Here is a 113,212-nt window from a genome sequence, read left to right on the forward strand (position 1 = left end):
AGGAAGCGCGCTCTGCTCCTTCGGAAAGGTGTTTGTTTCGGAGGCGCGCCGCAAAATGAATATTGATGACTTCATGGGGTCCGGAGATGATTTGCTGAAAAATTAGTTTCTTTTCATCGTTTTATTGCTCCACATCGTTTCGGAAGCGTCGCTGATGAAGACTAATATAGCCTTTAATTTTGCTTAGTAACCATCAACACAGATTTATTTCAGTCATTAAAATTGTAAGGCACATTTGGACGATGATGGTTTCGTTTATTTTTCATTAACCTTGAGCATTTACGCGTTATATTTTATCTTAGGATAATTACAATAAATAAATTTTACTGTTTTTACTATATCAGACACCATACGGAGAAACTGTATTGATTAATAGTTTAGTCATAGATGTTCTTATATTTATTGCTCTATGTTTCCTGACAGTAATGAAGTCGTGAATTAGTAATACCAATTTACGCCCAGTTCTGTTAATACTTATAATTTCTAAAATAATTTATACTTATGACATTAACATACAAATTACGTTCTTATTTTTAGTAATAGCAACTAGTAGCATATTTGCGAGTATGATTACAAACATGAAACAGAGTTGATTATCTGCCATGAATAGTCAGTCGTGTTTATTGTAGCGGACGGACACCTCATAGACGCATGTCATCTTGGTCGGTATGACCAGAAGATACAATTTATATGCAAATTCGGTACAAGATACAAGCCACTGATGTCAGTGGGTGCCTGTGGTACCACCACTCGCCGCCCGCTCGAGCCTGCAAGGGCCGCCTTCTGTGATAGCCTTTAAAATTACTTTTGCGTTCAGAATATTCATGTTGTATTGGTAATACACATGATAATATAATGTTCTATTTTGCGGCGGTGTCGCCGACAGCCTAGTCGTATTAACATTCTGAGCTTTCATCTCAAAATATCGTGATTTTTTTGTCATGTTTCGTGTTGAAGGAGATTTATATGAATCTTTGAATATCTGATGTATAAATAATTTATCCACGTACGCTGTATCCATACTAATATTATAAATGCGAAAGTAACTCTGTCTGTCTGTCTGTCTGTCTGTCTGTCTGCTACTCAATCACGCCTAAACTACTGAACCAATTTGCATGAAATTTGGTATGGAGATATTTTGATATCCGAGAAAGGACATAGGCTATATATCATCACGCTACGACCAAAAGGAGCAGAGTACCAGTAATTAATGTTACAAAAACGGGGAAAAATTTCACCCGTTCTCTCTTATTGGACGCAAGCGAAGTTGCGCGGGTCAGCTAGTATTACATAAAGACAATTATACCGTGTTTCTTGCTATGACTAAAGATTCTTTGATGTCTAAACTGTTGTATGTGTGTTACTCGAACGCAAAAATTTTGAGAGGCGTTCCATTCTCCATCTATTTTTAAACCGGAATAATGTTAATTAAGATTTTTAAGCATTTTATATTTATAGAGCAGTTAGAAATTTTACGGACTAACGAGTAAAATAAACCTAGTACGAGTATTGTCCGGCTTCATACCTCAGTTGAACCAAAACATTCCGTGTGTTGGAACACAAACACCTAAACTTCGTCATGGCAATCAGTGAGCTTGGCATATATGTGTGTGTGTGTGTGTGTGTATAAAATTCTCCTGACATACCGCATTCCAGTCCGTTATAATGTCTTTGAAAAATAGAGTTAACGCAAAACTGATTTGTTAAACAAGATATTTTGTAAAAGCTTACAGCCTCAAACCGTAAGTCGTAGAACTCTATTAAACAATTACAAAGATACACAATCTACTCATTAAATAAAAAAATACTTAATTTGTTCGTATAATTAGATATCGTGTACCGTGATTTACATTTGTATGCTATTGTTTTTGTATCTGTTCAATTAAAGAAAGCAACAATTACAGTACCGAAAATTAATTTCAGGAATGGTTCTTATAAATGAGTACACCATTTGTATCTTTAAAAGAATAAAGAAAATATAAAAATTAACATTATATTACATCTGCCTTGCGGGCGAGCTTGTATCAAGCAAATTAAAAATCTACTCACAAGGTTGTTTCTTTTAATTCTTTTATAGTTTATTTTTCTTTTGTGGTTTTGTTTACGTGAAAAGTCACCACTAAGGCTCAAAGATCGAAGGTCAAGTAGTTGTTGACGAGGCCTATGCCCTTTAGTTACCGTGATTGCATCTTCATTCTGGAGCTTCACTGCGCGAACAATACTGACTGAAATTAACCACATAATGAATCAAGGTAGATATGGCATCTTTAAGTTTCTCGACATTAACAGATTCTACATCAGTCGTAGTATGGATATTGACTAGAATTATTGTAACACGTTTTAAAATAATGTATTCTCTGTGGTATAAATTAAACATTGTCATATTTATCCCGAAGCTTTAGACAAAACCCAGCAATCTGCGCCACTTATATAAAATTGACACGTATTTATAAAAATAAAGGACTTCTATATTTAACATGTGAAAGTCAGGAAATAAATACCGCATCTTCAGACAAACTGTGCTCTAGATTTGTAAGTGATTGTAGTGAGCGCGGTGGCGACCGCTGGCTAAGCCAATTAGTGTCCACTTGGGTAAACACCGGCTCGTTAGCGGACTTGTGTGTTTTATTCAATTCAATTTGCCAGCTCCACCGCCACTTATTGATAGGACATACTTTTCTTTGTTCGCTCTTAATTTACTCCGACTTCGTGAGATGCGACGGTCGTATGTTACGCGATTGTCATATTACTTTGATTATGATACGGTGTTTTTTGTGTAGTTAAGGAAAATAGATAGTCTTGTGTTACTTAACGCTACTTCCGCGTATATGAGGGAAAATTATAAATCAATATTAAATCTACTTAAAAAATAAAATGACGAATGTTTTTGTTTTTAAAAACGTCTTTGTATGGTATGAAGGAAAAACAGATTTCACCTATTAAATCATTGATAAAGCTCGCATCACTTGATCATGAATGAATAATTTGAGTTTGAATGGTAACGTCATTGGCTTCGATTGAGTGATCAATGAATAGTCCGTCAATATTATCATGCTGTGCCGTAGGTGAGCACAACCAGTTCGGCGATCGGCACATCGAAACGGGTGTCCCGCGGTAATCTAGTCCGTGACTTGCAAGTGGAATGCGTGGTTTTATTACCCTCCCTGTGGTGGGTGCGGGGTGCGGGGTGCCACCGGCTGAGGGAGGGGGGGCAGGACACGAGCCAGGCGCTCCTCGTCGTTAGTTGTACCGCATTGTGCCGGTTATTGCCGCTCACGACGAACTGCTCGCAGACGAAACCACCCACGCGTATAAATATCTTGGTAACAGCTCAATTATAGATTTAGCTTTCAACGGGTTACTTATTGATTTATTTAAGGTTTTCCATTTACTACTATTCAGCTGCTACCATTAACTGGATTAATGATAACTAAACTATGCAGCTGCACTGGAATTTATGCAATAGCATGTGGTTATATTCTAAAGTCTATAAAGAATATAATTACATGATTATATTATACAGTCTCTTAAAAAACAATGATAAAGTGTTACACATTTTTATAAGATATCACAACAACTCTTTAATATAAATTCAGGTCTGTACCAACGTAAATAACAAACATGGTTCCTATATTAGATAAAAGCCAGTCGCTTTTCCTCACTGTTCCCAGGGAAAACGTTAAATATTTTTCATAACTCATCCTGTAGCACGGCACACACCGTAACGTTCATTGAGTAGAAAATTATATGCAAAATCACGACGGAAGTCACGGTCTTCCGGAAAGGTTGAGCGGCGAATAATTAATATAGAAGCTTTGTAAAGTTTTTTCTCATAATACCGGAGCATATTTCCCTCAAAACAGATTATCCCAATTTAACGTAGCAACATTGTAGTAGGGGATTAATTTGGATCACGGCTATGCGCAATCCAAAGCCATTTTAAAAACATGGCGCGTCCATAATGATGGCTTGATGAGAGGCGCGTCAGTGTGGTGCACTCCGCCCGTTCTGAGCCGCCGCCCTCGGAGCCCTCCTAGCCCTAAAGCCTTATAGCCTTGTAGATTTTACGTGATATTATCTTTACAACAAAACGCCACTAAAACCACAGGTTTCGCCAACTTTTTCCTCCATTACTTGGTGCCCGGGAAATATAGCATACGTTATGAAGCTGTCATACTTATAATTCCATAAAGGGTTGAGCAGCTGCGTTTTTACTTGACAGAGTTAAATATAAGAAAGCTTTTAATATACTTTACTTTAAACAGAGTGATAGGGATGTTTTTATGTACGCGTAATATTATCTAAAATTTTGAGATCTCTTGAATGTAAAGACTAACTAATATCAGCAGTTTTAATTAGGATAAAATTTTAGCAACTAAATGTACCTTGCGCGAAGCTAACTTCTATGAACAATTTTCAACTTAATAACATTAATAGCTTTCATACAAGAACTGTTTGGTTAGGCGGGGACATGAGAGCATCTAAAGTTGTAGGTACTTGCAAACTAGATGTTAACATGTTTGCGAGTGAGAATCAGTGAGCAAACTGCGGGACACTTACAAGTTCAGTGATAGGCACACAGCGAGGCCGCGCGCTGCCTCCACACTCGGAGAGATGAGAATGTCCTAACAAGTGAACTATCCCGAGTCTGCAACGAATAACAATGGATTTCATGTTCCAATCCTTTTGCTACGACTCTTTACTTTCAAGTTACTCATACAAAACATTGGCGACTTAAAGAGATTTTGATAGAAATTTTATTTGTATTCTTAAACTACTGTAGTTAAATATTCCGAAAGAGTGCATTAGGGACCCAATAATTTATAACCAATGGTCAGGCTACTAACGAGGCCAAATAAAGTTATTGTTTTATGATAAATAATAATTATTAGATATGATTACAATTAATTTGAGAGAAATATATATTTTTTTAATAAATTACAATTTAGACCACGTTATTAAAATACTTAGAAGTACCTAATATACATTTAAATTATTCAATTACACTTCAGAATTACATATAGTACTTTTAAAAGCAATGTAACAACATCACATAATTTATTTCAATATCATACGCAACGTGAAATAAAGGCCTTAGATTAAAACAGTGCAGTGCAACGAAATAACCTTTATATCATTAAACTAATTCTACGAGTAATAAAATAGGCGGCGATAACTTGCTTAACTGATAAAAAACATATTATTTTAGTTTTCGTACAACATTTTTATACATACAACATGGTACAAGTTGAGCAGAGTTTTTCGAAACTTTCCTTCTTTACTTATTTTGAGGACGGTCGGAGCGAGCGTCGAACTCCCTAACTCGTGTTATTGAATTTAATGTACCCTCCCCGTACCTAGCTCTATTCAGTGTCGATAAAATCACTTGGACCTGTTAGACATTACAGTGTGTGTTGATGTCCTGTATTACTGTATAATATATATGCGATGTATGTACGAGTACGTCGAGTGCTTAACAAGTGAGTGCCTCGAATTAGTACCGTCTGAATGAATTGAAGGAAAGCCTGTTTGTGTATTTGCTCCTTTTGATGTCACATGTGTTTGTAAATAACACGAACAACATACAAACTAGACGTGTTGATGTGTACATTTTTTTCTTTTGGTTTACCGCAAAAGGTTACGTTAGGCCAACATTTACATTTGGCGTCGTCTTCGCCCCCGAGTCTTTGAAAAAGACGCACTTTAATCACAGAGAACAGGTGGGAAGAGCCGACGAGCAATTTTAATATTGGAATTTCTTATCAAATCCAGCTTTCCGCCGCAAATAGTACGAAAATATTTGTTCCGTTCGGGCAATTTTACACGAGACTGGTTTATGTATTTTTTCACACTGATTCAAGATTACGTTTGGTTTAGCATGTTGGTTTAAAGAATTAGCAATTTGGCTAAATATTTTGCTCTCGTTGAAATAGAAAGTGAGTACAACCTTTAAATTATATTATTAAATGCTCCACTTGGTGTAATAGAATATTAGAGTAAATAGAAAAGTCTAAGCGGGTGCCAGTACGCTTACAGCTGTTCGGGGTCCATATCGTTTCATTATTCTGTAAATAATCATACTCATCGATATAATCTAACGATCGGTGTTAGCAGCCGAGAGGGTATCGAAAACTCTGTGAATACTTGCACGTATTCAATTTTCTCGACAATATTTCACTTTGCTGGCACTCTTCGTTACTTTGCAAGGACTCCACAAGAATGTCCCAAAACATATTCATCTTTTCTTAAGAAACAGTTTGCCGAGTACGACGTCAAATATTGTGGAAGTGAATGTGGAGTATGTTCAGTGCAATCATTAAATCACCCATCAGCAGTGTTTGTTTCGTATCAATATCCGGATTAGGTCGAATCAAATTTGGTTTGTAGGATCAGGATTTATGCAACGCTCTCAATTTCCTGCGACGACAGCGGAACATCCGGCATGCAATAGTCCCCCGGCGCGTCGCACCCCCGCCGGCGCCCTACACCGCCGCAGCCGCCACCGGCCCGAGCGTAAAATGGAGCGCGGGCATTTGCATAGCGGCTCTCGAGGCGAGCGGACCGGCAAATTGTTGTCGCATCAATGACTCGATCAATATGCCATATCTATCTTCGACTACTACCGTGTTTTGTTGTAATGCCCAAAATCTTAAGAAATACTTGTTCAATTTTCTAATACAAAACCAACTTTCTACTTACTTTCAACTCCAAAGAACGACCTACCTTTTTACAAAAACATGGACATACTCCAGCAAGAGAAATTGGAACAATAATATATTACAAGAATTTATGAAAAGAAACAAGGATTTTGTGTCTAATCATCAAATGTCACTACAACATGAATTTGACAGGTGTACAAAACACACTCAAATTACGTTTCGCCCACATATTAGTCGGAATAACATGAAGGAAATACTCTCATGTTTGATCAGAAATGAGTTATTATCTTTGTATTTTACTTACAGAATGGTATAACGTGCGGTGAGTCTGAATCTTTTTCAATAAACTAGTGAAAATTGTTAATACATCTCACGCGAGTCTACCAAATGAAAAATGATATTATATGCCAGTAATTGAATACATGATCAGAATGTGAGTGGGTGCAGGTACTACGTGATTTATAACTTGTTATTGTCTGTTTACTAAACTTTTAATTAAAGGCTTTCACTATTTTGGAATGCTCATTAAAATTTGTTATAAAATTTCAATTGTGTAAAAACTGGTGAGTCATTGTTACTACTTCATTCAATAGTTTTTTTTTACTTTTGAAGTATGCTTCTGTGAATATACTACGTTTAATTTAACTCAGAACTATTTGATCAACGTAAAACCATGGCAAAACGTTTTCCATTATTTTTTTCTTTTACATGTTCAAATGATATAGTGTAAAGACGTGTAGGTAGACTTTCTTAAAGTCTCGCTCTCGAAACAGAATACGTAATATAGACAATATAAGCATACAGTGTAAGCCAGGCTTAGAAAAATATAGTTACAAAAAGTAATACAGAAAACTCTTTGAAAAAAATAATAAAAATATGTGCGTGAATGGATTCAGAACAAAATATTTCGTGAAAGCAAAATTTGAAGGCTTTCTAGATATTTTGATTCGAAGAATTTTGCCACAATTTGATACAGAGATGTGTTCGTTGACTACATAATCCGTATTATTTTTGCGAAATACTGTAGTACGTGACACAGTGAGTCCATATTCGGTTCGTTTAAGTTTGACATCTGTAAGTCAACTGTTTGTGTAGCCAGTTTCTCCGTGTATGTAGCACGATGACAGAATTTGCAATGAAAATTTACTGTGTCAACGTGCATTGGTATTGTGAAGTGACATCTGGCTTGAAACGGCTTGTTCCCAACGAACATAATGTTAGTATGTGTCTCTGCCTATGTGGCGGACATGTTATGCTATTGTTATGATTATATTAGCGATGTTACATTGTAGGGATACAGGAGTAAGCTATAGGTACCTCAGGTTTAATACTGACTACATTTGGTTACATCAAAGAAGACGTTAGCATAGAAACTAAACATGTTTGTAGTGATGTAGATAGTAAAGATTATTGAATGAATCAACATTCAGTAGGACTTAGTAGGATTATACACTTTGCATTTATATATTTATAAGGTTGGCGAATTCCGGAACCGTAATGGGAATACTTTTAACAGCTGGAAATAATTGTTCGAGGAATTTCTGTTCTGTTGGACTAATTACACGACCTAATATTTAAACAGCATCATATCGCATAAAACTCGCGCAACGTCTGTAAATATTAAATCAGCTGCTAGGTTTTCGTTTATATCTATTCTCATTTTCAAATACAAACCGTAATGTTTGTTGTCATAAACGCACCAAGGTAAAATTGCTAGCTAAATATTTTAAATCGTAAAATCCGTTATTCCTGGCGGAGTGACGGCGTGTTTGAGCTGTGGTCCTAAACAAATAGCGAGATTTAATGAGGCCAGAGTAGCGGCCGCGTGCGGCGAAGCCTAACCAACTACAGTACCACTTGTTATTGTATCGTACTTACGTGAACAAAACCCCAAGCGCGAACGTTTTTGTGCGCCACCGAATAGTTTTTGTCACTGACAAGTCTTTGTAGTTTTGTGAATGGTTTGATGTGTTTTTTTTTTAACAATTCAATCGAACAGGCTTCAGGCTAAACACTGAAATTACTATATTTTGTCCTTATTTAACCTATTAACCTCGTTAAAAATAAGTCTCTCTCAATTCGTTGAAACTAAAAAAAGGCCAGATATTTTTACGCAATAGCTATAATAGTTTACTATTGATATATAAAGACACAAATCAAAATATTTTATTATTTATACTATTTATTTAGCTAGTGCAATGGTTTACTGATGTTAGATTGAAAGTACACAATATTTATTAGGTTCGGTTTTTATAGCAAATCGTTTGCAAGTTTCTGGAAATCGTTGGAGTTGCTAACATTTTTACTCTCAAATTGTAGCATTTCATTTTATAAAATAAATAATTTAGAGCATTCTCTCACATATTTTTACCGTGAGGTCAGAGAGGAATACATAAGACGGATAAAAAATTGGACATATACAGAAGTACCTAAACTAACATCGACTCTGCAATCTTAAAAACCATCTTAGATTAAACATCAATATTTCTTCTTTGATAACAAACATTCATCTGATCTTACACCTCTCAACACCCTGTTAAATCTATTTCACAACCCGAAAACTGCAGTAGTCCTAAAAAAGTAAGAATATATTTAAGAAGATACAAAACATGTCGTAAGGGTTGTGATGAAAAAAGTCTGGAGCGGATAATGAAGGGAAGCATGAAGGAGGCGCGGGCGAGCGAGGAGCGTGGCCGCAGAACTACAAGTATTTAAAGAAACAGCTGCCGCGAAGCTCCACTGCGCTACTGAGAACCGACAGAACATCAACAAACACCTACAAAGAGCTGTTACAACAAACATCTACGAGTTTCAAATAAATAAATAATTAATAAAAAGGTTTTTTGTAAAAACTTACAGCTTTTAGAGTTAGTCCTACGTTAGGGCCTCCATCTAAGTAAAATATATACCTGTGCTAGTAGGTTCTGCTCTTAAAATACAGTCTTTAAATATTGTAAGTGGTGGCAGTAAAAATATCCTTGTATTACAAACCGCTGAAATAAAAATATATCCCCCCCATATGTTTATTTTGTTATTTGTTAACTGAGATGTGATGCTGCTCTTTCATTTTCAATTCCACTCCCTTGATAAAATTAATTTGAGATAAATAAAAAAGTAGATTCGTTGAAGAAATACTGAATTTTATAATAGATTTAGGGTTTCTACTGTGAAAGCATAAAAAAGAGACAGATCTACGCTTTATATTATTAGTAAATTTTGTATGGATTTCGCATAAAAACTAACATGATTCTAGAAGGGGTGATATAAAGCTATCCTTACCTAATTCAATAATTCGAGTCAAATTATTCCAAGTCTGTTATAGTGTGAATGTATAATTTTATGTATCAACATCCGACGTCTCACCTAATGATAGGGTCTACGATACGTAGCACGTGCTACGAACCGTCTACGAAATAATATATGACTTGTTTTAAATAGTATTTACTTTATAATTAACAATAATTCACAGCTTTGTTAAGAAATATTTTGAGATTTGATAGTCTTAAAATAATTTTAAGAACAGTTTAACAAATTGCCATTTTTTTTAATTCCTGAAATAAAAATTGAACATGTAATAATTACATGTTCAATTTTTTGACGTAGAGTTTTAATGAAAGTAATTAGGGTGTCAATGTAACATCTGCTCTATATAAGGCGCCCGATGTCAGGCTTTCATTAAAATCTTTCGTTTCCGTATTATATGAACGTAGACTCTGAATACTAATGCACGTAGGATTGCACAACTTTATATTAATTTACTCGAAGAGTTTGCGATGTTCTCTCTGATTTATTTGTATTCATTACCAGCGATAGGCATACCCACGGTTATTATAAAGATTGCGGTCAGTTGCAAAGGGACTTATTTATCATACAGATAGAAAAATGTTTGCTGTTTTCTGGTAACTGAGATTGGAACAAATCCGATCTTTCTATTTTATCGTTGTTCTGTGGGGTAATGGATAAGTAATGTGTTTTATACATGCTGACTTCGCTCTCTGTAGTTTTGTGAAATGAAATCATTTTCAGAGGTCAGATGCTACCAAATACACTCAGCGGCAGAAAAAGTGGCCCAAAGCAAAACTACGATAAAACTTTTTAGAATATCAATATATGGTTACTATTTTGGCTATAACTATTAGTTAAACAGTTTATACACAAGTTTAGTTACAATTTACACTAAATAGTCGTAATTTTTAATCAAAAATGGGAAAAATTAAAAAATACAGCTTTTGTCGAAATCGCTTACTGAAAGTTTTTGCAAAAACCTAATTCTGCACCAAAGAAAAAATCTAGTTTATACCGCGTGTTACCTCCTCTAGCATTTATGGTGACGTGCATGCATTCTGGCATGCTTTGGAGGATGTTTTAATTACTTCTTGAAGAACTTTATCCCACACTCTGACTAGAGCGGTTCTTCGCTCACCAAGTGATTCTGGTGGGTTGGGCAGTGCGCATACACTGTTTTTTAGCATGTGCCAGACATGTTCTATGGGGTTGATGTCTGGACTGTGAGCAGGCTAAGCCAGTTTTTGAATCCCGATATCAGCAAGGTGCGATTCCACAACGCGGGCGCTATGAGCGCGCGCATTAAACTGCATTAGAGTTAATCCTCCCGACCAATGAAATCCATAAGTGGTACAACATGGTCTTGGAAGATTTCTTCAATGTACCCGGCTACTGTTAGGCGCTGATCTACGATGACAAGCTCCGTACGTGCCTCCAAACATACACCTCTCCATACCATAACAGACCTACCTTTGTAACTGACCGTCTGACGTGTTGTGTTGGGAAAAAACCGTCCTTAATGGCGTCTTTACACTCTCTCACGACCATTTGGTGCTCTTAATGCTACTCAGCACTCATCGGTTAACAAGAACTTGCTCCATTGGTCGATAGCCAATTCACATGTTTACGAGCAAATCGTAATCGCGCAACTCGATGGTGTCTCTCGAGTTCTGGTACTCGGGTTGGTCTTCCTGCCTGTAAATTACGTTCTTTTATCCTTCGCCTCATGTTCCGTTCACTAAGAATGACTCCGCGTGCCGCTTGAAGCCTCTAGTGAATCTCAAACGCTGTCAGAAAGCGGTTTCTCAGCACCTCGAGGTTAACAAATCGGTCATCTCTTGCGGATGTACATCGTGTTCGTCCAATTCCTAGTCGCCGCGTGTAGAGACCAGTCTCATGATACCTCCTAATCGCAGACCTTAAAGTGGTACGCGATACATTGAAAAATGCAGCCACCTCTCAATGGTAATGGCCCTGATCGGACAACAAGACCACCTAAGCCACTTGTCCAGCAGTAAGTGGCATCTTCAAATCTTTTCTAAAATCTAAATAGACCAATAATCAATAAAAATCATAAAGAAAATCGTTTCCGTGCAGCAATATTTCAAAATACAGAATTCAACTGACCTCTCGAATCAACACTGAATTCAGTTCTAACACACATTGTTAGAAAAAGTCATCCGTCACTTAAATTAATCTGAAATTCAACACTTCATAACACTAAACAGATCACTTCGCAACTACTTACAACAATATATCTTTCATATATTACTTAATTTGTTTACAAATTCACGATAAGCGCTTGGGCCACTTTTTCTGCCGCTGAGTGTATTTTTTGCAACTAGTATTTACAATATATTATCGTATTTTTATAATTAACAGGTAATAATTCGTTTCTATTTATTATATCAAAGATATAGAGGGTTTATTATGTCATAGAAAAAGTAGCAATTGTGCTGCGAAGCCCGTTAAGTAGAAAGTCACGGACGGAACTATAGTAAAACATAACGCTGTTGTTCGTGTTTTCAGCTGCAGTTTAATTTTAGTTCACACGTCCGTCGGACGTTGATTACTACAATAGTGTGCGGTTGTAAAATTTCTTCAACTGTGTAATTGACGCTCAGTAATAAAAGCTGCAATTGGAAATTTTAATTAGTTGCAACAGTTTGATAGAAGTTGTTCATTTTTGAGGTGGTGGTGCGGGAACAGGCCGTGAGAAGCGATGCGGATCCAATTAAAAGCAACAGAGTCTACTTCCCATTGAAAGGTCGTACGAAGCACGTAACGTTTGCAGAATACTCTGATGACTCCGTTGGTTAGGGTTGCTCGCGCGTCCCCAAGCTTTCTATGTGACATCCGCTTCTATTCAATGTTATTTTATGTCATAAACACCGTCTCTAATTATAAAACATAGTTTACGTCTATATTGTTTTTTAAATGTGACTTAATTTAATTACCTATTATAAATTTTAGACTCATAATCATTATAACATAAAGTATAGAAACCTACAAAGTACATAAACAATTTACTGCCCGACAAAAATTTTTCTTTTTCAGCTGATTTATTCACAAACACGTAAAGGATTAGCTAAGAAAACTGCGCTTAAGAAGACGAGGTAACCCTCGGCATAAAAATATTGTGTAGACACTTAAGTGTAGGAGATGAGTGTTCAACCCTAGCTGCGTCTACCGCACATGCATTCATTTTTAATTCGATACAGTCGAAGTTTGGCACAAAGCGTGCGCTTGCGACGTGCAGTGAATAGTCGCGTCAATCTCTTATTTATATTTAGAAGTTAAATTGTCAAAGCTTGCTTCCATGTTCTATGAATTTATAGTTCGTGGTTTAGTTTAAGCTATTTATTTTTGCTTAAGCTACCCGTAAAATACCAAAATACAGTACATGCAAGATCGATAACAAGAATGGTTGAAACCAAAACATAATAATAGTCATTTGTGTGTCAGGTCAAAACGATGGAACACGGTAGCGGCAATGGTGGCGGTGATTGTTAAAAGCAATTTCCAGTGGGATTAATTAACACCGCCATTCTTTAAGTTACATAAAGCACCGAAGAAGCCCAAATAACGCGTAAATTTTCCTTCGACAGTATTTCCCCGGAGTGTAGGTTTCCAATCGGCGCTGGCAGGTCAGTCGAGAGTCAATGAAAAGCGGTAAAGTGGTGCTGCGGCGCTGATTAAAGCCTGGAGCAATCGCCCCGGAAAGTATTTATAGGTACACCTGTTCGTTAGCGGCGCGAGTCCCGGCCAACTCCTTGATTAGGCGCCGACGGGCGTTACTTCTCTTCTACAACAAATAAAAGATTTTTACCCCGCACGCCAATTGAAGAATCCGCTCTAAGACGAAAGACTAGGAAAATGTGGATTACGTTGAATCGATATCTGGCTTATTACTCTTGCTTGAGTTGCCTTAGAAGTGCGCATTTTAAGTAGATAGTAGTCATTTTAATATTTTTTATGAGAGCGAGAGCATGTATGAATTTTTAGTGATTTACAAAGTGAAACGTTCTTGATATTATTCAAGCTCGTGAGAAAGTAATCCGATCGTCGAGTGTGTGTAGTTGGTAGAATGGGTGGATTTATGGTATACTTTACTTGCGGTGTGTCGCGTAGGATTTGGTAAGGAGTTGATTTTGCATGTGAATGGGTCGGTATTCGGTGCACGCATGGTGCGTGCGCGCCGGGCCGCCCCGCGCCTGCCCGCGCGCCCCTGTTTCGCGGCACATCGCGACTCCGGTCACGGAAGCCCTTAATAACATCACGTTTGATGCGCCTCTATTATTATATTTTCATCTTCAGCCGGTCCCATGACAGGGAGTTGCGCCGCGTAGGTAATATAAGTGCCTACAACTTTGAATTTTTTGACGCTTTAAATTTTATTTCAGATGTTTACGAGTATTTGTTTAACATTTTTAAAAGTAATTCTAGGTACAGGTTGTGTTATGCAACGACTTGAGTATTTAATGCTTTAATGTAAGTGTGTTATATTTAATTTTTGACTTTAACTAGTTACAAAAATATCCTTTACAATTTACATTAAAACAGTGATCGTGATTATACTACCCTTTAGTACTATATTTTACTAAGCACATTAACCCTTTCTAAACTATTTACTTTCCCTCAACAAAAATCCACTTCTTATTTAGACTTTTATTTGCTTAAGTTTCGCGGAACTGTGTCTATTGAATTCGCGGAACGTGTTGAAAAGGTGTATTTTGTTTAGAAAGTAGTCCGTTATGCCCTCTCATCACCCTTAAAGTTTGTAACTCATGGTGACAGTATTTTTTTTATCTGTCGCGTAAACGGGACAAGCGTGTAGCTACACAAGTAAGACCGGGTGTATACTGTAGGCAGATCACGTCCCACGAAAGAAGACGCTTACCTGAAACTTTTCCTACCCCTTAGCACATTAACCAACCGACGAGGCTCGGCTTTAACCGGCCCCGTACAACTACGTAAACCTGATGTTAAGTCGTTATTGCTTTTATTCAAATTATCATCAGCTTAAACGGTTAACCGTAAAATGGTGATTGTACATTTTTATTGTACGTTGGCAAAATTGTCAGATAGCTATCAAGGTATTCCAACAAATAGGTTTATTTTTATGCAAGCTACGTATTTGTGTTTTATGGCTATGCATCGTAGTTTGTATTAGTATGTTAACTATTTATTGCAAAAAACTAGTTATCGACAGATGTTTGTCATCAATTAGCCTATCTTTATTTTTGTTTTATACATATAAATAATGATTCTAGTAATCTAATTTAAACAGTGACTGATTTACACCATATATACGTCTACATTTCTTATTAAAAAGTCTGACAACGGTGTTTTTTAAAAGTATGATTAATTAAACATTATTGAGTGAAAGATCAAGCAGTGCTAGCCCAGAGGGGATGTATTTCTGTTCTATTCCTTAGTATCTCGGTCAACAGGTAATAAAAATATATGTGTATAAATAACCAGCCGACATAAATCTGTGTAAGTTATAAAAGCAAAATAACTTGACACACTCGTGCGTTACTTATCTCATGTGTTGAAAATATTCAACGCGTTCTGATGGAGCGGAATAATAACATGAAACATCGAAATCAAAATACCTAAATATCACTCCGGATGTCGCAGATTTGTTCAAATGTAAAAAACATTTAATGAGACATGTGATAGACAATATCGGAAAATTGGAGCACAGATATTTCGTTTCGATACAGAATATAAAAAGAAATATGTTGACAAATGATTACATTCTATATTTACGTAGCGAAATGATAATGTACTCGCACAAAATGCTAACAGACAAATAACTTATCTCAACATTTTCCAGTGGCGGAGCTCAACATTACGTCTATTGTGTTCGAGTAAAGGAATCTCGTATTTGCATCCGACCGTAGCCAGAAACGAAAGGGAGCCCAAGAACGTACGGCACGAGACGAAAAAGTAATTTTTCATAAGCATCGAGTCTGGTTTTCAATAACACGCCAACTGAGTGCCGACGCAGGTAGGGATTCTGTGCCACTGTGCGACTGTGCGACTGTGCGTACTCGCAATGATATTAATGGATTACGTATTAGCTTTTATACCATCCAATATAAGTACGGATATATTATTTACTACACATAGAAATAGTGTAACGCTGAGATGGAAAGAGTATAAATAGTAACAAAGTATTATAGTAGTTACAATCATCAGCTTCTATCGTGGTGATAAGTTTAACAACAGTCGACATAAAATGTGTTCTCAAATCTTATTTCTACAAATAAATTTCAAATCCTATGACAGAGTCCATTAAATAAGTTCTGAACTTTTAATTTATATATTCTGAGTTATAACTTACAAGTGCCTAACACTAAGTTGTTGTTTAACTAAAGTTAGATCCTAACTTGTTAACAGCAGAGATGTTTTAAAGACCTTTTTATTCTGATTGAATTCAGTTGGGAACTTGTATGTCAACGATGTATTCTCATATACATTTCTTTCTTATCTTAATTAATTGATTGAATTTGAGGCATTATACCTCATACATTTCATTCAAATAATTTACAAAGATTTTCTTGCGTTAAGAATTTATTCTTGTACTCACCGCAAGTACTAGCAAATAAACAATGGGCACAAAATATTACCGGAACCCATTCAACTATTTGCGGTTCACACAATTTTTCTTTCAGAATCAAACCCTAGTTTTCTACTTAAACCACGACACTGCCAGGATACTAACTTGGACATTGCCACGATAGTAAAATTGTTTAACAACAGTGTTTAGATTAAATCAAGTTGCTAAGCAAATTGTATTTGAGATATAAACTAAGAATTAAATGTAAGCCTAACTTTACTGGTGCGAGTAAACCCGCTGCCAAAGGAAAATCAGAAATATAGTGACAGATAACGACACTTGTGAAGAGCTGTGCAGCATGCAGCTAGATGATAGATGGAGGTAAATTATACGCGAGTTATTTGCGAGGTGAGAGCGACCCTTGGGTCGGGGTCGCGGCGGGCGCGGCGGCGGGTGCGGTGCGGGTGCGGTGCGGGTGCGGTGGCGGCGCGAGGCGCGGTGCCGCAGTCGTCGAGTTCGTTACGCACGCTCCACTGACTCCGCGAGTGACACCGACGAGTCTCTCCACCACCGAATATCATTCGAAAAAATGTATTAAATAAAAACATACCTTTTCAACTTCTCAACGAGTTTCTGAGGACGAATATTGCAAAGTCACCGTTTCACCTTCGACAAAATTACTATACTTATAGATACCTCGCTTGTTAGGAATACTAAAACTTACCTACATGTTTACGAAAAGATAAGTCGGTTTTATTTTTATGCTGTATAAAAAGTAAACGGCTGTATTTATTATCTAAAATACCGAGTTTATCTAATTTTATTGGTTAAAAGGAATCTTATATAGCTGGGCATAAAATATATAGATGTTTGTGATAGGTAGAAACATTTATGACAGCAGTTAGAGTAGAGGTCGTTTGTCCGGCGGCGGCGTCCCCTCGCTGTTACGTAACAAGTTTATCGGCAGAGGCGGCAGCGGTCGGCGATCAGTGCGATCACGCCGATCAGCCGGTGTCCGCCGCGGTATTGATACCATCGACATTGATATTTAACTTTCCGTCACGTCACGTCAGCTAATTCTCATTTCCAACAAAAACGGCCGGAAATTGGATATAAGGATCTGCGCGCTCGGATCCGGCTACGTGACGTTTGTCGAACACGTCACTACACTATGTGGTAATTTCCGCTCTATGCTCGCGGAAAATTACTTTAGCCGCATGAAATTTCCGATAGCATAAAATAAAACCATTAAAAATATTAGATAGACTGACTTAAAAACTTATTACATTTTTGTAAGATTGAATGTAGCGATAGAAGCAATTTTCTTGGAAAATATCTTACTTTAGTTTGACATGTTACTCGTACGCTTTTATAAGTGGACGAAAAATCCTATCACCGATAACGTTAAATACCTCACAGTTCAATAAGAAATAAAACGTTTTGTGGTTTGAGTCGTACGTTTAAGAGAAACTTAACATAGTTCGAATAAAAGTTCAGATGTCTGATGTAATTGCTTATCGTTAACGTAGGTAAAGGGCTTTTGTATATTCTACGCCGTAGGTGCTACGTAGCGTTAGTGCTACGACGCCTCAAACGTACGAGATTTTGTGCGACGTACAATTGAATAATCTGAATCGACACAACGTGTCTACACTTTGAAAAGTAACGTATGTGGATACGTTACGGTATTATTAGTGTTGTTTTGTCGGACGTGGTTTCATGCGGACGGCGTGACAGTGGTGTCAGAGAGCACGGTGACGTGACGTCACGCGTCGCGCCTCGCACTCACATGTACAGCGTGCCCCCATGTCGATGAACACGTCACACATGTAACGTGACATGTGGAAATAGTATTGCTTTATTTAATTTCGGCATCTGCCACTGTACCTCACAACTTCCATGTTTGTTGTTAAATCCAATGATGGTGTTTACGATCGACGAGCTGCGGTATAAATTCCATGTTATTTAGGTGCCATTATATCTCAGTTTCAGAGTAACTGACTTCTAGATTTTTTGATTAGTAAGATTGAGGTCGCAAGCTAATTTTTTACTCGATTTATGGAATGTAGGCATTTCTCATGTCAAGTACGGGGTATGAAAAAAGTCACGTAACTGTTATGTTTTGTTCTATTCAACATTCATATAATTGCAAGTGACAAATATGCAACTAACAAACGGAAATCGTCTTAATCAAAATATTGTGTAGCATAAATAAACATAACGCTCCAGTAAGCGATATGCTGTCATAACTTTCAGAGGTAACCGACACTGCCTTTAACCCTAATTACAATTCGATGGACGCGCCGTATTTGTAGAGTAGTCGAATAATAGAGGACGGGCGACGTGAAATTCCGAATAAGCAAAGCAATACAAGCTGGACGACGCACAGTGCGCGTCGATGTTTGTCTACCTATTAATATTACTGAAACAGAACAGGTTTCCCAGATTACCATAATTTGCTTCGATGCATTTGAATAATGAGAACGTGTTCCCGGGCTTCTCCGTTCAGCCTTTGTATATCTATCAAAGTTATTCAATTGTAAAACGTATTATCACTTGATATAATATCGGATAAAGGCATTAGTATCGATTCCTAACTGTATACGGAGGGTCAGGTCAGGGTCGGATACATATTTATCTGAATTAACATGAAGTTATTATACGTACATCATATTTGTGATTGAGGGTTTCCGTTGTAGAATTAGATAATTTATTTTAAAGCAAAATTATTTTTAAGTAATTATTCGTCAAGAAACTTTTCTTGGAATGTGTTAGAGGTATATCTAATTCATTGTAATTTTGATTGAGTGATTGAAGTTTAAATTGGTCTATAGATCATTGATCTAGTAGAATTGTCCTAGATATTTGTAGTGTACATTTTATGTAAAATTTAAATAAAATTAGTTATAAAATTGCACAATTTTTCGTGTAAAAATTAGGCTTAAGAAATATAAAAACCAAGTCTTGAAAATAACCTATTTTTATTCTAACGGAAAACGGAAACAGGCCGAAAAAATAGGCACCCCGCCATGAAACCAACGTTGGATATTTCAAGACCCGTATGTTGACAACAAACTTTAATAGAATCTTTAAAAATAGAACAATATAAGGTAAAGAGCATATATTAAGAATGTAAGACTATTTCTGGGATTATAATAAAAGGCGCTCATAAAAATGCGAGTGGATATGTTATATTATAATAATTTCAATTTGAGCAGGTCTCGTGTGTGGTGTGTGTCTGTGTGGTAGCGATGGCGTCGGGAAGGGGTTATTGTGATATTGCGGCGTCTCATATTGCCAGCGAGATTTATGTGCGGGCATCGAGCGGCTCCGGCAGCGACAACGTCCCGCCACGGCTCTCGCCACGATACCGAAACGACAACGACGCCTTCTCACGGTTAAACACTGGCCAACTCATATTTCCGTATTCACATATTCACCATTGATAAATATAATGGCCTATTATATTTTATGTATTCAACTATCGACTTATTATGAACTCTCTTTTATGGAACAAAAATTGTTTCTACTTTAGAATTTTCTCAAACTTTCTGCATAATTTTGCTTCATATTATGTAATGCAACGAAGAGAGCCACAAACGCGTTTATAAAACCCAAAAACGACGAACCCTAACAAATGGGCTAAACATTGCATTATTGCATTGTTCAGTTGGCAGCGACTGCGACTGTATAATTCAAACTAAAAACTCAATTTGAATTCTATGTAAACAAGTTTGTGGCTTTCCAAACATATTCACATAAAATCATAATAAGCGAACTTTATCAATAGCTTCAGAAACTATTACCGAAAACTGCGGACTTTTGAAGTCGTTATTGTGTTTAATGTACAAAAAAAAACTACAATAATAATTAAACATCTTGTAACGTTTATCGACTTTAAGTTTCTATTATTAGAATATTTTCCTCGTAGATTATAATAATTACGGTATTTTGTATGCAAATTTCAGGGAAAAAAACGAGTAACTATCGGAGTAGATTAAACTTGGGCTTCGAAGATTGCTCGTTCTTCCATAATTTGATCCAAGTTGTACCTTGTTGATAAGCTAAATATAAACGGGGGAGTTGAGTAATATCGATCTCCCGAATAAAAGTTTAATTGCGAAAGTTGTTTATAGTGCGCAGACGGCAAGGCGACTCTTGCGAGATGGTACCCGGTCTAGGGACGTTGTAGTCTGTCTCACAATTACTAACAGTTTCTTAACTTGCTTATTCAATTCCGATTCAATAAGGTTCCCGGTTGTTTCTTGTGTGCAACGCAGCGTTCAACGGATATAACGGATATGTACTATAATTGTATCACATTGTTGTAAGTTTGGTGGTTTCTTTAATTTTAATAGTGGGGTACGAAAGTTTACTGTAATTAGGTTTCAATTACTTTTCATTTACACATTTCTCAATTATTTATTATTCTATACTTATAATACATAGAGAACATTAGATAGGACGACGACGTAAATGCTCGTATTTCTATGTCTTCAAATTAATAATGCAATATCCTATGGAATCGTTATTAGGTATAATAGGTGTTCAATAATATCCTTTGTACAGGGAATCCGCTTCGTTTGTCTCGTCATAGTATGTAGATGTTTCAACCGTAGTCAAACAGTTGACACAGCCACGACACAGCGTCCGGAACACACCTTACTGCACTAACGTATCCGCACTCATCGCTGAGCATCACCCTATCTAATTTGAAGAGACGCTTCCGCAGTTATTGTTAGACATTTAACGTATGAATACACACAGTAAAGATGTTTGGTGAACCACAAACTACACACTGAAATTAGTTTTAATATGAACTATTCAAGCACCTGGTACATAACTAATAAGTTGATTCTAAGATTATTTATGGATATAACAAAAAATATTATAAAATGTTTTTCTTGAACGACCTCCTCATCCTAAGTACATATTTGACTTTTCGTCATGATTTACAATATTATACAGGTGGCACCCACGTCGTATAAATTTCTTAAGGAAGAAGAAATTACCAAAATATCTTTAAAGAAAAATAAGTAAACAAATAGTACTTAAAAGAAAACGAACGCAGGTAATCCGTGGCGAGATTACAGCGGGATCGTGGATCAAGTAGATGTGGGCAATGAAATCTGTGCAGATTTATGTGTCGTGGTGCGTTACCGGTTAGCTCCCGGCGGCCGCGGCGGGCCCGGCGCGCTCCGGCCCGGCGACGGCGGCGGCTCCCGTGGCCGGGTTTATCTTGTTTACGGTGTCGGCGCGGTCTGCCGCCGCCTCGCCCGTGTCGTCGCGTCTGCCCACAAGCAATATCGCGCGCCGACATGTTGTGCACGTTGAAAACTTGCCACTTTGTTATCCTTGTTTATACGCCACTATATCTATAGGGTTAATTTAATATAAAGATATTGGAACATGACTGAAGCTGCTTTTATTCTCTTAGTATTTTATTTTGTGTTCTGCAGTTGCTTTCTATTGTTTCTTATCTTTAAACATGCATGCCATGTTTCTATTTTGTACTGTAAGATTTTTTATTCGGCACGTGTACCTCATGATGTAGCGAGATTAAAATTTGTAGAAAATTATACTGCACATAAGTATATTTTTGCTACTTTATACTTCAATGCAAACGTCGATTAATTCTATTCAAACTGTGTTGCCAATGGTAAATAGTATAGTCAAATAAATAAAAAAGGTTAATTAACAAAATCCACAATAAAACTGGCAAAACCCCCGGACTAGCAATTATTGTAAAAATATAGCATAAACAATAGGTGCCTAACTAAATAAACGAACGGCCCTTGTTTAGCACTTACTGCGTTAGCGGTCGCATTACGCTAATGTTTATTTCCAACATGAAGCTTATCTAGTCTTCTCAAACGGCACTAAAATTGTTGGTTGCAAGGTAGTTAACCCTTGCGCGGGCCCGGCGAGCGTGCGAGCGAGGGGCGCGGGTCGCGGCCGCCGTAAGCCCCGCAATAGATAAAACAGTGATAGAACATGCACCGCGCCGCCGGTATGAATAATTCATTAGTTTCAGTTGCCACTTTTGTTGGTATCGGTGGATTTTCAGCGCTTCACACCGTCAAAAATATGCGTTGAGGGTCTGGTTATTGTTAGACTCTGCTCTTTACCGTCTCGTTCATTTTAAATGTGTCGTGCCGCCGTGAGACGTTTTCACAATCACAATTTATGAAATAATAAATATTGTGTACTTGCTGGACTGTTTAGAGTGAACACTACCAGACCATATGGAAACTGTTAGCGTCGTTCTATTCTTGTTCTTACTTCTAAATGTTCAGATTTCCTATAATGTGTTTTACGATGAGTTAAGATTCGTGACTACTTTTAAAAAAGTTTCTTAGTTATTATTTATTTATGTTCCTTTTATTTATTTAAAACATTGTATTTACATAAATAAAAGTCAACATTTTCTACAGAAAGCTGTTAGCTAAGGCTCGGCGTGTCGTCGCACTTGCGTCTCCTAACCGCCCCTGTGAATCCCGTTATAATTTACGATCATCCCGAAAAATCCCGGGATTATTTTTATTCGATAACGATAAAGGTGCCGCAGAGGGTTACCTTTATTATCACTCAGTGCGAGACGACTCTTTTACAACTTTACACATGTTACAATGTTCAAATGGACTGTGCTTTTAAGGGTTTTGTAAAGAGTTACTTATGAGGTTCGCTACTAGTATAAGCTTGTATTTTTTTCCTATATTGATGTTTTATGGAATGTTATACAATTAGATCTATTTTCTTTTAGTATTTGTTGTGGAATAGAAGTCTTTGTTACGTTTTTATGTATTCCGTGTTGTAAAGTGTATTGAAGCATAACATTGTTTGTATCCCCAAAGCTAAAAATATTGTTTGCAACACAGCGCCAACATAATATTTTGATATAATTGTAACTTTTTTATATGAGGCAGCTTTGGGCCGTATTGTGCTGATCGAGATGGGCTCGGGGCGTCGCAGGCAGGATTAGACGCGGCCGAAAGTGATCCGTTATAATTTGGAGGGTGGACAGTGACGGCTGGTACGCACAGATTAGCCCCTTCGATAAACAATAGCATTAGTATGCGAGGACGCGCTGACCGCCGCCGATCAGCCCAGCCGTGCTCGGATTAATTTGCCTCCTGAAAATTATGGAGGCCTCTATGTGGACCGAAACGATCACCGACCCGGAGAATATTGCTTTGTTTTCACTTGTACGCTTAGTGAATTTGTCTTCAATCAGGATATGCGCCTAGTGTGTATATTTAGTTTCATCTGTTTTGCATGAGCGGTGTTTGTGCCCGATACCGTATATGAAAATTGATTTTCAGTTTGCGCTAGTGAGAACACCGTGAAATTAGAATTTTCATGAAATGTTAATAGATGAATTTTCTTAGTACTAATATGTATCGTCTGTTTAATGATTTTTTAACTTCGTTGAAAAAAATAACCGGTCAACATTATGCTTACCTTCGTTTATAAAAACGTCGTACTAATTACAAAGTAAGTTTATAACATAAATATGAAAAGAATGCCTTTGAGAAAAGACTACAACGGACTTGGTTATTCATTTTAAATTGCTAGCGTACCAACAATAAGTAAAACTAACCACTAACTAACAACAAATCTAATAGGCAACAGTACACAACCACCTGTTTTATAGTTTGTTTCAACAAGAACAAAACTCTCAGAAATCGACAACACAATTAAGAAAGTAAGCAACATAACTACTCCATCGGCGGAACCACGAAACACGAATAAATGAAAAGCGAACCTCTTAATTTGGGGTGCTTTTAGTGAATGGCAATAAGCGTTAATTTTATTTGTACGCCCTGCGATATCCGGTTTCGACGGAAGCACACGCCTACTGCGCACCCGCTAAGTAATGAGGCTACTGTTACAAACACTGCACTCTAGATGAAAGGCTATAAATTATCACACGATGCACACTGCATTCTCGTCTTTAAACGAACGTTATAAAGCTTTTTGTCGTTTGTCACCATAAATGTCCTGCGCGACTATCAGCTGACTATTTTATAATTGAAAATCGACAAGATTCATTTCGTGATGGTTTAATACCGTGAAGAAGCAAAAGTCAATTTGTAGATATTTTTTGTCTCATTTTGTAGTTTAATAATGAGAATTTTATATCGTATTTTATATTCTGCAGCCAAATAATTTGTTGTTTTCATTTTCCATTTGTGCTACGGAAGTGCTACGGGAATTCGTAGCAACGTGAATTCTAATTTAATTTTCCATTAGATTGGTTTTTTTAAAGATGTTTTGGCCATTTCATGAAAGTGGTATAGGATGGTTCGGTGGAGTGTGAAAGGAAACGTGTGTTCGAGTATTGTGTTTCGTGTAGCCGGCGTGTCCTGCGAGATTATAACGACAATCTCTGGCTGTAGCAATAAATCCTTTGTTATGTTCCATTATAATTTGAGATCTACTGAGTTGTTATTGTAGGATGAGCTGGTTGCCGGCTGCGATGTTGAGAAGCTGAGCGTTTATCTCAATGTAAAATGTTGCTACATTTCTTTGTTTTATATTTTCTACGCTTTCGTTTTTAGAGAGCGTTAGATTATAGGCGAATATTATCTGAATTTGTAATTACAAGTAGATTCAGGTATATACATAATATACAATATATTATGTGTTTCCCAAACCCAGATTTTAGGGCAATTGATACTACATTTATTAGTTATGACGGATTTATAGTATCTAGGTAACTCGTATAACAACAAAGTAGTCGCCACAGTTACTAAGTTCGAACTCCTAGAATAAACCTTTATGCTGTATACGTAGGTGGTAGCTGGTGTGTATTTATAAAAGCTGTGTGCCATCGTTTTGTAAACAAGTAAACATATTATTATTCATGTAATGTATCTGAAAACGTTTGAGCATACACAATTTACAAACTCCACGAACTTAAAGCCTTATAAATCAAAAGCTAATTTAGTTGAGGATTTGGAAGTGGAAAGCGATGCGTACGGTAATGTGTTCTTTATATCAAAAACACATTTAAAAGAAGTTAGATTGGCTTACACAAGTTGGCGTTCGGCCATACGTAGTTGGAGCCTTTTCGGCGCCTCAAAGCCGGCCCTAATCTTCAAAGATTCGCCGCAGATTGTTTGCAAGCATTTCGGTCCATCAAAATATGGCGGGGGAAACTTTCTCTACATAAATTATTTCGACACTCTGAATCTGGTGAAAAATCTAATTGGATAGCACCGAGAAATAACATTTTACATCTCAATATTTAAAATTAAAAAGTTTTAAGAAATATTTGGAATGTTTTCGCCTGGTATTTTTATTATACTGAAAATTGCTGTTTTGCGCAGAGTGGGTAGAAGGTAAATGGATTTAATAGACAAATTAAAAGATTGATATTTAAAACAAGCTTTATTTAGTGTTAACCTACTCATTCTTAATATCGTTACGTGTAGTTACGTAGTATGTTTACAATCGTCTCGTCCGCGTTGATCGCTCACTACGAACACTCAATACAATACACACTCTTATTAAAAACACACTCAGTGGCTTTTGCTTAAAGAATATATTTACAACATTTCTATCTATGTGGCATATCTTATATTTAGCAATTTGGCAACATGTTTAACGGTAACATTTACATATATGCATGTTACTATGTTTAAACTAGGTGTAATTGACAGAAGAAATTTGGATTTGTGAAGGACGCCTAAAGAAATAAGTGACTGAACTTAATACATAAACAATAGTACAAATCCAAATACGCGTTACCAAACACAAATTTAAATACAGATATTTGTGATTCTAATTTAGAAGTAGTGTTAAATTCGTATGAAATATATTCACACATCACATTTGCCATTACATTACACGTCAAAATATAAGTTGGCAGGCAGGAGTCGTATAGGAATATAGATAGGATCTACGAGAACTACGATACGGTAGTACTTGAAACAATACACTTTCGTACAATATGTTAAATTTTGTAATTTGGAAATTTCGTCAATTCAATTTATATGTATCACAGCGAATATGAGGTTTACATAAGCACAATAAAATAATACAATTTTCATACATACTCTCTAAAGACACAATTTTATAATTCATTCAGTCTTACGCTATCTAATTCTTATATTCTTATTTATATTAAAATCAGTAACTATGATAATAGTGCACTTTGTATTATATGTTAATAATAAATGTGTGTGCAGTGAATTTGTCTATTACATATCGATCACGGCCGAGCAGATAATAGCACTATGTCAACGATCAAAATAAATGTTTCACACATCTATATGAGATTCTGCTCAGCCGTGACATTAAGTTCGAGGAACTGTTGTACATACAATACCTTTTAGTTTATATAATTAACAACAACGCTTACAGTAATTACGAATATCATTTGGTTATGAAACCTAAACCTCTTAGACTATTATACCAAATAACGACGGCGATGTGACTACCATTTATATTTGTTTTTATTCTAATTTACCTGTTTCGAGGACAATAAATTCATAAGTGTTACTTAAATATGTGTCATTTTCAATGCAACCGTTAGCTGTTGATAGTTTGGTCGAAGCTCTAAGCTCAGTGTTGGATCAATTTGGCTAAAATTTCGTTTATAATGAATATTTATATTTTGTGTCGTCGTTATAGTTACATAAGAATTTTGTTTTTTTTTTGTAATAACACTGCCGGGCTTCCTAAGTAGTAATTGAAAAGCAATTTACCATCGAGTACTAGGAAAAGCTCGTAATACTGTCGCTGCGTTTAAATCAAATCGTTAGCAACGAACGTAGAACATCGTTAGAGTAGAACAGAATAATGTAGGTCAATATTGGTAGATAAGTAGGTGCCGGCGCGCTACCTGTCGCCGCGTGTGACCGGGGTATGTACGATATAAAACAATTTCCTTTAATTTGCACTATCTGTGGCGAGCCAAGCTCGGTTAAATGTACCTACTTGTATAAAATGGACAGTGGATTAGGGTAAATGATAATTCAGAATATACAATTAAAAGTAATATGGCACAGTGATTAGCAGAACTAGAATCCATACAGAGCTTCTCCTCCAGTCGGCGTCACCTGTGAACAATATTTTTTTATAATTTAGTTACATTTGGACATTTAATATTACTATTATTACGGAAAATACATTTTAGCGTTAAAAGTGTTAGGGAAGCTTTAAACTAACTTTTGTTACAAAATGATTGATATTTTTGTATTTTATTTTAGATTAAGATTAAGATTAAATGATTTGAAGAGAGAAATCAGTCTGGTGGTAGTGTTGGACTGCTCCAATATGTTTACATTAAAATCACCACAGACAACCACATACTTATTACTAACAATCAAACGCTTTAATATATTTTTCACTATAGATTCAAACAAACTGAAGTCACTCATTGGAAGACGGTATATACACATACTATAACTTGCAGCTCGAGTTCTTCACAAGATACTTCGACAGTACGTTCTACTGACAAGCTAACTATATCCTTACGTTCTTTGCATTTTAAATTGTTGCTAACTAAAATCATTGACCCTCCATGTATAGCCTTCTTCCTACTGAATGCACTTATCATGGAATAATATTGATTATTTAATATTAATTGGTGTGACAGCAATCAATGTTCAGTGACACAAAAAACGTGTGTGTCATGCATGCTTTTTCAAAAATAACTCTATCTCTAATTCTTTGCCGGATAAACCTTGTATATTTTGGGGTCCTGCTTAAGCGTTTAAATCATTGTTGTTCTTTGTTACATTATGCGTAACAGTGTCCTTACAAACTAAATTATCAATAATATTAATTCTAGTGAAGAAATTCACACTTATACATAATTGCAAAACACGTGAGAATGAATAGATACAAAACACACCTGTAACCTGTGATGCGCCACCGACCCAGTTCAAAGGCGTCTTCCCACCGCCTTCGTCTGTTTTCTGCTTCCCCTTATCGATCTCATTCAGATTGGACTGATACTTAGTACCTGCGCCAAACATAAATTAATAAGATCGTGAAAAGATGGAAATGTTTTGATCACCGAAAAAGTTTGGAGGAAAAACGACAAAGTGAACTGATTGGGCAAAGGATTCAATATGGCAAGGGACGGGTCGACGGCAGGCGGTCGGCTAACAGTTATTGAAAAGTTGCGCAATATTGTCGAGTAGCCGGGCCAGCCGTAAATTCGTAATGGTTGCAAAAAATAAAACAGTAACGGGGCTGCGGACGCGCGCCGCCGGTCGCTCGCGCCCGCCGCTACACCACGCCGCAAAAACAACCAACCGCAAAACTTACACTCGTGCCGTCGCAACCCCTAAATGGGTTTTTCAAGTTCGCGCGAACATGTTAAAATGATATCCTGAAGCATTAGTCCTCCATCATATGTTCATAGATAAATGTCATTCTTAGTGATTTTTCAGACATTACTCTGTAACTCTTCATAATAATAAGATCACCGTGGAACTTTAACAATTTTGACTGAGTATTACAACCGTGATCTTTGGTTAGAAGTTTGAAATAATCGCGCTTGCAAAGCTTATTAAGAGTTTGCAACAAGAAAGACGGAAGAGAACACTTGTCTGTAATAGGTTGTCGCGCAAGATGTTGTCCGGTGCGGCGGGTGGCAACATGTCCGGGGAAATGCCCAACTTCCCAATAACGGCAGAGTAATGACGCGAACCAAACAACTTATGAGACCACGATATTACAATATACGCGTAATAGTAGCGCCCACTCATGATTCTATCGTCATATTAATGTAGCGCCTCGCTAAATACACATGTGTCTAAATATAAATAAATAAACAACGTTTAAAGAGTATGATGGGAGCATGTTTTTACAGTTAAATTCAAAGAAGATTTTTACTATGTAAACAGTCGGCTAGTTTTAAAACCTGCACCTATTAACTGGACGTAAAACGAATGTTAGTATTATGATACTAGAAATATGATAGCAACACTTCATAAACCATTTTGTTTATAAACGATTTGTAGAGTTTACGAGGGCTCATAACATTCGGAGCCAGTTAACAAACTACCGGCTGGCGACAAGCAGATCGTCGTAACACTTTATGATCTATAAACAAATATAACGGCCACTAATAATAACTGAAACAGCAACATACAATGAAAACAAACTGAACGATCTCGTGGGGATACAGCTCGTAAAGGTAATATTATCTCTTAATAAACGAAACCGCCGACGTAAAAATGTTGTTTCGATGCATTTTATTGACGCCGATATCAGAAATTGATGAACCCATTGGACCACGACGTTTGCTGTAGGTGTATTAATTACTATTCCTACATACGTATATTAATGAAATATTTATATTATATTTATATGCGTCTGAACGAGTCTGTAAATTTCGTTATTGAGTTTCACGCTACTTTAGTTCTTGCAATTAAATTGAATGATACGTGAGGGAGAATGGGAATTCGGAAGACATAATGCGGATGTGAATAAATACTATTAGTTGGGACACTTTTATTCAATCCATTATTATAATTATAAGTGTCGGTAATCGAAATAGGCTCATTAAATTGTACCTAGACAAGTAAAGATTTATTTCTAGTTCAATTGGGCATTGAGAAGGATAACCCAACTGCGTTTTACAAAAACCAAATGCGTTTTATTATTCTCGTTTAGTGAGCGTACACTGATCGAGTGCAATTATAGTGACTGGTAGAAAGATGCTGTGTTCAAGGCGTAATAAAATTAGTTTGAAAAATAAAAATACAAAAAAGAACAAAGTCAAAAACGGTATATTTTTGCAAATAAATACATCATTTATTTGCTTTTATTCTGTTGTGGAGCAGTAACATAGAATGAAAAAAGTTAGTTGACCGACCTTTATCTGTGAGGGGTGTGTCCCGGCGCGGAGGCCTTGACGGGGGCGGCAAGGTGATAGCGTGAGGATCTGGCGTCGTGGTCGGTGGTGAAGAAGCTGTTACAATGAAAACAAATTATTTTATGACTCATTCTTAAAAACAATAATAAATCACGTCTTCATTCCATGTGGGTCCAAACATAGTACTCACTGTATAAGCGAATAGTGCCATCAGATTCCCCGCGTGGGTTTTTGGCTATGCACTTGTATGTTCCATAATCTTCAGTGTTAATATTTCTTATCAGCAGTCTCATGTGTGTCTTGTAGGCCGGTGCGCCGACTGTATTCTCCATGTGGTACTTAGGGCTCTCATGAATCATATGTCCATCGTCGCGTGTCCAGTAATTCAAAGAGGTTGGATGTGCTTCAGTGAAACATTCTAAAGTTACGTTGTAAAACAGAGGAGCACCAACGAGCTGATGCGGAATCCACAGCATCGGAGGAACTGAAAAACGAGGTTTTATGAGAGAAAATTGTTAGAGAGCTTAAAATTGAATCTCGTAAGATTTACTTACAGTCAACGCTAACTTTGACTCGTTTCGACACGGTCGGGGGCACTCCGTTACTGGCTATGCACAAGTAAGCGCCCATGTCTAATCGGGAAATCCGAGCCATCTCCAACACTTCGCCCTCCCATTCGGAAACTGTAAAAAAGTATCGGTCAAGATTGCGCAAAAAGCAAATTAAAAGAAATTGGTAAATTCGATGTGTCACCGGAATGCCCCTTGCTGATGGAGATTTTTGAGTTGTCGTCCCGTTTCCACTTGATGGTCGGCTTAGGAGAGCCATTAGCGCGGCACGTCAGAGTGACGTTGGCGCCCTCTCGCACGATGACGTCGCTCGAACTCAACGAGTCGTCGATTGTCGGCGGCACTGTAAACAAACAAAATACTCTGCTTTGGTGCACAAACTCTAAAGTATACTTAGTTTTAATAAAAATAATAAATTAATGTATACATTGGCTTTATCTCATGCAGCGATGAATTAAAGAAATATGTATGGTAGAGACGATTTTTCCAACAGTCCTCTGAAGATTAGACTATCTAGTTTCCTTTATTAACATAAAAGCAAACACTTTATTTCAGAAACATTTCGACATAGTTACATATTAGACAAACATATAAGATTTATCCATTTGTAATATGTCATTAATAAAATACTTGCTTTTATGATATTCTTACCAACAACATGTAAATAACCGAACTGCGTCTTAGCAGTAACGGTATTGATCTGACACATGTATCTGCCGCGGTCTTCCTCACGCACGTCGGAGATGTGCAGGAACCATGTTCGGTGCTTGTCGTGCGTCACACTCACGCGCGGGTTGCGTGTGATCACGTGGTTGTGCACTGTCAGAATCGCTGACTGCTCGAAGTGCATCCACGCCACCTAGTGACAACATAACACATTGTTTTCATTGTAGAACGACAGAGAACATCCCGAGAAAGTACCTACATATTAGTCGTGCAGGATTTTCAACCAAAGCTAATTTTATAGTATGTGTAATGTGCATATTTTTTTTATAATATGGCTCCTTCTAATACTAACGATGTTGTTGTAAAATAAAAGATATAAATATATTTGTTAAATACCAATTTCTTCATTGATAGCTCCGTTATATTGACAATATTTATGGAACTTAATAAACACCTTCATAAAATGTAAAACGAAAATAAAACTAGGTGGTGGAGAATGCCTCAATGATTTCCAATCGTCCTCCCAATTGGACGAGTGACGGAACGGAAATTAAACACTTCTCCGTCAACATATTTTTTTATAAATAAAAGTAGGTGTCTATCTACAAAATAATTCAGCTGTCAAAAAATCATATTAAGTATTTCTTTTAAAAGATGGCCAAAAATGTATGGAGCCGATTTTAAGTTTACGAACACTTCGTTTCATTAGTAGATTTTTTCAATATTACTTAAAGGTTACATGTAAGCACATGAAACTTCTAAAAACATATTTGAATTGTAGTCGTTACCAAGTTTTGGTGAGCTTCGTTAGCCACAAGTGAATAACGCCTTTTTAAACTTTATCTACTGCTCTTCCTGAGCAGGTTGCACTAAAGTTGATATTTATCCGACATTGTCATAAAAGTGCGAATATCTTCAAATACGAAAAATCTTAACATTACTAGCGAAGATAATTGACAACGGAGTTCAGAATCGTAGTGTTGGCAATTGGCCGTTATGCAGCATCTAGTGTGCGAGTCGTCTCCGCGACATCTGTGTAATTGCACGGAGCTGCCATCGCGTCCTCGCTTCACACCAATTTCCACGGCATTAAGCGCTTAAAATGCATTTTACCCAGATTGTTATACTCACTACGAGCAAGCTCCTTGTTTTTAATCCTTCTCGTGAAAAAGATTTAATTTGCTCGTTAAATTACACCACTTCAGTCTATTTACAAAACCTTTTGTAAACAAGTGCGTCCGTTGAATCATGTGTGTTCCTTGTAGTGTGAAATATTATGGCAGATTGTTTTTTGACAAGCCTGCAACTCGTTCAAAGTAAACAATTTCTGTAAAAGGAAATCTATAACGCGAAATATTTATTGAAACGCGTTTTCAACTTTTCAATTTTACACCGTTTTCGATCTAAACGACAATATTGGTAATAGACAAGTTTTTGAACTTTTAAATAGACTAGATTCTAGATACTAGATACCTAGTAGATGTCTATAAAATTAATTAAAGTCTGGTAAACGCTAGAAAAATTAAGTAGAGTTAGGTGTTCTCTGAGCTTCAAAAGTTCGACGTGCATCCTTTATCTCTTAATCCTTCTTTAAGTTTGAATCATGGGTAGTTCTTTTTATCAAGATTGCGGAGGCAATATAGGGGAAGTTTGGTAGCTAAAACTCGTGCCGGGTCACATCTTACCTATCTTAAGTGATGCGGCTCTCAGCCGCTGTCTAATTTATAATGGACTTGAGGAAACTTCGCCCATTTTATTATGCAATGGGACGGTAACCCCTCTAATGACGGCGACCTGACTTGTCGGCGTAACCTGGGGCTCAACGATATTAAACAGGCTTAGTAATATTTCAACCGATTTACATGAAATAATTTCAACTTGTATTTTTCTTAAGCGCTTAGTATTTTATTAATCTACGTAGTTCAGAACGACACACAGACTAAAAAAAGTCGGTGGAAAGTTGGAGACAAGTAGGTCGGTGCGGTAGTGGCGGCGCGGGCAAGGCGACGCGACGCGGACGGCGACGGTAGATGTAAATCTGATCTGCGTAATTGTGGCCGGCGTCTAATCTAATCACGACGGTGTGTCCCTCTGCACCGCACTGATTGAATTACGAGCCTCAGAGCGGGCGGCGCGCCGTCGCCATCTGGATGGACAGTCTTCCGACTGATACGCCACCATCGATGTTATTATGAATATAATTCATATTAAAACCTTAAGTTTATGCCCTACGCTATTACGTATATTCAGCCGAACGCAAAGATTAAAGCCGTTATCTCGAATCCGTTATAACGCTAAGAGATATTGCTCAAAGTTCTCTTTTACTGTTCGAACAATTAAGATAAAATTAAATAGGAATCAAAATTTTATAAGCGGTCGGGAGATAAGCGCTGAGTGTTGAACTTGACGAAGTTCTCCAATCGTATCGAGCGGTAGGGGTAGATGGAAATGTTTAGTGGGGATCATAACAGGAATGGAATTTATATATCAGCGTATATTTTGGTAAATTTCGTATAAAAAATAAGAACAAGAATAGCGAAGCATATTCATGGTACAGCAAAATAGTTGGTAACCGCTTGAGTGACTAATGAAGCCGGCGGAAGTGGCAGATGAAAATATGATATTCGTAATGACGGCGGCGGCTAACTAATTTCATTCGTCTGCGGATCCTAAACGAGTTAGGTCACGACGTCGTTATGCGAGTTGTTGCCTGCCGGCTCTCCGGACCATTACTTCGAATTTGCAAAATTATCTAAACTCCCGCTATATATATCTCGTATATATATTATGTACATTGTACCTACTTGTTATTTTACTGCAATAACGTAACGTTTTCATTCATATAAGATTAACAACTATTAAAATGTTCAAGATAACTACTTATTGGTAAGCTAAAATCATTCGTAGAAGCATAGAATTCTAAGAATATAAGCATTTGATTTTTTATTCGGTAACTCAAAATCCCTGCTTCAACGCTTCTTAGGTAAAGTTAGAGCGGCCTATTAACTCGTTATCTTTTAACCACCTTTAATTTAGGCCCTTCTTTCTTTTTATCTTAATTGTTGAGGCATTAAGGAGGCAAAGTTGAAGTTCGGAGGCACGGCGGGAGACGTTCTCGTCCCTCAGGACATGCCTGGAAGGCATCGTTTGATTTATAATGGACTCGTTGCAAACTTTGCCCATTCCACCGCACACCGCACCGAACCTCTTTAACGACGGACCCTATCGCCGCAGGAGATGATTCGTAGACGTGTTTAATAATATTACGACAGATTTAATTATGGAACGTTTAAAGAGCCTCATCTTATGCTATTACCCTAACTTTGTTTGTTTCAACTTGTTCTGCGGTTCATGTTTTTTACCTTTATTATATCTTGCTGTAAGTTCCATTATCTCAGACAATATTAACTTTAAATTATTTTACAAACTTATCTAAATTGCAACCTAGCTATCCGAAGAGTATTATTGTTGCCATTTTCTTGGTATATTGTACAGCTGAGATAATTATTTTAACCATATTTATCACTTAATGATAGGAGTGGAAGTTCATAATGTCCACTAAAAATCTTTGGTTAATATACACTGAAAACAAATATATTAATTGCTGCTTCAACCTTATACCCCGCAATTTAAACTACTTTACAAAGTAACGACATGGTGCAATACAGTAAATTGGAATATTGTAATTTGATATACGGAACATTATTTGAAGGAAATCTTATCAAAGCAAAAAGCTCGCAGAAGTACTTACGATACTCTTTACTGGTCTTTGGAGAGATTTGCCCAACAGTCGCTTTTGATACGACCTTCATAAATATGATAAATATCTAACTGTGTGTTACGTATTCATAAAAGAAAAATTTTACATACGATAGTGGAAGATAGGTACAAGAAGGAAACTCATTCTCACAAAGCGTATAAAAGTGTGAGTGTCTATGTGCCTAATGTTTCTAAAACTAAAAGCTTATAGAATAGTCCAAAGAAGTACTGAACTGATAGAAAATAAACATTTCAAAGGAAAAGTTGCAAATTGTAATAGAACAACAATTCTATAGGTGAGCTATTTGTTGTTTGTCGAATTTCTCTCTCATGTCAGAAAATGTTAGTACGGTTGACACACTAATGCAATGGCGTAGACAGAAATGAGCGAACATCTTGCACGAGACGGCTTAGCTTAGTTCTGCTAAAAGCCCACTTAGAGATCTCTTCAGCTACGGATTTGTGCCGAGGGCTCTCGAACTTTTCGCGGAATCTTCGGCCAATAAGTTATTTTGGGGTTGATGTAAGTAGTGCTGATCGAAAACATTTTATGACCAATAACTTGAAACTCACATTGATAGATGGTTATGTCACAGTTGACTTTGGACAGCCAACATCTTTTAATATCGCCTCGTTGTTGTACACAAAGCGCAGACGTATATTTTTAATTAAAACATGAATCGTTATGAGTGGGAGTTGTATGATCGCGAACACGATCATTACATTGGTGGAGGCACAGCTGGGCGGTCGACGGAACAAGTGCTCTCTGCTCCCCTCATCTTGGGCTCACTTTGCTCATGCGAGCGCCAGTATTAAGGCACGAGAAATATGCCAGAATTTGAACAGGCGGCGCTCGCATGCGGCGCGAGTGTAACATTGCTGCGACTCGTTGTGGCATGTTATTGCAAACCCACATACGTGCTACTGCCGACTATCTGACATTTCATGCCGATGAACCGGCTACGTGCGCATACTTACACACATTTGCATAAAATAGGGAATCTTTTCGTCGAATTGCGTTGTGAGTAAAATTTCAGCATTAGTAACATTTATGCCATTCTTAAATATCATCTTTTGTTATGTCCTAGACAATAGAATAGATATATGTATAAGTGCAATCACAGTGTGATTACAATGTTAGTAAAAAGCTTTAAATATTTATGTGCGGTGTTTTGTTATCTCGCAATGTACTAATTAGAATATTATTACATAATAGGGGAATATAATAATATACATTATTCTTTAACAAATCACAAAAGTAGTAGTACACAGTTCTCACATAACCATTATTTATATTGCAATGCCGTTTAATATAAAAAATATAAACGGTTCGGAAAAGCACGTAAGACTAAAATATGCAACGTAATGTGTGCTCTAGCTAAGGAGAAAGTTTCGTCTTTTCATCGCAATATTTCGCATGAGTCAATAATTCTAAAAAAATACGGACGAAAAGGCAAATCTTTTTAACCGATGCGGGAAACTAATGGCACAGGCGAGGCTTTCGGGGAAATCCGCTTCTTGTTGTCAATACAGGGCAACCGTGATGGCTCCCCCAGTTAAGCCTTTATTTCAGAAGTAAGAGAACACTATCTCGGCTTTTATTGCGCTCGCACCGCAGACAGCTTCAGAAGTAAGTAAATGCAATAAAATAAAAAGAAAAAGTCGGTCAAACGGAAATCGATAGAAATTCTATTGATGTTTTGTGGATTTACTTTTACTGTTTTGCTTTGCAACATTGTGGTGTATGTACAGTTACACTCATGTGAAAATGTAGGTTACGGCTATATTTCGACGACGAGACATTTACCTACGGATTGGCTATTACTAACTAATCTACGGTTCTGGTTAACAGTGGGTGCACGGGGAGTTTCAGAGGGAACCAAATGAAGTGGGCTCCCCCGGGGAGTGGGAGCCGGGAGTGTGCGGTGCCGGCAGTTAGCCGGCGCGGCGGCGTCACCTTGCGGCTTATCGGCCGTCCGGTCACGCCGCCTGTCGCCGCTCGTCCGAGCTGCGCTTACCGCTTACCGTCTACTCACTGCACTGCTCAGACCTCTACTACTCACTATACGAATACATTCCTACACTTAATTACTCTCGTTAAATTTAATCTCTCCTCGAATTCGAGTATTAGATTAACGATTAAATGATTGCATACCAAGCACGAAGCGGTAGCAAGTGGCTACAAACTGAAGTTACAGTACGGATCGGATAATGTATGAAATTAGCTTAGTTAATATTACAGGTCAGGGTTCCCGTGAACTCAAAACGAAATACAAATCGGTATTTAGTATATAAATAAAAAATATACAGTAAAATATAAAATAAAATATTAGTTTTTAAACCGTTTTAGCTGAAGAGCGAGGTGCAAACTCGGCGTAGGGGTTGTAAATCATATCTTCCTCCATTTATATGGACACTTTATTACGACGGCGCGTTCTAAATCAAATGATAAAATGCTTCTTATTTCATGTTTCCTTTCGCCGCTCCACGCATATTGTCGTCTTTTCACCGCGTAGTGGCGACGCTTCGTATCTTAGAGGAGCCCATTCAGGAATGTGATTTTGTGCTGGCATGCGGCAAACAAATGCTACTCGAAATACAATGTTTTACCTATGTGGATCCATGCCTAAACTAATAAAGCGTAGGGTCTTTGTATATTTAATTATCTAGGTGCATTTAATTTAGACGATAGTTACCTTATATGAGCCGAGATTCTTGACGGAGCAGGCGAGGCGCACGCTGCGGCCGGCTGGCACCGTCACGTTTTGAATGACATCTGTAAATTCCGGCTCCTCCACCACTGGAACAATAATATTTACATTTAATACATGTGTGTGAATGTTCTCTTAGTCAGATTTTTATACAGTGACATTTTGTGCCTCTCATTCAGATGATATATTATCCCCAAAGGCTACATTTACATATGTTTCAGCGGTTCTTATTATGAGACTTATCGAGCTGACAAGATTTGCAGTTATGAGGACATTTTTGTGTCAAGAGATACGATTTGTAATTCTCAAATTATCAAAGCAGAACGCTTTTAAACAAATTGAGTGGGCGATAAGGAATAATGTCGTCGTTTATCAAGCTCCAAGATAGATGGCCCTTGCTCTGCTCTGCCCATTTTAAATGCGTTTGTCTTCGACTTGCCAAATTGGCGTTCTTTGTTTTCTTCTTAAGTTCTTACTTTTATGTAGCTGCACAAGGTAGAAAATCATCAAGTATTTGATCGCGTTGTTAAAAAATGTTAACGCTTTGAAACGTTTCATTCTTTGCCCTGTCATTTGGGTCCCAATGTTCTGTCTTCAGCTCTTATGTAAGAAGTAAATAAAATGGGTTTTCAATAACTTTAGTATTGCCATATGCTTATTCTTTGTTTTCTTACGAACAAAAGCAAAGGTGGTGGGTAATTATTTTAACGTATGTACCTATTTATGTATAAAAAGCTTAGCTTGATCACAAACAGCATTGTTTGTTTCTGCTGATAGCCAAAAGTAAGAGAAAAGTTAGTCTGATTCTAAGTTATGTTAATTAAGTTAGCAGACATAAAATACTTAGTACACTTACTTTTACTGAATGATAGGCTTTTTCAAACTAATATTCTTGTGAATCACTTTCTTAGATGTAAACTTTTACATTATCGAATAAAGGTAAGAAAGTATACATAAGTACAGAAGTAATATCTATCAAACGGCCCTAGAATATTTAATTAAGAATTTTCACTCTTAAAATAAAGAAAATTGAAGGAATTGCGGTATGTCTTATTAATTTACATTGGTTGCATTCTCGTGTGGGGAGCGCGAGGGTAGCGTCATCCGTAGTTTTGCTCTCACACTTCAAATCAAAGAATAATAGAGAGGGTTTGTTGATTGTATAGAGTTCTACAATAACGCTGTAATGCACTAATTGAACTTGTAAACAGATTTTTCGATATACTTAATCTTGTTCAATAATATAAAGTCTAGATTTTCAAAATAAAGATTTTCTTTTCCATATTCAAATACATCAACATCATTTTTTTTTCATTTCACTGAGTTGCACTTTTGCTTGGCTTAAAACAGCTATTTTATGAACTACAACCGAAATTTACTTTCATCGCGTTGGTAAGCACTATTACTACCCTTGGATAAAGTGCCACCAAGTGACCTATCCATGAATTACCTGCCCTTTATTATAAGCATTGATTTACTCACAGTAGAGCTTTTACTGGATGGACTACACAGCTAGGGTTATGTTATTGACCGATTATTTAATAGACGTTAAAGCTAGCAACACCACATTTCCATTTGAGCCTTTTTACCCTTAATTAGTGAAATAACTTTATTTTAAAATGTGTATCTACTCTGTATTTTAATTAGTAATAATGTGACAAGTAGTAATAAAATATTGACTTTGTGTACGGTATTTCTCAAAAGCAATGACAAAAGGGGTAATAAAAAATCACCAAGCGTTGAACTATGTAAGTGAAAGACTACACAGTGGTTGAATAAGCAAGCAAACATTTGTCATCCGGTGAGCGAGGTGGCAGTCTCCGAGTCTCTGTAAAGAAAGGCGCGATGTCGTCTGCGACAACAGTATTGAGTCAAAGAATAGTCAACCCATCGCGTTCGTGCTGTGTTTGATTAATGGTTCCCGTGTTTAATGCGGCGAATACAAAATTCTGAAACGAGTCAATAGAGTTTATTTAGCCCGACGCAAAGACCAACCTTGTTGTCTGAGCATAAACAGGAATCGGCGAGACGGTCCGATTGCACATGCCTCTACTTCGACGCGTCCCTCTATCCACAGTTATGTTTGGAGAATAAACTTGTTCAGTGGCGATAGTTAGTCTGGTTTCCATTTGTTTACACACTCGTATCACTGCTACATTCACGCTAACAATAAATCTATTCTATTTTAGCAGAAGATGCATGAGTTTGACAAAAAGGATCTACTAATTAATCACTTTTAACTATGTCTAATTTAATTGCGACTTGATCCGAGGTTCGATTTTAATTAATGCGTACGTAGCATTTTACCTTGGAATGCATAACGTTTCATGTATCATGCAACGCGAAAGTTTAAAAGTTACGGCGCTAAGTAATCAAAAGTTAGATATTTTATCAAATCTTTGTCCCTGCCTGTCTGGTGTGTCGGTGTGCTGTTACGTTACACGCTTAAGGTTTCAGTCAATTGTACACAATCAGCTTGAACCCTTGTTATGCATAAACAAATACGTGGTTCATAAAGAGCGAAGAAGATGATATTTGTGGCAAGTTTTAGCGCACACAGCAGTGTTGGCACAATGCTAACATTCAGGTCTACTTATACGTTTGTGTTTACGAACATGGCTCTGAGAGATACCCGACTGAAGATGAAAGCTCCGGTTGTTGCGTGTTTGCTCACCTGATCGTATTAGCTCTAAGCACGACGCTCCATTTTCTACCCCAGTGCCCCTGACTCAACCGATGTAAATCGCGCATTAACATCTATAACGCACCCTATTAGCTGTGTATGCGTTTCTCTACCTTCAGCGGTAACAATGAATATAACATTATCGGTACCCCTGTAACGTTCATTACGTAACACACTAATTCGTGAAGTTCCCACCAACCACCCACATATTCCAAACACGTCGTTAATTTTGAGATCGTTACTTAAGTCAATCACGATGGAGTGGTATTCGTATTGAAGAATTGACCCAATTTAAAAGTTCTATCCGATTCAATACAGTTCTAATATTTATTAATAGAATGCTCGTAAATAGTTTAATCCAATGATATGAGCACGTAGATCAATACCGGACACAAACAACATTCTTGCCGTATAATATTAGTTCAGTATATCAACGGCAGTCAAGTCAACGACCCAAACTAAGATTATGGCTCACGAGACAACACAAACAATAACAGTCGCACCGAAACACGACATATTCGTAATTTATATATGTAACTTGGTAATAATGAGTCACAATAAGCGTACGTACGTTTAAGTTAATAAGACTCTCGTGGAGAAGAGGTCTTCTATTTGTTTCAATAATACCGTACATTAAAATTAACAAGGGTAACGTTGGCAATAATCTTACATACCGCACGAGGCAGTGCGGCGCGTGCAAGGGTATTTAGGGGTTAATTAAGAAACCGCAGACAGCGGCGCGGGGGAGGGTTAATCCCTTTGTCACCGATGGCAAGACGCTCTCTCCGCTACGGCTACACCATACGTACTTGTTGTGATTACAATGTACCAACCATCTCGATTAAATGTCTACATGTGTTATACCATTCTTGCCTCTGTTATTATCTTAATATCTCCAATAAATCAAGCATTCGTCAACGCTCAGCAATGTTATACTTGAATTAGACATGTACTTATACTTGAAACTTATGTTCGCTCACATAATAGCTTCTTTATATAAATGTTTGTAATAGGTTATTAACGCTGTAAACATTCAATTTTGATACAAAGCAAATAAATTAAAATTACTGTATAGAAATATTTAAACTAGTTGATGGAATTGCAATTTGCCAACAAGCATGTCAAATACGAGTGGCAATTCAAATAATTACGTCCGGGATTGGGTCGACTAAATATTCCAAAACTAATAATGAATGGGACCGCTTCGGTCGCTCCTAACTCGAGAATAATCTCGTATTAGAGTTGGCCCTTATGCAAATCAGGAGCGGTCAGTCGGAAGTCATCAGACGCGGCCGGGCCGGGCGCGGCGGCCGCACTGAGCGGCAGTGGCGCGGCCCGCGCTCGAGCTCGCCCGCAAATTGACAGGGCCCATGCCGCCAAATTGATTGCGGCTACGCAGACACCTCGTTATAATACCCGTGACACGTAACCGTGACAAATAACCTATTGTCTTGCGTTCTATCTGCTCTGAAAAGATTGAGACGCCAACTATTACTTCGATGAGAAAATGTTGTTATATTACAATGACAAGGCACTTTGAAGCTGAAGACAGAGCAATTGAAAGACTTCAGGTAAAACTTTATTCAATTTAGATAAACTTGAACATATACAGTTCAATAAAGTATCTAACTCGTTTTCTCTTTTCTAGAAAGCTAGAAGCTGCAGTTACGTGTTGGTGTTGGTGGTGCCCTACGTTTTAGACTTAACTTTGGCCGTCTTCATAGTTTTAAAACCAATTATAACATATTATTTTATTCATGCTTTATAACAATGCCGAAACATTTTAAAGTGGTATGGTTAAAATTACGTACATTTTATATTGTCTACAAGAATGCGATTTGCTAAACTGAAATATAACCTTGTCTTGTTTTTATAAACTAATGTGTCATTCGGTTTTAATAAGTCTTAACAAAATCAATAATAAAGTTTTGTTATGGTAAGTGGGGTTGTGTAGCCAAATATTTAAGTTTATACGTCCCTTGTCACAGATGTTGCTCGTAATATTCTCATATACGATCAAATTCTTTTAAGAGATCCGTAGATAAAGAACGTGGCGTCGGGTGTTTGGGCGGTTTCGGACTTTCACTTATTTGTATGCTTTACCCTTCGCCGGGACGGGGACGTGACTATTCGAGATACATAAACCCTGAGTGAATACAGAAAATAGAAATAAAGTAACATACATAATATTAGTTTTAGTGGACGGATTGTGGAAAAAATGATGTAGGTACAATTGTGGTATTTGTTTGTGTATTGTTATTCAGCTCGTTTCTGTTTTATGATTTGTATTGTAAACAAATCTCTCAGAAATGATACATTTAAATTTAGTTGTAAACAATAGGAGAACCATGTTTTACCTTGCAGATTAAACACACGAAAAACGGATAATTCAGTGATAATTGTATCTAAGTGACTCAAAACTAGTATTGCACTATTACTAGATACATATTATTATGTAAATACAGTTTTTCCTAGAGCATAATGAAAAAAATATGTAGTAAAAAGTAGAGTAACAAAAAACCACCTTAAGAGTAGACCTCTCGTTTAATTCCTAACACATACAGAAAGGCATTTCCTTGGTATTCGATGGCAAGAAGGAACTTTCAGAATTCTATGATCAATTCGCAGCCGTGCAAATGTTCGAAGAGCAGCAACAATCTCAATGAAACACAATGTTGGTTTCACGTGCGGTGGGCGGCGTGGTCACGTCACGTTACACTTATTGACGAAACATATTTGTAGGGTCATCGAGGCCGGGTCATGTCGCGGTCAGTTAAGCGGAAGTGCGGAAGCAGATGTTGACAGGCCGCGGGATGCTGCCCCTCCCCTCGCCCGCCCCCCTTATCGTCTCCCGCCTCGCCTGTCAGCGGTGCTTACAAGTGATGCCCGGAACACCCATTCAATCTTGCTGCCCAATCATAAATATATACTCAAGATTTTATACGTCGTAAATCGTAAACGTATGTGTCTATAATATGCTGAAAATGGAAATATAAACATTCGCGAAGAGAAAGTTTTCACTTGGCTAGCCTGTGTACCGTCTTGGCATGTTTTGATTTTTTCTTAACAAAACTATTCTGAAAAGACGACGTGAAACAGAGAGCACTAATCGTTTTAGCAATAAAGTTTCTTGTAGCTAATCACTAATTGAACAAGTGTTTTGGGGCTGACGCCGTAAGTCGTGGGATCTAATTAAAGCACCTACCGCGGTGCGCCGCTCAACCCCAGTCGGAGCCTATTATCACGCCTCCGCCTCCTATTAGCATTGTCTCCTCGAGGGCGATACTTATCTTTATTTAAATTCACTTCTTGGTAATTGGGTTGACGAGTCGACAACGTGATTTGCATTGATGAAAATTGGCCAGTGTACCGGGCCCTCGTAACTTACTTCGTCGCCTAATTTGTTTTATTACGTTTGTAAAACGAAGACGATTTTATCGCCCGCGTTGCCGCTGTCACGATTTGTTTGCATCTGGTAATTTACACTGTTACCACACGTCGATGAACATTTAAATACCCATTAACAGTTTGAACTATAAAGTACTGGATTTCTTTCCACCACCATTTTCTCGTGATTTATCGATAATATACACATGACATTATACCTATGACAATGATTTTGAACGGTTCTGAGATCGTTTTACTTTAATGAGGTCCCGAGATAAGTATAAATCAGATGCTTTTAAAATCAGTAGAGTATTATATACAATAATAACAATTCACAATTATAAATGAGTCACATTATTTAGTAGGTAGGCGTAAGCTATAAATACCTAAGTAGGTTAGTGTAAAGATAAAACGTAGAAATGAAAACAAAATGTTACAAAATTTTGGTGTTAAGTAGGCTTAGTCGGCGACAGTATAAAGCCCTGTATCGCGTAATTGCAATCGCTGGTTACAGCCTCGCACATGTAATCTGAAAAGCTCCATTTGTTGTTTTCAAAGTCAACAACTTGTCAGCTATCTGATAGTCTTTGTGCGCGATGTTTTGCACTCGTAATAAATTAGTAGGGGTAGATGTCACTTGTAGCATTTTTGCTGGCAGCGCCGTGTGAGCGCAGTCAAAGAGGATGCGCTTGGTTATTTCTCATTACAGCACACGCGATAAAATCACACAGAGTCGTTGCCTCATTAAAATCTTCTGGTGCGCGCATCTGTAAGCCTTTTGTGAAGGCGGGAGCGCGGCGCTCTTGACGCCTTTCGCGTGTCATTTCGGGCACAATGCCGCGCGAGGGACGCGACGCCTGGCAATTTTTGCTCTGACATGCCAGCGTGTGCTTTTTATCAGTTTATCGAAAAATATTTTATGCGGATACACTGTTATTATATTCTCCTCACGTTAGATTCGTATTCTGTACTTGAATGACGTGTTCATATTACCAACATGGTGTGGGGGCGTTATATAATACAGGCGTACCTACACGTGAATTATTGTAGTAGTAAGATTACGCATTCCTCGTGACATTATTTATACGCTACACCACTTTGTATTTTAGTTCCTGAGTTACTGATACTATTATGTGTGTCAAATTGAATGAACCTAAATAGTTATGTTTGGTCTATATTTCATCATTGTACCTAGAAACAATTGTGTTTTGAAGTAAATCACATACCTATTTAATACATAACATCGAAATTGATTGAAAGTGACAGTGGATTATTCAAGTGGACTGAAAGGTTTTTTTGCAATAACTTATTTTTAATAACACAATTAGTAATATGTTTAGGTACATTGATTTAAATATAAATTAACATTAAATAAATACTTAAAGATTACTCTACTACCGTTCACATTGGAATAAAAAACTGTCGAATGCCAATTGACATGCTATTTTATAAACTTTATTCGTGACTATAAATATTTAGGAAAGAACACCCTATTCAAGAGACACCAGGTTACTCGCGGAATCAGGTGTGTTAGTACAAACTATGAGGAGTACTTACTTTCAAAAAACACCTCGAAGTGAAATTTCGTCCTTGTTACGACTTTTACATTCAACTTATTATCACATCCTTGCCTGAAAATGGATCTACGAAGTGTGTGAATAATATGCAACAAAAGAAAGTTGGTCAAAATTTGAAAAACGAAACGAAATATTGTTGCTTGTTTCAGTCGCAGAAACTATAATTAGCTATTTCATTACAGCAGCGAGAGGTCTTCATTAAGGCCAAGTTCCGCGAACCAGTTTGTCGCAAACTACACAGACGCAACCAACTTAATATAAAATAGAATTATAAGTTACGTCTCAACCTGAACTGTTGCTTATCTGATGTTATGAAATAAATTTTCATACCTCGTTTATTATTTAAAACTCATTAATAAGAAATCTAATTAAGACATCTTGATAACAGTAAGACGTAAAAAAACTTTACGTTAATACGAACAATATTAGTTAATTATTTTACCCGGTCACGTTCTCATTAATTTACTTTATAATAAACTTCTAATCCGTTCTAATTCGGAAGTTCCAGAGTTGGCATGTAGCCAGTCGAATGGTTAATTGCGCAGTTTGCGTTTAACAAAACACAAATTAAAAGTTAGTGAGACTAATTCTGGTCTGAAAAGCGTACATTTAGGCACAATTGCGTACAATACGGTAGTTCAATATTTAACGTGTTTCACTTTGCATATTCACAAGGCGGTCGGGCGGGTTACCGCTCGCCGCTCACCTACCGACTTGGAATGGTAATGCCGCCCATTAAGCGCGCACTGTGCGCTGCGCCCGCCGCCCTTGTAGTCCCAACTTATTACTTCATTTTTGGATTCCAAATATTCGATCATTGGTTAAAAAATATCCTGCTGAGTTCATTAAATTCAATTGATCTGAACGATAAATGTTGTTATTTTTTTCAACACTGAAAAAGGACCCAACGTATAGGTATTTTCCGTGGCACTGACCTATTTAAGATTGAGATTATAAGCTCGAATTTATCGTAGAAAATACATGCAAGGGAATATAAGTTTGTTAAGATACGAGTAGTAGAGATAAAATTACACAACAGTGCCAAACCGCACGAGAGCTCACAATCGCAGAAGACATCTAAAGCCATGTACGCATTCTCACATACCGACATTGTGAGCCCGTTCAGTAAATGTTAGCATTAAATGCCTAGATTAGAGACGACTAAGGTCTAAATGCTAATAGAGATAAAAAAGAAAGAGGTAGATGCCGAAGCGATATGGAAACTGGAGACAAGAAATACTACTAGAACCGTACTGTTATTGTCATTACGCACAATAGAAAATTTAAAAAAATCAGCTTCATTTTTGTCGTATTAAGCATAGTCATGCATGGGTAGATAGTCGTAAGCCGTATGTTTACAAATTGGCAATACAATATAACAGAATGGAGGGCACGTCGCGTATCGACGGCGCAATGGATGCAGGTCACGAGCGCGCCGAGCGCCCTGCGGTCCACGCACCCTGTACTGTTCCATATGTGTCGAAACACACGTATACACAGTTCCCAACTTTGCTTCTACCTAATGAATTGAAATTAGACTTTTTTGTTGACTCTTTTTTGATTTTGTAAGTTTTGTCTGGCTTTAAAGCTGTATATTGTATAAAAAAGATTACACCGCATAATTAATACAGGTAAATATTTTAAATTTATATCCCGACATCATTTTGAAATTACAGTTAATCGTAAGTATATACTTAATGGTCAATTTTAACCAAATAGAACTGTCTCTATCGTTCCTGTGATAAAGTCTTGTATTTTATGAAGTCTAGTCCATCTTCAATCTTGTAGTGATCAAACTATTTCTAAGAAGTATAGAGGTCTTATACGTAACGGAATGCGGAAGGAAACCGACTGCAGCAAATTCTGTACAAAACATTTTTTGCATAATTTTATTTCAAAATCCTGCGGACGTTGTGAATTTTGCATTGCAATGCAGTGCACGGATGTATGACGCAGCGTCTCTTAGGAATCAATGATCCTTCCCTCTTGCCTCAAATGTTTACCTATTTGTCCTGATTTCGTTCAGCTTACACAAATAAGTCTAGTATATTCGTAGCTCTATGGTCGCCGTTCATGTGCATCTAAATCAGGTAAAATATTCCGCTAACGTCGAGAGAGCCCTGCCGTAAGCAAGTTAATTGGCGTAGAAAGTTGTACATACATGTGATACGCAATGAATGAAGCGGAATATCATCGGGACGACAACACTGACTGAGCACTTTCTCCCTGCTCAATAAACGGAATCTGTTGTGTGAGATACCTTTGATAGGCAAGCGTTCCGTTAGTATGTAGATGTATGCTTAGTGAGTGCAGTTACGTATTCTGTCGTCGGCAGCGGATCGTTATCTGTTTCCACTAAAGGAAACTGGCTTTTCCACGAAAGAACCACCCCAACGGTTTCAACGTCCCCCTTCGCCCGACTCGACTTCTCCTTTTTGCGTTATTTCATTTTTCTTTGCTAACGTGCACCTGCTAGTTAGCCGCCTCGGGCTCTCATTGCTCCTGCAGTGTTAGCTGGACGTTTCCTCGCATCATAAAGATGATATAAATTATAAATATTCAAGAAAATATTTAACGTAATACCTAGTAAATAAAAAAAACCCCGGTTAAAAGTTTAATGAAACGTCACATGAAGGTAAATTACTAACACACATACATATAAGTTTAGTACAAAGTGCAGTTACCGTAATATAAAACGCAGGGTCGACTATGAAGTTTAATGTTAGATGTCAGTACAAAGGATGGCGTTCAGAACAGCGCTAGAACACAGTTTCCTTGATACATTTGTATTCCTTACAGACAAGTAATCAATATCCGTTGAACGCCGAGAGCACGGACAGAGCTGTCCTATGTTGAACAATTTTTCTTTCAATATCTTCCTAGTCTAGCAGAAAACATTATAGAAGTAGAAATAACATCTTTATTCACGATGCCTTTTTGCTTTAATACCCCGTTGTAGCTATTCGAGAACTTTTAGCAGTAAACAATAGTTTAAAATAAACAAAGTGAGTTTATTGAAACATTGTGAAGCTCTCATATAAATATCTAAATTTGTTTGTGCCGAATAAATATAAATCAATTACAGGATTTTTCTTTTTTACAATGTCCACGTTCACACCAGTCGATGCAAAAATATCTGACGACAGCGGGACAATATGATATTCTCGTATCGCGAAAAAATAAAGCTGGTTGGTAGCGTCACGCGTGCGAAATAAAATAACAACGGCAACATGGTGCGGATGGGGCTTGATACATATTTGAATACATTACCGAACACGCAGATAATGCCACCAACATGCCATACTTATTCATAACGCCTTCTCAAACTGTGAATGAATACAAATACGCCGTCTCTCCTCGCCGGAGTCAGGTTTCAGTGCTCAAATCGGGTAACATAGGAATGAGGTTTCATTTGATTTTTAAAAGGATTAGGCAAGTGAATTTCGTCTGCGGCTTTCATTTTCTTATTCCAAGATTACGATGAACTAGTTTAAATTGCAGTCGATGTATTTTGTTTCAAGGCTACTACCACGTCCATTATCTTCACCTCCTTGTACAATGTAGCACTCGTTGTGAAGGTAAACCATCGCCGCAGTTCACGTCCCTTATGTGTATTCTGCTCTACTCCATGCAACTTTTTAAATTGTTTTTTTAAGCTGTAATAGAACATTCGAATAGTCTGATTGAACTTTATGAAGAGATCGATAACTTGTACGTTTATTTTGACGCGAAATCTCAGTTTATTATCGGCCTAAGTTAAAAGTTTTACCGTGATAATCGTGAGTAAATGATACTAACCGTAGACAAAATGAGCAAATAGAAAACAAATGCTATGGGATAATATACAGAGGCCATGGTTACGAACTAACGGATAACTCTAGTGTAGTTCCCATTACTGTTACTCTGCTATCCATATTTTCACTCTTATCAGCTTTATATTCAACTAAATACTTACATAAAAATAAAATAAAAAAGTGTTCAATCGAGAAGTAAAATTATATCACTAATTACAGTATTAAAGCCAATGCACTCGTGCCTTTTCATTTCAAATAACTAGGTAGGACGCATTCAAAGAAATCCGAAGCTATCGGAGCAATTTAAACTTGCAATAATTTAAATATTCACTACGGTGATGCGCCAAACGTCTTCAATTACATCTAGAATGAATGGTCGATACTTGTTGGTCTCGCTCTAATCACTACGATATTATACACATATACATATACCCTAACTGCGATTGGGAATATTAATTAACCTTCAAGATAAGATCAGAGACAGACTGCAAAATGTAAATGCAAACTTTGAACATTTTGAAGGGTGAGGATTTCAATTTGCTATTGAAACGGCAACTAAAATCGCCAATTAATTGGGAAATGAATGGGAATCCTCCCTGTTAATGCATTTCTATCTTGGGACTGGCTGATATGAATAAATATGAAACAAATAACGGTCTATATGGGACAAGAACCGGTGAACTTTGCATACTACAGAAGCACTTAAGAAATTTTATTGTAGTATATTTTATTTTGTATTGATACGCGAAATTGTGTAAGCAAAGTAGGTTTAAAAGTGAACATAGAGTTTACTGAGCAAGAGGACAAAATGTTTGCGTATGTGGCGGTCCCAGTCGAGAAGGCGTTCACAGTTCACGCTGATTTCCTGTAAACACATCCATTGTGTCGTCGACGTGCTGCCGACACTCACACCCTTCACAAGGGAAAACGTTGCGAATAATTATTTGTGTTACGTTTTGTTATGCGTACTTAACCGTTCAACGGACGAGAAAACGACGCTGTATATATTTGTTCGAGTACACCTCAATTATTACGCAAATATTTTTTTCTACGACCCTGTATGAGTTGTACATTCAATAGTTAGGTAGATATTTTTGCTATACCTTTACATATTTTATGTATTGATCTCAAATAAAAATAGGTTAACTATGCATTCTACGTTTTGTAAAATAATGGTTTTCTTGAAAATAAATACAGTGGATTAATAATCTCCGTGTTGTTATTAGAAGGCCGTTGGATGCTGTGGTTCGTCTGTCCCCTCGAGATAATCCCTCAACCGCCCTCTACGACACACATGAGCAGAGATGGGATTGTTGTTTACTTATAGCTTCACTTGATATCGCTTTTCATTGCTATGGCTTTTCATTTAAATTGGGGAAATCGATTTAGATATCTTTAAGATAATTTACATGGTTTTGTTGCACCAAAGAAAACGTCGTTACTACTGGATAACAAAACATTTTTGTGTTTTTTTATTATCTTTAAATTTTTTACAATTTAAATTAAAACAAATACTTTAAATAATAATTTTATATGTACAAATTACTTTTTTATATTATTTTTGTGGTTGCGTAAAGAAAATAAATGCTTCTGTTATAGCAAAGCGTTTACGGGTGAAAAGAGTTCACAAGTTTAAAATTATGTTGATTGTTGTCCAGCGACATAGAGAAAAGAAAATAGTAACTCTATGATAACGTAAAGAGGCAGTTCGACATTTTTTTAAAACAACTTTAAAAGCATCTATCAAATGAAAGGAGATTGACAAAGGGATTTATTGTGCGGATCTGAGTGAAACTGCCTGGAGGGCTAGCATCACAAAAAGGACACACGAATCTAATCGGTGATATCCTACACAGGACAAGTGTATTAGTACTCGTTGGCTTGTATCAATGATACAAAATAAAAGAAATAAAGTAGAGCTATAGTCCTACAACTTAGTAGAGAGCCTTCGTAGCTGTCAAATTTACTACAATAAGCCTCTATTAGGAACATGCAACTGACGGTAGCCAGTTAGATACAGCTATTTGTTTCGGAAATGCATAGAATTTTTATTTATAATCCATGTCAATTATGCCAAGGCTATCTACTGAATTGCCGGACTATAACACTGTATTATAAACCATGCACTATATTTTGTTTGTTTTTCTTATTCAGTAATAGAATAAGACAGTTTCTTTGTATAATTTTAATGATGAGTAAAACTTACAGACCTTCCAATTAATGCAACGGAGCGAGAGTATTCTACGAAAGTCTTCGTCAGTCTAGATTTCTTTGTCGTCTGATATCAGCGTATCGACTATTGACGCAGATCAGCGAAGTCAGATTCATTATACTATATTCTACTAATGTTAGTTCACGACTTTTAAAAATGTTTCTAGTATTTTACTTGATGCCATTTGAAGTAACCCCGTAACGATGTAGCTAATTAATCCATAGCTAAGAGAGTAAATTTTAATAGTAACTTACTGTCTCATTACAACGTGGTTTATCAATATTTAATGAGAGATTTTTACATCATTTGGACACAAATTTTGGATTTAAAACGTGTAATAAAAGTTTGACCGTGTGCTTCTTAAAATCTTGCATTTTGATACATCCGACCATTAAATTAATTTGCAAAATCAAACATTCACCTATTTCCTCTAGTGCCCTTTCAGAGTTTGTTATCAAAATCATACACAGAGTTTGTAGTTTTGTGTCACAATTTTGATATACATGCGTACATTGTGCCACGTCGTTAAAGGTAATTATAATGTTATTAATTATGCACTATTCGTTGGTTAAGGGTAATGAGGGGAGAATCAATTACCCGTTGTAGTTAATTTGAATGCGTTAAATAAAATCGTTCAGGTACTGGTTAACAGCACCAACACATTCAAGCAGAACTTATTTCACAATATTATTGCGGTTTGTTTACAATATTTACATTCAAGTGAGAACAACCAATTTATTTGTATGCCAGAGTAATTAATTTTATATCGGTAATTCAAAAAACATTTGCTAGATTTTATTTTGGCCTGATTATATTTACGCGGGTGGTACATACCTGGTTCTCCACACGCATTTCGGTTTATAAATAGGACATAGACGTGTTCGAATTTAAAAAGAACAAAGTAATGGGTGCCGCAAATCGTTTCTTGAGGTATCTACAGCTAAGAATTTACTAATGCAGATATAATGAACTAGCTCTTACTGAATTGGATTTTTGTGAAGAAAGTCTTTACTAACTTAACAAAATTATACACAGAATTACTTTCACGTTTATATTATTAATTAGTATCGCTTCCATAAGGCTTTCAATAGAAGAACCAAGTAGGTCTTCAGTAGGTTATAGGGAATCATCGATCGTTGCAATAGGCAGATAGAGTATGGTAGTGGTTTGGAACATTTCATCTATGTTTAGAACTAACCGGTGGAAACAAAGTTCTACATCGATTAATACACACATACGTTCATACTGTTCATCTATACTAATATTATAAAGCTGAAGAGTTTGTTTGTTTGTATGAACGCGCTAATCTCAGGAACTACTGGTCCGATTTGAAAACTTTCAGTCTTAGATAGCCCATGTATCGAGGAAGGCTATAGGCTATATATCATCACGCTACGACCAATAGGAGCAGAGTAAGAGTAAAAAATGTTACAAAAACGGGGAAAATTTTGACGCATTCTCTCTTATGTGACGCAAGCGAAGTTGCGCGGGTCAGCTAGTGTAGCTATATGGATGACAATCAAATTAAAAACACGAATTACGATTATACTGTTTTCATTTGAATTTATTAACATATTGCTATAATTTCATACAATTAATTTATTTTAATTCTGATTTCGTTTAAAAGTATTTTAAATAATGTTTATAAAAATCAAATTATTGAGGGTGAATCTGTGGGACATGATAAGCAGCTAGTACAAAGGGTATCTAAATAAATCTCGACCTTTAAAAAAGTATTTAACTTAGCAGTAAAACCTGTGTAGTAGTCAAAGAAACATCTCCGTGAATTTAATTAATACGTCTACGTTTTGTAGTTTTATTTTAATTGTGTCGATAAAAGCTCGAGGGTTTTATTATTGGAGAGTATAAAAAAATAATAAAAACATGATTTAAAAAATAATTCTTTCGAAAATCAGACCCGTCATGGTGGCAGTAATTGATCAGTGAATTATCACTGGAAGTGGTTCAAGTGTATCAATGAGATAAACTCGAAGCCGTGGAGATTAGACGGCGGCTGTCACCTAGCGAGCGCCCTCGTCGAACTGGAGGGCCACTCGAGACGAGCCCCACTTCCCCCGGCTTCCCGCGACATTTTTGAGCAAACACGCCTCTCGCAAAATATGCAGAACGCGCCCTCAAATTAAGCTTTACCTTCCTGCCTGTACTTATGTTACACACAAATTAAGGTGGGAATGAGATCGTCTATGCTTTTATCTATTTTTATACACCTCAGTCAAAAATCGTGACTTCCTGTCCCCTTGAAAAATATGAATAAACGTATTAGATAAACGACAATTTCAGGATGTTTTTTACTGCGCTGTTTAGTATTGTGAACAGTCTCGTAATTCACCCTATGGTCCCGCGGGTGTCGCTCAAGGTAGCGTGGAAATTATCCAGGGGGTCGAAAGCGACATTCGCGTTTATCTTTTCTAAGCAGTCCATCGACCACGACACCTCCTTAGGTCCCATAGTATATAAAAAAGAAGTCTGTGATAAGGCAGTAACGTAACACGTATTTTGTAAAATACAAAGTTAAGTAATAAATCACATTTTTACTAGATTTTAAAAATACAAATAGATAAAGGTATGGATGTGTAATTTAAGAATTTGAGCTATTCAAAGCGAGGCGAATAATTAGAAATGTTCAGGCGCAGCGTCCGCGAGTGATTGATGTAGTGGAAGTCGGTGCTATTGCCGTGGCCGCTACAACACAGCACTCCCGCCCCCTCCCAGCCGGCGTGAGCCTCCGGGCCCCCTCCCGGTGCGACAACTTGGAGACATTAAGAATATTTAAATTGTAAATTGCTCCCCTGCACTGAATACCTATTTACAGAAAGTTTGGCCTTTTATACAATCGCCGCTCAAACTTTTGAACGCAGTTAACGTACATTTTATTCAAATAACAATATCATAACGCACGATTTGTTTGAAGGTAAACAAAATACGCTTTTAAGGAAAGCATATTTATTTGAACATACCTGCAAGTTACCTCATTAGGTAACTTTCAGACACATCGTATTCATATAATAAATTTGTTTCACGTAAATGGAATCACTAAATCTTGTTCTTAAATAAGTATTTCGAAGTGAAGCTGTAGTTATAACAAAATGCAAGCATAGTTTTAATAATAATAACAATATGAAATAGTCATGATAAATAAGTTTTTAAATTATGTTATTTGTTGTGAGGTAATGAATAAATGAACGTTTATCCAAAAACAGAGTTCGTAGAAGCTTTATGAACATTTAATGATCATAATGTGGTCACGCCATACGAGAATTGGTGATGACAATACTTTTAGTTCCAATTTATTATTTTACGGCAGCAGGAATATTTTGCACGTAGCTTTTAAAAAGTTAAACTATACTTTTTAAAACAAGCTGTTTTTGGTTAGATATCTGTAATAAGTAAATTCCTATATCTGTGTTTTGATTGGTGACCATAAAACCCTTGTATTTACAAGGCTCTCGTGCTGTTGGCATAACGAGGCTTGTGTTGATTGTCAAAAGGTGTTTGGATAAATAATAAAAGCATTTTCTTTTCAGTGAATTATTTAGGTTAAGTTAAGGTATTTTCAATATTTAACTGTTTCTTTTCATGGCCCATAATTTGTTTCAACCGTGTATATAGCATTCTCATACATTGTCATCTAGTGACATCTAGCATAATTTTATCTAGCTAACAAAAAAAGAGATCCATGAAATGCTGTTACACAGGTTTATATCAACTGTATGAGCTACAAGTTGACAGAAGATTTCGTTGAAACAAAGTTGGAAAAAGCTAATTGCCACAATTTACAATCTCAAATTACGAATCCAAAAATAATAAATTCCGAATTCATTATAAAGGTTGTACAAAAAGATTTTAAGAAGAGAAATGGACAAATGGAGCAAAAAAGCAACGTTGTGATAACAATAAGACTCGTAGATGGGCTACTGTAACATGAATATAACAAACTAAAGAACCGGCTTGATTGAATCATCCGCTGTTCTTTGTCATAAATCCGACAACGGGCGGCCGTCTAACAATGCGTCCTGAAATCGTTCCATTTCTCATTTTGTTACTCTCCCCTTTAATCTCGCATCCGTAGAAAAGTGGATCAGCGTTGCAAAAGGGCATTGCGATGCAGACAGCCGACATGCTGCCGATTAATCTATTGTGAAAGTATTAGCTGATGTCAGTCTCTTAATTAATTAACAGACGGCATATTATTTTTTTCATGATCGTACTAGTCTTTGAAGCTTAGTTATCTCGTCCGCATAATTAACAGAGTACCCACTAGAAGGATAAGACTTTGACGGAGTTTTTGTTGACCTTTTACGGAGATTTTAAATGTATGCTTTAGAGATAATGTTAACTATACATTCGAAAGTAGAGTAATACTACATGTCAGAAACCATTAACTACGGCAATTAACACGTCAATTAAATTACGTCACGGCGGTGAGAAAGCAACTTTTCATTACTAGTGTATCCATTGTTGAACTCAAGTCTCATAAAATTTGAAGTGAGTGTTCCGAACGACATAATGAGAGCAGATGGGCGGCTCTGACCAAAACAGTGTTCCTTTGCGGCCACTTGAGGCCGCCCCTGTCAGTGCGGGGGAAAATAGAGGGTTTTTATTTTCTCGGGCTAATTTGCGGTTACTTTTCGTCCAACGCCCGTGGCCCAACGGATTTCCGGGGCCAATCTGCCGCTTACTCAATTGAATCTATAAACGATGCAATAAGAAAAATCCAAACTATGTCCCGTAATTGAATAGTTGTATTATCTAGAACGTTTTCTGTTTACCTTCGGGTTTTCCCTAAAAGGATTTCTAGTGTCGTTCCTATTCAAATTTGATAACTTTTCTGTACTTACGTTTTCAAAAACGCTGATAAATGACTTTATACAATTAATAATTAAAGATTTAATGTGCCACTCATATTTAAATCAATTCAAGACAATAAAAAATTATAAAATACGATTTGGTAGTATTGCACTTTGATTAATTATAACAAAATTAATTAAAAATATTTTTTATATTGTACTTTAGACACATGAAAGTCCTACCAATGTGTCTAGAAAGATGAAACAAACACACAAATCACAAGCGATAAAGTGCACAAGCGTGAATCTGAAAAGTGCTCATAAATAAAAGTGAGAGGAAGAAACATGTGAAAGCCACATAATTGTATAATTCCTGTTACCAGAGAGCAGAAAATCCGAGACAGCCGAGATTACAACCGTTAACCAACTGATCCCGGGACGGAAGAAAACAGAATGTCTCGCGACTTGGATAATGTTAAATTTATTGCAGCGCTAAAATGTTTACGGATATCGCGCGGAAACGGAACGCCCCGAGGACGGCGAGCTCTACTCACCCTTGTAAACACGTTTTATTGGCTTTATAATATGTTTTACGCGTGACGTTTTACAAACGATCCCCGAGGAGCGTCGAATTATTTTTACGGCACGTACTCGTACACCGCGCGAAAACACCGGAAAATTCAGTACACGAGGGATTTTGTAATTACACCTTTTAAACAAACAGTTTTTGTTCCGTGATACGCAACGAAAACAGAATATGGGATTTTCAACATTTTAATTGTACCACGCGGCTCGACCGTCGAAAGTGTTTAAATATTTACGTATCCGTAGAACTCTTTGTCCGGATGAATGATTAGTTTTTTCAGTGATTCGAGCCCTTTCCAGACATGGGTGCTAATTTGTGAAATCACAGAGTGAAATATGTGTTGTATAGAGTGTGGAATGCGGCGCAGTGGAACAATTGCACGCCCTAATACCAGTCAACCGCTTGATGAAGGTCCAGCCGCACCCGGCCGCCTCGCCACCGCGCCGCCTCGCACCACTTCCTGTCAGACTAACGTATACCTAATCTGTTACATACCTACGCGTTACTCTTTACAGCCGCGGTCCTAACCCGCCCGTACATCCTTGTACATATAACTACACACCGACCACTACTTATTAAAGGAATGTTGGCAAAGATCAAACAATATGAATATTTCAAATGCTCATTAAATTCCAGTATTCATCACAATGCCTGTACTATAAAAATACTGTAATAAACTGCAAGCTTTTACCGCCACCAAGAAAGTTTGAAAACTAACTACATTTCCTATAGTGTCATAGTTAGCAACTTACAGTCTGGAAGTCAGCCAAAATTTTTCGCATATTATGACAATTCTAAATAGTAGAACCTTAGCTATAATATAACTAGGCTATTTCCTTGTGGCGCTAAGCAAAGTTTTCGGATGTACGGTTCGAAGGAATCGTACCGATATTAAAGGTAAAAAGCTGTTTATATAAATGCAAAACAGATCGGCAGCTTGTCAGATCGGCTCAGTGCAGATCCTACTGATCGAATATGGATTTAGAGTCGTCCCCATTTCGTCCGCTCTACGACGCACCCTCCTGCCCTACCGACGCAGTCGGACAGCCGAAAAATAATCTTTCGCCGTTGCGTCGCGTCGCGTCGTCTAACACAACCGCGACAAATGTTTGACTGTCACTGCTATTGACATTTTGCTATTGGAATTTGTGAAAAGTGCGTACGTAATCATAATATTGGCGATAACAAACTGCGGCCTCATGAATTTCATAAAGTGCTCTTCGTGAATGCAAACCATGTGTCTCCGTGTGCGTAGAAACTGTGAGCGAATATAAACTGAAGACGAAAATAATGCGAAAAAATCTTGTCTTAAATGTACTAGACGTACTAGTGCAGATACCATGTCCGTCAGTTACCGAGTTGCTATTAGCAATATTACTTTTACTATTATTAGGAAATTGATTAGTGTATGGTACTCGAAGCGCCGTCACAACTGTGATACCTATAAATTTGTATTCAATTACTTAAAATATTAAAACAAAAATATTGTATAATATAATTTATTTTATATTATATTATAAAACATTCGTCCTGCTGAGCCTATGTATAACAAATAATCTATGTATATTGTATAACTACTATCGCAATCCATAGAACGCCAAACGTCTTGGTCGATTTCCCTATCATTCGACGTACGTATTAGTGTTCAATGCGAATTTCCTTTCAATGCGGCCGTACCTTCGTCCCTGGCTGCGGCTGAATCCAATCGGAGGGATATTAAAACTTTCCGCTCGCAGTGCTCTAGCCCTTTGTACTGAAGAGCGCCTCCGAGTCCGACCCGCCGCCGACCGATCTCATCTACTTCTTAAAAAAGCGCTCAACTAATTTGACTTTCCAAAGCTAAAAGTATAAAAAACACATACAGCATACCTACCTAGATACCTGCTTATTTTATACACTGCTGGGCAAAAAATGATTATGTATTTCATCTGTATTTGTCTACAATAAAATAATGATCTATCTAAGAGCAAATGTTTTGAATGTATCGGGGCTTTTTAATCCTTATTCTTAATTTGGCGCAGTGAAGCAAATACGTTCCTTATTCAGCCTGCAGCGCATAAATAATTAAGAAAGCGTTCGACGCAGCTCGCCCCGACTTCTCCCATCTGAGTACCAATTAGAACTTTTTATTCATTTCTTAAATTAAAATAATTTTATGGAAAGCCATATTTAGACACAACGATGATATTTATCAAATTATTTTAAGTAAAAATCTTGCATAATGTCTACCATGTCAATAATAAATAACGAAGCAAATATAATAATTTACAAAGTGTATTGAGTCAATGTATGGAATACTGAGTAAATATTGTAGGACGAGAGCGACACAAACTTAAAAGAACAAACATAAATATGGAGTGAACTTATAATATCTGTAAAGACCGTTTTGTTAACTACAAGGAAGATGGAATAATTGTCAAGTGAACACAAGCACTTCGTAAAGTGAATGATTAGCTTTCGCAGATAGTCGCTTTGCTTTTAGAACTATCTCAAATCCAGACGTTGCACACATTAACTAGTTTTGCGAGAACGAAGTCTGCCTCTTAATTTGTATTCGGCCCTCGGACCGCCCGCGCACCCGCGCGCCCGGGAGGAGCGGGCGTGTGCTCCTTTTGTAGCTTCAGAAACCAATTTGTATACCAGTAAGAAAATTAAAAACTTTCGGATGTTTTCGCAGTTACCTTCTTAACGCAATAAAAGCTTTTTTAACCAACTTGTAAAAGATGATTAGCTAGTCCACGCGGTCGTACGTAACCTTCCAGTGGTCTACGGTTAAGTTATTTTGATGAGGTTTTTAATGAAAATCGTATTTAAATACATGATGTACCCACATACCTATTACACTTTGCGAGACAAACGTATATATCTACCTTCGTAGAATTATTTAATTAAAAGGTAGACCTTTAATAAACCGGTTCTCTTTCGCAATAATTAAGATTTTACACAAAGAAATTAACATTTATAACATATCTAAAGCTAAAGAATTTCGGAATTAAACAGAAAGTGACATTAAGACAGATGTTAAGAGCCGGAACAATAATTAAGAGGCTGTCGGTTTGAAACCGCGTCGTCGTCGGCGAGATTTAATTAGTGAGAGAACAATCCACGGCGGGCGCGGGCGGCGCCACCCGCGACCCGACCAGCCGTACTTCAGCTCGCCGCCGCGCCGTGTGCCCGCGTGCCCGCGTGCCGGGCCCACCACACCGTAACATAAGGCGCACGACGCACACACGCTCACATCGACACCACACAAAAATACTAAATTATGTAACTACAAATGTCTAATATTACATAGTTTCAATATGTCAATAAATCATGGAGATGATGGATCTGGACTCAATAACTTTTCAAAAATTAAGATTTATTACGTTTGCAATTATATTTCTGAGTAATGTCATGATTTTGGCTGCTTTACGTTAAAGAAAATGAAGACCTTAATCTGATCAATCTGATCGGAAAAATGGTCTGGAAAAAGGGTGACAGTGTAAAGGTCAGCCTTGAAAGATAGCCTCAACGAAGCGTCGATTTTCAAATAAAGATCCAATTCCATTCTGGTCGCTTTTTATAAAACTCTACTCAACAAACTTCGGAACGAAATTCGATTTACTTTTAAATTTATGAGTTCTCATCTTTGACCGATTATATTTATGTTTGCTAGCGACTTATTACATTAAAAATCTTGTTAGTCTTGGTAAATAATATCCAAACTTGTACTTAAATCATTATCTGGAGAGTGTCTAAATGTGCCTTTCATCATACGGGTATAGCTCGTCCTCATGGCACATTATCCCTAAAGATCCCTTTTTAGTGGACAAGATAGTGCGGTTATGAAAGACGTCGTATTGGAAGCTTGTCTTATTAAAATGTGATATGTTTCACAAAAAGAGTCCGATAATACGACACGTCTGGGACTACTGGCAAATCCGATTTCCCTATCTCCCCATATTTGTATTCGAAGCCCGATCCATCTAATATTTCCTTCCAACTCCGCCGACGCTATCTGCGTTCCTTCCTGACACTGAATCTAATCGGAATAGATATTAAAACTTTTCTTACAAGTGACTCGTTCTTTCGATTATATTAACAAATTTACATAAACCAATGTTTCTGGATAGAGTGCGAATGACTGTGAAACAATTTAGTTATAATACCAATATTTCTTATACCATTTCACCGAAATAATTTTATGTTAATGGATCACCATTTGCAGACCAACGGAAAAATACCAGACAGTTTGCAGATACTTTTGTCAAATAAACACTCAAAGGACGAGGTTTTGATTAAATGAAGCGTCCAGCTTAGAAATGCGGTGCGGGCGGGCAGACAATATTCCGTGTCGTTTCCCAGTGCGCTGAGCGCTGTGGTAGCTCAGCTTTGAGGGACTTTTCAACAGGAAACGATAAAAAGAAAAAATGCTACTTTGATTTCCTGATTTATGCTAAACAGTGCCAATGTAGGAACGTCGCAGTGCACAGTGCTTTTAAGTAATGGATGCTTTGAAGCTAAAGTTTTATTTTTTTTAGGTCTTCATTGGGAATACATATACCATTACATAATTTCATTGGTTTTTTTTGTGCATGTTCAATACATACGCTTTTAGGGTTGATCACATATTATTTAAGACTACTTACATGTTTTTTGTGGTAATCATTTAACGGTGAACCAAATTAAACATGTTTATCCATAGGATATCGTGGAACGTGCTCCCTCTACCGTAGATCGTAATGAACTGAAATCCAGGGTAATGCGGTAATAATATTATACTCGGAAGGCAGATCGGTGATGGTGGTATCTATGCTATGATAGAACTAAATGCTCATGTTGCTTATACATTTAACCGGCTAGTATAAACATAAAATATTTAAGAATTACATAGACGTATATTATCTTGACGTAGTGTTGGCAGGCCCCCCACAAGATGGACCGACGACCTGGTAAGGGTTGCCGGAGTCCGATGGATGAGGGCGGCCCAGGACCGGTCCTATTGCCGCTCGATGGGGAGGCCTTTGTCCAGCAGTGGACGATTCCCGGCTGAGATGATATTATCTTAACTCTTCAAGGTAAATATAAAAAAAACGCATCTGACTAAATTCGTTTTAAATATACTCTACACGACTTTAGTAATAGCTGAATTACTAATCGCGTAAGGAGCGTGTCTGAATCAGCCTAATATGTTAACTAAATACACACATAAAAGTGTTGACAACACAGAAAGTTGCTAAGTGCTTCCGTCGGCGTGTATCCCGTCTTATCTAATTTATTTAACTGTTAGCGGAGCCACATCGAAAACAAGTTCCTTCAGCGTTAGAACATTACTACATAAGTAATATCACCACTAACTTTAATGCACAATGAAATCTTTTCCGCTCACCGCCTTTCTCAATACATTTATTTGAGCTGTCTTTATGGGAGAATGTCGATAACGTGTAATTTTGTGCAGGGAAATACCACTAGCCTCCCTCTCCGCAAAATTCCAACCGCACGTTTTTTTTACCCAGTCTTCTTTCAACCGGGCCCCTCTCTTTTTGTAATCTCCCTGCCCTTTCAAAACAAGTTCGCAAAAATTACAAGACTGTAAACCCGGATTAGTACAGGCATTGGACTTAGCACATAATGGACAGTCTATACGATCGAAGAGGATCGTATATTTGTATACCTTTTATCTGTTTGGTTTAGGAAAGGCTTTTATGTAACAATATAAAAGCAGTGAATATCAATGAGACACACATAAAAGAAAGGAAAATAAACTATTTTAATCTAAGCGAAAAGAATATATCGCAAGTTATGTGTTGTAGAGAGCGAGGAGCATAAAATATTTATCAAAAGACTCCCGGCTGCGTCCGGGTCTCAAGAGACACCACGTCGACGACTACACTGCGCTCCCCACTACTTAACACCTCTGAATAACGATTTACTTACTTGCTGTTTATGACGAATCTTAGGAAAACATTACCCAAAACGCATTTAACTTTATTACTTCATAAGTGACGTACGAGTTATTTGGTGTGAAGAACTATTCTTATTTTCATTGCTGGTAGGAACATTTAGCGATTTCAAATTACCTATGTAGTGTCTTAAATGGTATTTTATGCGCTAGGAAGAATTTCGCTAGTAGAACTTAGAGCCGAATACATTCAGGGAAGCGTTTACAATATTCACAGTTTAATGTGTGTATCATTTTGAGATACGTGAATAAAGGCAATTTGAGCGTTGTGTACGATTTTGTTTCAATTTAAAGGTTGAGAGGCGGAAAAACGGTGCATCGGAGCGGGTGAACGGCCGCTGCTCTTGCTTTGTACGCCACTGTTTGGCTGAGTGAATCGCCCATGTTTCACCCTGTGCAAACACGTGACGACTCCACCTAAAATAAATTATTCAACCTCTATCCGTCTTCAATTCTTGCATCGTTGAAAAAAGCTAATTTATAATCTATCTAGTCCATAATAACTAATTGTAAATTATAAGTGTAAGAAGTAGTCATGAGTCGGTGTATTTTTCGCAAATTTGAATTGAAAATAATCACTACATCACAAGCGAATTACAAACACTAGTTAAAAGAAAGTAAAAACAAGTAAGTCATATCTAGATACACATACAATTTCCTCCCCTTAACAAACAATATTGTTATAGACCTGCGCGATCGTTGCTGCTCGTTCAAGAATGAAGTCTGAACTTTTTAATTAGTTTAACGACAATAATCGAAAACTGTCTTGTTACTTTGAATCATCGCTTCCGCAGTCTGCGTTATTATCGAATATCGAGCTTTATTTTCTCTTCTCTGCTGTTATCCGGGCCTTTGTGTGTGTTCGCTATATTATTCAAACTTTGATATTATTCATTAATTTATGAGTACCGGTTTAATAGAACTAAACATAAATACATGCGTCGTTATAAATGCAAAACGAGTGGTAATACACGTAGGTTATTGTTTAGCCCATGAACACACGAGCGATTCCATAAATTTATGTGTGGTGCTAAGGGCGGGCCGGTGGCCGGTGTCGGCGTGTCCGCGAATGAATGGCCATTGAAAAGTCATCAGTTATGTAGGGCGTATCGTCGCGCGCCATGTGGCCGGCGCGCCGCGGCCGCTTCTCTGCGTAATTTTTCCGCGGGCAATTTTCCACATTTTCCCAAACAACCATCAGCAACGCTTTGCCCTCGCCCTTTATTTAAAACCGTACAAAATGCAAACCTCCGAAATGACGACAAACTCAGTATATGTGAAACAACAAACAATATGCCGCCAGATGTGATGAATAATACGAGATAAATATACTAATTCAGTTCAAACCAGTAATAATGATATCTGAAATGAAGAACCTTGCCAAATCTAAGGGGAATGTTTTGTATTACAAAAACAGCTATTTCATATTTTTAAACCAAATCCGACCTATATTATTTTTTTAAACTTCATTAATATTATATAGGTCAGATATTTGGTTATCGCCTGGATGATCAATAATAATTATTTGGATCAAATATGATCGAAATGGAAAAGAGTTATAAATCCACTTCATATCTAAAAAGTGGCATCACAAAAGTGGGTAAAAGCTAAAGCACTCCAGAGTGGACAAAAATTCATGCAAATTGAATGAAATGTATTGATGGCACTTTGAAAATATTTTTCGTTTCAAAGTGGAAGCCTCATAGTCACACTGCATTATTTATTTCATACGCATACGAACGCATATTTTAATATAAAACGTACATACTCAAACGTATGTACATAGATCTCACTCCAAGCACTATTCGGGCAATCGAATTGAATTTTCATCGACACAATTTATCAAACGCAATAATTATTTTCTGTTATTCATATCACAGCGATAATTATTATCATTATGGAAACGCGAGCGGGAAATAAATGAACGGTAATGTTGCACATTAAAGTTTTCAGATAGCCTGACATTGCCTTGTGTCTCGGCAGATAAAGTTGACTGGCTACATATATTAGAAGAGTTCGTAACAAAAAGCCCCATAAAAAGTTATGCTCAATTTAGTTTCATCCAAGCCAGTTATAGTTTAGGGAACTGATGCAACATATTGCAAAAGAAAATTAATAAAACAGGGAAACTGGATGGCGGTTTTTGTAATAACGAAGCTGCATGTGCAATAAATAAACCCTATCTCAATACTGTATTTCTATACCTTCGGTGACTAATTTAATCTCGCAGACTGACTCTGGACTATGTATAATAAAAATAAGACTAAACAGATTAAATCTGGATACAATTTATACCTAATAGGGTTATATAAAATGAAATACTTTTTTGTAAAAGTGGTAGTATTTTGTAGTAGTTATTTTATTCCATTTGGGACAAAACTTAACTTTAATTCTCGTCAAAACACTCAGCTGTTTATTTTCTGAGTAAGCAACATCATCAAGTTACTTATTTTTAGATCTGATGCAAGATGCTCTGCTGTAAACATAACATCAACAAACAAACCATCAAGAATACATCACAAACTAGGTAATAGGTATTGTCATGTAATTAATGTTAATAAATTAATCTCCAGTTACAGGAGACAAATTAGACGCAGGCTGCTCGACTAACGACGGACTATTTGGATTAAATGGAGGGTTGATGTTTATGATTTACGGAGGCTTGTGTAATTGTGGCGCCTGGCAGTCGCGGCCTGCGCCACCGCGGCACCGCGCGACGCGAGCCGCACACTCGAGCCACCTCGTCAGCCACCACGCCATCGCCAGCCCGTCGACGCCGACCAAATTAACACTCTAATTACAACGCCTCAACACCAATTAATTATCACTTAGCGTTGAATTAACAAAAATGATAGCCAAGAATGAAATATTCAAGGTTGCACGCGTCTTTATTCGCGAATGTTGGTGCATAATTAGTGGCACAATGGGCCGAAACACGATGGTGCGATAGCGCTAATAAAACAATGACGATCTGCTCACAATGCGACGTTGTCGGTGTGTTGACTATTCATTAAAGCATCTCGCCGTAAGACAAACAATCCTGTTATGTTATTAGATTTCCTGCATAGTTGGAGCGATTCAGATACAGGCGCATAATTATGTGGTTAATTAATTTACAACTTCGCTATGAAATATACCTGAAGTTCGTTAATTAATGTTATAAATAAGCTGTTCAAATATTCGTGCGGTTGATTGTTCGATAAATCACCTAAAATAAACGAGCGGACGGAGGCAGTTATCCTATTTGGAAAGACAAGTAAGTACGTAGACACTGTGTATCGGAGAAACTAAGAGACACAGCTTGTTTGTCCTCGCAGACTAATTAAAAAGTTTGTTTCTAGAAGTTCCGAACGGAAGTAACGTCGAAGTGAGTAGGCGTTGATTCGGTGGAGAAATAGATTCGGAGGAGGATACGAGAATAGTTGCCGCTAAAGTAGAGCCAGTTAACAGAAAAATGTCATTATAAAAATTAGATCATAACGAGGGTGATTTAGTCGTGTCGGCGCGAGCCTCGGCGGGCGTCGCGTATGAATATGTATGGCGGTGGACACGATCCTACAGATAATGGAATCTGCACACGGAAGCGGATCCGATTAGTCCCTGCCACAATTAGCAGGTACCGTGTAAAAAGACTTCAAAGTTTAAATCTGGGCTAATGCGTCGAGGAAAGATGGGGTAATCAAATTACCCATTTAAACATTTTCGTTATTAAATTATACTGATGTATTATAGCGTGTTTAAAGTTATTCACATAATAACATATTTAAAAAATCATCAACTATATGTTTTTAGATGAATGATAATAGGCCGATATAATGTAACAATAAAATAAAAACCATATTTTTTACAAAAACTACAGTTTTCAACCACATATTGGAGATGCTAAAACTTTTGTAGAGCGACATGCTGATACGGCTTCAATGATTCAAATTGAAAGTATGTTAAAATATTCCGGGCCGCACTCTCTGCACGCTGCAAGTAAATATGGGGCATGAATAAAGATTTGTGAATGAGGCTGGAGATGCGTGATAGTACAACCGCGACATAAGCACGTGCCTCAGAGCTCCGGTGCAAGTGCACACTTGTTTGTCTTATGTTACACTTATCTCTTAGCGCGTATGCAATCATTTTGTTGGTATTGTAAACAGTTTAAAAAGTTTTAGTTAAACTCACATTGTTCCCAGTGGCAGTGGTCAGTAGTTACCACTTTCTTAAAGTTGACTTGCATAGGTTTACAGGTTGATCATATATTAGTAAGTCACGCTACAAGCTGGGGCGGCAGGAATCGTTTCGCGCGTCGGCCACTGCTAAGCCCACTGGTACGCCCTAATAAATTGCGATTTAACTTGTCTCCCGGATAACGCCAACTTTTCCGCGTTTGTTCCAAGCCCGACACTTTTTTCCGCCTCTTCATTTCCTATCTCTTACTTTTGTATTTTCCGTTCTTTCCTCGCCGAGATAAACAGGCGAGAAACGCTGAAAGGGGCTTTACAAATTCAAATTGAACTTATCACACAACTTTTTACATTTGTTTCTGGTCTCGAGTTCGAGGGAAAAGAGCGAAGAGGCATTTAATAGTACAATCTCGGGAAAGATTGATGATTTTGTATCACACCTCGCTTCGGGCGGCTCGTAACGAGTCGGATGGCTCTCGACGTGGGTCGTGCTGCGTCTTATCTGGAATGGGATGCCGCTTTATCTCAAATTACATATTTTACTTGAGACGTTCCTGGAATTGCATACTTTTTTCGACGTATTAGTAGAAGATTTTAAAAGAAAATTGGTATAACCACCGTTTATATGTTACCAGCCTACTTCGGCTGATATACGAGCAGTAGAGTTTTACTATGATATTGTGCTGAAAGTTTCAGTGTTCTTGCAATAACACTTTATTATATCTTATCCTGATAAAAATAAAAACATGAATTAGTACGTATAGTTTATTTTTAATAGTTGTAATTTACGGTACCCTGACTTATATCAAATCTTACTAGTTAAACTGGTAAAACTTTAATTCTGTGCCCGCACTACGTGTTTGTTGTAGGTGTTGGTAATGCATGCAGAGGACGGCGGCGCGCGTCAGAGCGCGTGCTAAGCGCGGGTCGCGTCGCAGGCAAACATCGTGCATTTAATAAGGCAGATGTAAAGGTAAACACCATCTAGTTAATCAAGCGGGTAAGGAAGTTTCGCCGCGTGCACTAAATAGCGCTCACTTAATTCGAGGGCCATGTGTGGGCATAACCGCAGCATATTTATCCCATTATGCACGGCACGGCGGGTAGCCACGGTGATGCGAGTCACGTCGTCTGAAACGAATCGCATGTGACATTATTTGTGAAGATCGTGCTCTATCTTCGTCGGCGACATGGCCGGGACGTGGAGGGATTACTCACAAAGAAGTACGATTTCAACGGTACGATAAAGGAGCGAGAAGTTACACACTGGCTATATTCTCCCTGGGATTAACGCACGGTTAGGCGCGTTTCTTTTATGTGCTTACTTTAAGGTGATATTGATTCAAACCGATTATAATCGATATCCTTAGATTTTATGCGATGAAGTGCGAATTCAAATCGTCATCGAATATTTGGAAACCGATACATTTTCAAGTAATTTGTATACATAAAAAACTATCACCAAACCTAAATAAACAAAACATAGCACAAGTACTTCTACAAAGATATCTTGTAGTACATCTGTATCATAATCCTCCACCCTACATATATCTAAGCACGCGTCTAATATGACATTGTTTTCATTTATGCTACGTATGTGATGTCGGCGATGCAATAACAACGAAGTCATGCGACACATCTCCCTAAATACCTACAGACAATGTTATTACTGCACGCGTGAAATGCATTGAGTTATAATGACATAATTTGGATAACAAAACAAGCTACGTACTGTTTGTACGTAAATGACATCCTATTTGAATACCATTTCAAATTCTGATTGTAAACTTGATCGAACGTTGAACTAGACAAATACACATGCAGGTATAGCGATTAGTGAAATTGGGTCTCTTATTAGTAGATTTGGAAATGTAATGCGTTATAAAGTATATTTACGATCTTGGATCCATAAGTTGCGTCACTGTTGACCACCAGTTGCGCGCTACTAGTCATAACAAATGGACAGTTTAATCGTCTGTGGAGCGTTTGCTGTTTCTTTATAGACTTAGCGATTGTATTAGAAAGCTCTACGTTTAAAAATATAGCAGTGAAGTGTCGCAGTCACAATTCACTGCCTGTAGATTGCGAGTGGCAATCCATTAGTGCACTCTTTTAAAATCCGTCTGTTATGACCGCAGCGCGATCATCAACATTTAATACAACAACATCGAGTGGATCTCCTCTTATCCAAATGTTTAACGATTATATATACATTCAGAGTTCGCGTAGCAGTCTGACATATCATGTTTAGGTATTACAATATTATTATACTTTTTTAAATACGGTCCTTTGTATAGTAGACATCATTGTAGTACCTTACCTACTAATTTTATAAATGTGAAATTTCCAATGAATGTTTGTAACTCAATTACGCTAAAGTTACTGGACGGATTTCGATGTATTTTGGTTTACTAATAGTGTACAACCCGGATTAACACACAGGATACTTTTCACCTCGGGAAATCGTTTCACGCAAAACTACTTAGTAGGTACGCAATAAATTATGTTGCTTTATAGTTGACAAAGACGCAATTTATTCATAGTCACGCGAAGTAAAGATTGCTTTAAGTTTCTGCAAACATACAGACATAATAGAAATCAAGAGCAAATACATCATGGCGACCGGGTTAAGATGTGATTGAAGATTATGTAACGCGTGTCAGCCGTGTCTCAATCAATACAATACATACATACATACATACACACATGTTGTAACGTCTACGTGTATTCAACACAGCACTAAAAACTTTATGGACACTATTAACAGTATTGAGTCGCCAACGCTATAAATGTGTTATGAAATAAAGAAAAACAAACTGAACAGAATGCCTCTACCACTATGAAAAATAGCCACGTATTCTTGTTCTTCGTAAATAAAAGTTTTTTTTTTTTTTGAGAAGTCACCTTATTTTCCTTTGTCATTATCATTAACATATACATACACATACATATCATTAACAAACCCTTTCTTATTTAAAATCATCTTCAGTCATTATTTTACGCACCTGGAACTGATATTAGTAGTACTCCCTTCTGTATGTATAACACATGAATAAAACTAAAACATTTTTTATCGTAGAAGACTGAAAAATTTGTTCCACTAAGAGAAATGAATGAATGCAATACGTGCAACGCTTATTTAACCGAACAGATAACAAGCAATTAAGTAAGACGCCGCGCGTCAGCGGTGACGTAAAAAGGAAATAAAACAATAAAGGGTGTACATTAGTAAAAGGTATGTGAGTCGGCACAATATTAGCTGAGGCCTGCCAAGGAAGAGCGGCGACTGCTTGGTATTCGTCGCGCGGCGCGCTGTCCGCCCAGCGCCCCGTGCCGCCGCGTTAGTTAGCTGCCACATACACACTGCAATAACACACTGCGATCATCGCCACGAAAAATATGTAATTAAAAACTATCTACGAAACTATGTTGTTTCCCTCACACACGTACACGACGACTAACTCTAACAAAACAAAGCGTTAGCAATACGATATCGATAGCTACTTTGTAAATGTGTTTGTTTACTTAACCAAACCATCTTCCGAAACGATACTGACCAACTTCTACATATTTGTTAAGATACTTGTACGTTATCCCGTTAATCCGAGTATGTTTTCATTCCGTAACATCTATCTCGTGTACTTAAAAATCGTAATAAAATAAATAGTTCATTGCTATTGCGATTGTTCCAAGCCATTATTTAAATTTCCATAAAATGTTCCGGGTACAGTAAACATGTATTGTCTGTCTGAGGTCGCCATTATAGCAAAATATCCATTCATTTTTCCGTCGGCTCGCGGCGCGCTCAACCATGCGTGATTTTGTTTTTGTGCGTTTGTTCAGTGTCTGTGCGCTTGCGGTTATTTGAATATTTCCAAAACCATTACCCCTGAAATAAAACAGTCGAATGGTATTTGATTAGCAATTTATAGTATAATACGTTCGCCATCGATTTTTATTTAACGCCGCCTGAGGGCTTGTCGCACTTGTGCACTGTTGGTAACTGACTTTTATCAGAGCAAACTATTTAATGAAATTGCTTTATGATTCAATAGAAAGCTTAATAACATTTCCCGTAAGGTGGTGACGTGAAGTGAACGTTAGCGGAATGTGACTGAGATAAAAAGATTGTTCGGTTCAATAGATTCAATAGAGCAGATCCCTAAGTCCCAAATTAAATCATGAAACATCTTTGCACCTGGTGGAAGCCTCGCGAGGCGCGTTTGCCTCGCACTGCCTGTGACGAATCTTTTCCATTATTCTTTCTCTGATTTTATGAAACTGCAAAGTAATATGACCATGCAATTTTATTACTCGATTATATTTTTATCCAACGTCTTTTCATCGTCTTTAGATAAAACGAATTGATTGAATTCTTTGTGTAAATAAAATGTCTAAATCCGAAGGAAAACAAAATCATTTTAAGGTTTTATTTTATCAGAGCTCTTTTGTAAACATTGAAAGATACGAAAAGTGGTGCAAGTCACAGTGAAGTTGAGTGTTAAGGATTTAGTGAGGCCATTCGTTGGAAGGGACTACTATCTCTATCTGTCCATCGAATGTGAGAAAAAAGCTGCGGCTTTAGTGGGACAAATTCGTTTCGATTCAGTCACGTAGCGGTGAGATGGGCCTCTTAGCAGATTTGGCGAACGTATGTTTACATTTCTCCCAATTGTTTATCGAATGGTATTGAAAATAATATCGAAGTTGCCACATGTAGTTTCACCCTAATCCTATTAGGTATTATAGCAAACAAAACGCTCTAACATATTGGCATATCTCCCCATCTTGACATTAATTTGTCAGCCTATTCTGTATAAAAATAACACAATCTACTTTCGTATTATGCCAAGATCCAAACTGCTGAGTATGTGACAGCACTTAAATATGTTATTACACTATCATCTGATGTTTCTATCGTGCTGTTTTTGTTTCTGACATATGATACCGTCACAAAAAAGTGTCATATTTATTACTATAATAATATTATTTAATGAGCAATAGCCATGTCAATTATTGTACATTGATAAAGTATGTGTAGGGACTACAAAATTATTAAGGTAGTCATTCCTAATGTCACCAAGGTCCCCAGCCGTGAAGATTAGCAGCAAAATACATATACAGGCAAACGAGATTACTAGTTGTATGTCATTTAGCGCGTAATTGCAACACACAACTGACACTCCTGTCCAACCGACACGTGCTACGGCGCTACAGTGCTACGAGCTTCAGAACCGCTACGACACCGATACTATCACGTAGCAAACTGCTAACTTCAACCGATTAACTGATCAAACACGTCGTAAAGTTATACTAAATTTAAAAACGTCCCTCATTAGAACTTTAACTTTTACCTGAAAATGTAAAAACAATATAGCAAACTGGTTTAAAGAGGAGGATAATGTCCACAAAACGTGTAGAGCTTAATTTTCACTTGCACTATTATAAAGGCGCACGCTATGCGAGTTGCTTTTAATTGTACCTGGAAATCGGTCGGTATTAGCAGTTTGTTGTAAAGGCTACGCGATCATTGTGTGGCTCCGTTGTGTCGAGTAAAGAGCGTTGTCGCGAAACACGCCGCGCGCTGCATTACCGTTGGAACTTGTGCAAACATTCGTTATGTACTTGTGTCCACGGAAAATTGCTGTTGCGCAAACCAAACAGTACAAAAAGTTATAGCGGTCTGTTATCTTCTGATATTTTAGTACGAGTTAATTGTGTTAACATTTCATCCTGTGCTTCAACAATGTACTAGCATACGTGGCCTTTATTAATGGTTCTTGTTTATGACGACGATGACGTAACTCTGCTTTAATAAGTATTGGATTAAAACGGATGATATGGACTGATATATTATTGTGATAATACATAAAAAACGCATATATGTAGATTTTGACGATAGCTTACTGTTGTTAATGGTCCACGGCCGTAATAAAAGTATCTATGTCTCAAAATATGCAACGCTGCCAAAAATAACACGAAACATATGAAACTTTTCGCCGACGTACAAACACAGATAATTAAGGAGCGTGAAACCATTTTGAATATTTTATGAATGAGTATTTCATATGTATGAGAGCGTGGCTACTAGAAGGAAATTATATGAATTTGCATTCCTAATGAATACATTTATCATGTCATACCGACATATTCTGTTTTTGTCGAAATATCAAGATGAGTAAAAAATATCAAACCAATTTTGAGCTAGGATAAACACAACTATACAAAGTTTTTGAAATAGAAAAGCAAGTAACAGAAAGTGAGTGAATGTAAGGGTGACGTGAAGCACCAGTTGAATTATGGGACAGACAGCGTGGTGTTAGTCCACAGAGGAATTGTGTCGCGCTATTGAGTGCGGTGTACAAATGCGTGGTATCGGTGTCGGCTGCGTCATTTCGGTGACGTTCATTCGGCTGATGAACGCAACAAAACCATGATGCGAGCGCGGGCCCTGCCACATTGCGCGTGTAATTGCCGCGAGCGTGCGACGAGCCGCCATTAATCTCACCAACACTCGATAAAACGCACAAGTCATGCTACAATGTTATACTCACACCCTTCCCAACCCGGCGTTCTGTTATGTAATGTTATTGTAAACTCTACAATTACTGCGGTCGCCAGAATTGTTAAAATAATTAATGAAATTGCAAAACAGACAATGTTTTGAACGTTGTGAGTAATTTGATTTGATTGGTCATACGACTACTTAAACCGCATTTTACTAATTGTCAACAAATGTTAATGAGCATAACTGGTTTATCGAACACAATATCAATTACACAATTCGTTTATTAACCACCATGAATCAGAAAAGTGAGTAACGTCAAAAAGTTATTCGTCCAAATCTATGTTAATCCAGACAACGAATGTTCCTTGCGTTTTTTACTGGCGTTATCTTTATAGCCGGTCGTAATTTAGCCACTTACGTGTGTGTATAGACAAATAGTGTGACAGTAATGGAAGGGAGCGTGTAGGGCGACCATGGCTCCGGTGGCTGCCGGTCGGCGCGCTCGCCGCCCGCTGCAGCTCCACACTCACAGAGCATTCGAGACAAATTCAATTTGCGCGAACGCCGACGACGAGCCAGTTTGCGCTGCTAACTAGCTGCGACGTGAATGCTGCCACCCTTGTCTTTATATTATATCTGTCTAACGATTTAAGTCACTGCTTCCAATAGTACATAATATACTCACTGAACCGAATTTCTTATATTTTTTTAGCTTATTAAACCGTGATATTTATAGAGTGGGTACATGATAATATTAGTATTAGATATTTTTTAATCATCCTAAGAATAACCATTCTTGATCTAATTAGGGTAAGAAAGATTCCCTCGAGCCAGTTAACCATCATTCTACTCATAAAGTTTGTTGCACGTGGACCAACACCACGCAAGCTTCACACTCGCTAACTTTCCCGATGAACAGGACCACCACAAAGGCCACGAAACCAAATAGCTTGACATAAACGGTGTTGTCACATCGTCTAAAAATCCAATAATAAGCTACCGTTTTCAATCAAGATCCAGGGGGCGCATGAGAGCGGAGCCAGCGGAAAGCTTCTAATAGCAAGCGAGAGAAAACACATTTGTCTTGTCCCGGGCCGTTAGCGTATATTACGCCGCGCTGAGACATCGCCCGCTGCGTGGTTCTAACTCAGTTTCACTATGTTAACTTGTGCGTTTTTCATCGTTACACAAAAATTAGCTGTTACTTATTCCACTTAAACGGTATCTACTTCCAACTTCCGTAATATCATAAAACTTAAAGCACTTATGATAATTATGCCCGAATCTAGGTAGCTGCTACATACAATTTAAAATGAAAGTACTTACAGTTTCAGTGGGAAGCTTAAACAAAGCACGTTATGTCGCCGGAGCTTATTAAAAGTTTATTTTTCAAATAGAGGAAGCACGTAGTAGTTAACTTTATGACAACAACCTGCAACAAGAGGTCCCCGCCGTAATGAGTGAGTGGGGGAAGTTTGTCGCCGACTTTCCAAACTCCAGTCTACACTAATATTTTATTATTCCTACTATATCTCTCATATTGGTTTTTGCTCGACATATATCAATTCTAATTAGAAATAATTATATAATAATAACTGTTATCGTGATTTGTTTTTTCAATTTCTTAATTGATATTGGTTAAATCTTTAGCATCGAGTGTGTTGACTGCTGTGTCGTCGACGGGGTGGTGAACAGAACATGATATATTATGATTGACTAAATTATGAGTTTTCAGAATTTTAACTACATACATAAGTACATAAAATCAGGCCTCTAATTTTTAAAGGTTAGAGCACTACAATAAAATGGAAAATACAAATAAAAAAACTATACTTATTGCAGACACAGAACTTGCTGAGACAGAAGAGATCGGTATCTTCTGTTATGAGAACATAGTTTTCCTGGACGATAGATTTCATATCTAAATGAACGAGATGGATCAGAACCATTAGACATTAGAACACTTAGATGTGCGGTAGTTATGACAAAGTAGGCAACGTGTATGGCGCCACGGCGTCTCCTCACTTTTGTCCCCTCTAAATCTTATAGTAACACGGTGTCATAATGCAAGCAAGACACAAACATGTCTACGTGCGCCAAGCTTGTTAAGTGGTTTGGAAGAAAAACATCACAAAAACTTTTTTTATTGTCGTAAGCCATTTAAGCCGTATGTATTTCTTTTGTATAGGTAACAGTCTGCCTCTTTGTAGTTACGGTATGTAAAATATGGCCCCTTTGTTCGATAAATTGTACTAGTTTACGGATACTGTAGCGAAATATATAAAAAATGGATTGCGTCACTATTTTATATGCATAAAAATGAAATGTGCAGAATTTTTAACCCTAAATGCAATAACGCAGTAAGTCGCATGTTTAAGGAGTAAGGTAAATTGTGTATTATATTTTTTCCAAGATTGAAAACAAAGTGTCATTGTGATGAATGGAAAGTTTACAAAAGCACCTCAAACTAAAAAGGTAGCTATCAAATATTATAGAGAAAAAACGCCCTAACTTAGAATGCAGTAGTGTTTTCCGGATAAGGAATGCGATAAAAATTTACGGTTGTCGAATGGTCGTAAAAAGATCACCGCGTAGAGTAGAGAGCGCATTTCCAAATCCACCGTTACCACACGAGTAATTTTACGCAAATCGATTTTACTATTGCCAACTCTTTTATTACGTCGGTCATCAACCATTTAGAATAAATCTTTAAGTTATTAGATATTGTACCAGTAGTTATTAAAAAATACGATTTATTTCATAACTGTCAATATTTTGTGTTTAGTGACCTGCTTCTATTTTTACCAACGAAAAAAAATGTGACAAATCGTAAGGAGTAAGAAACAATATGATTAAGCGTCAGTAAGGATTCCGATTTTAGGGCCGGTTGACGGGCTTCATAAAACGTATCGGAGACGTCTGTCCCCCTTGAACTCGAGTGCGGGACTATATTCTCGGGGCCGGCACCCCCTGCCCGACCCTGGCCCCGCTACACTGCGAATATTTTTTGTGGGGACATCATAATAATAGCTCTGTATTACTTCAGGAGAAATTCCAAGAAGTTTATAACTCGAGATGAGTTTCGTGTTCCTTGTCATAAATAATAAAGCGGTCGTCGACTACAACGTTGTGCAGATTTTAAGTGAAGTAAAAATTCAAGAAATAATTTTTCATTTTCGGGTCTCAAGTCAAAAGGAAATTGTTGGAAGTTTAATAAATGAATGAAGATTTCATGGGGAACATGGCGCGACTTTCGCCGGCAGTTTAAGCGGTTGACGCGAAAACTTCTAAGATTGTATAAAAAAATAACCTACCTATTGTAAAATTACCATATAAAATTTAGCGTGGAATGCATTAACAATTTGAAACAGTTCCGCTTGATCGGGCTCCTCGTGACAGCCGCATAATGTAAAGGGTGACTCGTGATTTTGCACTTTCGTATAGCAATTCTTTTCACAGAGACTTCGTATGATAAATTGCAAGCAGTCGAAATTACATAAAAATAAATAGTTAAGAAGAACATAAGTAAGTAAAGAGATAAAGGAAGGGTCGGCTTACCTATCAATCTAATATCATAAATTTCGTTTAACGCTCAAACTATCTCTAACACGATGGCGAATGCAATGTTCTCTCCTGTGCTGTCTACAGATTCTACTTAAGTTAATGGATAAGTTGCGAAGGCACGGAGTTTACTTTGTGTTTTCAGGTAGACGGACTTGATCGAGAAGTTTTCTTCGTTAATTTGAACAAGGCAGGAGCTTTACAAAACTGTCAGGATAGTTTTAAGTACAAGGTGCCCTGATTGTCGAGTTTATAATTACCATGATAGCAATAGATCTTGCTCCTTGTTAACAACTTCTTTTATTTTTGTCTCATATAAAATAAAACAAAAATACGATAAATGGAAAAGATATTGTGAAACCTGTGGGTTTTAACTTTATCCGAGTAAGTAAACATTCAGCGACGTAACAAATTACGACTGAATTACAAGTTATTTTCAAAAAAGTAAGTCGCCCGAAACTTCCTCCGCCTAAAGAATTATGAAGATTAGCATAACAAAGTAACCTGAAACTGTGTTCTTGGAATGCGTCGCCTTTTGCAACTTAGAAATCTTGTGGCCGTCGTATTTATTTGCAAAGTTTAGACAATAATTATGACTAAGAATTAAGAAGTCACGGCATGTTTTACAATTCTATTGTTATTTAAAATAAAAACTGCAACCAGAGACTAAAAAAACATAAGCAGAACTGAGGGAATGGAACGAGACACAGGCCTATAACTCGCTTTCGCTACCAATTACGCTAATGGAATTTATTTCATTTCAAACCTACGAGTACGTTCTCTGTGAAGTCTGCGCTTGCACTCGCAGTGCTTTATTGCAACTTGAAAAGGTTACAAGCTTTTGTAATCTTGACTTAAATCGACAGTTGTTGTGAAAATAGTCCGTTATAGTTATTGGTTTCCTATAGATATATGCCTAGAGTTGTATCTAGTAATATTAACAATATTACATAGCTGACCGTCACCAATATTATCGAATATGTTCGTAAGCAATACATTTATAAACTCTTTAAAAAAAATTGTGATATGCATAGTGATAGAGAGAAAAGCGAAGTAGAGCTTTTATTGATGTTCTTTATATGTTAGGAAAGAAAAACATTATCCGTTTCAGCCTAACGATAATTAATCAAATTTGTGTGTTAAAAGTTAAAAAGTAGCCCTTACAAGACTCGTACGTGTTCTTTGTCTCAAGTTTTGTGCTCACCTCTAAGGAAGTTCCCCCTCGGAGCAACTAATATTAGTCAATTAGGTATTCAGGGCGCGCGCGGCGCACCCCGCTCGCTCCTGCGTCTACTGCCTGGCCCACTCGCTTTCTCCTCTATACCATACTGCAACGCCAATTAAAAAAATACCACCGTGTATTAGTTCGACGACGATGCAGTATGTGCCTCGTGCGATACATAGCATAGGCTTGCACAGATATTATGAAAGTAAACGGAACTTGGCTTTGCAAAGACTCAGAGATTAAATAGCTTTATTATTTCATAGACAACGATTTTTCTTAAACTTTAATCAAATATTTATCAAAATAACAAGGCTGCCTTAGCCGGTACTACCCGGTAATAGCGTTCAAACTCATATATAAAAAAACACAATTGAATAGATAAACTACCGCTAAATGTACCTCAGAAGCCGGGGTTAGTTGAACTAGAAATAACAAAAATAAAAAAACACACATATAAAAAGTATTATAAACAGAACTCCGAATGATTTTCTAATAATTTATTACTGCCATAATGTAAGGCACTCATATAATAGTAATACAGTAGTAATTCTAGCCGAAAAAAAATCATATTTAAATATTTTATGTCCGTTCCTCTTATCATATTCTAAGAGTTCTTTTTAGAACACTCTTGGGTGTTACGACTTTTATCGCAGGAAATCTCTCTCCTTTCTGCATAATTCATCGCTATGAAGTTGAAACCGAAGTCGTAAAAGAAATCGTTCTATGATTTCATGTCTTCGGCGGGAAACTTTCTACTTGTCTTTCTTTTGAATCAACGGTCGCTGCGGGCCACCTTACCGACTTACCTACTACTATATTATACACGATTGCACTTTGGTCCTTTAACATGAATACGTTGGGAACGTTTATGGTAATCGTTACGTTCTATTCACCCTAAAGATAGGTTCAGTGGTTTGAATATGTTTTATTCTCACTAATTTGTTAAGTCGATACAAATGTTTCTATAATGTAAATCTATAAGTCTAATTAAAGAGTAATAATGCAAACAAGCAAGTGAAACTAAGTTTATATCTGTTCATATCAATATGTAAGAGGCAGTGTTAAAGCGTGGCATTGCTAAGTCGTAGAATATTCTATGAGCGTTGTACGGTCACAACATTTAGTGTTGCGGTTGTTGCAAGTTTATTTGTAGACTCATATTTTACTTTCTACATGTTGAGGCCCGTCTAACTCCGTCCGACGTCGGAAGCTTCTTCTTTGCAAGAAATGTTTTAAGACGAATTCCGAAAATTTCCCCTCAACATTGCGATTCAAAGAAACAAACTTATATTAAAGTAATTTAAATGGCGTCTTTGTTATTCTTTGCCGAAGTTAGAAGTTATGCATTTTGTATTTTTGTGTTTGAAAAATAGCAGACATGATTATTATTGTATGCTGAATGTAAGCAACGACGACAATAGAAACTTGTCAAAGTATGACCATATTGTTAAGCATGTTATTTTTTGTTAAACACAATATGAGTACAGTTTAGGGAAAAACTTTGGTAGCGATTTAACATGTTAAAATACAACATGAAATTGTGTTGTTGTTTCGTAAATTCGCCTAGAGCTAAGGTTAATTTGAAATTATAATTTGATTGGCTTCGTCTAAGCCGTAAGCGGCAGGATGTCCTTTGCAATCATTGTTATTTACTACACCGCCGTCCGCTCAGGACAATATTTTACCTACCTTAAACCACGCTTTTTATGAAATCATAATTTGATTATCTCTGGTTTATAAATTATGGTAACAAAAAAACGCCCGTCCATTTAAACAAGCTGCTGCCGATATTAAATTCTTAAATCTTGGAAATATTGTTTATTAAATTGCTTTTTTAGCAACAACAAGAAAATTGAGATGCTTTGTTATAATATGAAACATAGGGCGAGCATGTTACGAGTAGTTTGTTACCACAATTTATAAAATCTTTCAGTAAGAATTGTTGGATAGAATAGAGCAACATAAAAAAATACATAATTTATTTTAAACGTATGCCAGAAATGCGAATAAAACACATTAAACAAAAACAAGTTAAAAAACATGTCATGATTAATATTCAACAAAGCCGATTTCTTGCTGATTTAATGTGAGGATGGTATTATAATATAAATAAAGCCAATCTCCCCACAAAATGGACCGTGTGCCTGCCTAATCCCGTAATAAATCATCATTTAGATCGAATAATCATCATAAACCTTACGTCGGTCGTCCGGTGAGTGAGCGGCGCGCGCCGAGCGTCGCCCGCGATCGCTTCCATACATCATGTGGCGATTACTTGTATCAAATAAACATTACGGACTTGCCTTCTCACATTACGTCACACTGGCCGCCCGTCTGCGGATTTACCAATAACGATATCTTTCTTTTTCGGCAAATACATATATGATTACATTCATCAGTCTCATACATATTCATCGGGCTATAGTTTTTATATTAGCTCGTTTCTATATTGAATTCACAATATTGTAATACATATTTGACATATTCATTTCAAACAATAAATCCGTAAAAAGAATTGCATCAGATAAAACCGAAGTTATGACGGACAACGTGATGTCCAGTATACAACTTTTTTAGAATCGGCAGTGATAGTGAAGAGAAAACTAATTTACGGCTGCTGGATGATATGAATTTTAAATTGACGTGGGGGTGTGGTGCAGTGCGGAGTCTCCACCGAGAGCCCCCGGGGCAGAACCGCGCCAGACAAACGACATCAACGGTTGCGATTAAAAATTCGACAGGGGGACGCACGCCCGATGTTATCGAAGTACAAGCGCTTCGTGCCCAGCGGCCCAGCCACCCGCAAGATTGTACACTCAATCTTGGTCTACCAACAATACTACTCAGGTTTAACCAGAGCCAATCATTTCGTATTATTGTCAGTATGGACATATGGAAGGCTAAAATACGGTATTAGATAAAAACTTTCCTGGTTGTGTAATAACATGCATTGTTTATTCGCCACGAGAGACAAGAAATAAAAGCAAGTTGTTCTGGTACCGGTGACCTTTGTATTTATGAGTTGCTGGTGTAAGATGCTCACGCCTCGTGACGACTAAGGTCACAGTCGTCCTCCGAGTACCGTTACGAAGAGGAATTTGGTTAGAAATACGTGCGACTGGACAATTTGAACACCCCGTACAACATGAGTTAGGGAAAAAGCGATGTATTGTATAGTGCTCGTAGGGTGGGCTAACAACCTGTTCTGACACGCGCCTTGTTCTATTTTTTAACCTAGAACTTCCATGTGTAGTACTGACTGTTTTATATGTAACTGGTGAACGAGCAACCTGTAGTTTTAATGATTTGATAGAAGGATAAAATACACCTTGATAGAATTTTAAGCAAAAACTATTTTTAATGCTATTGAAATGTTCGGTTGATTAACTTTCTGTTTCCAATATGACCGCATTTTTTATTATTATTTTTACTTGTATTTTATAAATTAACCATTATTATCCAACTGCTGGACAATAGTTTCCTTCCCAGAAAGACTGTCTAATTTTATATAGAGTTAAATTTAATTTCTATGTGTTATCAAATAGTTACCATTATTATTAAGTTTTTAATGAAAATAAAGCTATGAGTTTTACATTTTTACTTAGGTATATGTGCAGCAAACATCAGGTGACAGAAGTAAACATTGATCGGCGGCTCAAAATATGTAATTATAATAATATATTTTGACAAAAACGGTAGCTATGCAGGGAACACCCCTAATATTGCAAATTAAAAAGCGCTGTAGTCTCGGGGGAGGCCTATTTTGAAGCGGTAAAGATTTGCGGAGGGTGCGGACCATTCTCTATGGTCGGGACTCGAGCTACAATCAATCATTAATTACGTTTAGTCACATTTACGCGCCACATGTTGCTATAAGCATTCGTGTAATGTCCTTGTAGAGACCCCTACTTACACAATCGATAACTGTTTATACGTATTAGCTTTTTTGTTGAGCACAATGGCATACTTAGAGCTTTGATGTATGGATTTTCCTCACTGCAATAATTAAAATGATTATAATTTTGTGCTGCGCAATATGCAAGTATAAAACGTCAGAAGTAACTGTAAAAGGATGTTATTATGGAATGTTTAGTTGACTTTGTAAATATAAATACTCATATTTTACTTTTATTTTGTTTCTTTCTCATCGTGCATACGCAATTAGTCAAATTCATTTGAGGATATCGAAAGATCTTCTGAAAATGCAACAGTAGACGAAGCTTTAAAAACAAATGTGTGCTTTAAATGTATTTTCATTAATAGCGTATTAAATCTGTAAACACAAGCTTTATAGCCACACTTAACAAAAATTATGGAGTCTCAAGAAGCCACAACGAAAAGTTATATCCCATTAGCTGCAGCAAGATCATAAACCATCATGCGAATGAGTAAGTATACTCGTAGTTTGTTTGTAGAAGGTGAGTAATTATATTTTAAACAGTTTTTGTCGAAATGATGTTAGCTGTTGACATTTGTATGATTTTAGATTAGTATTACATCATGTAGAATAGAAATCAAGTAATAAAAATACATATTGAGTCGTAGTTGCGTACATAGAAACATAACGTCGTGGCAGGAGAGCGCGTGTGCAGATAAGCATCTGCTGAGTGGTCCCCTTGTGTTTTCCGATCGACACACGCTCTGTGTTGCTATTAATTTCTGAACCCAGTCACAAAGCTTGGACATAATGTGATTATATTTGCAAGTAAAATGAGTATAACACTATAATTTTATGCAGTCCTATTATCATCCCTGAGGAAAAATCCCTGTGTGAGCGTTGATGAACGCTTCTGATAAAGATAGCTGGGAATAAAACCTCAGCCTGGGATCTATTTTCTTGATTGAATGGTAAGCTTTATATTAATAGCAAAATTATACCATTGATCACATAAACTGAGCGAACTTGATTAATGCACGCGAACAAGTTATCCACAGCTGGTATAACTAATCGGTCGCATTACACTCGCATGTATCTAAGTACTATTAGTAGTACATACAAACCACGACGAGTCAACAGGTTAACCACAAACTACGAGCTACCAACCGTGTGGTCATCGATCTATTTACTGGCCGCAATCTTCGCATAGAGGTGCTCGAACGAAGCAAAAATACCAAGACAAACTTTCTCCTCACCTTGACTTGCCAATAAGGAACACGTCCCTAAAAATGTAAAGTGAGGGGAGACGTTAATAAAAATTCCACGCTGGAACAACAAATTAAACGAAGCCGAGCCACTCGAAAAGCCATAAGTACTCATCTCAATTGCTACCGATAAGAAATCCAAGCCTTGGCAATGTATTCGAGGCACGTTTCGGCTCACGGTTTTTTCTCGCTATGCTACTGTGGCGTTTAAAACGAATTGACTCTTAAATTCTTCAGAATGAAATGCTGTCGGAGTTTTATTAAATCGAGTGTAACCATTCCTGACATTACGCAAATGGCGGGCCCTCCCCTACATCTGTCGCAGGGATGCACCCCCTTAATAAGTGTTAACGCTCGCCGGCTGCGATGAACACTCCGTCCCGGCTCAAGCTAAATCTCTACAAATTCTTGATACAAATTAATGCCGTGGGAGGACTCCGCCAGCGTCTCTTGTAATTTCATTTTGTATTAGCAATGTGCCCCTTAGACACAGTGAAAACATTACAATATGTGAGTGCGCGACGTGTTTAATAGTTGCCCTTCTAGCTTTGTTTAGTTTAACACACGTTTCAACTACTTACACTTGATTTGATTACATTTAGAAACCAACTACAGAATCGTAGAATTTGAAAGAATCAATTTGAACTTTACAAATCTGACTGCTTACCTACATATTTTTATAGCATACGCAAAAAAAAACGATATATATAAAAATGTAGCTCAGATAAGATGGTAAGATATATTGCAAGTGATCTGGCCTGTATAAGTTCCTACATCAACTTATAAAACTAGTACAACAAGTTCTTATTTCAATGAATTTCTTCCATAAACATAAATCTCCACATACTGACAAATTAAGTTATTATAGTAATAAGTTACGTACAACAATAACATGATACAAATTGCGAATCATTTCTATTTTTCAGACCATTAACTCTGAACAATAACACGGCAGCGGAACGGGCGAGAGTAAAATAAACGCCGAGCGAAATAGTTCGGAACTGGTATCATCGTTGCAAATGTAAATGAACAATTAAAGCGCTCGCCGTGGCCAGGGACAATGATGATAATTATTTTAGTTTGCTGTCGGCGCGGTTGTCAGTCGCCGCCCGCTCCAGCCCGCTCCTGCCCGCTCCCGCGCTGGAATGCTCCTCGGACCCCTATTTTCGCCATTAAACAGCGACACTTCTGCTGTTCGTAAATTATTATCAGCTAGCGCTTTCATTACTCGGTTCCGTAACAAAGGAACTCTCCGAATGTACGTAGTGATTCAACTTCGGTTCGAGTGCGCCTCCACCTCCATTGTTCGCCACCAGAAATCATGACTCATATTAGGCCCCGAGGTGAAATTTTGATTAATTCGTTACACTATTCTCCGTTATCGGTAGTTCAGGCCGAGTAACTTCCATGAATGGAAACTCAACTGTGGAATAATTGCATCGGGTGCTTTTAAATGTCGTACGTTGCAAGAGCTGTTCAGGTTTACTAGGAGCTGTAAAATATTTCAAGATTCTTGAGCTGTTACTGTTGTTATCGAATTTTTTAGTCTCATATAAATATGTGTAAAATAAAACTTTAATTTCTATTTAAATTTATTCTACTATTAAGTTGTCTTCCTTATCATAGAAAAATAATGTTGAAAGTAAAAAATAAGTCGCGTACCAATTACCGTATACATACGCGTACACGCGTAGGTGACAACACTTGAATAACTCTACTCTTCAAACCGCACTTAACAAAATGACGAACATAACATGAGAATGGACATGTTTCCCTATTGGTAATCATTTTTACAAAAATAGTTCAAACTGACTTATTTTGTAGGGGTAAGCCTAGAGTACCGGTAGTATCAAAGCAGGTATCCTTTTCTAATAAAACGCTACGCACAACAAAGATACTTTTTTATTACAATTTATTTACACTAGTTAAGCTACGTGTAGTCTATCCAAGGTTAAAATATTAGCATCAGTTGACTAAAACGTCTGTACATTACGAAATCAATTTCCCAGATCGTTTGAAATTCAGAATTATCATAAGTACTAATTAGTTTCTGATTAGATTTCTGGCTCGGACAGCGTTTTTTTAGGTTTTCCTAATATATTTGAATATTATGGTTAGTTGCCTGCAAGGTACATAGCAATAGGATTATTTATGGTCGTATTACATAGAACTAAACTACTAACTAAACTGTAAATTGCAAAACGCGGATGTATTTCATACGCCTTTGCATACTATCAAGTATAACTTGCATAATCTTATAAAATAAAATAACACTTCTAACTGCAAAATAATAAGTAAGCTTGTCACCCATTTTTGCTTTTAAACAGGTAGCTTCTTTAATAAATTTTTCATCTATACTAATTTTATAAAGCTGAAGAGTTTGTTTATTTGTTTGTTTGTTTGAACACGCTAATCTCAGTAACTACTGGTTTGATTTGTAAATTCTTTCAATGTTAGATAGCCCATTTATCGAGAAAGGCTATAGGCTATATATCATCACGTTTCGACCCATAGGAGCAGAGCACCAGTGAAAATTGTTACAAAAACGGGAAAAATCATGGCTCTCTTATGTGACGCAAGCGAAGTTGCACGGGTCAGCTAGTTATGAATATTTTGCACACTTGTGCACCTGCGTGTACACTTTCAAAAGTATTATGATCACCCTTGACCTTTTACCCAAGTTCATTACAGTGAGCGCACAAAAAAGCGACAAGGGGAATTGCCCTCTGATCTCTGAATTTTAATTAATAGGGAGACCAGTAGCCCAAGGTTAATGCGTTTGTGTGGCAAATTAAATCAATGGTGTAGAGTACTGCTCAAATGTGCTTACCTACCTATTAAGAGTCGCATACAAATCCTTATTAAAAGTATAAGTATAGTCTGTCTGTCTATCTGCCTGTTACCGCTGACCCGATTTTCATAAAATTTGTTATGAAGATAGCTGGAGCAAGGTTGAACATAGGCTACATTTTCCTCAAAAAATAATATAATTTATTTTACTTGAACTTGTATTTTTAAGAACATTGATTTTTATTTTACTGTTATAACAGCAGTAAGTAATTTTGATGAGTAATTTTACTGATGACCAATGTGCCTCAAAAAAGTCTAACTGTATCTTTTTTTTATTCGCTCAATGATGTTTTTATTTGGAGCTTTTGACAAACTTATTTTATTCCACTTTCACTTAGATAACAAGTAACGCCATCTACATTTAGAAATTTGAAAGTTGCCTACTAATATTTTTTAAGGTACAATAATCCTATTTTTTATTATTAAGAATATTAATATAAAGATTTAAGGTTAAGAAAATCTTATTCTATAAATATATCTGGTTTATATTATAACACCTAAACATACACAGCAATATAACAGGCGTAGCAAAGTACTACCGGTGCTACGACTGGCGTAGCCCTTGCTACGCTAAGATGTTTTTTTTGAAATAAACTATATTTCGAACAAGTAGTGGTCAAATCGGAACTTGAAAAAAGCTACCTTTTTAGCTACCGTTTATGTAATGAGGTGGAAATCTAATTTTAAGATGCCTTAATTACCTAGAAAACGAAATATTACATTATAAAAACTATATTTCGTCATGCTTCTTGTTAAGATGCTTTGTACAGCTGCAATTAAATCCATAAATAATTATTAATAACAGTAAATTATACAAAACAAAATTTTTAATAAATTGTAACGCACAGCCGATATATTTCCCAGTCACGCGTTATCACAGTTTATTGGTAAAAGAACCACCAATTCATTGACACAAAGAACAAAGTGAACGAGTACACGAATCACATTACCATCGACCGTGATGTTCCGTGATGTTCCGTGATCCCGTATATTAAGATTGGCACGTTATTGATGGCAAATGACTCGCAAACGTAATTTCATTGATCCAAAGCTCATTTGTGAAGTGCGACGGATGCCTGCATATCAGTGGTCGCGCGAGAGTTGCATGGGAATGGAAATGGTTCGCATTCGACAGTAGTGGAATGCTTTCAACTCGCGTAATTCAGTTAAACGAGTAATTTATGACTGGCCAAATTACTGGCATCACCATGTCTGGCTATCTGATGCACGAGCCCCAACTATTAACACGATTTCATGTTGCGTTAATTGTTGCGTTATTGAAAAGGAGAATTTGTAATACCATGTTACAATAGATCCGATATACATTCAGGTCATTTCTGTTATGCTCTGTATCTATATTGTGTGTGTTTTCATTGCCAGAATGAAACTGTAATCGTTTCTGGTTAAGTTCATTTTACTACGGTCTGGTATAACTTGATATTTTAGTTCCAGTCTTTGTAATAACAAAGTATCAAAGACAGAAGTTTCTCAAGCTGCGCAATTCCTTTATTTATCAAATCTAGTACATTTTCCTCTTAGCCTGTTATTTATTGTAGAAAAGCACCGGGATTTTTTGTCTTTCTTGACGTCAAATTTCTCCCTTCTTAGATTGGTGAGGTAAACCTTGCATTACACAGATCCAAGTTATACTTCTGGGAAATACAAGTCATGTAATAGGAATAATAACATGTTATCTGAATCCTCAAACCCAAATACAACAGTAATTCGTTCAGCCGTTTTCTTTATTTTAGTCATTTTGCTTAACTTTTTATCTGGCGTCTATAGACGTTAACAAAATATATCTGTAAAAGTGATTTAATATGCGAATGCTTGAAGGGATTTAAGTAAATTCATGATGAGATTAAGTCACGTGCTAAATAATGGAAAAGCAATCGCTAAACACTTATATAACATGTATGATAAGATGTATCGTAAAGTTATGTAGCGCATACGCAGTAGTGTACAGAAAAATTGCTTCAATTTTTAGACTCAATATCATAAGTAGAAATTTACTGGCAATTCTATGCCTTTAAAGTCCTCCGCGACACCAATACGTTAAATGTTGCTTAATACTCTGCAAAATAATTTGTTGGCTGCAAAATAACCGCATAAGTTAATTAGTTTCGTATTGCGCTTCATTACAGTATGGTATTCTAACCGAGCAGTGATAGCTGAATGGTATAAACATGCGTTTTGCCATGCCAGAGTTCACCAATGAGTTTTCGAAATTATTTGTTAGGAATTTTTACTTGTTCTATCGGTAAAGAAAATTATTGTGATGCAACTTTGCATGGCTGAGAGTTCTTTAACAGTTTTTGAAGGAATGCAAAGTCCCCACTTGGTCAGCGTGCAGGACTCAAGGCTTGACCCCTCGCTCATTTCGAGAGAAGAATCTTACCCAATAGTGAAACAATCATGCGTTAAATTTAACTTTACTATTTTGGTAATATTAATGTACCTATGTCCAAAAAGCTTAAAAACATTTTGTAGACTAAGATTTTGTCTAGATTAATCTAGATTTCTTACATGGCTCTATAATCCACAGCTTAGCCCTGATATCATACATTTAATAGCAACTTCACAAAATATATTAAAGACTTTTTCAATACAAACTCAACAATATTCCTTTCGATAATATCAAAACTTGAGTTTGAGAACGAAATAGCTCACAGTACATTAAATTTTCAATCTTTGATAACATTTTTTCGACACAAAAAATACAAGGCGGTTTCTAATTTTTTTCTGTCAATCAAGATTTGTTTGATGACGAGAACGTACATAAATAAGGAGTACATAGTAGGTGTTGTTCTATTTAGTATCCGCCCACCGTTCTCTTAGAATAACGGAATGATAACTCCGTAAGCGGCCGAAAATACAGCTATACGATACTTTGTATAGCTACATTTATCCATACACTTTGCTATAAAAATGCTCCTATATTTCGGTTAGGTAAACTTAGGATTCCTTTAGAAAATCAGTAGATTTATGTCTATTTTAAATAAATAAATATAAGTATTTATTTCTCTACAAAGGTAGTACAATTTTTCACTTTTACAATCAATATTAAAAATATAAGATAAACCTTTGAGAGACTTGGTACCTGTACTAGTAAATGTTAATTTATGGAAAATGCCCTTCAGACTAGACTGTACGGGAAACTACTAAACAGATTCTGATGAAATTTAGTACAAAAAATTGTTCATAACTTGGATAATTATAATAGTAGTATTATTTTACCACTTTAAATATTACACTGAAATGCAGCACCCATGAATGCATTCAGGCATAGCTTCTAAACAAAATAATGTAGGTTCTATATTCATAATATTAATATGATTTTGTATTTTTGACTCAAATTAAGACAAGTAATGAGATACTTTATTGTCTTATAATTATTTCTTTAAAATGATACGTAAATATATGCTGCTTAATCATACGAAATTAATTGCTGCCAGAAAATTTTCCACTAGGCACAAACCAAATACTTTTTTACGAAATAACATTATAAAGACATATTTTGAAGATCACCGTGAGTAAAAGACATTTTAATATCTAGCTTTGATACACATATTATTTTAAGTATTTCTTTACTCCAGAATAAATTTAAACATATTATGCTGAATACTTTTACAATATATTAAAATGAAGCTGTTTTTATTGCTTTAACCCATCAGATTCTTATCAGCGTAGGAATGTGTTTAGCTAATCAAATAATTATTTTTACAATTAGTATATAGAAATGATAATAATTACGAAGGTTACATACCGTATTTGTGTTCTTTTTCCTAAAAAATGTAGCTGGAAAATGTTTCACAAAAAGGACATCGTCGGCAAAATTATAAAAAAATATGGCAAAATACATTTCTATTTTCTTGTAGTTATCTTCGGCGTGCATTTCTTGTATTTATTACAAGTGACAATATTATTTTACGATGCGACAGTATTTTAAATTAAAGTATTTAATAACTCTAAGTTGTATTAACATTTGTTTCTGAAACAGTAACTATTTTCTGCATGAGATATAAGAAATAAAAAGAACTGGTGATTGCACTTAAATAATACTGTCTTCAGAGCGATATAATGATATCAGCATTAAACACTTTTTTACATTTAAGTGAAATGGTTTAAACTAATTTATAACTGAAGATTATAGACAGACATAAAAAGTACGTCACCGACTAAAATACATAGAAAATTGAGAAATATATTAATTATATCGGTAATGAATACGTTTTAGCTTTAATATTTGGTTTTAAATCTAATATTATGAGTTTCGTGCAAGCCGTGGCTTGACCCAACTCATACTGGAAGCCACATACAATATTGACACTAATAAAGAGGGTTATCAAATTATAACAAGATTATTTTCTACATTAATTATTATTTTGAAGACTTACTTAGTTTACATATTCCTTACAATGTGTTTTAAACCTTCAATGACTGTAGCATACACCTATACATATTTTTTCGTAATATAAGATATATTACATGTCTTCGGGTTGTTATTTTATTATTGTTTTATTATGCAGCAATCGTTCAAAGAGGAATAACTAGGAGAGCAAATGATTACGCCGTAATTATATATCTAGTCGTCACAGTAATAAATTAAACGATGAAAAATCTGATACAATTTGCACCCAAGTACAAAAATATGTGTCTGACACTGTGATGATAATAATGTTGACTTGCTTTACCTTGCATTTTAAATGGATGTAGCCTTGTGTATTTTTTTATGAAATACGAAATATTTTTAAAACTTTCCAACTGTTATTTTAATTAAAATACAGAAAAGTCGGCCCAGAAATATCTTTTTTGTGGTAATACGATATTTGTTTTAATAAATTCATTTTAACAAGTCTAGCGGTTTTATAAATATTTGTATTATTTTAAAAGTATTTAAATGCTCAATAATGCCCTTATAATGTCTCTCTGAATGTAAGATTGAATAACTTAATAATAAAATCTAGTTTCTCGCGTATAAGAACATTATAACAATAATAACTTATAATAAATCTAGATCTACTTAGTACTCCAAACGAACTGTCTGTCTGTTTTTAGACTTTGACCGCCATAAGCTAAACCGATTCAGATAAATTTGGCAGGCCTAATAATATTATTATTCTCCTAGGCTTCTTCAAAATTGTGCAGGCGGGATGATGAATGATCAAAACGCGTATAAAATATAAATACTAAGAAAGCTAGGAATAAAATGTATTATTTATGTACATAACTAATTTATTAATATATTTATTTAGAAAACGGAAAACAATACACGACCGTTCTACCTCAGCTGCAAAATTTATAACTTTACTTATTTCATTTACTTATGCACTTTATTAATTTTAATACTGATTTATTTTAAGTCATTGAATATTTAATATTATAGGCTCTCCTATGAGTTGGAACCAATGGAATAAGTATATTAACTAACTAAATGCTAAGTAAGAACGCATTACCTATTTTAGATAGCCTATAACCTTTTGAGCTATATTTATTTGATTAATTATCTATGTAACGCGTCATCTCATTATTTATGTTTATTTGCAACAAGTTATCAGTATTTCCCAAGCATATTGCGTACAATACCCTCAACAAAATAGAGTATGTAATTAAATTAAGTAAAATACAAACAAAGTTAAGGCAAGTAAGTTGAACCCAATTTATTATCAGTACCTATGGACATACATACCAGAAGTATAATATCATGTTTAATATACTTACCAATTTTTGCTACTAATAGAAACGTTAAGCTTAGTTACAAATGTTCATACTGTGAACGAGATCCGATGAAATAGGTTCAGGTTTGGTATAGGTATGAAAGTTTTCAAATTAGGGCTACAATTTTAAGAAGAATTAAAGATACCTGAATTGGTGAGTGTATTGTCGCCGAGTCCGGTGGATGTGTCAACATCAGCATGAGCCTCAGCAGCGACAGTAGCGAGCAGCGCGCATGCCCACGCGCACGCTGTCACCGTGAACCGCGCGCATTGCACCCCTACGCAACTTTTATGCTGTCGCCGCCTAGCCATATCACATCACCAATAATATCTTTTATAAATCTCTAATATCACTAATTAAACTTTTTCAAAAGTTTTTAAAAAGTTTGGAAAGTGTCGAATACTACTGTTAAAAAATCTAAAAGTACTTTTAGATATCGTATCGATAAATAAAACCCGAATTATAATGTTAGTTTTGTGGAAAATATGAAATGCACGATCGCGTCGGCGGCGCGACGGCGGTGACGACGTGGCGTGTGTGGTGAGCGACGGCAACGTGGCGACGTGGTCGCGACTGAACTGTCCGCGGCTGCACATCGCGGTCGCGACCGGCTCCTTCGGAGTCGCAGCGTCTCACACCCGGCTGCGAGGAGGGCCGCTGCGCGCGCACCCACCTCGCCGACCAATCGCGCCCCGGGGGTGGGACCGCGCGTAAGACGCACGGAAGTATATGCGAAGGCCTATGTACAGATGATAGCGGACAGGTGGTTTCGCGGCCGTAATTAGGCTTCTGATAACTTATTGCTACATAAATATGCTTAAAGGCTGGACGATTAAGATAGCGCCCGAAACCATGTCGAAGTACCGACCCTACTCCGGGATATTTTACCTACCAATTTACCTTTCTGCAATGTTATGTACTTTTCGGGTAAATTGTAATATTACTGAATAAATTTTACGATACTGTTGTAAGACTCAGCTTAACTTGTAAAATATAGGTCAGGAATATTCTCCACTTTATCCGCCAAACTTCATCATAATATTCATAATCGTAACTTAAGTTTACGTTTTGTTTTAAATGTGTAATAAGGTTACGAGGGGAGGGGGTGGCGGGGGACATCGTAATCATATCTTGATCCCATCTTTTTTACTACTAGTACTGACACGTCGATTTTTAAATCATGTCTTCAATGTTACAGCGTAATAATATAAATTGGACTATATTCATTTCGAAATATATTAGTTTAAAGCTCGCGTTGTCTATTAATTTATCTCTAATATTGTATTCATAAAATACTTACTAAATATCTGCAAGTCAGTAAGGCTTTAACAGTTTGCCTACATTGTTTCAGCCTTTGCTAATTAACTTTTATTCTCAGAAACTTTATAAAGATTTATTAAGTTAAATTAAACCCCAATTATTTTACAAAATCAAGGTCAGTTTCAATTCTTTTAACTTATTGCGGGTTATTAAACGACGACAAATATTCTTATTGATAAAGGAAAATGGCCCAGAAACTCAAATTATTTGTTTTAGGTAAAACATTTAAATTAACTTATTTAAATCATAAATAATCATAATCGTGGCATTGCAATGATCCTATGAACTACCTATATCCAATTTATCAGTACAAAAACTAATGCAGGACTTAGAAGTCAATAATTCGAAGCTTTTGAAATTATTTACAGTTTTTTACAAGAATTTACTGCATGTTATTTTTGTAAAATTCAGTATCTTGATTAGCATTATTTAAATTGAATGCTAGTTTTTATGAATGGACACTACTATTTCAAATATTTAGTAAATAATTAAATATCAGACAAAATTATGAAAATGCGCTGTAACTTTTTCGCGAGTTAATTTGTTGCAGAAAATTAAAATTAATAATTGTTAGCTACGCTTCAGAACTTAAGCAAAGAGAATTAAAATGATTGCATACATACACACATACATAAAACACACACCTTTTTCCCATAGGGGTAGGCAGAGACCAGAGAGAAAAAATACATACGTAATAACATTAATACCTCTTAATCATATAAGTAATTATTTTTTCCGAAATTACTAAATACATACATATATGGACCTCTTAGTAAAGAGACTTACTTGGCTTGCACGATTTATGTATATTATTATAAATCAAAATTCTGCGTATATCCAAAATAAACTAGCTGAATCAAAAAGGCCACCGTCAGCTTCATTAGCATACAGGTCACTGATGTTCCAAATTCTGAATTTTGTATAAGTATTTTTCTTCTTCGCAAACTTTGTATACAAGACTCTAATTTCAACAATATATAACTAAATACTTCTAGACTTGCAGTGTTGTTTTGTAGCTTTATGATTTTTTTTTAAATACAAAAATAGGTTGCCACTAGGTACAACAATTTTGTCAATCTTAAATGTAATCGATGGCTCTTCAAGAGGTGACTTGACATAATTGCGTAGGCGTTACCTTATATTAGGTCGGAGAAAAAGTTTTTTCGCATTATAGTATGTATGAACTTGTAATAAAATCTTTTCTCTACACAAAAAAGCTCGATATTTCGGTGTCTCACGAGCTCACTGAAAGAAACCTAATGAACCGTGTACTGATTTGTGATTCTTGAAGCCAAAGAGATTTTATTACAAGTTCATACATACTATAATGCGAAAAGACTTTTTCCCCGACCTTATATGTATATACGACGTCACCATATTCGTCAAAAAGGGAGAAAATAATTTCTGGAAATAAGTACGGTACGGGTTCGTACTATTTTTAGTATTATCTACTCATATGTTAAGGGTACGGAAGGGACATGTCTTTTAATATTTATTAATAATATTCAATCACGTATGTTTTTTCTTTTTATTCAAAGTTAAGGGATTTCCTTGGTTCGTAAGGGTTGTTTCTTATGCCTGACGAAGTTTATAATGAACCTGGCGAACCTGTATAGTATACTCACATGATATTTACGATGTAGATTTTCCTGACAAGAAAAAGTTGTGTGGTAATTAAATTGTATTAATATTTATGCATGTAGGCTGCAACTCTACTTTAGCGTTAGTAGTAACATTGGTAGGTATTTGCTTAAGTAGAAAACAAACTAAAAATTCCTGATTGAATCCAACATATAAATGCTCGTATTTCTGATTTAAGTAAGTAATTACATTAGAGAAATTATATAGGAATTTCTTCCTGCTTTGACCATATAGCCTTTTTATGTATTAGTAGTGTATATCCCCTTAATGTACCTAATACCTACATAAACGACAAATTTAAACTCAATCAGTTGTTGTTGAATAGGCAGGTAGCTTTTAAAAATGAATAATAATATTAGTCAAATATCTACTTCAAATCAAAAATATTCTTGATTTCGTAAACTTACAACTATACAAAGTATTTAAAATAGATAGTTATGATTTTTTAACGATTCGGAGAAACTCGTGAAGAAACGGCTCCCTCTTTTTAGTAAGTCAATATATTTCTTACAATTTTAAATTATTAATTTAATGTGTAAAGTGGAGGATTGAGAAAAAAAACAATTAAATGATATTATTCATAATTCAAATTTTCAAATTCAAAATATCCTTTATTTCGTAAACTTTTTACAAAGTATTTGAAATAGTCACGTATTTGTATTTCTTTTGTCCGTTTCGGAAAAGCTGGTTGCTCGTGAGAAGAAACGGCAAGAAACTCACGGCTTGCTCTTTTAAAATGTCAATTTGCTTGATACAAGATGATTTGATGATTTACTGTGTACACTCAAAAAAAAGCTGTAAATAAATCTAATTTAAAATTTAAGCTAATAAAAATTGTAATAATCTTCAAAAGGAAACTTATTGGTAGGACACAGTAAAACATTGTACATTAAAACATTAGTACATTATTTGAAACAGACTTGGTAGAAGCAGCACAGTCCCAAGCTTTATTATCGTCCAAATAATCTTTAACAGTATAATAGCCTTTTAAACATAAGTTGCGTTTAATAACTAATTTAAATTTATTGAAGCTTAAATTTTTGATTTCACTAGGGATTTTATTGTAGAATCGCACACATTGACCTCTGAAGGATTTGTTTATTTTTTGGAGCCTAGTGGCTGGAATAACAAGTTTATAAGATACATAGAAAGATTTAAAGAAAACTGTCAATTATTTTCCAAGTTACCAATCGCCCAAATTATTTTTAACCGCAGAACAGAAGCCTCTTACGCATTTATTCCATTTGGTATTATTATTACCTACGTATCTGCTAGAGATTTCGTGTATTTCAATTTTATAACGTTTTGCTTGAAACACTTGAGGAAGTTCCTTCTGGAAAAAAAAACATTCTCTAATCAGTTTGTCCTAGAAAAGAAGAGAATCATAGACTGTGTGTGATTTTCTCCAAGATATTTAATTAATCCGTGAGATTATTAAGTTCAAACAAAAAAACTTAAAATATAAAACCTAGGCATATATTAAACAAGTACCTATACTTACCTCGAATGTACCTAGTCGCAAAATGCTTATAAAAAATCTAATTCCAGATAGAATTGGTCTCCATCTACGCACTGATAGAAGCTAACTGTAAGATCAGAAGGTACAGTGAAGGTATTGATTGCAATGTAACCTTTGCAAGATTAAAGTCTAATCAAGCTTAATAAAAAAATACTTATTCCGACGGAGTTCTGAGAACATACATCGGTTATCTATCAATATGCACTAAAAAAGTTGTGTTTTTATTAACATACCAAGTCAATATAACAGATCGAATTAAATCCCACGTTAGAGACTTATATTCTTCCAATGCTGACTAAATATACTGGATTTAGCCGAATCGGAATCTAGAGAATTTGTAATGAAAATTTATCAGCGCCCCTAGTGGTCTTTTTAAGAACCAATGTAATTTAAAAGTCAGCGATTCGATTGTATCGATGGCATTGTATGAGGTCGGGGAAAAAATCTTTTCGCAATGTAGTATGTATGAACTTGTAATAAATGCTTTTCTCTGCAAAATAGCTCGATATTTGGATACACGAGCTCACTAAAAGTAACCTACGAGAACCTATCGAACTTTGCATCCCTACACGAAGCACGAGCTGCTATGCAGACTTACGCTTGCTCGATCACGACGTTTGCCGTAAATCAAAATACTTAGTTGTAAACTGAGCAATCATATCCCAAATAAAAATAGCGTAATAGTTTTATATGCAATAACTTCATGAAAAAACTCATTACTCATGTTTTTTTTCCCAGAGAGTTCGAAACGATTCATTTGTAGCAAACCAAATAAAATTATTGACGAAATACATGTTATTTTAGAACACAGTAATTATTTTAGAACAAGTTAGAACACTTAAAAATACGATGTCTGTTTTAATAATATTTATCACACTGTACATTATTTTCATTCATTTTTCACTGGGATATGCAAAATTTGTGTATTTTAAGTTTAGCGCTATCTATCGGCTAATAGCTATACTTCTATCCATGCGGGCAATCTCCAGCTTTATCTTACTTGCTGTCAAGTTTATGTCACTGTCATAGAGCTGTCAAAGACTATTATAAGGTGTATGACGTTTCTTTTACTGCCATTTTAGCAAAAATTAGATATTTTTAGCATGATATTTAAAAGGTAATAAAATTACGGGCAACATTTACATAAGAAAGAAAGAGATGCTCAGATGCATGAAGAAATCACCTTATCTGAAAATAAAATTTCATTTGCAGTTGCTTGAACGCAACTTTAACACTTTCTGTCAGCGATAAGTAAACAGTAAAATAGTAATATTGTTCAGATGTTTCCTTTAAATTAATAATTCGTGAACTATAATAACTTATTAAGATGGATCAAAGTAATCGCCAAAGAAGAAATGACTTAGATATTGATAGCTTTCGGAGCGATGAACCAGGATTTGACAGAGCCCGAATGCGGAGACAATCAGGTGGCTTCGTGGATTTAGGCAATGAATCACAATATGGTACAGGTGGACATCAGGCCTCAGGAGCAAACGAAATCTTTGCTGATATACAGGTATAGTTTCTTCGAAGGTTTGCTATAAAACTCTTTCTTTGTAGCCCTACTTTCTACTAGGTATTGTGTTCTATAAATGCACAGTAGGTACTCTGTACAAAGCTGTAAATTAGACCTCGGAGTGTTTCCATACACCGCAAATAAATGAGCTATTACTATTCATATTTAAGAATACTAACTGTCTTGAAATACACTATTAAAAATCTTTAATATAATGACCATTTTGCACAAGACATCTGAAACAAAGTATGCATATTATTTATCTAATCTTAAAAAGTGACATCATAATAATTTTATTGATCAACATGCAATGATAAACATAATTTCAATCAATCAAATGTTTATTTTTAATTTTTATTTTAGGGAGATGTTCCATGGTGGAAATCCAACTTCTTTATATCTCAACCAGTTCTGTTTGGTACTTGGGATGGAGTGTTCACATCATGCCTTATTAATATATTTGGTGTTATTGTATTTCTGCGGTCCGGCTGGATAGTGGGACAAGCTGGCCTAGTTAATGCTATATTTATAGTACTTTTTACAGGTATGTTCATGACAGTTATACATAAATATACATAGTATTACATTAATTTTATATGAGTGGTTATTTAAATATTTTTACTGTTGTCTATTCTACTTTTTATGCCCACATAACATGTTGTACCCTTCTACCTACCCACTTTTTGTTATGTATGCTGTCTTTATGCAAGTATGCATATACTAAGAGATTTGATAAGAGAACATTTAAGAAAGGTTTTTTAAAAGGGAATATTAATCTTAGATTCTGTAACTCTTAGTTTTCTATGAAAAAGTTTTGTATAAACCTGTAGATAAATGCAGTAATCTTTCTTTCTGTTTGCAGTCTTTGTAGCATTGATCTCAGTATTGTCAGCTGTGGGTATATGTGAGAGATGTAGGATTGAGAGTGGGGGAGTATATTTCTTGATCGCTCATACTCTCGGATCTAGATTGGGAGGTGCTCTTGGAATGATATACTGCTTTGGACAGGTAAATTAACTCAAAACAATGATATTAAGCTAAAATTAATGTTACTTCTATATTGCTCTAGTATTTGTTACTGTAATGATACATGTAAGTATTAAATTTAATAGTACTTTTATATCACACAAGTATTTGTTACTTTAATGATAAATATAAGTGTGTTATAATTTTCTTTTTTTTTTCTTTACAAAAGAAATTACGACTGCTATTATAGATCTATTGTGGACAATGTTGACCCACTTATGAACAAATTAATTGTCAATTTTCCTACAGTTTCAATAAATTGATCCCTGTTATAGTACATCACATACAACATTAAAAAGAAATGTGATGTCATCATCAAGTCATATTTACATACAGCTACAATTTAATGATGTCATTTAACTTTTTAATTACAATTCCAGGCTGTGGGATGTGCCTTGAACGTATTTGGTTTTGGTGAATCAATGGCCGGTTTTATCATTGATGATGGTCAAAGTGACAGTTTCAAGTGGACTTCGAGAGGCTTTGCTATAGCTGCTGTACTTCTACTGGGCACTATAAATGTAGCTGGTGTCAAATGGGTTGTGAAGTTGCAGTTTGCACTACTCATGATTATATTACTAGCAGCTCTTGATTTCTTTGTAGGTTCATTCACTGTAGTACCTGATGAGAAACGTAAGTATTACATACATAAATATGACTTAAAATATTTAAAAAATATAAATATACAGGGTGTCCCAAAACTCAACGATAATCCGAGACAGGATGAAAGGCCAAGTCATACCGGTTCTAGGAAAAATAAAAAAAAAATTCCATGTCACTTAGTTCGGCAATAATAGACATTTTTCAAAAAAGTTGAAATTTCACACCCTTGCTCGCATTTTCAAGTCCTGTAATCACCAATGTCACAATTTCGCTGTGTTTTTTTGACTTTCGTGATCCTTATTAAATATGCTATTAATCGTAAAACAAATTAATGCACAAAACATTGTTAATTTAATAAAAAAAGTTAAGTTTTAGTGAGCCATAGTTCACAAAAATATCTTTAGTTAACTTTGACGCTTCATATTGAAAAAAAAATGTACTACACTAACCTTGGCAAGTTATTTCAAAAGTTGGCGCATTTAATCAAGATTTCAAAATGGTGCAACACTTGCCACTTTCTTTGCCATTAAAAATGTTATTTTTATTTGAACGAAGAGTATCCCCGCAGATGGATCGGACGCAGTGGTACAATTTATGGCCTCCTCGTTCCCCCTATCTAAATCCAGTAGATATTTTTTACTGGGAATACATAAAAGAAAAAGTCTATTCGAAATGAATACAAAATCTATCAGAACTTCGCCAGAAAATTGACATAACGTCAGAGGAACTAAATGCAAGGAATTTTGCTTCACTGGTGCAAAGGTCATTTGTAGGGCGTTGCAGAGACCTTGTTCGTGCCAGAGGAAAGCAATTCGGAATTACTTTAGTTTAAGGAGAATAATTAAATAAGAACGATGGTTTGTTCATTGTTTTTTTTTAATTATTATTACGTATTATGTTTATTACATTAAATATTGGTTATGGACTGACTCAATTGCCTCTTTACTAAAAAGAATTGCTTTCCTCTGGCACGAACAAGGTCTCTGCAACGCCCTACAAATGACCTTTGCACCAGTGAAGCAAAATTCCTTGCATTTAGTTCCTCTGACGTTATGTCAATTTTCTGGCGAAGTTCTGATAGATTTTGTATTCATTTCGAATAGACTTTTTCTTTTATGTATTCCCAGTAAAAAATATCTACTGGATTTAGATAGGGGGAACGAGGAGGCCATAAATTGTACCACTGCGTCCGATCCATCTGCGGGGATACTCTTCGTTCAAAAAAAATAACATTTTTAATGGCAAAGAAAGTGGCAAGTATTGCACCATTTTGAAATCTTGATTAAATGCGCCAACTTTTGAAATAACTTGCCAAGGGTAGTGTAGTACATTTATTTTTCAATATGAAGCGTCAAAGTTAACTAAAGATATTTTTGTGAATTATGACTCACTAAAACTTAACTTTTTTTATTAAATTAACAATGTTTTGTGCATTAATTTGTTTCACGATTAATAGCATATTTAATGAGGATCACGAAATTCAAAAAAACACAGCGAAATTGTGACATTGGTGATTACAGGACTTGAAAATGCGAGCAAGGGTGTGGAATTTCAACTTTTTTGAAAAATGTCTATTATTGCTGAACTAAGTGACATGGAATTTTTTTTTTTTTTTTTCCTAGAACCGGTATGACTTGGCCTTTCATCCTGTCTCGGATTATCGTTGAGTTTTGGGACACCCTGTATATAACTAAATTTTTTTTCTAATGGTTTTTTTCATGGAAAAGATTGTTATCAAAACTTAAAGATTATGATCTAATGGTTTTAAAATGTTTATCCAATAGATCTTATCATAGTTAAAACACTAATACTAAAATTAATTTTACAAACTATTTTGTTCCAGTTGAACATGAATTCAAAGGGTGGTTAGGAGGAGTGATAGCAAATAATACATGGCCTGCTTATGTGGACAATTATACCTGGTTCAAGTGCTTTGGTGTGTTCTTCCCAACTATCACGGGCATACTGGCTGGCATTAATATGAGTGGTGACTTGAAGAACCCCTCAGTTAATATACCTAATGGTTCTTTGGCAGCCATTGGCACTGGGTAAGATTGATATAAAATGTATGCATTTAACTGTCCAAAACAAAAATAATTTTATTCATAGCCCAATTTAATAACTCAATGGTTATTTTCCTTTATTTCAAATAAAAGTCATTATGTATTTTTATGAAAGATCCGATTATATTAAACCTCCTATAGACACTGTGTTTGAAAGGCAAAATTAATTGATACACAATAACTTAGTACTAATGAGGAATTTCTTCTCTTCCAGCACATTTTTATATTTGATGTTTATAATAACACTAGCAGCAACAGTGACTAGAGAAGGTTTGTTGAAGAACTTCTCTATAACAGCCGACATATCCGCTGTGACGGTTCTGCTTCTAGCAGGTTTATACGTAAGCTCTATGAGCTCATGCTTAGGTGCTATGTACGGAACACCGAGAGTGTTGCAAAGTATCGCCAACGAGAGAGTCATACCTGGTCTTGAATTTCTTGGTCATGGAGTGAGTATGCTATAGTTATTTTACGTTTAGTTATTATAATTGAAAGCCAGTGAGTTGGGTTTTCCTGTTTTAATTTAATGGAGTGTGTTTCTCATTCATAGTAGCGCTAACCCGTTCTCCTCCATAAGATGTACATACCACAATTTAATGAGATCTTAAATATAGTTACTTAGGCCGCAAATATAGTAGATTTTCCATTGCGCTTGTATCGTAGGCTATCGGCGTATCGTGTTCACTGCTCATGTAGAATAGCGAGTAATGATAGCCTTCTGTGTGTGAATCAAAGACTACTTCGAGCTTCATCATACTTTGACAAACAAAGGAAGGTTGTCAAATATTATGACTAGACAAAATGTATTACTGATTTGTTCATCTATAGTCCACTTAAATAGAATCTCCTTTTTTATAATTTTACTAACTGCTTTCACAGAGTCCTAGCTAAGTCTCTGCCTATAAGGTTTACCTCCAAGCTCTATGTACTAAATTATTTCCAGAGAGGTCCGAACAAAGTGCCATTATACTCGATGGTGGTAGTGGCCGTAGTAACCGTCACGTTCATCATAATCGGCGACATCAATCAGCTCGCACCCATTGTCACTATGCCGTTCCTCATCACTTACGCTAGTATTGATTATTCCTACTTTGCTCTCGCACAAACTTTTGATTTGCAACATAGACGTGAAATGAGGTATGTTATTTGGTTTTTTAATTTATGTTATTTTTTTATCATAATCCGCCTTATGAATCATCAAGAATACAACTTTGATATAAGATTTCAAAATATTCTTAAGTCATGAAAATCCCCTAAGATATAATATCAAATACATATTCTAGGTATCAAGGTAGTTCGCAGCGTGATAGCACTCAAGTGTATGGAGCAACAGGAAGTGACTTAGATCTACTATTCCCTGAAAGAATAAGACACAAAAACGTTGGCGTAAGTTGTTTTACTTACTATTACAGCAAGCACTATTTAGATTTTGATTTTTAAATCTTTACAAGGTAACTGTAACTCTATGATCTTTGGTCAGCCCCATTAGAATAAATATTTCAGTATTTATACTAAACTATGAAATTTAAAAGTATCTTAAATTTATTAAATTAATTCTATTAAGTAACACATTTATGTTGCATAAAAGCCCGAAAACTTAATTTAGAAATATTTTTAATAAAAGTATTTCGTATTATTTTAGGACTTCACCCCGTCGCCCACGGACTCAGCTATAATGAATGGACGCATGGCAAACGGTGACGGTCGCAGGCCTAGTGTCAGTGTACACTCGAAGAATAAAAATTGGTATTCACATCTATGTAACAGATGGCTCTCTTTGATTGGGGTAAGTAAAAATATTACCTCTCACTCCCCTATCCTTTAAACATCGACAACCCAACTTAAACTGAAAGTAAAACCTGGATTTGGATATACCAACCCAACAATTTTTTTTGTCATGTTAGCATGTTCATAAACAATTACTACAAATTACTTTTTACATTACATTATTCTTTTATTTATTCAGCCTAAGATATCTGTATTCCACACTAGAGACGTAAGCCACACAATAAGATTGATGGCAAAACCTAGATTCGCACTAAATATTCAATCTGCAATGGTTGCCGCCAAGCCTCTATGAGACATAGTATAAGTAAATTATTTCCACATTTCAGGTAGCAATTAAGTTGCTGCTCATGTTTTTGGTACATTGGGGGTATGCACTTGGATGCCTCACTATTTTGTGGCTATTCTGGTTGTACATTGGAGCAGCCAATCCTGCACTCAAACCGGGACGTGCGTCGGAGTTCCGCTTCTTTCACTGGGTGAAAATATCCTTCTTGCAGATGATTGGGTAAGATTTTTAAATTATAATTGTCTAAATTGCTGAACTGACTTTGTGAAAATTTATTGAGAGAAGACAATTAAGCTATTTAACCTTGATAGTTGTTGGAGTTGTAATAAAAGTATAGGTTTATGATCTGAAATCGCAATATAACAATGCATATTGTATTTCATAACAATGAAATATAAACTGTACTACTTACAGTGTTATTATTGAAAAATATTATTTCCTTGTGATATTCATGATCCATAAGGAAAACAATTTATTAATTCGTTCTAGTACTTAATAATATATTTTAATTAATCAATATCTTTTTGTATTTTCAGAAAGAGGCCGTTAGAATACGAGCAGTTAGTAGTGACCCCAGTTCACGCGGACATATCGTTAGAACAAGAGAGATTGAACGATGACAACGAGGACTTTGCGTCCCGACGCCGCTATCATCAGTCAACAGCGCTTCAGAGCCACCTTGTTAATGTAGACAGTTAATAACACAACCCTGGCATATTCTCATAAACTAAAGCTTGCTATTATGAACATTTAGTTACACTATCTGTGGCATAACCAATCCGACAAATAGTGACAGTAAACAAATGTCAAAATGACACTTACTATGCTAAGTCATCCTTAATACCTTTGCGACTTGTAAGTGTCGGATAGCCTCTCTGATAAATCAGGTGACGGCAACTGTATGACAATATTATTATCTGTCAGTTTTCCACTTGATAAGCTAATCAATGCATATTTTTCTTGATAAAATGGCCCTTATTCAGTAGTGGTGTGACCAACCATTAATAACTGTTGTAACCACATAAACTAACTGTCGGTTGTAACACTTGCACTAACCAAGTAATAAGGTGACTTCAAATCTCTACTTTCTACTGTTAAACATGTTTAAATCTTTACTTTCTAACCTACAGTAAACTAAATCAGCCTAGCCTTTCTTCCAACTATCTAGGGGTCCGCTTCCAATCTCACCAGATTAACCGTATACCAGTGTTTTACATGGAGCGACAGCCTATCTGACCTCCACAACCCCCAGTAAAGTTAAGTATCAATAGTGAAATCTTACAGTTTATGAGTATCGTACTCATCAGTGGTGAAATCTGCCGCTAAGCTATAGAAATAGCATTGTCGATCAAACTAATCCCAGATATCGTGGAATTACCACAGTAATAATAATAATTTAGTAAACAGTTAGCACAGATGTAACTCACTATAGCGTAAACTCATATGCTCTCGTGCATTCCTTGTATCCAATTTCATATTTTATTGGTAACAACATAAATAGTAATATGTACTTTTATTCATCGATCTCTTATCTCTGCCAAAATTCAGTTGCATTTACTATTAATTTATTTGCTTTAGAAATTTTATTGAATTTGACCGCATTAGTGTTGTGCTATTTTTTGTTAGACCTATTACCGACTTTAGCCGACTTATGATGTCGACATTAAGCGCAATAGGCTGAAAATTATGTTATCGGTGCCTAGCCTTTTCCTAAAGCAAGTTATAAATGTATTATTTTGCAAACATTCCTATTCATGCTTTGACAGAAATTAATGACGAGCCGTTCTAAAATGCTTTTCCAGTACCTACTAAAATTTCATGACTTTTCTATTAACAATTACACATACTTATAGGCCTAGTTTTTCATATTGCTAAGTATCTTTCTGAGCCTACGGTGCTCGCGGCTTCATTAAATTGGTTTCATAAAAAAACAATAGAAAATAGTTTATACTTATGTACCTAATCGTTTTTATCAGTATCAACACAATTATTTTGAATGTAATTCCTAATCGTACATAACCCGATAAAAAATAATGTCGTTTATTTATAAGTACATTCTTTATGAGATAACACAAATTCCTTAATGCATGTGAAAATTGATATCAATAATATTAATGAACGGTATTTTAAAAGCATTCCCAATGTATATTATTCCACAATACAATTTGGACAGCAGATATTACCAGCATTTTAGTGCAAACATTAGTATGCTGCCTGCAGGTGGCTGTGTATTGTTGTAATATTTGATATGATTTGTTTTAGAATGGATATGTAGTGGTACCTATCGTATTGAGACCAGCTCTTCCACTGTTTATCTTATGAGAAGCGCATCACGTCTAAGGAGTATTTTATGATACTCACATCTTAAAATACTTTAGAGAAAAGCTTCTGATTTATCTCGCTAGGTGTCGCATGACTAAAGTTATCAAATCTATGTGTTTTAAACTGTAGGTTTTTGTAGTAAATTATTTTGAAACTTGTGGAATCACGCTCCGTCATTTAGATTGAGAGAGTTTAATACAGCTCTTTACGCCAAACAGTCTTTCTGTGGTTACCTAGCGCTTTTAATATACACATGAAATTTAGGCCCTTCTTAAAATTATTTTACCTTTTAAATTAAATTTGGATTAACAATAGAATTATAATATGTAAACAGTTATTGTCTAATAAAGCTTATTGACTGATTTTTTACGAAGTGTAAATACATTTGATAATGTCATAATATTTTGTAATGTATTTATTATTATTGCCTAAATGTAAGAGATTATTTGTATGTAACTATTATATATTTCATTAATATTTCGTGTAAGATGAAGAATTTGAACATTTATTTTAATAAATTATTTTTTATATACCTATCTATTTTCCGACGTTTTACTTAAGCCTCCATAATAAACTGCTTAATTATCTACATGCGTAATTATTAATACTATAATTTAATCTTTATCTTGGAGATTTTTTTAACTATAGATAGATACGGAAAATCCCCCGAAATAACTTACATAAGCGGAAAGGGCATAATGTTATACCACGCCCAAATGCCCCCTCCTCTTGTGTTAATTATTCCGTGGGAGAACCTAAGCAGGTGATATCCTGCTTCTAGGCGAAAGGCATTTGAGGCGATCTAATGTGGTATCTGATCTGCACATAAGCCAGCGGTGGATAACTAACAACTGCAGCCGGGACCGGACCTTACTTTAGTAATTTAACAAGTCGATAATGATATTATATATTGTTAACAATATTAAATATATTTTACAAAAAACTACAAAATGCTTTTACAATTACACCTAATCAACTATTTACCAGTAATAGGTTAATGTGAATAAATTATAATACTCGCTCAAAAATAGAAACTAAAACATTGTGGTCACATTATTTAATATAAAAGTTTACAAAATAAAACACCACTTACAGATTTTTTCAACAGAACAAAATTCAGTTCTTTTTAATGAATGCCAATCATTAAAAAAATACAGAATTTGGTTTCGTTTACTTAAAGTATTATAAAATTGGCAACACTGATTGACGTATTGAATTTGACCATAGACAGCTGTATTTTAGTTTTTATACCAAGAAAATGTCGAACTGATTGAGAGATCTTTTCGTTTTGTAATAGTAACAAAGAATTTAACTGGTTTCTCAACGATATATAATAATAGTAACTGCAATAATGGCAGATGACCTAAGAAACTATAAGTTACAGTTGCAGCAGGTAAATAACCTACCTTCAGTGGCAAAGATTTCTACTGGCGTTTACATGTAAGTTGATGTGTTATTTGTTTTCTATTTTAGGTTGAAGCAGCGTTGCTCACTGACGCTGACAATCAGGAGCTACTGAAGTTAAAAGCAGATTTGGAAGAAGTAATTGAGTTGACACAAGATCTAATAAAAACTCAAGATGGTGACAGCAAAGTGTCTAATATTCATGGTTCTAGTAATGATCATGATGTTACAGCGTCCCTGTTGGAGGCGGAGGATGACGAAGCTACCCAGAAATACTTATCCGGCTGGCAAGTTGGCGAAAGATGTATGGCTAAATGGAGAGCTGATGGCCAGTAAGTTATATTGTCAATTCTTGCATCTGCAACAAAATGTATAGTCGAGAGTTAGATCGATAACTATTTGCTGTATCTAAATTTTATGTTTTTGTAATAATTGACATCTATGATCTAACATGTTTCAGTATTTATTTAATATGAGTTGTCCAAAATGAAAGAAAACCATTTTCTAAGTTGTATATTTACAATAAACTGTCCTTTTGTTAACATTCACAAGTGTAATTTTATCTGTAGATTTTATGAAGCTCTCATTGAGGATGTTGCCGAGGATAACTTAAAAGTTAAATTTGATGGTTACACAACTTCAGAGGTAGTGCATATTGACGATGTGAAAACTATTGGCACTGGTCTTAAAAGGCCTCACAGTGGTGATGAAAGCAAGTGAGTTTTAGTTACTAGTCATTTTATATTTTGGAGTGAATCAATGAATATAATTCAACTTTGTTTGTTAGAGCTTTTTCTTATGACTGATATGAATGTATTTTACAGACATGGCAAAGGATACAACAGAGAATATCTCAAAAAGAAAAAACAGAAAAAGCAACAGAGATTCAAACAGATTGAAGAAGAAAGAGAGAGTGAAAAGAATAAATGGCTCTCATTTCACTCAAAGGCTGCTAAGAAGCCCGGTGTTAGGACAAAGAGTATATTTGCATCACCTGATAATTTAACGGGAAGAGTTGGTATAGGAACTTGTGGAATATCTGGCAAACCTATGACTGAATACACACCTGGTGAAAAGTGGAAGAAAGGAGGATAAAGCATTTAGTTTGTTTTTTTAGAATAAGGCTAGTAATATTGTATTCTTAACACTGTTCTTCAATTAATAGACAGATAAAACCTTTTTTTTTTGTTTAACTTTGTGGTGATCCTGGCTTCATGCCTAATTATTAAATAAAATAAATCAAAACAATATTTTAGAGAGTTGCAGGACGTGTTTGACTACTAAGCAACCATGTTGAAACAAAAGTACATAAAACAAGTCTATTTCTCAAAAAAAAATGTTTTTTCTCGAAAACCTACATTTATTGGCAAAAGTAGACTAATATAGGGCCAGACAAATATGGTGTATAAACAACAAAACATTGAGATAACTGTGACAGACACAAAAAGGAGGCTTAGATCTTGGCAAGAGACATCTTGGTAGACAGATAAGGGAAAGCTTTTGTGTGTCCCGTTGAGCTTGGTTAAAGGCTTGTTATTGTGGCCTAGTCAAAGCTTGATCACATGCAAGGAGAATGAAACCATGTGGAAGTAAGCTTCTATTGGCCTGTACCAGTTGGCGCTATCTCCCTGACGAAATAATTATATTCAAGACTATTCTCCTTGTTAATATTCAACCAAGCATTCTTTGTCTTTTCATTACTTAATGGGCAAACATATCCTGTAACAGTGAATTTTGTATGCATAACTGGCAGTTTTCACCATCATATTGATGTCATCTCGTTCCTTGACGCCTTGGCGGAGGACATTGTGGCTAGTGGTTTCCAAATGTTATGTTGTCAAGTGCCTCATGCCTCATAGCCTCATACTCAACATCTATTCCCTCCCTTGTAGTTCTTCAGAAAATAATGCAGAAGAAAGTAATAAATATAGCGTGATACATCTCCACTATGCTTTTTATTTTCTCTTCACGCCAGCAGAAGTACGAGTTGAGCATTTTTTCATAGGTAATTTGTTGAATTAATGCATACTTTATAACTTACGGATATAATGTAACTTCTGTACAAAAAAATAACTGGTGTTCATCAGTTTTCTAATGTCATTGTGAAGGGTTGTGTTCATATATTTGAATCCATTTAATAAAATATACCAATAAATCAAGGCTTTTATTTTGAACTGTTTTCCATTTTTTATTCTCTACCAAACACCATCTGTAGACTTCCCACCTTTCAAATTATTTAGTAGACTGTAACAGATTTTAAAGTTTAAATAATATAATCCAACAACGATTATAACAAATATGTACCTACTTTAAAATGAACTTCTTACCTTACTCTTTTTAAATACCTCCAGATTAAAATTAATGGAAGTAGTTTAGCTGTTTAGTGTGTAAAAGATAGACTTAAAAAATATTTAAGGTATAGATATAGAAAATTTGATAGCCGAGGTACTCTGATACAACTGAAGAGTGAAAACTCAGTGAAATATACATATAATAATAAGAAATTAATCTATTCTACAACTCTTATAGAGTAAGTATGCCCTGTATTGGTACCTACCTACCTACCTACCCATATTAGTTTACGGATTCTCTTCACTTAGCTACCTACTTACTTCATTAAAACAAGATTTCAATATAGGCACGCATTACGTTTTCTACTTACTTTAATATGAAAAAGTTCTAGATAAGGCACTAAAAATAAAATGCGTGTGGTTCCGACGACAAAAAATGCCTCCCTAAAGGATACCACAACGCTCACGCAACATACCGGCCCAAGGGGACCTGCGTGTATTATGTAAGATTAATAATATGTTAATGTAACCCACCGCCTATAAGGCCTATACGACGTATCTACCTACAAGGTGCACACGGATACATACGAAAAAATATATAAAGGAAAATAATATTTTAGTATCATGCGTTAGGTAGTAGCTACTTGCGTATACCTATCTCGTGAGATCCACCTGCGTCGGGCGCAGCTAATATTATTAACGCACCACGATATTTTGAAACTATGGTCTGCTAACTATCTAAGATAAGCATTATAACAGAAGACTGAATTACCCAATAACACTCAACCCAGCAATCTAGTTCATAACAACATTGACACATTGCATCGTCTGTAGTAGCGATCGGACTACTACGACAGTCAAATAGTACACCTACATTAGATAAATTAAGTATTAATTCCTTGGAGGAGATACTTGTGCAATAGCGTGCAAGCAGAGTTTCTGCAATGACGTATAAATATTTAAGATTAGATTGAAAGCTACATACGTAGGTACTCACCGTATCTATGTTTACTTACTTATACAAACTATTTACGTAGGAATAATTAAATTTTAACTAGGTTCAGGTTTAATTATGCGAAAGACTAGGATTACGTAACTTCACTATCCATTTAAATTACCTACGCACCTAGCACCTACACAAATTGAAAGGACTACGTTGAACATCATTTCCATAATTTCAGAGAGTAGGATAATAAAACCGTACGTAGACATAATATATGAGATTCATTTAAAAAACAAAGTTCAAGAACTTTTTAATTTTCATACTCAATAACGCTAAGCTTTAATATAAGGCTATTTATTACAATCGAGTTTGGGAGTAAACAAATGTTAAGTACCTATTGCATCTGAAAAACTAATGCGTATCCTTGTCAATTTAGCAAGACAAACGCTTAAAAAAATTAATGGGGTGTCGTTCCCTTGGGTGTCGCAAAGGCTTCGACTTCAGCTAATTATATCGCGCTGTGGCGAACAACTAGGTCATGTTGTGACAGTGCATACCCTCACAGAATTTTGATAATCAGGCAGATAACTTGAGATAACATTAATATCAGCTTGTAATGGGAAAATTACAAACTGCTTTTACTAGGTAAAATGTTTAACAAAAAATATACGTTAGTGCAGTGACACAAGCATAAAAAAATTACAGTCGCTCTAGTTGAACCAAGCTGAACCAAAAAAGCATGGACTGAATCTCTATTAAAGAGGATTTATGCACAAAAAGTGCTACATGAAAACTTCGCGCCTTTCGTAAAATTGGCGCTACATTGTGTAACTCTATACTCTGTACCAAAAACATTAACGAAGAACAATAACGCATTGGGTTATTGCTGAAAGTTATTTAAATAAGTCTACTTGACCTCGAAAATAAATACATCGATACTGAAGCAATGCTCTATTTATCAATAAGTAATACGTGATGCATAATTGGCGGGTGCTTTGCTATGCAGCAACTATTCTCGGTATAAAATGACATGGAGTCTAACAACTAAGCTTGCGATTAGTAGCATAGTGATAGCAGTAGGCAATTTATAAGAACTAGGAAGCCTAGTTACTCATGCGATACCGAGTTACTGAGTTGTGAACAGGAAAGAGACAATATTTGAGATAAAATATCGCTGGCTTTTAGAAAAGAAAATAAGGAAATTCTTTCCAAATCGTTGTTAACGTGAAATTGAATGTGACGTGTCATATTTCTCATCATTTGTTTTTTCTTCCCCATCGCGTCTACGAAACAGTTTTAGATAAAAACGTCGAAAAGCAAGACGCAGAAGTTATTTAATTTTATATTGAGATTTAAAATGTTCTTTCTAGTCAGCATTCACACCTTGATAATAATATCATACTATTTTAAGCAGTCATTTTATTGGGATGTGAGTTAGGAAGTCCGGGGAATAAAAATCTTACGCGATTACCAAAAAATGCCTCATTATAAATGTAATCTAATCGTAACATTTTTTAAATCTGACCTTTACCTACGCAATGCATTAAGTTCCTGCAAAAATGGCAGATCTTTATGCAAAAAATAATACATTTTGTATTAAGCTTCAATCTTTGTAAGATGATAGTCTAATGCAGTGTCTATCCTTAAGTTATGGCAAATCCGAAAAAAATTGATAACGTCTCTTGCAAACTCATGCACTACTAACATGTACATTTTAAAACCTTACATAGGAACTAACGTAAAGCAAATTGTACTTGCTTACTATGTAACATCCTTCAAGTCTCAGGTTCTACGATGTTTTATTATACTAATATTGTGAAACATGCATGTCCGTGCCTTTCAAGTAAACCCCTGAATGTAGAAAGAGGCAGTGAAGTTTAATAATTAAAAACTGCAGACGTTCAAGCGTAGCAGTATCTTATGTAGTTCAGTTAAACTTTGATGTGAAAGTAAGCAGTAGGCTCATTTTACATCCAGTCGCAAACAATGGCCCGGCAGGATAAATGATGAGCCGTAGACAAGAATAATTATATTTCTAATAAATATTATAGGACAACTTACACACAGTCATCTGATTCCAAGCTAAGCAAAAATTGTACTATGGTAACTAGATGACTGATGAACATAATTATATAAGTAATTCTAAATACATAATTTTACTCCATACGCCCCTGACAAAAGTCTTCCTACAGGGTACTGTCTATAACTGTTTCACAGAATGTCATCTTTACCATGAAGACTTGTCCAGATGTCCTATAGGACTTCG

At 36.1% G+C, this 113,212-nt stretch overlaps 3 protein-coding genes across 3 annotated transcripts; 2 read left to right on the forward strand and 1 right to left on the reverse strand.

Annotated features, from left to right (window-relative positions):
• Positions 1–25,904: 25,904 nt before the first annotated feature.
• Positions 25,905–92,825, reverse strand: LOC142973827 (lachesin-like). Its single transcript, XM_076115854.1, has 9 exons — positions 92,370–92,825; positions 38,040–38,143; positions 31,570–31,777; positions 31,103–31,261; positions 30,904–31,032; positions 30,540–30,833; positions 30,350–30,445; positions 28,376–28,486; positions 25,905–27,578 (listed from the first exon to the last, which is right to left on the reverse strand). The coding sequence occupies exons 1-9, from the start codon at positions 92,533–92,535 to the stop codon at positions 27,508–27,510; spliced, it is 1,338 nt and encodes a 445-aa protein (XP_075971969.1). The 5' UTR covers positions 92,536–92,825; the 3' UTR covers positions 25,905–27,507.
• Positions 92,826–97,858: 5,033 nt separating this feature from the next.
• LOC142973835 (solute carrier family 12 member 8) lies at positions 97,859–106,896 on the forward strand. The gene is made up of 11 exons (XM_076115861.1): positions 97,859–98,220; positions 98,584–98,764; positions 99,083–99,228; positions 99,627–99,879; positions 101,693–101,897; positions 102,127–102,361; positions 102,856–103,049; positions 103,196–103,298; positions 103,555–103,698; positions 104,027–104,205; positions 104,523–106,896. Exons 1-11 carry the CDS (start codon positions 98,032–98,034, stop codon positions 104,683–104,685), a joined length of 1,992 nt encoding a protein of 663 aa, XP_075971976.1. The 5' UTR covers positions 97,859–98,031; the 3' UTR covers positions 104,686–106,896.
• Positions 106,897–107,539: 643 nt separating this feature from the next.
• On the forward strand, positions 107,540–108,891 carry Spf30 (survival of motor neuron-related-splicing factor 30). The gene is made up of 4 exons (XM_076115865.1): positions 107,540–107,701; positions 107,782–108,044; positions 108,282–108,428; positions 108,537–108,891. The coding sequence occupies exons 1-4, from the start codon at positions 107,660–107,662 to the stop codon at positions 108,805–108,807; spliced, it is 723 nt and encodes a 240-aa protein (XP_075971980.1). The 5' UTR covers positions 107,540–107,659; the 3' UTR covers positions 108,808–108,891.
• Positions 108,892–113,212: the final 4,321 nt, after the last annotated feature.

The sequence above is a fragment of the Anticarsia gemmatalis genome, chromosome 1, assembly GCF_050436995.1.
Source record: "Anticarsia gemmatalis isolate Benzon Research Colony breed Stoneville strain chromosome 1, ilAntGemm2 primary, whole genome shotgun sequence".
In the NCBI taxonomy this organism is placed as follows: domain Eukaryota; kingdom Metazoa; phylum Arthropoda; class Insecta; order Lepidoptera; family Erebidae; genus Anticarsia; species Anticarsia gemmatalis.

Coding starts and splice junctions, on each gene's coding strand:
- LOC142973827 (XM_076115854.1), bottom strand. CDS start 92,535: ATGGCTAGGCGGCGACAGCATAAAAGTTGCGTAGGGGTGCAATGCGCG. Junction 31,778..38,039: donor AGAATCTCGGCTCATATAAG/GTAACTATCGTC, acceptor TGTTGTCACTAG/GTGGCGTGGATGCACTTCGA. Junction 30,446..30,539: donor TGGCACTATTCGCTTATACA/GTGAGTACTATG, acceptor TCATTGTAACAG/CTTCTTCACCACCGACCACG.
- LOC142973835 (XM_076115861.1), top strand. CDS start 98,032: ATGGATCAAAGTAATCGCCAAAGAAGAAATGACTTAGATATTGATAGC. Junction 98,221..98,583: donor AAATCTTTGCTGATATACAG/GTATAGTTTCTT, acceptor TTTTTATTTTAG/GGAGATGTTCCATGGTGGAA. Junction 104,206..104,522: donor TCCTTCTTGCAGATGATTGG/GTAAGATTTTTA, acceptor TTGTATTTTCAG/AAAGAGGCCGTTAGAATACG.
- Spf30 (XM_076115865.1), top strand. CDS start 107,660: ATGGCAGATGACCTAAGAAACTATAAGTTACAGTTGCAGCAG. Junction 107,702..107,781: donor ATAAGTTACAGTTGCAGCAG/GTAAATAACCTA, acceptor TTTCTATTTTAG/GTTGAAGCAGCGTTGCTCAC. Junction 108,045..108,281: donor AAATGGAGAGCTGATGGCCA/GTAAGTTATATT, acceptor TTTTATCTGTAG/ATTTTATGAAGCTCTCATTG.